Source organism: Lissotriton vulgaris, chromosome 4_1, assembly GCF_964263255.1.
Source record: "Lissotriton vulgaris chromosome 4_1, aLisVul1.2, whole genome shotgun sequence".
NCBI classification, from domain to species: domain Eukaryota; kingdom Metazoa; phylum Chordata; class Amphibia; order Caudata; family Salamandridae; genus Lissotriton; species Lissotriton vulgaris.
The window spans coordinates 792,541,909-792,686,087 of record NC_141691.1 but is presented as its reverse complement, the minus strand read 5'-3'; positions in this window follow the sequence as shown (position 1 = coordinate 792,686,087).

Genomic DNA, 144,179 nt, shown 5'->3' with positions numbered 1-144,179 from the left:
ATGAAAACTACAGCTTGTCATTTCTGTGGGAAAATTGGGCATCGGAAATGGGAGTGTCATAAAATCCTAAAATAATTTAGGGTGATATGTCCCACAAATGCAAATGCATTGGTTTAAAATCTTGAACAGAATATGCAGAGTCAGAAATCATTCAGAATGTCAATGCATTCAGCTCTAGTGAGAGTGCAAAATATCAAAAATAGAATGCCATATAGTGCAGGTTGCCAACAGAATCCATTAATTATGACTGGTGAGTTGGCTGGGAGCAGTTCACAATGACGGTGCCTGAAGGCGGAGGATGATTGCTTACTTGGAGCAATTCTAGAGAAAGATCAAAGTGATCTATATATTGATGGTGAAGGCCATGGCTATCCTGTTTATTTTTTGATTGATCTGGAAGCTACCTGTTCTACAATTCGTTCCCTGGAAGTTCCAAACCTACTCTTCTCGGAAACAGAATTTCAAGTTTTAGCGATCAGTAATAAACAAATCGATAATCAGGTTACAGGAGATGTCCCAGTTAGAACTGGTCAAATAGAAAATAGGCCTTTTATGTAATTAATGTCCTGAGTATTTGCTTGGAAGGGACTTGTTATATAAAATAAATTGTGTGATTTATTTCACACCAGATGGTGCTACCATTGAAGCTCAAGATTTCTCAGTTTTCAAAATAAAATCACAAGAGAATAAAGTATAGTACTTCCAGCTTCACCAAAGAATAACTTTCCTTCAGATTAAAGATATACTGCCAACAGTGGAATATGAGACTAGTATGGAAAAGAGATTGACCTGTTTAAAAGTGCAAAGCCAATTAAAATAAAACAGACTAGATGCAGTTTTTCCTAGGCTTTAGTGATTGAAAAACGGATTGACCAATGAATTCTTCAGTAGTGCTAACTCTCCTGTGATGGTGATTAAAAAGACAAATGGAACATATCTGCCAAGGTTTCCTTATGTGGGGCATTTTCATAACGTCAATGTAATTATGAATGACATTCAAGGACTATGAGTGACAATTTCTTGCATGCAAAATCAAGCATGTAGATGAGGGAAATATAGAAATATCAGAAAATACACCCAATCGAGCAACGAGAAACTTTAAGAAGATTTAAAACCTGCTGCAAAGCACCAGAAATAAAAGGGCACTAGTGCTCTTGTGACCTGATTGTACTGTTAAACAAATGTAACATAGGTGGGCCCACCTATAGGCAACTTCCAAAAAGCTGTGATTTTTATTATTAAGTGTGAAAAGCAGATACACTAATGGCCTTTGCTTTGTAATGTGCAGCTACCAGGGTTGCAGCTTAAGTGTCAAGGAATACAAGCACTTTGTTAGCTCTCATGGGCTGCAGCCAGGTAGGGATTGATACCGCAGACCCAGCCTCATCCAAAATATTTTGCAGGTCTTCAAAAGAGCATTTATCATTTAATAAGTCTTGGTGTGTTTCTGCTGTTTCCAAGGCCCCTGTCACCCCCACTGAATACCAGATTTCACCTTTTTTTTTAACATACGTAACAAATGTGGATTTGAAGTGTTCATGAATCCCCACATGAAGGGGGGCAAAATAAAAGATTCTGGGTGTAATCCGTAATCCGTAGGAGCACCCACCTGTGTATACAGAGCAAGATGTACAGTATTATTCTCCACAATTCTCCACTCTATCTACATTTCACTCTCAGCTTTAGTGAGGCAATTTGTCTAAAGTAATACTGTGTCCCCAGAAAAGCAATGCCTGTTCTGCCTCCTGTTTTCACAAGTAACTCAAGAAACGTACCAAAGTGCTACACCTGGGTTTGAGTGGAACATGCCACAGCCCAGATATGCAGGTTTACCAGTAGGTAAACGTAATCCTCACTGTTTCAGTTAGAGTACAGGATAGCTTTTAATCATTTCACCTGTCTGTATGACAAACAAAACACAGTCATTGTAACAGCAGATAATGGTTCGCTGGTGTCCCCTGTGTTTAAGTGCTGCATTGAGCCATCCCCTTCAGTCTCCAGTACATGTGAAGGCAATTCACACCTTCACAGACAGGGTTGTTTCTTTTCTCTAACCTCTCATTTGCAGCAAGTGCAGCAAGGCTAGAAATGCTTGCCTCAAATATTCAAAGACTAAAGTGAGAAAAGTAAACATTCCTGCCTTCAAAAATGTGTTTTTTTTATGCCAGTGTCACATGGCATCAGGTCATGGACCATCTGCACCAAGTGCCCACTGACTGCTGAGCAGTCTTCCAATCAGCCTCACTACAATGCACACCATTACTGCTCTTCTTAGACATGTACAGAACTAGCAAGCCAGGGGATTCTGCACCATCCACAGGCCCCACACTCACATCTAGCCCTGGCGATGCTCCTGAGATTATCATGATCGTCGAGAGGAGTCAAGTAATAATGCCTACGTGCATTTGATTGGCTGGTACACACATTAAAACAAAACTTCAAATATAACAAAACACTGTACCTAAAAAATAAATGACTCAAGTTGTTACACATGGCCTGCATGAGCCCACTGTCCACATTTAAATACTGAAATGGAGAAGGAAACTATAGATTCAGAGTCCACATTTCTAAAACCAGACAGTTTGTACCAGGTGAATAACACACGCCGCCTCTGTGTGCAGTACCTCAGCTGGGCTAATCATCTCCTGCATCACTATTTGAAAGCTAAGGCTCCTAAAATTAAATATTTATTAATGTTGTTAATATAAACTATCAACATATCAATGATGAGTCACAGACCTGAGCAGCCGATCAATTATGCAGCAGAGCACTGTAACTTCGACAGTCAGATCTTTTGAAAACATGATCCCTGCCTCTGAAGCGATGGCTCTGTGTGACCTCTCGGTCCCCTAATTAGTTGCACATGAATGAGGCACATCACACACCAAACTGGCAGCACAGGCAGCAGTGCAGCAAATAAACATAAATGCTGCTTACTGCTTTACTCACTCACTTCTCGTCTGCAAATGTACACACTGTGTGGTTGTTGTCAAGTGATACTTCTGTGGCGGGCCCGGGCTGAGGGAGTTCGTGCAATAAACACAGCCTCACTATTGTTCATTATAGCAGAAAAGGCCACTTTTTTAGGACAGATGAAAAATTCCCAATCACATAACTATAACAGTATGACATCATGAAATAACTTGCACTGTTTTTTCACAAAAAAATACTTTATTCCAACAACTAAATCAAAACTTCACATAATACACCCCGTGTCATTGTAAACCCCAATTTTTCTCTTCCCCACCCCGCGTTCAGACATTTCCCCCCCGCCCCCAAGGAGTGGGTAAGGCCTCTCCAGACTTACCCCTCCCCCCAAAAAAACACTATAATTAAACAGGAAAAAATTGGCAAACTTCAGAACCGTCCTAGAGTGGCAAGTAACTTTTTTTGTTTTTTATATATAGGGTGGGACAACAGGAAAAGCAGCGACGAGCCTCAGGACACTGCTGACGCAAGTGCCTTCCCACTAAACTGCCTCTAATTACCGCCTCCTGAATCCCTCCCTCCTGCCTAACTATCTACACCTGACCCCTCGCGTGGCCGTTTGCATTACGCAAAACAATCCCAGGTGGAGAGTGGCTCGTGCCCTGCTCCATCTGGGTTTCCATCGCGCGATAAACACAGCCCCACTATTGTTCATTATAGCAGAAAAGGACACTTTATTAGGACAGTTGACACTTTCCCAATCGCATAACTAGAACAGTATGACATCATGAAATAACTTACACTGTTTTTGGACGAAAAAAAACCACACTTTATTCCAACAACTCAATCAAAACTTCATATAATACACCCCATGTCATTGTAAATCCCTACTTTTCTCTTCCCCACCCCCGCATTCAGACATTTCCCCCCACCCACTAGGAGTGGGTAAGGCCGCTCCAGACTTACCCACCCCCAAAAATGCCACCCAGGAAAACCCCTAGAGTTTTCCTGGCTCCACCCAAAACTGTGCTGGAAAGTAGAACATCAAAAACTGTGAATACACCATAGATTCTCATTCCATAAATGTTCAAGTAAATCCCTCATTTCTAGCAAATAATAGGCCTGACCCAGTTGTGATAAGTGAACACCATTTTTGTAATGTTATCGATAGACAGTACCTTAATCCCCATTGCTTGACAAATATCTTTCATAGCGCGGTTGAGTTTGTGCCTGGCTTTTTCAACTGCCGCTTGACTCCTGACCCCTTCCAATGCTGCCTGTAAATGAATTCAGTCCAAACGAGACAAATGCCCGCCCAATTGTTTTTTATAACAGCGAGATCCAGCTTCATTTGTTTGATTAGGGACAAACCGGACAATGACACCAAATCATTTTCCCCCAAATGTATGATTAACATATCGGACGGACCCCCTGGAAAAAAACAAGTCAGCCAAAGTAGGAAACAAATCCTCACACCGCATGCCACTTTTACCCTTCATAAAACTTCATGACCTGCACTGGAAAGTCTGAGTGATCTGACATAGATCTGTTGCTCTGCGAAAAGCGCTGCCCACTTTATGAACAAATGGCCAACTATCCAGGTGTTTATTTTCAATGACAATTGGCCTTGTATGCAACCTAGGTGGAAAAACAAAATTAGCATAGACGGAAAACAAAAACCCAATTACTTCCTAACATAACCAGCACAACAAGAAGATTTCCACCTCCCAAAGCGCTACATGTCATGCCATGCCCAACCCTACCTCGCCGCTTCTGTAGCAGCCCCAATACGAAAGGAATGTGTACCAAACAAAGCCGGATTTTGACCTATCCTAAGGAGAGCCTTCCTTAAAACTGCCAGCATGTGAGCGTTAGAGAACTTGAAGCCATCCTTATGACAAAATATGGTACCAGAAACAGGATCTACTGTGCTGCTAAAACATTCCCACTCCACCACGGGGCAACATCCCTCTACACCAGTCCTGTTCAGATATACCTAAGTGACCCTACCTATTTGGTCTGTTTTAGATGCCCTCAGCCAAATCCAAAGTTTGGACTGCTGCAAAAACACCTTGTTAATGTAAATGCTGGGTTGGCCACACAGTCCCAAAAGCTTATAAACCCTGAATGCTCCAAATAATAGCCAAATCATACACAAACAAAACATTTAAATTTCCCAATCGTCGTAGCAACAAACAGGCAGCAGAAACAAAAGTTGCTGCAAGAGATCAAAAGTCACTGGCTGACGTAAAGACGATGTAGGTTTCCGCTCCCTGCTAAGGCCTTTTAAACCGTTCTTTTCCAAACAACCTACAACTGGATCGTGCCTCCACCACAGCTGACCATAAAATGAAATTCCTGCCAACTTCCCTGCCATAGTGGAGTGAGATAGACCCCTGTTAATTAAATGCAAGACGAAACCCAGAATCAACTGGTCAGAAATAACCACCCTCCTGGACTGAAAATGAAACATTGCGATATTTTATTAACTTTATCCAAGCCTGATGATAGCTTCTCCTAGTAGAGGGGGCCACAGATTTCTCCACTAACTCTGCGATCTTCAATCCCCCAACTACCAAATGTTCTGTGGGATTGAAGTATTGTGGAGGGCAGCCCCTGGCACCAAACTGTGGAACTTATGCCAATGAAAGCGAGACAAAGCGTCTGGAAAGGGGCGACCAATCGGTCCCCCCGAACGTATGGTGGAGTACCACGATCCCCCCGGGAAGCCATCTTGGGCGGGAGGCGAGTCTCGGCTGGTATGCCCGAAGCGGCGTAGCCGGGGCGCGCCTTTTTCCCGCCCTAGAGTGGGCTGGCCTAGACACCAACGCGGCCGGCCACGCCCTCGGAGGCAGGCGGGGGCGGGTTCACGCCCACCCTGAAGACGGATAAAAGGAGCGGAAGCCAAGGAAGCATCCTCTTGTTCCTGTGCTCTGAAGCTGCACCTCCCCGCTGCACGTGAGCTCGAGACGGAACGAAGAGCAATTTTGAGCGTTGTAATCCCTCTTTTGTCTTACAGATATCGTCTAAGAATGCCCAAGAAGGTCGGAAAGCGGGTCGGTACCGAGGAGATGCTCCGCATACTCATGAAGGAGATAGCCGATCTAAAGAGAAAGGTTGAGGCTAAGGACGGAGAGGGAGGACCGAAAAGGCCTTTACAGGGGACAATTCCCGGTGGAAAGAGCAAGAGGCCCAGAAGGGGAGCACTTGGGGAGGAGACCCCGGTTCCCGAAGCGCCACGAGAGGAGCCAACCCCGGCGCCAAAGGAGGGGAATCCAATCCCTGTGGTAGTCACCCCTGCGAACAGGGAGGATATGCCCCCCGAGTTAGCGGCGCAATTGGCAGCGTGGTTGGGAAACGATAGCGAGGGCGCCACGGCTGACGACGCCCGGGCAGTGATGAGGCAACTGCGGGAATCTAGGGAGGCTGCGAAGACTCCATCTCCTGTTCCCCCGCAGGTCCCGGCGGTTGGAAGTACAGCAGGCCCAAGTTCGGCGACAAGCGTGGGGTCTACTTCAGGTAAGCGGCCATTGCCGATTGCGGGGGGGGACTCGGCACCTTCTCGAAAGGAGAAGATTGCCCAGCACGTCCCACTAGAAGTCAAGGAATTGATTTGGGCGGATAAATATGTTAACATGTTTTCATTACTTACCGACCATTACGAGATCGAGCATGTAAAGAGTCAAAAGGAGCTCATGCATCCGAGTGTTTGGCGCGCAAAAATGGCCGCCTTTAAGGTGGACGAGACCATTGGTACTTGGGGCAGAGCGTGGGGAATTTTTACTTCCATCATGGGGGAGCGCAGACCTGAGTTGTTGACCGAGTTACCCATTTATCAGTCACGTATTATGGAGTATTCTGTGGCATATGGGGGCAATCAGTGGTTCTGCTATGATAATCTGTTTAGAAAAGCTAAAGAACACAACCCGTTGTTGTCTTGGGATTGTTACGACTCTGTGTCTTGGCAAAAAATGGAGAGTACAGGGATGTTGAAGGTGCCATTAGTAGGGAGTAACGGGGGGGAATCCTCCCGCCAAAACTCTGGGACGCCCTTTCGGACGGGTACAGGTAACGAGTTCCACACGAAGCCGAATGGCAACACAGGTAAAAAGGGGATCTGTTGGAATTTTAACAGGGGCAAATGTACCAGGCCCCAGGGGTCATGCAAATTCAGACATGAGTGTGGGGGGTGCGGGCAGCCATCCCATCCTGAGTCCATGTGCAGAGCCAAAACGGGTGATAACGGTGGTAAGGGAGGCGCCAAACAGGTCTAATATAGTCCGAGGGGCGCCTTTACCGACCCCGATTGATACCATGGCGATGATTCCTTGGCTCAGCGAATACCCAGATCATGCCTCCGCTGGGGTGTTACGGAACGGGTTTGCATATGGTTTCCGCATCCCAGTGGGGGATTTTCAGGGGGTACCGGACTGTAAGAATCAAATGTCGGTCTTACAGCACACGGCAGTGGTGCAGGTAAAGATTGGGAAAGAGGTGACTCGAGGTCGTGTCGCCGGTCCATTCGATTTGCCACCAGTTGCTAATTTCGTGTGTTCTCCTCTAGGGGTGGTTCCCAAGAAGGACCCGGGTGAGTTTCGGCTGATACACAATTTGTCAGCCCCACATGGTCTTTCCGTGAATGACGCGATAGACCCGGAAGTATGTTCGGTGCGGTACGCATCTTTCGATGAGGCCGTTGCCATGTTGAATCGCCTGGGGCCCGGGACGCTGATGGCCAAATCGGACATCGAGTCAGCGTTCCGGTTGCTCCCGGTACACCCAGACGATCAGCGTCTCCTTGGTTTTCAGTTTCAGGGTCGCTATTACATGGATAAATGTATGCCAATGGGATGCTCGATTTCATGTGCCTATTTCGAGAAATTCAGTTGTTTTCTGCAGTGGGTATTCACGAGGAAGACAGGTTTTCAACATGTTATGCACTATCTCGATGACTTTCTGTTTCTGGGGGCAGCCGGGGATTCTGAGTGTGGACAGGCCTTACATGAATTTTGTGTCCTAATGAATCAATTCGGTGTGCCATTGGCGCCAGGTAAGACGGTGGGTCCCTCGACCTTGATTGAGTTTCTGGGGATCGAGCTCGACTCGGTGGAGGGTTGTTTTCGTTTACCTAAAGAAAAAGTGTTAAAATTCAGGTTATCCCTTGAGACATGTATTCGTGCAACGAAAGTGAACTTGCATCAATTGCAACAGGTGGTTGGTCAGTTGAATTTTGCCCTAAGAGTAATGCCGATGGCACGCCCCTTTTCCCGCTCGATTGCACAGTCCATGGTCGGCTTGAGGGAAGGACATCATCGTACGAGACTCTCGGCAGAGGTTCGCCAGGACATGCGCATTTGGATTGCATTCCTGGCGGATTTCAATGGTCGAATTGTCTGGAATAAACCGTCAGTGTCTTCCGAGGAGCTGGGGCTATGGACAGACTCGGCGGGGAGTGTGGGTTTTGGCGCCATATTGGGTACACAATGGTCGGCTCAAAAATGGCCGTCATGGTGGCATGAGTGCGGGTTGACGAGTAACATTGCTTTTCTCGAACTGTTCCCTATTCTGGTGGCCTTGAAAACATGGCCAGAAGGGTTTAGGGATCACTCTGTGGTGTTCTGGTCGGATAACATGACCGTGGTTGAGTGTATCAATAGTCAGGCAGCACGTTGCAAATTGATTCTGAGACTGCTCAAAGAAATTGTGTTGTTGTGCATGCAACTGAATGTACTGTTTAGGGCGCGACACGTGCCGGGGGTGATGAACCAAGCGGCTGATGCGCTCTCTCGTTTCCGTATGCAGGCCTTCTGGGGTTTTCTGCCCACAGCGGACCCGGTAGCGGCACCCTTTCCCGAAGCTCTCTGGTCTCTCGGTGCCACGAACTACAAGACCTCGTGGGAGAGAGTTTAGCACCCAGGACGAGGAAGGCATATGAAGGGGCGTTCCGTTCCTATTGGGCCTTTTTGGGTACTGCCGGGAGGGAACTTTGGGGTCTGGAAGAATGTGTAGTGAGATTCCTGCTCTCTTTACGTCAAGCAGGCAAGTCAGTAGCTACGGCCCAGAGGCATCGGGCCGCCATTTCCTTCATGGCAAGGGCTCATGGGATCCAGGACCCGACAGCGTCTTTCGTTGTGCAAAAAGCGCTACGTGGGTGGCAACGCCTTGAGGGTCGCAGAGTAGACGATAGGCACCCGATAGGTCTGGATAGGTTGGCCCTGTTATTATCCGTGCTACCGGTAACATGTTCATCCCAGTACGAAGCAGTGTTGTTCCGAGCCGCCTTTGCATTAGCATTCCATGGGGCTATGCGGGTAAGCAAATTAGTGGCAAGGAACAAGCAGGATACGATGGGGGGACTGTGCCGGGAACACATTCAGGTCAGGGAAGAGACAATGACGGTCTCGTTTGTCAGGTCCAAATCCGATCAGGGTGCAATCGGGGACTGCGTAATCATCCAGAGGATCCCCGGGTCTGCCATGTGCCCTGTGGGGTGCGTAGAGGAATATTTAGCACAGAGGGTGGCAGCATGGGGGGGACCTTGTTAAGACACGCTGACGCCACCCCACTGACGAGGTTTCAGTTTCAGCGGGTGCTTGCGATGTCGATTTCTGCCGCGGGCTTGAACCCCGGCGACTTTGGGACCCATTCCTTTCGGATAGGGGCTGCTACAGAAGCTACAGCCAGGGGTCTGAACGTTGAACAAGTAAAACGTGTGGGGCGTTGGTCCTCGAACTGTTATAAGAGGTATGTGCGGTTGCACATGTTGTGAAGCTGTAATGTTGTACTCACGCTTCTTGTTTTTGTTTGGTTTTCAGTTGCGCAAGCCTACGAGGCGGGGCGGACTGTCCAGTCGACCCGACACCGGGGGGCCAGCGGTCAGACATTGCCGGCTGTGAACAAGGAGGTGTGGGTCGTGGGCCACTCATACGTGAGGCGTGCCGCGGACGTATTCAAAGCAGGTGACATGATTCACGTGGCTGGGGAATACGGGTACAGTGTGTCCTTCTACGGAAAGGGCGGGCTCTGTATTGACCAGTTTCGCTCATTTTTCGAGGCTTTGTTAGGGCGGACAAGGTCACCGCCGTCTGTAGTCATAGTACATCTTGGGGGCAATGATTTGGTGACCACTGGTATACGACTTCTTCTTGAGGCGATGCTTTCCACGGTAAGTTGGTTGGCGAGAAGAGTTCCAGGGTGCACAATTGCATGGTCCCATATGATCCCACGGAAAGTGTGGCGGGGGGCTATTTCTGTTTCTGCGCTGAATCATTCAGTAAGGAAAATTAATAATAAAATGAGTAGATTGTTTCGTTCAAGTACACTGCATTCTGTTTCGCATGGTTGTATTAAAGGGGACAGTATGTATTTGGGGGACGGGGTTCATTTGTCCCGGGTGGGGAACGAATTACTCATAGGAGACTTCATAGCATGGTTAAGGAGTTTACAGCATGACCTTTAGGTAGGAGTGTGTTGTGGGGGGTCCGGATAGCCGGTCAACTATCCGGCCTGTGGCGGTAAGGTCATGATCGGTGAGCAGTAATTGGAAGATCCCTATGAGGGGGCGTCACCCATTACGGATGGGAGCGCGCGGGGGAGGTGGCCAATTGGCCCCTCAACGGGGAGGCGGTCCTGTCTAAGGAGAGGCTGCCGGAAGGAAAGGAAAGGTGGTCAAGGCCCCTTCCTGGATAGAAGGGCTACGGACCCTCCTGGGGAATTTCCCGGGGCCAGGACATCTGCGACGGCAGATGGGTAAGTTGTGTGGGGTGCGGGAGGGGGTTTACGCTACCTTTTAGACACCTCACACGAGTCCTCGAACGACCGTTAAATGGCGTCGAGTTTATTGGGGCCCCCGTCAAGTACAAAGGGAAATTGGTAGATGCACTTGAGGTACGCCTCTGTGCGGTCGCCCCTCTCACAAGTGAGGGGGGTATTTCTGGTTTAGGGATCTGACACCGGTTACGACCTTGCCGTTGGCCCTTAACGTTAGGATGTACAATTTCAAGTCAAATGTTTTGTAGGATGTTAGTTCGGCTAGGAGAACCTTTGTATTAGAGATCTGTTAAGGTTAGCCAACATCGTAATGTGGAAAGGAAATTGTACATTATATGAAACTGTTATTTTAATGTTTTCTTTTGTTTCATATTTTAATAAATACGGCCGGGAAGGGTGACTCCCTTCCCGCCTTCCAAAAGTTCAAGAACTGTTTCCGGTTTCCCAATTCTTGGGGATTGTGTTGAGAGGGGGTGGCGGGTATCTCGGCCATATGGAAAGGGGCGACCAATCGGTCCCCCTGAACGTATGGTGGAGTACCACGATCCCCCCGGGAAGCCATCTTGGGCGGGAGGCGAGTCTCGGCTGGTATGCCCGAAGCGGCGTAGCCGGGGCGCGCCTTTTTCCCGCCCTAGAGTGGGCTGGCCTAGACACCAACGCGGCCGGCCACGCCCTCGGAGGCAGGCGGGGCGGGTTCACGCCCACCCTGAAGACGGATAAAAGGAGCGGAAGCCAAGGAAGCATCCTCTTGTTCCTGTGCTCTGAAGCTGCACCTCCCCGCTGCACGTGAGCTCGAGACGGAACGAAGAGCAATTTTGACCCACCCACCAGCCCCTGGGGACAGCAATTCGTTGGAAATACAGTTGATATAGTATCTTTGGTTTTATCTGTTTTCTTACAGGTTGTGATGATCGTCGTGAAATTTCTTAACGATGCAATAAAGATTCGTTATTTTCAGTATGTTTTGCAAATAAAGTAATTTTGAACAAGGATTGATCAGTATTTACGCCTGATAATAAATGTTGTTTTGCTTTGTAAATCTTAGTAACTTAGGTAGAACTGTCGTATTTATTCTGGTCGGGCGGTAAGGTCATGATCGGTGAGCAGTAATTGGAAGATCCCTATGAGGGGGCGTCACCCATTACGGATGGGAGCGCGCGGGGGAGGTGGCCAATTGGCCCCTCAACGGGGAGGCGGTCCTGTCTAAGGAGAGGCCGCCAGAAGGAAAGGAAAGGTGGTCAAGGCCCCTTCCTGGATAGGAGGGGCTACGGCCCCTCCTGGGGAATTTCCCGGGGCCAGGACATCTGCGACGGCAGATGGGTAAGTTGTGTGGGGTGCGGGAGGGGGTTTACGCTACCTTTTAGACACCTCACACGAGTCCTCGAACGACCGTTAAATGGCGTCGAGTTTATTGGGGCCCCCATCAAGTACAAAGGGAAATTGGTAGATGCACTTGAGGTACGCCTCTGTGCGGTCGCCCCTCTCACAAGTGAGGGGGGTATTTCTGGTTTAGGGATCTGACACCGGTTACGACCTTGCCGTTGGCCCTTAACGTTAGGATGTACAATTTCAAGTCAAATGTTTTGTAGGATGTTAGTTCGGCTAGGAGAACCTTTGTATTAGAGATCTGTTAAGGTTAGCCAACATCGTAATGTGGAAAGGAAATTGTACATTATATGAAACTGTTATTTTAATGTTTTCTTTTGTTTCATATTTTAATAAATACGGCCGGGAAGGGTGACTCCCTTCCCGCCTTCCAAAAGTTCAAGAACTGTTTCCGGTTTCCCAATTCTTGGGGATTGTGTTGAGAGGGGGTGGCGGGTATCTCGGCCATATGCTATTGAGTTATTGGTACCAGGTATATGCTGAACCTTAAAAACAATGTTTAACTGTAAGCTCTTTAACATAAAAGATCGCAAGAGACGCAGAACTCTCATATCTTTAGCCCTTTGTCTGTTGATGAGCTCAACCACTGCCATGTTTTCAACGTGAAAAAGGACCGACCTGTCTCTGAACTCTTCCCCCAAACAAAAAGAGCCACAATCAAAGTTCTAGAAAGGCAATGCTGCGCCCTTGCTGCAACCAATGGGAAGGCCAGCGTTCTGAACACCACCGCCCCTCCCAAAACAGGCCAAACCCATGAGCCCCCGCCGCATCTGAGTAAAGTTGAACCTGCCACAACATGTTGTCTTCAACAAAATAAAGGAAGACTCCATTGCAATCTTCCAAAAATTGCAACCAGATACGGAGATTCTCCCTAACAGCCTTGGAAATACTGACCTTATGATGCGGGAGGAAAGCCCCAGACATGGACATCCTCAACCGTCGGCAAAAAGTCCTGCCAGCCCTGATGACTCTGTACGCAAAGTTTAAATTACCTAACAGGTGCTGAACCTCCTGGAGTTTCATTTTGGCACATCAAGGACCGATATCAAGTAGGACTTAATTCCTTGCACCTTGCCTACGGGCTACCTGGCCTGCATGTCCAACTTCAATTTCAATCCCAAGAAATGTTAGCCTGGTGCTGGGACCCTCCATTTTCTCAGGAGCTAAAGGGACACTCAATTCTTGAGCCATATCCTGAAAACTTTTCAACGGCAAGCTACACTGATTAGACTGCCTGGCACCAATGAACATGAAGTCATCCAAATAGGGGCATACAAGAGCGTGTCCACAGCACTGTTGAAAGCACCACTGTAAAAAAGTGCTAAAGAGTTCAAAGAGGGCACAAGAAACAGAACATCCCATGGGAAGGACTTTGTCAAAGTAAAAGGCTCCATCAAAAAACATGCCCAGTAGTTCAAAATCTAAAGGGTGGATCGGCAACATGCGAAAAGCCGATTTAATATTGTTCTCGGCCAACTCCACTCCAGCTCTCGCCGATCTCACCAATTTCAGTGCGTCATCCACAGAAGCGTATGACACACTGGTGTCTGCTGGAGAAATGAAATCATTGATAGATTGATCCTCCGGCCCGGATAAATGATGGATCAAACGATAATCCCCTTCAGTTTTCTTGGGGACCACTCCCGGGGTGAGACAATCAGATTCGCAAAAGGACCCTGCATGAAGGGGCCAGCTATTCTACCTGCCTGTAATTCGGCATGAAGTTTTTGTTGCACCACCTGAAGAAGTTCCTTATCAGATTTAAGATTTTCCGCCCATCTCCACTGACGTGGCCCTTGGTTTCCAATTTTAAACCCTTCATTGAAGCCCCAGTACAAACTAGATGCAGCTTCTACATCTGGATAGCAGCCCAACCAATGTTCTAGAAATTCCAGTCTAATTGAGGTAGACGCCCTTTGATGGATACTGGAAAATCGTCCCTCTCCCTCTCTGGAACCTGCCTTGATCTCCGACTTTAGGACCTGTGCAGCATTGAGTGACTGGGTGCTTTCCCCCACATTGTGAACATTCATGCTTGTAGCGACAACATTGTCTGCTACAGAATCTTCTATTAAAATTCCATCAGGCCCCTGGGTCTGGTGGTCGTCCCCTCCCATGCCAACCCGCCCTATCCTGGGTGGGACGAGGTTGAAAGTGCTGGTAGGTGATTGGTAACCCGCTTGCAGTGTGAGCCGTTGCCCGCGGGTGAGTGGAAGACATTCATTGGAGCCACAGTTCGGAATACACCTCCCCCATGGCTTGTCATTAAATATACTGAGCCGGGCCCTGAACTCCTCATCGTAGCTGAGCCACGCATAGCCACCAAAGTGCATTTGGGCCTTGCAAATTATATCAATATATTTGAACAAAGCCACTGCCCTGTCCTGATGATGCTCACAATATACACTCGCATATATGAGGAAAGCGGATGTCCAGTTGTCAATATTTTTAGGACCCCTATGCCATTTGGCAAGCTCCCACTCTTCTTCCTTGGATCTCTCCTTAACCTGAACGTCCCAATGTAATAACTTAAAAACTTTCCGAAACTCATGCTTCCAAATCCTAGCCTTAGTTTTCTCTGAAAGGTGGGACTCCAAAGGCATTGAAAGACCCATATAAGGCAGCTTTTTATGAATAATCCGATCTTCCTCCTGTACATCCTTCCCAGAATTAATTAACTCAGACCCTTGTTTGGGTTGACTAGTGAGAACCACATCTAATGTGACACTATCAGTAACCTTGGCTGGCACAACTGAATTCTGTACTCCCACTTCAGTTTGAGGTGTCAAGTCAGCAACCAACAACCCATCCCCAACACCAATAGAACGCTTACTGGGCTGTCTAAGATCAGAATGAGTCCATATGTCCCACCATTGTGACTTACCTGATGGTAATTGAGCAGAGCGTTTCTGGAATTCCTTTGTGTCATCCCGCTGACGAGAGCCACTTAGCCAGTCGTGTTTCAATGTTCTGTCTGCTCTAGACTGCTGTAACACACAAGGCACAGTTGTTGCCCCCTAGGAACCCTTTTTAACCCCACTCTTTAGGTGCGGAACCGTCAATGATTCAACACTGCCAACGCCTCTCAATTTCCCTTCTTCCAGTTCATCACTGTCATCCCCATAAACCAGATTATCATCATACATATCCAAATCAATCCCGACTTTTCCCCATCCCCAACACCCCAATCATATGACCTCCAATGACATGCCGTAATCCACTTCTGATGACCAGCAGTAGAAGGAAAATCCTCATTTGGACTTCGATGTGTGTCAGACCAGTTCAGCAAAGCCAAGTCGTGCTCAACAGCCTGACTTGAGGAGCCACCATACTCCGCCGTGAAAGATTAAAAAACCTGTGTCTTCAAACCGCTCATGCTTGAAGAAGGTGTTGTACCCTGTGCCCCCCCTGACCACCACAAAGCTGAGCTCCCAGATGCTGCTGAAGAGGCCCAGTGGAATGTTCCACCCAAACCCACTGGCCAGACTGAGGACCCATTCGTGATCCAAAAGAATCACGAGGCTGTGAAGGAACCGCATAATTTGTAGGTAACTCAAAAGCATCCCAAATAGCCAACCCCACATGCGAGGCACTCGCCACACTCGTACGATTCTGACCTTGGGAATACACCATCTGCTCATTATCTGCGCCAACATTCTGGTCGATATACATCAATGCATCTGACCACAACTGAGTGAGAGCCCACAGATCCCAAGCCAGGGAACACCCCTTCACTAGTGGACACTGTTCCCAACGTCTCACCACCCATTCTTTGCCAATGCAGACTGGCGCAATAAAGTGCCAGTATTCTCCTCAACACTAGAATAAGCCACCAGCGAGGAGGGGAGGTGAGAATAAAATGGACTAGGTGCAATGTTCACTTTTTGTAGCCCAAAACTGACTCCCGCCTGTGAAATTCCAGCTGGTGCAGCCGTTGACACACTGTAGCCTGAGAAAACGGGCGTCCCCATGTCTGAAACTCAAGTAGACTGAATCCTCAAACCCTGTCCCCTCCGAGTCAAACCCCAAGATTGGGAACCAGTGCTCTTGACCCTGGAAGCCCCTCTTCCCCGGGAACGAGAACACCTCAGTCTTCGACCCACACGCGAGCCAGGCAGACCTGAGAGCTGTTCTTCATCATGCAGCCTAAACGGAGCTGCCCTAACAACGTCCCTCTCCGCACCTGATCCTAAAGAAACCCTCCTAGCCATGCTGAGCACTGCACCGGAAGGATGCAACAGCGCAGGATGCAGACGCTCCGGCAAGCACGCCGCTACAGCCTTCTCCACTCCCTCAGCCACTTGCCATTTACGGTGGGCAAAACCTACCCAAGCCTCGCAAGGAACCCTAGGCCGCAACAAGTCCTCCCACCCGCGTCGCACAAAATGTGGATAGCCGCGTGCACCTCCTCATTGCCAGCCATAAGTAATAAGACTGGACACAATAATAAATATGCCCCCAGTTAATATCTGGCGCAGTAGGCACAATGGAAAAAAAAGCCACAAACACCACAACGGGAAAAGGAGCGATGAACCCCAGGTCACTGCCGACGCAAGTGCCTTCCCGCTAAACTGCCTCTAATTGCTTCCTCCTGAATCTCTCTCTCCTGCCTAACTCTCTACACCTGACCCATCCCGCGGCCGTTTGCTTTGTGCAAAACAGTCCAGTCAGCAGCCAACAGGTGTGAACAGATAATGAATGCAGCACACGCAGCTGAGCCACCAGGCTGGCGCAATCCACTGCAGCGAATGAACTTCAGCAACTGTATCAGGTAGCACTGAACGATGTGCTGTCTGTGCAGTGCACTCTGCCAGAGAAACTCTTGCTTGAGTGTGTCTAAGGGTGGCGCTCCCTTCTCGCTCATGTCTGACACCGCCCTGATGGTGTCAGGACTCACGAGGTGCTGCAAATGCATGACTAATGTATTGTCATGTGGTGATTTGGACCAGGACCACCACACTAATATGCATTAGTCTAATGCCTGATGTGGGGTACTTGGCAGGGTTGATGGCAAGTGGAGAATTTCACAAGATTGGCGTAAGATTAAGAAGATAGTGATTTCATGTTGCCTAGGGTTACAGAATACAGCAGTAATGTTATTCCAGATTCCATCCGTGCAGAATGGTATACAGTCATTGACTTATGCCAAGCGTTCTTTTTGGTTCCTCTTCATGAGGAGTCAAGATTTTTTTTTACATTCCAATTTTTGAATAAAGTTCTTATGTGGGGTAGGATTTCACAAGAGTGCACTTAAAGTCCTTTGGTTTTTAGCCAAATCGTGTTGAAAGGTCTAGGAAGTTTGAGGCTGCCTTGCAGCTCAGTTTTGATACTATATACAGAATCCTACTGAGAGCATCAAAATCAAAAGAAGACAGTACATTTGCTTTGCTAAACTACCTAGCTGACCATCGACTATAAAAAGAAGTAATTTGTCTTAGACATCCGATTGAGAAAGGTGCAATTAAAAACTCAACAGAACGTGTTTCTGTAGTTCTGAGAATGAGGTAAACAACCATCCAGAGGAAAGTTCAGATGCTTCATTGAGTAGTTGTCTAATGTCATTAGTGGATTTCAAACTTTTCCTTGATTGCAAAACCTTTAGCAAGGTTGACCCACAGTGATGTGCAAGATCTGGTACCATTTGATGACGAATGCAGAAGTGCATTTAAATTCCTGAAAGAGAGTATTTGCAGTGCATCAGCCCTTGGAATGCCAGACTACAAATTGACTTTTTACTTATACTGACATGGGAGTCTTTGTGAACATTGTCGTACCTGCTGTCTTCACTGGTTTTTACTGGGCTGCCGGGCGCTGGATCACCAGTAGCAGAGGCACGGGGGACTACATTTCCCTGCAGCACCTGCGGCACACACACCGCTGATGCCAAGGAGAGCGCCGAGAGGCCTTTAAACAGTGGCCAGGGCTCCCGCAGCGCCGGAGTCTTTGTGAACATTGCCGTACCTGCTGTCTTCACTGTTTTTACCGGGCTGCAAGGCACTGGATCACCGGTAGCGGAGGCACGGGGGACTACATTTCTCTGCACCACCTGCGGTGTGCAGCCGCTGATGCCAAGGAGAGCGACAGGAGGCCTTTAAACAGCGGCCAGGGCTCCCGCAGTGCAGGAGCCTTTGTGAACGTTGCCGTACCTGCTGTCTTCACTGTTTTTCACCGGGCTGCTGGGCACTGGAGCACCTGTAGCGAAGGCACAGGGGACTACATTTCCCTGCACCACCTGCGGTACGCACGCCGCTGACACCAAGGAGATCGCCCGGAGGCCTTTAAACAGCAGCCAGGGTTCCCGCAGCGCGGGACATGTGCGGGCGGGCCGGTCTGCGCCCGTCAGAGCCCAGAAGAGGCCGGATTGGGCCACCCTTTGTTCAAGTGCGATCCACCAAGTTTATTGAGGTGAGCCACATCTATTATAATTGTAAGCATTGATGCACATATAAAAGATGGGGAAATGCACAGGAGTACTGAGCTCAAACTCCCGTCCCACCACAAGCCTTGATAGCATGCTGGAAAGAGCCGTTAACATAGTCACCAATGAAATAGAGCTAACGAGAGGCGTTTGTCACTGGGACTGGTGGTACCACAGTCTGGCCTTATGTCAGGGGAATACTCAGATGATCATGTTAGCCCCCCTGCGGCTAATACGCAGACTGAAATCCTCAGTACCCAGCCACTCTTAAGATCTAGAGACTGTAACAACGAGGAGTTACCGGTGGCACCCTGAAATGTCTCACTGGATGGACTCGCACTTCCTATCACAACATCAACAGGGGAAAAACTCCAAGAGAAAACAACCCCCCTGTGCAACTCACCCCTGTACTGCCATGAGCTCATGGATTTTGGGTTCTGCAGCCCCCTGAATGTTGTGATTATTGACGCAATAGCTGAGCCCACACCAACCAAGGCAACAACCTGTTCTATTTGCACACAAACGTATGCCGCTGTGACTTCTTTTACCAGCTGCAGATTTGGCGAGGCCTCAATTAATTCTATTGTGGACACGTATGTGAACTCATTAAAGACCTTGTGGACAAGAACTTTTCTGCCTTTTTGAAGCGCCTAGATAGTCTTGAGACACTGTCAAATAGGCTAAACTCACAAATTAATATTCCTAAGGTTGTCTCACAACATGGGACAAAATCTAATCTTGTTGGTGCATCTAATCTTGGTCAGCAGTCACAGGTTTTAGCTCTAACAGTCACTCCTTTATCAGAAGCTTGTGGTGCTTGCTATAAAGTCAAGTAATGTTTTTTATCTAAACCCACTGCTGCCCAAGACAAACCACTGGGCAAACGAGCTGTTCACCTACTACATCACTATGTAGGTCATCAGCTCCACGTAATGCCCCCGTGAGCACTGTAGATCGAGCAAACTTAGAAGCTAGTTTACACAATGCACAAAGTGGGGGCGGCCCTAATTGCTCAAGCATGATAACAACCGGGGGCAGTAGAGAAGTCCTTAGCCTCCCCCTGCAGCTTGTCCCTATGTATTGGTGTTAGCAGCAGTGCCTCCTCTTAGAAAAGATCAGGCAGAGGTTTGGGACCAGCTGCGTAATAAATGCGCCGATTGGCTCAGAAAACATAAAGCGTTTCAGGTGGCAAACATATGTGACATCATAATGGTATGGAGGCTAGGGTGGGTTGGTACCTCCCCAAAGAATATTAAAGTTGACTGCATAATTATCAATTTCCGAAAACTGCGTTTGGTAAAATTATTATTGACTTCGGAGGAGCCAAACACTGTGTACTCTACCCTCATTTGGTCACTGCCATTGGGTTATTTTTACAAGCCAGCATTGGGGATGATAACCCACGATGTTCCTTCCCTGACCATGTATAATGGGTTTTCCACTCTGTCGGCCTCGATAACCAGGATTGACTGGCCCCTTCAGTAATATCTGACACGACTATTCCCATACTAGCCACACCTATGTTTTCAGGTCAAGACATCCACCCACCTTTGAAACCGATTTAAATTTAAATATCTTGAGCTGGAATCCCGCCGGCTTGGCATCTAAAATCAACTCTGAGGATTGAATAAAAACAGTCCAAATATACAACATACTTATGTTGCAAGAAACATGGCCAACACGGGAATTACATCAAGAAGGGTTTCAATGCTTTAATATAATCGTCCCTATCCCCAAGATTGGCCATCCATCAGGTGGACTTTCTATTTGGGTCAAAATCTCTGCAGGTGGAAGCGGTAAGGCCTTAACAACAGACAATGATAACTTTCAGGCTCTGATTTATACACGGGGGGCTTCCATTTGTTTCATTAACTTTTGTAATGATGATTTCCACACTGTCCTAAACATGAACTTCACTAATTTGTTTAATTGTATCTCTCATTTACAAAGGCAAAAGATGTTCGACAAACTAGTTGGTATCTGTCCAGATGGTGATTTTAATGCTGGGATCTCAAGCAATAACAAACTAGCCATGTAATAGGGGGTAGAATTGCTGGACCATTTGTCCAACCATAATTTAACAAATGCTATGGAAATCGCGGCTGTACCTAACAAAGATAATTATATTGTACCAACATATAGAGGGCGAGATTGTGCCTCTATTATTGATTACGTGTTCATATCTGCTGCACTTGAAGACTGCTTGTTGAAGGCTGAGATTGTACCAACTTTCTTGGGTGACCATAATCCCAATGTTACAACATTAAGATTCGCCCCTAGGCTGGAATTTGTAAAAGAATGTGGGGCTAGTAACTTAGTGCCCTCTAATGACAATTTAAGACTGGTTTGGCGAGGCATCGATAACAATGACCTATTATCCAAAATGATAAAATCACACTCAACACTTATCAATACTTGTCTGTCACTACACGATCATGACCCTGAGGTAATGAAGCCTTTATCTAACTTTGTAGGGGCATCAAACAAATAATATCTAGACCGACAGTGGAATCCAATCGGGGACCATGGTGGTTCAACAGCGCTTGTTCCAGAGAAAATAGAGATCTTCGCGAGGCACTTATGATGAGCCCAAGGGATCCGGCACTTGTAAAGTCTTTAAGGCATTAATATAAATGTATCACGAAGCAGCGGAAAGACGAGGTTTTGAAAGAACGATGGGACAACCTTGCTTACGCCACCAGATTTAATAATGAGAATGGTTTCTGGTTATCAGTCAAGGACATGAGATCCGTGGGTCTCACATTAACACCTATAAGCTTTAACATTACTAGTGAATCCTGGGTATCCCACTTTTCAAAGATCTATCAAGCCACATCACGGAATGAGGATTTATATAATTATCAAAGAGCCTCAAGGATCGAGATATCCATGTTAGAAGTTGAGGACGCTATTCATCAGAGTTTGGGCAACAAAGCTCCTGGTCCTCACGGGTTACCGATAGATCTTATTAAATACAAACCTGAATTTTGAGGCCCCTTTTACTCAATGTTTTTAATAACTTAACTGTTGCTTCAATTCCCAGCACATGGTCTACCAGTATTAGTATAAAAAAGGTGATCGTTCCAACCCTAGCTGCAATAGACCGATCTCCCTAATTGATAATACCCTAAAAATTCTTGGGAGGATCTTGTTTAACAAGATCAGGTCCTGGGCCGAGGATGAACATATTTTTAATCTTAACTTGATTATTGGTAAATATACTGTAGGAAGGAAATCTCCTATTTATTTTGCCTTCATGGACCTTCAGCTTTTGATTTTGTCAACAGGTCACTTCTATGGTCGATTCTTTTAAAATATGGGTTGGAGGAAATTTTAGTTCACTTCTTGGCGTATTTACATAGGGACCTGAAAGCCCGGGTGCAGATTGGCAAAGGCAGAAAGTTTTCACAGGACATCTTTGTTGGCAGAGGGTCAGTCAGGGGTGCGTATTGGCCCCACTCCTATTTATTTTATATATTAAATATTTGCATGATTCCCTAACCAAGCTTACCAATGATGTTCCCAGCATTAATGGTAACACCCTCCCCGCCTTACTATATGTGGATGATGCAGTCCTAATGGGCCGCACACCAAACGCACTGCACACTTTAGTCTAGGGCTTTGTTGATTTTATGGCTGCTCTAGATCTTCGCACACATTTTTACAAATCTTTTTTAATGGCATGCGGCCCAAAAAAGCATCCTATTACCACAATTTCCATAGGCAGTGAACGTTTACATTGCACCTTTCCTTACCTGGGACTGGTATTTGCAGCCAATGGTTCTTGGACTGATAGTAGGGGCATGTTTGCAAAAGTAAGGTAGGTCGCTCCCCCTCCGCACAGCACCGCCTGTGTCTCCCTGCCCCAGCTGCCGCTGCTGAGGAAGTTCGAGGCCCTCCGCCTCCCACAGGCTATCACCTGCACCTCATCCCTGGTGGCCAGTGGTAGGCCATAGGTAGGTTTGTTCATCCTTCGCTTTTTTGCTTTTAATGTATTGCCTGTATTTATATTGTTGTGTCTGTGACTGCTGTTGTCTGTCTGCCCCCGCTGCCTGTACGTCGTCCATGCCCTTTTTTCTTCCCTCTGTTCCCCTTGGGGTCCCCGCCTCTCTCTGCCCAGTCTTTCCTTCTGTACCCCACCCTGCCCCTGTGTCCCTGCCCGGCTTTCCCTTCTGTTCCCCTCGCTGCCCCGTGCCTCTCTGCCTGTTCTGCCTTCTGTTCTTAGCTGCCCCTGTATTTCTGTATTCTGTATTTTGCCTCTGTGCCATTCGTTTTTCCAGTATTTCTGTGCCTTTTTTACCTTCTTTGCCACTTGTTTTTCCCTCGTTTTTTGTGCCGCTTTTGCCTTCTGTTCCACTTGTTTTTTTTGCCCATCTGCCTTCTGTGTCACTCATTTTCCCTCGTTTTTGTGCTCCTTGTGCCTTCTGTTCCACTTGTTTTTTTGCCCTGCCCTCTGTTCCTCTGTTTTTTGTGCCCTTCTGCCCTCTGTGCCACTCGTTTTCCCCTCATTTTGTGCCCCTTTTGCCTTCTGTTCCACTCGTTTTTTGTGCAGTTCTGCCCTCTGTTCAACATGTTTTTGTGACCTTTTGCCCTCTGTGCCACTCGTTTTTCCCTTGTTTTTGTGCCCCTTTTGCCTTCTGTTCCACTCGTTTTTCATACCCTTCTGCCCTCTTTTCCACTTGTTTTTTGTGCCCTTCTGCCACTCGTTTTTCCTGTATTTGTGTGCCCTTTTTGCCATCTGTGCCACTAGTGTTCCCCTCGTTTTTGTGCTTCTTTTGCCTTTTGTTCCACTTGTTTTTTGTGCCCATCTGCCTTCTGTGCCACTCGTTTTTCCCTTGCTTTTGTGCCCTTCTGCCCTCTGTGCCACTCATTTTACTCTCGTTTTTGTGCCCCTTTTGCCTTCTGTTCTACTTGTTTTTGTGCCCTTCTGCGTTCTGTACCACTCGTTTTTTTCCCCTTGTTTTTGTGCCCCTTTTGCTTTCCGTTCCACTCGTTTTGTGTGCCCTCTGCCCTCTGATCCACTCATTTTTTGTGCCCTTCTGCCCACCGTGCCATTCGTTTTTCTCTCATTTCTGTGCCCCTTATGCCTTCTGTTCCACTCATTTTCTGTGCCCTTTTTGATTCTGTGCCACTCGTTTTCCCCTCGATTTTGTACCCCTTTTTCCTTCTGTTACCTTCGTTGTCCCTCATCACCCTCGCCGCAGCGCCCCCTAAGGCCAAACCCCTCTGACGGCCCGTGGCCCATTCGCTGCCCCCACCTACTGCCTCCCAGCTGCTTCTCCCTCCCACCTCCCCATATATGCCGGCCGATGTGCCACCGCTATGCTGGCACGCCTAAGGTAAGCCCATCTGCGCCTGTCAGCGCCCGTCCGCGCCTGGACCGTGACCAGCGCCTGAACCTCTGGCCCCCACGCCCACCACGATGACTGCCGCCACTACGACGCCAGCACTCTGCACGCTCTCAACTTCAGACGGAGCCACACCTGCTTCAGGGCCTCCTCAAAACGCACACATTGCCCCTTCACCTGCCAGAACTACAGCTACACCAGCCTCAGAGCCGATGAACCACCCGCCAAGAAAGACTCCAACCACCTCTGATGCATACTACTGAACACCCGCTCCACACGCAAGCATGCCGTCGAGCTCTGGGACCTGCTCAACACAACATCCCCGGACGTCGCCTTTCTGACAGAGACCTGGTTTATCGACTCCTCTGCACCCGACACCGCCATAGCCATCCCAGACGGCTACAAGATCACCCACAGAGACCGCACCAAAGGAGTCGGAGGAGGAATCGCCATCATCCACAAGAACAGCATCAGGGTCTCGACTAGCAGCGACGATGCGCTCAGCACCGCCGAACACATGCATTTCCAGATTCACACAGACCCTAACTCCACCCTCAGAGGCACCCTCGTCTACCTACCCCCCGGAGCCCGCCCCCAGTTCAGCGACTCCATCACCGACTTGATCAGCACGCAACGCAAGTCCTTACCTCCACCGACTACATCCTCCTCGGAGACCTGAACTTTCACCTTGAGAACAAGAACAACTCCACAACCCTGATCGATAACGTTGCCAACCTCAGACTGAACCAACTCATCACAATGCCCACCCACTCTGCCAGCCACAACGTTGACCCTGTCTACTCCTCAAAGCCGGCACTTCTCTGTCAGCCACACCACCGAACTCCTCTGGACCGACCACCGCTGCATCCACTTTGCCTTCCAGAAGCCCACCACACACCACCGCACCCAACAGATCTCCTGCCACTGCTGGAGCAAAATCACTGAAGACCAATTACACACAAACCTCGCTCTCAGCCCACCCACCGAACCCTCCAACACTAATGACGCTGCCCACAGCCTCAGATGCTGGGTCGAGGACTGTGCCAACACCCTCGCCCTGCTGAAGAAACCCTCCCATAGAGACACCAGCAAGAGGGCCAGCTGGTTCACCCCAGAACTCCTAGCCTCCAAGCAAGCCTGCCGGGAAACTAGAGAAGAAATGGCAAAGTGAACAAACTCCGGACAGCCACGCAGCACACAAGGACGCCATCCGCAACCACTACCACCTCAACAGGGCAGCCAAGAGGACCTCCTTCAAAGACCGCCTCGACAACAACGCACACAATAGCAAGGAGATCTTCAACATCGTGAAGTAACTCTCCAACACCAACGACATCCCGCCATCGCAAGCCATGTGGGACTCCCTTGCCACCTTCTTCCACCGCAAAATAGCAGACATCCACGACAGCTTCAACACCCAGACAACCCCAACAGACAGCAACACACCAGACCCTCTGCACACCATCGACCACGACCCACTGCTAGCCTGGGCCAGCGTGAGCATCGATGACACCATCAAGACCATGCGCACAATCCACTCCGGCTCTCCATCAGACCCATTCCCGCACCACGTCTTCAACAGAGCAAGCAGCTCCATCACACCCCACCTGCGCAATGTCATCAATCTCTCCCTCAAGACCGCAACCTTCCCAGAGATCTGGAAACACGCTGAGATCAACACCCTACTAAAAAAACCTAAGGCAGACCCATGAGACCTCAAGAACTTCCAGCCCACCTCTCTGCTCCCCTTCCCGGCCAAGGACATCGAGAAAACCGTCAACAGACAGCTAACCGAATACCTCGAAGAAAACAGAATCCTGAACACTTCCCAGTCAGGGTTCCACAGCAACCACAGCACCGAGTGTGCCCTCATCGCTGACACCGATGACATCAGGACCCTGCTGGACAATGGCGAGACCGCAGCGCCGTCTGCCACAGGACACTACACGCAAGCCTCCACGCCGCAGGGATCCAAGACAAGGCTCTGGATTGGACCACCTCCTTCCTCTCCAGCAGAACCCAGAGCGTCCGCCTCCACCCATTCCGTTTACAAATCCTCCGAGATCATCTGCGGCGTACTCCAGGGATCCTCCCTCAGCCCGATGCTGTTCAACATTTACATGCCCCGCTTGCACACGTAGCCCGACTGCACAACCTCAACATAATCTCCTACGCCAATGACACTCAGCTGATTCTCTCCCTCACCAAGGACCCCATCACCGCCAAAGCCAACCTCCACGAAGGAATGAAGGCCGTCGCCGACTGGATGAAGACAGCCGTCTGAAGCTGAACTCGGACAAGACGGATGTCTTCATCCTCGGCTCCAACCCTTCAGCCTGGGATGAATCCTGGTGGCCAATGGCACTGGGGGCAACCCCAACACCCACCTACCACGCACGCAACCTGGGAATCATCCTAAACTCAACGCTCTCGATGACCAAGCAAGTCAGCGCCATCTCCTCCTCCTACTTCAACACCCTCTGCATGCTCCGCAAGATCTACAGACTCGACTACGGAAACGCCCTCTATGCTGGAGCCCCGACCAAGCGCATCAAGCGACTAAAATGCATCCAAAACGCCTTGGCATGACTGATCCTCGACGTACCATGCCACGGCCACATCACCCCCCACCTGAGAAACCAGCAGTGGCTCCCCGTCAACATGAGGATATCCTTCAAGCTCCTCACCCACGCACACAAGGCACTCCACAAGACCGGCCCAGCCTACCTCAACAGACGGCTCTCCTTCAACATCCCCAACCACCAGTTACGGTCCGCCGACCTTGCACTCGCCACCGTCCTGCGCATCCGAAGATCAACCATAGGGGGGAGATCCTTCTCCCTCCTCGCCGCCAAGACATGGGACACGCTCCCACTGAGCCTGCGACAGACCCAAGACCTGCTGAACTTCAGGAGGATACTCAAGACCTGGTTGTTCGATCAGTCTTTCCCCAGCGCCTTGAGACCCTCGCGGGTATGTAGTGCGCTTTACAAATGATCGTGCTGTCCCTTCCCCAACCGAAAAAAATTGAGGTGGTACTATCTATTATTACAATTTTTAAATTACAATGTATCCCTGCTGAAACTTATGGTGCAGAGGTTTGGGCCTTCACAAACTGTAGTGGCATACAAGGGGCTCCGATCTCCTCATCACACTATATCTGTTATAAGTAGAAAAAATGACACACATTGAAGATTACATCAGGGCTCGGCCAGCTATATTTTGGCTTAAAATTTGGCAAAATCCTGCAGCGATCCTCACTAGAAATATATTTATTGACTGCCTTATATTTGAAAAGGGCAGGGACATACCTTGGCTTGCTGCTGTAAGGGAAAACCTAAATAGGGTGAACCTTGAGCACACTTTTTTAAATCCAAGCGACATGGGAGGAGTAAATAAAAAATCCCTTTAAGAGTTGCTATACAATAAGTATAGTAGGGCAAGACACGAAGATGAGCTCCTGAAATCCTCAGTAGTAGGGTATATGTCCTTAGAAGAAGTACGATGGTCGTCATCTTATCTGCCATCCAGTTATCGCTTAAAGACTATTGATCGCTGGGAAAGCGGTTTGTTTTCCACTTAAGGGCAGGCACTTTGAAATACATGCTTTGTTTTCCCTTGGGGTTTAATGTTAAGCTTGACCAAATGCTATGCCCATATGACAATCATAGCAAACAAACAATGCAACATTTTTTATTTTTCTGTAATTTTTATCAAATGTGCACAAAAAAAATTCTGATTTTTTTTTGTGGAAAACTGACATTATTGTATATACAACAAGAGAGGAAGGGAATAACGGCTACTCTCCCACCCCTTATTTAAATAGCTATCATCAACAAAAGAGCGCCAAAGGAACACCAGTGAAACCCTATATCACAGTGAAAACAAGGTGATCAGTGAAAAAGGTGTGTGTTTAAAAGATCACAACTGTGCCTCAACAAACTTTATTAGGGGCCAGTTGTTCACATTAAAAACTGTGTGGTCGCTGGATTTTTTTAAATTTTTATCCAGGGACCTGAAAAAGTGACTGGTCAACATGTTTCTGCTGTTAAAGCTATGGTCAGCTCAGCTTTCTTCAGGACCAAATTTAAAAGTGAAAACAATCCTACGGGGGTCCAGGCATGCTAAGGCCTGCCCACACCGTTAGGAAATGGAAATGAGGGTAGATAAACAATTTTTACTCTCCTCAGGATAACTCACGGTTTTACCCGTCCATAAGACTCCTGCTATTCGTCAGGCGGGGTATCTGTAGATAAACAGACATTTCAATTCTTATAACATGTACCCTTATGAATTACATGACCATTATCAAACATATTCATTCTATTCATAAATTGTATATCAATTCTCCCCTTAGTTATTCACCAAGGAAATTATGTTAGTGATGTTTACCTTGTCATTAATCACAGGTAATTTTAATTCAATATTTCCTACAGTCATTGATGTAGAATGTGTCTATTTCCAAAATAGTGCAGAACATTCTATTCTGCAAACAGTTCATATTGACAGCATAGCATTATCAGAATATGGGTCTCAGGATCCATCAGTAGTGACCAGGTGGTCAAAAAGAAGTCCTAGCAGTTCTAAGGGAATGTATTGCACTTACATTGTTTTAAGGTGCAAACCGCTTCATGGGCTCAAAGGGATAGGCAAATCTTCACTCACAGTCAAAACCTGTTTAAACCCAAAATTTAACCATTCAGTTGTTATGTAGATTTCAATCATTGAGCAGATATACACGCTCATAAATCAAGGATTGCTACTCTCTCGAGTGGTCAGCTCCATTACATGCATTACTCACTTCAAGCTGCGAGGCTCGCCGTAGTTACACCTATTCAGTATTTCCCTGTGGCCCGGAACGCGATGTTACAGCGTTCCTCGTCCGTTGATATTGTTTCTTTGTCAGAGGACGTGTGACGTCACGCGTCACGGAACGTCAACATTACACGTGACCGGCAGGGATTACCATTCGAGTGTGTTCAAAATTAAAATTAAAATTAAACCAAAAAGCTGATTTTCATACTCATTTGGTTATTGGTAACATTACCCAATTCCATCTAAAACGGGGTTAGTTGCATCCTGCTCGTTTCGCTGGTATAGTGACGCGGACATGATTCTAGTTGAAGTTATCAACCCGCTTCCGGGTTGTTCTTCCTAACAACTAGACCGTCAACCCCTGACCAATCACGGGGTAAGTCAGAAAAAATATCGTGTGCAGTAGGCTCCAAATTATTAAACATCGATTAAGTTATAAGTTCCACGCAATGGACTCCGAATTCTTATATATGAACAATGAATATACCCCTTGGGTTCATCAAAGACAGGAATTCTTGATGTATGTACAAATCAAGTTTTCGCTTTCTGAAATTGCAAACAATGTGGTAGTATCACCTCAAAACACTACCCCAAGGGATATCATCATTCAATCCCACTCGGTGGGAAGACAATCGATGTATCCATCTTTGCTCCAGTTCAAACAATTTTTGCTCATTGGCCCCTGCTGGATGTTCTATAATGGTCCAATGAAAACTGTCCTGGGAATGTTTATGCTCTAAGAAGTGTGAAGTCATTTTGGTGTTATTCTTCCCACAGCGTATGCTGCTTCTATGCTCACACATACAGAGTTTCACCATTCTTTTCGTCATTCCCACATATTTCAGACCACATGGGCAAGTTATTAAATATACCACGATGGTAGTGTTGCAATTCGTGTGGGTTCTTTGTTCCCAAACATTATTGGGTTCCAGAGTCAATGTTTTGGAAGGGCTAGTAAGTGGGCAGACACTACAATTACCACAGGGGTAATGGCCCGTCACTGGTGGTAATCCCCACATGTTCAAGATATTTTGGGTGGGTTCCTGTCTCTTTCTAGGGCGGGTGTGAACTAAAGCATCCTTTAGGCTTCTGGCCCTTTTGTAGGAGAATAAAGGTTTCTCCCAATTGCAGGAATTAGATGTCAGTATCCTCCAGTGTTTGGAAATGCTACGTGCCACCATGTTCGAGGCTGTATTGAACGTTGTCACACAGGTAAGTGGTACCTCATTGTTCTCAGACTGGGGTTTATCCTCCAAAAGAGCATCTCGATTTTGGTTCCGAGCCCTTTTGTAGCTGGTTTTCAGGAGCTGTGTGGGATATCCCCTGACTTGCATCTTTCCTGTAAGATCCTTGGCCTGTGTTTTGTAATCATGTATATCTGAGCAGTTTCTCCGTATACGAAGAAACTGCCCAAAAGGCAAGTTCTCCCTTAGTGGGCGCGGGTGGAAGCTGGTGTGATGTAACAAATTGTTCTTACTGGTAGGTTTGTAATGTGTTTTAGTTCTTAATTCATTTCCTACCATCTGGATGGTCACATCTAGGAAAACTACAGTCGAATCACTGTGCTCATGGGTAAATTTCAGATTCATATCACGCTCGTTGACCCATCTGAAGAACAAACTCAGTTGCTCTTCATCTCCTCTCCAGATTAACAGCACATCGTCTATGTACCTTTGCCATAGAACGATGTTCTCATGAAAGGGGTTTTCTGGTGACAAAATGTGTATTTTTTCAAAATTGAAAACGTACAAACCCGCTACACTGGGAGCGAAAGTGCTCCCTATCGAAGTTCCGGTAGCTTGTAAGTATAACCGGTCTTCGTACTGGAAAAAATTCCTTTTGAGGGCCAGGGAGGCACACTCTACCACAAAGGATTTAGATGTACTGTAAACCCAGTTGCTGTTATCAAGTGTGTGGGCAATTACCTCTATGGTCGCATCTTGCGGAATGCAAGTATAAAGGCTTTCTATATCCAATGTAGCTAGAAAGCATTGTCCTTCTGGTAAAGTTATTGATTTTAACATCATCAATAGACTTTTTGTGTCCTTGATGTATGTACTAGTAGATTCCACTATTGGTCTCAAAAAGAAATCACAGTATTTGGATAAGGGTTCCAACAGGGAACCCAAACCAGAGACAATAGGTCTTCCCGGGGGTGGAATAATCCCTTTGTGTGTTTTGGGGAGGGTATAAAAATAGGGAATTTTACCCTCAGATGTAAGATGTAATTCGTCTCATTATCCAGCAAGCGTCTGCACTCCAGGTCATAAGCTCTTTTATGTTGGATGACCACACCTCCGCCCTTGTCTGCACTCTTTATAACTATTTCGGTGTTATTCTGCAACGATCTTATTGCCTTGAATTCTCCCGAAGTTAGGTTTTTATAGGGATTTGGTGGTGTTAGGGACTCAATCTCTTTGACCACGGCTTGCTCGAATGCCAATATCTCAGGTGGGACACTGTGTGGTGGTGGTTGAAAAGTGGATTTTATTCTGAAACTGGTATCACTTTCTTCCCTTTGGTTGACGTCAGTAGTTTGTTTCTCAAAGAAACGTTTGAGTCTTAATTTATGAAAAAACTCAGTCAGCTCACACCGTAGTTTAAAAATATCTAGGGTAGGAGTCGGAACAAAACCAAGACCTTTCTCTAAGATACTTTTTTCATCCTCAGTTAGCGCAATATCAATGAGGTTAGTTATTAAACTCTCTGGTTGCTTGGGCCCGCCCTCTGGTCTGCGTGACCTGGAGTGCAGACGCTTGCTGGATAATGAGACAAATGACATCTTACTAAGGGAAGACCCTACTGAAAGTCTTAAATCAGAAATTATTGAATTAGTCACATCAGCAGAGTCTGAAGGTCTAATCACGAAGCAGGAAGCTGATTTCCTAACAACAACTGAGGGTAAAATTCCCTATTTTTATACCCTCCCCAAAACACACAAAGGGATTCTTCCACCCCCGGGAAGACCTATTGTCTCTGGTTTGGGTTCCCTGTTGGAACCCTTATCCAAATACTGTGATTTCTTTTTGAGACCAACAGTGGAATCTACTAGTACATACATCAAGGACACAAAAAGTCTATTGATGATGTTAAAATCAATAACTTTACCAGAAGGACAATGCTTTCTAGCTACATTGGATATAGAAAGCCTTTATACTTGCATTCCGCAAGATGCGACCATAGAGGTAATTGCCCACACACTTGATAACAGCAACTGGGTTTACAGTACATCTAAATCCTTTGTGGTAGAGTTTGCCTCCCTGGCCCTCAAAAGGAATTTTTTCCAGTACGAAGACCGGTTATACTTACAAGCTACCGGAACTTCGATGGGGAGCACTTTCGCTCCCAGTGTAGCGGGTTTGTACGTTTTCAATTTTGAAAAAATACACATTTTGTCACCAGAAAACCCCTTTCATGAGAACATCGTTCTATGGCAAAGGTACATAGACGATGTGCTGTTAACATGGAGAGGAGATGAAGAGCGACTGAGTTCGTTCTTCAGAAGGGTCAACGAGCGTGATATGAATCTGAAATTTACCCATGAGCACAGTGATTCGATTGTAGTTTTCCTAGATGTGACCATCCCGATGGTAGGAAATGAATTAAGAACTAAAACACATTACAAACCTACCAGTAAGAACAATTTGTTACATCACACCAGCTTCCACCCGCGCCCACTAAGGGAGAACTTGCCTTTTGGGCAGTTTCTTCATATACGGAGAAACTGCTCAGATATACATGATTACAAAACACAGGCCAAGGATCTTACAGGAAAGATGCAATTCAGGCGATATCCCACACAGCTCCTGACAACCAGCTACAAAAGGGCTCGGAACCAAAATCGAGATGCTCTTTTGGAAGATAAACCCCAGTCTGAGAACAATGAGGTACCACTTACCTGTGTGACAACGTTCAATACAGCCTCGAACATGGTGGCACGTAGCATTTCCAAACACTGGAGGATACTGACATCTAATTCCTGCAATTGGGAGAAACCTTTATTCTCCTACATAAGGGCCAGAAGCCTAAAGGATGCTTTAGTTCACACCCGCCCTAGAAAGAGACAGGAACCCACCCAAAATGTCTTGAACATGTGGGAATTACCACCAGTGACGGGCCATTACCCCTGTGGTAATTGTAGTGTCTGCCCACTTACTAGCCCTTCCAAAACATTGACTCTGGAACCCAATAATGTTTGGGAACAAAGAACCCACACAAATTGCAACACTACCAACGTGGTATATTTAATAACTTGCCCATGTGGTCTGAAATATGTGGGAATGACGAAAAGAATGGTGAAACTCCGTATGTGTGAGCATAGAAGCAGCATACGCTGTGGGAAGAATAACACCAAAATGACTTCACACTTCTTAGAGCATAAACATTCCCAGGACAGTTTTCATTGGACCATTATAGAACATCCAGCAGGGGCCAATGAGCAAAGGTTGTTTGAACTGGAGCAAAGATGGATACATCGATTGTCTTTCCACCGAGTGGGATTGAATGATGATATCCCTTGGGGTAGTGTTTTGAGGTGATACTACCACATTGTTTGCAATTTCAGAAAGCGAAAACTTGATTTGTACATACATCAAGAATTCCTGTCTTTGATGAACCCAAGGGGTATATTCATTGTTCATATATAAGAATTCGGAGTCCATTGCGGGGAACTTATAACTTAATCGATGTTTAATAATTTGGAGCCTACTGCACACAATATTTTTTCGGACTTACCCCGTGATTGGTCAGGGGTTGACGGTCTAGTTGTTAGGAAGAACAACCCGGAAGCGGGTTGATAACTTCAACTAGAATCATGTCCGCGTCACTATACCAGCGAAACGAGCAGGATGCAACTAACCCCGTTTTAGATGGAATTGGGTAATGTTACCAATAACCAAATGAGTATGAAAATCAGCTTTTTGGTTTAATTTTAATTTTAATTTTAATTTTGAACACACTCGAATGGTAATCCCTGCCGGTCACGTGTAATGTTGACGTTCCGTGACGCGTGACGTCACATGTCCTCTGACAAAGAAGCAATATCAACGGACGAGGAACGCTGTAACATCGCGTTCCGGGCCACAGGGAAATACCGAATAGGTGTAATTACGGCGAGCCTCGCAGCTTGAAGTGAGTAATGCATGTAATGGAGCTGACCACTCGAGAGAGTAGCAATCCTTGATTTATGAGCGTGTATATCTGCTCAATGATTGAAATCTACATAACAACTGAATGGTTCAATTTTGGGTTTAAACAGGTTTTGACTGTGAGTGAAGATTTGCCTATCCCTTTGAGCCCATGAAGCGGTTTGCACCTTAAAACAATGTAAGTGCAATACATTCCCTTAGAACTGCTAGGACTTCTTTTTGACCACCTGGTCACTACTGATGGATCCTGAGACCCATATTCTGATAATGCTATGCTGTCAATATGAACTGTTTGCAGAATAGAATGTTCTGCACTATTTTGGAAATAGGCACATTCTACATCAATGACTGTAGGAAATATTGAATTAAAATTACCTGTGATTAATGACAAGGTAAACATCACTAACATAATTTCCTTGGTGAATAACTAAGGGGAGAATTGATATACAATTTATGAATAGAATGAATATGTTTGATAATGGTCATGTAATTCATAAGGGTACATGTTATAAGAATTGAAATGTCTGTTTATCTACAGATACCACGCCTGACGAATAGCAGGAGTCTTATGGACGGGTAAAACCGTGAGTTATCCTGAGGAGAGTAAAAATTGTTTATCTACCCTCATTTCCATTTCCTAACGGTGTGGGCAGGCCTTAGCGTGCCTGGACCCCCGTAGGATTGTTTTCACTTTTAAATTTGGTCCTGAAGAAAGCGGAGCTGACCATAGCTTTAACAGCAGAAACATGTTGACCAGTCACTTTTTCAGGTCCCTGGATAAAAATTTTAAAAAATCCAGCGACCACACAGTTTTTAATGTGAACAACTGGCCCCTAATAAAGTTTGTTGAGGCACAGTTGTGATCTTTTAAACACACAGCTTTTTCACTGATCACTATTTTCACACATACCAGCTCTGCTGCACTTGCAGGCGTGGTAGCACACAGGTGGGGATAGTCGGCCCCACCTGTGACTGAACCCCATGATAAAGCATGTCACCTCTAGGGTGAGTGAGGGTTCTTTTAGAAAATAATTAATTTTCCATTTTTCCCTTTATATAATTAAATGACCATTTATATCTTAGGTATTTTTCACCTTGTTTTCACTGTGATATAGGGTTTCACTGGTGTTCCTTTGGCGCTCTTTTGTTGATGATAACTGACATTATTGACCACAAAGCAGCCTGTACAGAGATTCTTAAATTGAAGGAGGATGCTTTGCTTTTCCGTGCAGGATCATTTTTGAAAGCGGCAGTTCTCTCACGCATCTCAGTGAGTACTCAATGATGGCTGATTTTTATTGTGCCTTTCACTGCTTTCAAATTTAGAATCTTGATGAGTAAAACACTTGGATGTCTGTGTCTATCTATTCACCCACCTCCATAACTACTGTGGACTTTTATGTGCACAACATATATGTTTATTCTTTTTGAAACAGGAGAATCTGAGGCACTTCATAGTGAACATGTGAAACCGAATGCACTTTAAATTTAAACTTTACTGCTATGCTGCTATCTTGGGCCAATAAGCAATTGATTGGATATTGTCTTTTATGATGCTCTTGTTTTATATTTTTGCTTTTCAAACATTTCATGTATTTTAATACTGATTTTTATGACCTGTGCTTTTATGGATACATTCGTATCCAAATAAAGATTAATTGAATTGAAACTGAAATGAAAGAAATGGGTGCTCTTCATCAATTTTGACACAGGGACATGGTGGTTTGATATATCCAATTGCATAATTCTCAACTGTGCTAGATCTCGTAGCAGTAAGTCTTTTAGAATGTTTAAAATCGGTTGCAGCTGATTGTTTTGCTATAGAACAAAGAGAGCAAATTGTGATGGGACATACATTAATTGTATATGTTCTTCATTCAGTTGAGATTTTTTTGACAAGAACACAATAGATGACAAATAGCAGACTGACACAGTATGAACAGGTCATTCTTGCTGCTGGGAAGATGCAATACATTAAACCAAGTGACATTGCTTCAGATTTCTGATAGACCTTTGAAAGACAAGGAGAATAATGAAATTGTAAATTGTAAAATGTAAAAAAAAAATACTTGTATAGCGCACTACTCACCTGCAAGGGTTTCAAGGCGCTTGTTCGAATACCGCTGTGGAACACATCCTGGCTCTCCCTGTGAGGCGTCCACTCATGGGCACCCCCGAGGTGGAGGCCAGGCATCCTTAGCGTTGTGGGGGCCGTTGTGGAGATTAAGCAAGCTATTGCCCAGAGTTGCAGAGTGGGACTCCATGATTGGAATAGGCACCAAGACGGGAATTATCAGGTCCGTGAAATTTTGAGCCCAAGACCCGCCGAGGCGGGGAATTGAACCCTGGTCCCGGGCTAGACCTCTGCATCAGGGTCTGCCGCTCTAAACATTGATTCAGAAAAAGGGGTGGTGATGGACAGAGTATTTGAATTAAGCAGAACACTCCTACCCAGTCAACAGATCAGGGCTTGATCCATCACCGTTTTTTAGCTCACTGCACCATCCCAGCTAAGAACCTGGATACCTGCAAATTAGTCTGTCCCCGGCCCAGTGCATCATGGGAACAGGGCAGACCAAACTGTCAAGCCAATTCTTTTACTGGAAAGGAAACAAGCTTCCTGGGACCGGTTTCTGGCATTACAGCCGTCTTCGGCCCGGCTTGCTTGAATCCTGATGGTGCAGTGAGCAAGGGACTCACATCTGAGCATACCCTTCCACGCTTATGGTGGACAAAACGATTCAGACATTGTTTGATGGTCCCTGTCTAAGAGATCAATATGGAGCATTGAACTACTGCCTATGTGGTATATTCCTTTCCTAAGAGACCCTTGAAGCATCTTACATGTCAAATGTAACCTCAGCACAAGAGCAGAGGTATTGTTCATTGTCAATTGATTTGAAAGTGACAATCTATGACTGAACTAAATATGAATTTGGAGGTTTGCATAACTAAGGTCAACTGTGGTTGCAGACGGGCTTCATGACATCTTCTGGAACTCCAATAAAAAACAGTTTTTACATTTGTTGAAAGCAAAACAGCAGCCAGAAGAAAATTATGTTGTCAAGTGTGTTGCTCATAACGCTGGAAATAATTTAGTCATACTTGGCAATCAATATGAAGATCAAGTGGCCAGATATTGTGCAATACATAAAGATACTGTGATACAAGAGGAACACAATGATGAGGGATTGAGAGTGAATTCAGTAAAAAATGCCAAAAATGTAAATTGTTTCTTTGTGAATTCAATTCAGATTTCTCTATGAGTTGAGAGATTTACAGAAGGCCAATTTACGAGTCTTCAAGAAGACTTTATTGACATGCCCAGTTTCTGCAGTTTTGGTTACTGTCTGTTTGTTCTCAAAATCGGTGGAAGCCTATTCCACTAGAGGATCAAATAACCTGATAGTTGGCAAGCTTTCTTTGAGGTCATTAACACCTCGATATGGCATACCAACTTCAGTTGAGACAGATTGTGGTACTCACTTTAAAAATAAGGCTTTGCAGATCATTTGTACAGCGTTTCAAATCAAACAGAAGTTTAATTGTAGCTACATACCTCACTCTTCAGCTGAGTTTGAAAGAGCAAATGGCACTTTCAAGAATAAACTAGCAAAAGTGTGTACTTCAACTGGGTTAAAGTGGCAGAATGCACTTCCACTTGTTTTTATTAGTACAAGAAGTACTACTGATAAAAAGACTAGTTTATCGCCCCATGAGTTGATCATGGGAAGGGCAATGAGATTTGCATACACTCCTTCAGCTGCACCAGTTTCAATAACTGATGAGATTGTAGTGGTTTACTGCAAAACCCTTGCTGATATGGTGAAATCTGTCTCTCAATAGGTGAATGTTACAGCAGACGAAACCAAAGATATTGCTTATCTTAATTTGAACCCGGGAGCCTAGATTGTCACCCAAAAACATGTGAGGTAGAACTGTTTGCATGAGCAGTGGAAGGGGCCGTTCCAAGTAATCTTGACAACCAACACAGCAGCAAAGTATGATGGAGTGCTACAGTGGCTCTACACTGCTCATAGAAAAAGAGTATGAGTGAAAGATGTAACAGAGGCATTGTCTGAACTAGTGGCAATGCCACAACATCAAGCAACAAAAGTTGGATTCCAAACTTCTGTTCAGGCTCACAGTTTGCATCCAGAGGGGGTGAAAAGTTTGGAACAGGTGAAGAGAATCATGAAATATTAAAGTTTTAGGGCGGGCAGTGAAATCTCTGAAGAAGAAAAAGAGCTTGAATCTGCTAAATGTTCATTTTCTAAATAGGGATCAGAGTGAAGAGTTGTTACAGTGCAAAAGTTAAATGCATGAGTGGCAACAAGAGGAAGCTGTTTCTGATCCTGTGAAGTTGCAGTTGAAAATCAAAGTTACTCTAATCCCTAGAGGAAGAAAGAAATTTGCAGTTGATTGACTGGAAAAGACTGCTCAAAGTTCAAGTAAAAAACAGGGCTCAAGTGCAACCTTGATAAGTGAACGCTCCAATTGAAAGAGCAACTTCAAAAGCTCTACAGAGAGTAAAGAGACTTTAAAAAAGACTGCTCCTGAACAAAATGTAGCTGAAAAATTCGTTCTGAGAAAAGAAAATAAGAAATAAGCATTGTGAACCTGAAAAGTTTGAGTGATTAATGGCTTTTGAAACTACTGATAGTGAAATACCTGTGACTAAAAAATCGACAAGAAAGAGAATTGCAAATCACAAGTATACATCTCTTGAATGGGTCTATCTAGCCACAGTCTTAGAAGAAGAACATGATTCTGAATTGGATTTTGAGACTTGGAGAAACTGAAAAAGTTAAACCTGAAATCTGAAACTCAGTATTGAAATTTATTATGGGCTATGACAAACTTTTAAAATTTGAACCAAGTCAAGTCAAGTCAAGAGATTTATATAGCGCGCTACATACCCATAGGGTCTCAAGGCGCTAGAGGAAGGGTGGGGAATTACTAGTCGAATATCCAAGTTTTAAGTTGTTTTCTGAATGCTAGGTGGTTCTGAGTAAGGCGAAGGTGAGTGGGAAGTGAGTTCCAGGTTTTAGCTGCCAGGTAGGAGAAGGATCTACCTCCCATGGTGGTTTTGTTGATGCGAGGTACAGTGGCAAGGGCTTGGTTGGAGGATCGTAGCTGACGGGAGGGGGTGTAGAAGGACAGTCGTGTGTTGAGGCATTCGGGTCCAAGTTCGTAAAGTGCTTTGTGTGCGTGGGTTAGGAGGCGGAAGGTAATCCTCTTATTTACGGGGAGCCAGTGGAGGTTTTTCAGGTGACCAGAGATGTGTTCTTTACGCGGGATGTCTAGTATGAGCCTGGCTGAAGCGTTCTGGATGCGTTGGAGTTTTTTCTGGAGTTTTGCGGTGGTACCGGCGTATATTGTGTTTCCGTAGTCCAGGCGGCTCGTCACCAGTGCGTGGGTGACCGTTTTTATAGTTTCGGTGGGGATCCAGCGAAATGTTTTTTTGAGCATGCGAAGAATGTTGAAGCAAGATGATGAAACAGCGTTGACTTGTCTGGTCATCGAGAGTGAGGAGTCCAAGATGACGCCCAGGTTCCGTGCGTGGTCCGTCGGGATGGGTGCTTTTCCAAGGGCTTCTGGCCACCAAGAGTCATCCCAGGCGGAGGGGGAGGTGCCTAGGATGAGGACTTCTGTTTTGTCTGAGTTCGGTTTCAGACGGCTGTGCTTCATCCACTCGGCTACTTCTTTCATTCCTTCGTGTAAGTTGGTTTTGGCGGTGTTAGGGTCTTTGGTGAGTGATAGGATCAGTTGAGTGTCATCCGCGTAGGAGATGATGTTGAGATTGTGTTGGCGAGCGATGGCCGCAAGGGGGCTCATTTATACGTTGAAGAGGGTGGGGCTGAGTGACGATCCTTGTGGCACGCCGCAGATGACTTCAGAGGCCTCTGACTTGAATGGTGGGAGGCGGACTCTCTGGGTTCTTCCGGTGAGGAACGAGGTGATCCATTCCAGTGCTTTTCCTTGGATTCCTACGTTTCTGAGGCGCTGTAGAAGGGTGCTATGGCAGACTGTGTCGAAGGCAGCGGAGAGGTCGAGGAAGATGAGGGCGACTGTGTCTCCATTGTCCAGTAGAGTTCGAATGTCGTCTGTTGCTGAGATAAGTGCGGTCTCAGTGCTGTGTTTGGCTCGGAAGTCGGACTGTGAGGGGTCGAGGGATTTGTTGGTTTCGAGGAAGGAGGCGAGTTGGTTGTTGACAGCTTTCTCGATGACTTTGGCCGGGAATGGAAGAAGCGAGATGGGGCTAGTAGTTTTTGAGTTTGGTGGGGTCAGCTGTGGGTTTTTTCAGAAGGGCGCTGAGTTCTGCGTGTTTCCAGCTTTCCGGGAAGGTGGCGGAGTAGAGGGAGCAGTTGATGACGTCTCGAAGGTGTGGAGCTATGATGGAGTCTGCTTTGTTGAAGATGTGGTGAGGGCATGGGTCAGTTGGGGATCCTGAGTGGATGGAGTTCATCAGGCGGATGGTGTCCTCAGTGGAGATGGGGTTCCAGTCATTGAGGATGTTCAAGGGGGGTGAGGGTGCGGCAGAAGGTTGGGTGGGTTGGTCTCCGGGTTGGTTGTCGAAGCTGTTGTGGATGTCTGCAATTTTGTTGTGGAAGAAGGAAGCTAGGGAGTCGCAGAGGGCTTGAGAGGGAGTGATGTCGTTGGAGTTGGCTGAAGGGTTGGTAAATTCTTTGACGATGTTGAATAATTCCTTGCTGTTGTGGGCGTTGTTATCTAGACGGTCTTTGAAAGCGGCTTTCTTGGCAGACCGGATTAGTTGGTGGTGTATGCGGGTGGCGGTTTTGAAGGCGTCCCTGGTGCTGGTGTTTGGGTCTTTTTTCCAGGCCTTCTCGAGGGAGCGACAGTGTTTCTTCGATTTCTTAAGATCATCGTTGAACCAGGAGGCGTTTTTGCTGCCTGGTTTGCTTTGACGTTTTTTCAACGGTGCTAGGATGTCCGCGCTGTTGGATATCCATTGGGTGAGGTTAATGGCTGCTTGGTCGGGGTTTGAGGAGTGGACAGGAGGGTTTTGAAGAAGCGATGAGGAGATCTGGTCGATGGTGATTTTGTTCCAGTTTCTTCGCATGGTGGGTTGAGGATGGTTGTGGATTGTGGTCTTATTGTATGTGAAGTGAACCCAGCTGTGGTCCGTCCAGTGAAGAGCTGTGGTGTGACTGAAGGAGACATGTTTGCTGGAAGTGAAGATAGGGTCAAGTGTGTGACCAGCAATGTGGGTGGGGGTAGTGACCAGTTGTTTGAGTCCGAGGTTGGCAAGATTGTCCAGAAGGGTGGTGGTGCTGCTGTCGTTGTTCTATTCCAGGTGAAAGTTGAGGTCTCCCAATAGAATGTAGTATTCGGAGGGGAGGGCGTGTGGGGTGATAAAGTCAGTGATGTCGTCACTGAATTGTGCACGGGGTCCTGGAGGCCGGTAGAGGAGGGTGCCTCTGAGTGTGGTCTTGGGGTCTGTATGGATCTGGAAGTGGAGGTGTTCGGCGCTGGCAAGGTTGGCGTCAGAGCTGGTTGAGATGCGGATGGAGTTCTTATGGACGATAGCGATGCCTCCTCCTGTTTGCTCGATGCCGTCCTTACGGATGATCTTGTATCCTTCCGGGATGGCAATGGTGATGTCTGGGGCTGAAGAGGCATTCATCCATGTTTCTGTTAGGAAGGCGACGTCCAGTGAGATAGTGTCGAGTAGATTCCAGAGGTCGATGGCGTGTCTGTGGACCGAGCGGGTGTTGAGCAGGATGCATTTTAGGTGATTGGTGTCAGGTCTCTGATTGGTGTTGGTGGATGAGGAGCTGGTTTTGGTGCCGTAGAACTTGCAGGAGTTGCAAGAGAAGGGTCCATGGGTGAGTCCAGGAGCGGCTTGGACGCAGTTGGGGGAGCGGCCGGGGTTAAGTGCTAGGTGGGTGGAGGCGTCGTAGGTAATGCGGGAGGGCTGGGCATTGCGAGGGCCAGGGGGTCTGGCGCTGGGCGCGGTCCAGGCGCGACCGCTGCGCGTGAACGCTGCGCGTTGGGACATGTGGCATATATGGAGAGTGGAGGGGGCGGAGCGTGGGATGGGCAGCAGGGAGGCGGTAGTGTGGCTGAGGAGCGGGCCAGGGGATATCAACTACAACAAAATGGAGGGTCAGAGGGAAAGGCAGACAGGGGCAGCAAATACAGAAATACGACGAGTGAGCAGCACAATCTGAACAAATGCGCTGTTTAAATTAAACACTATTACAAACGATCGAGTGAGCAGTATTCTAAAAATCAAATGCACAGACAAGCCAATAATGATCCCAACAGCCTGAGCGAGGTCGCGCTGAATGAGGCAGATATTAACAGTGGCGCTATGCGTGTGAGGCGCTATAATGCAAAGGTAGCAGCAGTTCAGTGTACAGAGCGCTATAACGATACCAGGGAGCGTTTCAGCTGATGCACATTATTTGGTTACTGCTTAAACTAAGTAATAAGAAGAAAAGAAGACAAATATATTACTATTTTAAAGAAAATGTTGGTTGCATTTAGATTTCTGAGCACCACAATAGTTTTTGCCTCATATAATGCATGTTGTAAAGTAGTAGAATTAATGATGATTCTAACAATCTTAGTACTTTTAGTGGGGCTGTTGGTGTGCTGATGAATTCCACTGGGATATATTTCTAATGCCATTTAAGTTAGTACAATAAAGGGTGGTTTTACATATAATGTACCAGTACTCAAGAAGAATTTAGTTAGTGGTTTCCGAGAAAATATGCATGCTAAAATGATTTTGAGCTTATTAACATAATGAAAAATAGTAACTGTTAGGAACGTGCCTATATTCCTATCTCTGCTGGGTAGGGATCAAGATAGATACAGCTTTTAATATCTTATGCTCTGTCCTGTAATGAGAATGTTGCCATATTTAACCAACATGAATTTCTTTCTCCTTAGCTGACTGATTTGAAAGCATCTTTGGAAAACTTAACAATTAGTTTGGATAATCTGCATGTTAAGTATAACAGATTTTGAAGATAATTACACAAGACTAACCTGACTAATCAGAGTAACATATGTATTGTGTAAAACAGAGCATATTTTCATTAGTGAATATAATGAAAGAGGAGTGCAAATTGTGAGAAATTTGAAAGAGGGAAGATTGTAGATGAACAGTCCAAAGAAGAGGAAGAATTTCAATTGTAAGGTTTACATCCTAGATTGAAGATGGAGCAAGAAAGGAGAGGTGAATTGTGCTTGATGAGGCATAGTCCTGGTCTATTGTAGGGGTAAACAGCAGAATTTGTAGGGGGGATGTTTTTGTGACAGAAATTTTGAGGTAAGTGAAGCATTATTAGTGGGAGGAGAACCCATATTCAGATGGATTTTCTATGTTTGTGGAATATTTGCTTATTTTAACTTACCGAGAAAATGGTTTGGGTTTTGTTACTTAGCTTTAGTTTTTCCTAGAGTTTATTATGTCAGTAATATAGATAGTAAGACTAATATGAGGAGAACAAAGCAAAGCTTTTGAGAGGGTATTTTAGCTATATTAGGTGCTAAAATACCTTCTTTAGGCATAGCAATAAATGATGTAAAAATTAGACCTCAATCAACAGTTGTAGATAAGCTTGCAATAAACATGGTAGGTTCCTTTAAATTAGTAAATACTGAAATGATGGCAATTAGAGCTATGGTAATGCAGATATCATCCTCGTGAAGGAGGGTGGATTTTGTAAGGTAATTAAAGTCAAAGGTATTGTACATATACCCAATAAGAGCAGGGATATTAGTTCCTTTGTGATTAATATGACTAATCTTTCAAATGAGATTCAATCAATCAATACATTCAAGAAATTATGATATTAGAACATTATGAATAAAACTATATTACACAAATTTATTAAAACCATACAATAAAAGTAATAACATTGTATTAAATAAACAGCTTGATAATATTGCACAGAGAAGGGGGAGTCACCCCATTATATATGGTAAATACTAGTAGTCCAGTTTTTCCAAAGGTGAATCACAGATCAACAATACCTAGATACCTTGGAATAAATTGTCAAGGATGTTAATTGTTGCAAAAACAATGAGGCGGGTGACATTGTTTAAAGTTGTGGTCACGTAAAATGGGTAGAATAAAACATTTCCATGATGTCTTAAAAAATGTGCAAAAAAACATGCAAAGTGATTTGGTCGGATAAATCATCACATGGACATTTAGTTAAAATGACAGACCTTTCATTGGTTTTAGGAAATGTTAATAATTGATGGAAAATATTAAGGCTAAATTGTGGCAGTACAAACCTATGCTGATGGCTTGAAACAGATTTGAGATAAGGTTTCATACCATCTTTAACAAGCAGCCTTTGGCTTTTGGTAATACTGGGTTAAGCTAGTTCCACAGATAGCATGCATTTTTCAAAAAGAGATAGGCATTGCTTTTTTAACTTCCACCCACTTATGTAGTGCAGTGTAGCTGGGTTCTCCAAATATTCAACACAACCTAATTCCAGACATGACTGTTTTATGAATTTCAGCCAATGGGTTTTCAGAGACAAAAACTACTTAAGACAATCAGTAATAATGATTTGTATGTAAAGCTGTGTCTTTGCAAGTCCAAATCTTATGCCATGATAAAATTGGTTGAATTCTATTCGTAGCCTCTGTAAGCCCAAGGGAGTGTAAGACATGAGCACAGCGTCATTGGCATAGAGTAGGGCTGTGATCCGGCGATGCCAACCTGAGCGAGGTCCGTGCATTGCTCTGTCAGAACTGTGCCCAAGCTGATAATATACAGAGTAAACAGAAATGTGGCAACAGTCCCTCCCTACCTGACCCCTCTCTCTATGCCAAATGCATAGGTGCATTCACCCATGAGACCAAAGCCTAATCTGGCCCTGCTCCCCTTGTAGGTCTCTATAAGAAAAGAAGATATTGGTGGATATATTCCTAGCTCTGACAATATTTTCCTCAATTTGTCTTGCTGAACTCAATCAAATGCACTTGATAGAGCAACAAATGCCAGATACAGTTGGTCCTTTTTCATTTGGATTCACTTCTTAATTAGCAGGTTTAAATTGAGTTCCTGTTTGATCGTCCCCAGCCCCTACTAAAATCGTACTGTAGACCCGACAGAATGTCATTATTTTCCCCTCATTCTTCTAGTCTTCTCAGTAGAATTCTACCTATAACTTTCATAAGGGAATGAAGTAAGGAAATGGGGTGGTAGCAAGCTAGATTGAAATGGTCCCTCTCCTGACAGATGGGGACTATCAAAGAATCCTACCAAGTATTTAGAATACCTGATCAGCAGCAGACCCCTTTTACCCTGGTCAGAATTGGTCTCCAAAATGGCATTGTTAGAAATAGGGGTCTATAGTTGGCAATGGTAGGTACCTTTGTCCAAGTAAGGATCCTTGTTTCTAGTCAGGGTAAGTGGGATCCACACTTTAGATAACTCCTGCTCAACCCCTTGATAGCTTGGCATAAGTAGACAGGCTTATTCCAAAGGAAATATTTAAAGTATTTGTACCACGAAAACACAGGAATAAAGTTATAACACCACAAACAGACACCACACCAGTTTAGAAAAATAGAGTATCTTTATCCTCTGGTCACTCCTCACGTCACACGGCTCCCCCTGGTTGCCCGTGACTGCCTGTGTCTGCCCCTGCTGCTGCTGCTGCTGCCAAGGGTTCGCCGCTGGTGTGCCCTGGTACCTGTCTCTGCTGTTATTTCTTTTATTTCTTATTTGTTGACTGTTTACTGTTGGTTGCCCCTCCGTTGCCGTCCGTTCTGCGCCATCGCCCTCTGTGCCCCCCTGCTCCCCACTTCCTGCCGCTGCTCCCCTGCGGCCCGCCCCGTTTTGCCTTCTGTGCCCCGCGCCAGTCGCCCATTGGCCACCCCGCTCCCGCCTCCCAGCTGCTCCTCCCTCCCACTTGGCCTCTTATGGAGGGCGCCGCGCGGCAGTGAGTGTGACCTCACCTCTGGTCACTCCTCACGCCGCACAGGTCCCCCGGGTTGCCAGTGTCTGCCCCTGCTGCTGCTGCCAAGGGTTCGCCGCTGGTGTGCCCTGGTACCTGTCTCTGCTCTTATTTCTTTTATTTCTTTTATTTCTTATTTGTTGCCTGTTTACTGTTGGTTGCCCTTCTGTTGCCGCCCGTTCTGCGCCCTTGCCCACTGTGGCCCACCCGCTCCCCACTTCCCACCGCTGCTCCCCTGCGGCCTGCCCCCTTTTGCCTTCTGTGCCCCGAGCCAGTCGCCCATTGGCCACCCCACTCCCGCCTCCCAGCTGCTCCTCCCTCCCACTTCACCTCTTATGGAGGGCCCCGCGCGGAAGCGCAGCGGACGCGCGCAGCGGGCGCGCCAATGGCGCACTGAAGGCGTGCCAAAGGCAAGCCCGTCTGCGCCCGTCCACGTCTGGACTTCACCCAGCAACAGAACCCCTGGACCCTGTGCCCCCCGCAACGCCAGACTGCACTACGACTCCAGCACCCTCCACGCACTCAACTCCGGACGAGACCACCCCTGCTACCGGGCCACCCAGAGGTGCACCCAAGGGCCCTTTGCCTGCCGGAACTGCAGATTCACCAGCATCCAGCCCATCAAACCACCAGCCAGCGAACCCAACCATCTCCGATGCATCCTCCTCAACACCCGCTCCACTCGCAAGCACGCCATCGAACTCTTGGACCTCCTAGACTCCACCGCTACCGACATCGTTTTCCTGACTGAGACCTGGCTGAACGCTACCTCAGCACCAGACATCGCCATAGCCATCCCACACGGCTAAAAGATCTCCTGCAGAGACCACACCAACGGTATTGGAGCGGAATCGCCATCATCCACAAGGATACCCGCAGAGTCTCAACTAACACCGACGACACGCTCACCACCACCGAGCACATGCACTTCCAGATCCACACCGACCCCAACACCACCCTCAGAGGAACCCTTGTCTACAGACCACATGGACTATGACCACAGTTCTACGACACCATCGCCGACCTCGTCAGCACCCACGCCCTCGCCTCCACAGACTGCATCCTCCTCGGGGACCTGAACTTCCACCTCGAGAACAACAACGACGTCAACTCCACCACCCTGATCGCCAACCTCGGATTCAAACAACTCATAACGACACCCACCCAGGCTGCTGGACACACACTGGACCCCATCTTATCCACCAGCCCCCACGTCTCCTTCAACCACACCACCAAACCCCACTGGACCGACCACAGATGCGTCCACTTCACCTTCAGGAAACCCACCCCACATCACCGCACCCAACAGCTACCACGCCGCTGCTGGGGCAAGGTCACCAAGGACCAACTGACTACCACCCTCGCCCTGAGACCACCCACAGACCCAGACACCGCCGCAACCAACCTCAAACAATGGATCAACGACTACGACAACACCCTCGCCCCCCTAAAGACCTCCACTACCAACCACTTCAACGTGAAAGCCGCCTGGTTCAACAAAGACCTCTGGATCCAAGCACACCTGTCGGAAGCTGGAGAAGAAATGGCTCCACGACCGAACACCAGACAGCCACACAGCCCACAAGAGTGCCACCCGCAGACACCACCAACTCATCAGGACCGCCAAGAGGACTGGCTTCAAGGACCACTTAGACAACAACACACACAACACCAAAGAGCACTTCAGCATCGTGAAACAACTCTCCAACTCCAGCTCCAACACCAACGACATCCCACCATCACAAGACCTGTGCGACTCCCTGGACACTTTCTTCCACCGCAAGATCGCCGACATCCACAACAGCTTCAACTCCGACACCTCCACACCCACCACCGACTTCACCACCCCTGCGATCCCCACCCGCACATGCCGCCTGACCACCTGGTCTCACGTCAGTGACGAAGACACCATCAAAACCATGAACTCCATCCACTCCGGATCCCCATCCGACCCCTGCCCTCACCACGTCTTCAACAAAGCCAGCACAACCATCGCACCCCACCTCTGGAAAACAATCAACAGCTCTTTCGAGACAGCAACCTTCACGGAAAGCTGGAAGCACACCGAGATCAACGCCCTTCTGAAGAAACCCAAGGCGTACCCCAAGGACCTCAAGAACTGATCCTTGACGTCCCCCGACGCAGCCATATCGCACACCACTTGAGAGGCCGGCACTGGCTCCCAGTCAACAAGAGGATCACCTTCAAACTCCTCATCCACGCACACAAAGCGCTACACAACACCGGACCATCATACCTCAACAACTGACTCAGCTTCCACACCCCCACCCGCAACCTCGGTTCTGCCTCCCTCGCCACAGTTCCTCATATCCGGAAAACCACCGCCGGCGGCAGATCCTTCTCCTGCCTCGCCGCCAAGACCTGGAACGATCTGCCTACCAGCCTACGACAGACCCAGGACCTGCTGGCCTTGAGAAGACTTCTCAAGACCTAGCTCTTCGATCAGTAGCAGCCCCTCCCCCCCCCCCCCCCCCCCAGCGCCTTGAGACCCTCACGGGTATGTAGCGCGCTTTATAAATGCATGATTGATTGATTGGTTTATCTAAACTCAACAAGACCAAAACAGCAAAACTCCAACATACACATAGTAAAATAGCACTTCAAAACAGATATTTCCATAATAAATCTTGTAGAAAACAAATAGCTCCACCTGGGGCTATTACAACATTGTGACAGCAATAAATCTAAAGTATGATGCAACAGCGAGGTGCACGGCCTTAAGCAGGGAGTTACGCGGACCCCCAAACAAAATGTACCTTTGGATAATGAAGACTATGACAATGCATGGTGTCGTGGAGGTAAAGCATTAGGGCCGAGGTTGAGGCCGGCTCCCTGGCTGGCACAGGGGAGGCGAGGTGTCCCGATGGCGAGGATGCAACATGTCGTATCCAGATAGAGGAAGTCAGTTGAATCAGAGGTAAGGCATCAGTTCTGGTGATAATGCAAAGCCGCCAAATTCGTGGAGTCAGCCTCTGCGCTTATCGACGCCGCAATAACAGGATGCAGGCATTGCCTGTGATGGTGGCAGGTGGGAGCGCTGGTGTAGGGAATGCTGCTAACTGCAGGCATTGGCAGGCGTCGAAGGACGTTTGAGCTGTGGTGCAGGCCGGGTGGTGCATTGTGCACATCACAAGTGGTTCCTCTGGCCTTGGTGCAGATCGTGGTGTCTTGGCACCGTTGCTGATGGAGGCCAGTACACATAGGCCCTTGGAGATTCTTCTTTAAGCAGGTTCACAGCAAAGTTCCAGTCTATGGGCCAGATGTACGGCGTGATTTTGCATGCGCAGACGGGTTTGCGAACCAGTTTGCACATGCAAAATCACTGTACAATTCCTAAATAGTGAGTCGCAATTTATTTGCAACTCGCTATTAAGGAATTGCGAGTCGCAATTAGGAAGGAGCGGTCCCTTCCCAATTGCGTACCCAAAGCTATGTGTTAATGTTTTGTGACCGCAATTGCAGTCGCAAAACACTTGCAAATTACCACCCTCTTCAAGAGGGTGGTAATGCAGTCGCAATTTCAAAGGGGTCCCCAGGGGACCCCTTCCACTTTGTGACTGTCTCTAAAATTATTTTTAAAGGGCAGGAAGTGGACCCAGGGAACAATGCCCATTCTTAAAACATTAAACAAAAACGTTTCATTTTTTTTTTTTTTAATGCATCCCGTATTCCTTCAAGGAAAATGGGCTGCATTAAAAAAAACTAAAAAACTGCATTATGATAAAGCAGTCCCAGACATGGTGGTCTGCTGAACCCAGCAGGCCACCATATATGGGGGGCTGGCATTCCCAATGGGCTCACAAATTGGGAGAGCCTCATTAATATTAATGAGGATCGCAATTTGCAACCCCATTGGTAAAACAATGATATAACACTGTTGTACATTTCATTTAGCTCCTTGCAATTTGCGACTCGCAATGAGTTGCAAATTGCGAGGTGCTAAATGAAAGGGTCATACATCTGGGCCACCGTCCTTTCCTTGACAGAAGCTGCAAATGCAGGTCAACCCGACACAGCACATAGCAAAAGAGTCAGTACTCCTCCTCACAGCTCTCCAGCTCTTCTCCTTGGCAAAGATTCCTCTTGAGTCCAGAAGTGATCTAAAGTTCTGGGTTTAAAGGTTATTTATACCCCAATTTGTCATTGTTCATTTTTGTGCACGGGTCTCTGGGACCAGTCCAAAACAGTTTTGTATTAATTGGTTCAGTATGACCACAGAGGGTGGAGACAGCACCATGCAAGGGAGACAGACCCTATTCAGGTGCAAGAAAATCTCCTCCCACTACTCTAAATGCAGTCAAGGTCCATTTTGTTTAGCTCTTAGTCATCCAGGAAATCCCTCCCCCCCCAGTGACTGTCTACAGTGAATACACATCCCCAGCCCCTGTCATTTCAAAACTAGACAGTCAATCCACAAACAGGCAGAGGCACACAGAATGGTTAAACAAGAAAATGCCTACTTTCTAAAAGTGGCATTTTCCACCACACAATTTAAAAACCATCTTTACTAAAATATTCTGAGTTCAGGGAGCCTAAACTTTAATCCTTCATCTCATCCCAATGCGCAGTTATACTTGTAAGATGTTACAAAGTATCGCCCATGCTATCCTATTATACAGATAGCCTTTCAATAGTGAAAAGCTTAATTGTAAGTATTTCACTATCAGGACATTATCACACACACCAGTACATGTTCTACCTGCCCATGGGTGTACCTTAGGCCTACCTGATGGGTGTCTTACACATAAGAAAATGAAAGGCTAGGGCCTGGCAAGTGGGTGGCTTTGGGATTGAGGAGTGTGTGTCTTACGAGGCATGTGGTTACTATGGTGTGTGTCTTTTTAGGTCTCTGTTACTTGTGGTACTAAGTGGCCAGTTCTATAAGGTGATCCATGATTGTAAGTAGTGGCTTAATACATACATATAGTTGACATGAGCACAGGGTCCTTTTAACCCTGATGGGTAGCCATGTAGCATAGGTGGCATGTGGTTAAAGTGTCACAGAAGGTTGCATGTTTGCGATCACAAACTATCATGAATTGTGATTACACGGGCTTTTTGATAAAAAGTTTTGAACCACTGTTGTACATTAGCTGATATTTGTTTATTTTCGACAGGGTTTTCCCCTGATGAAGGGACAGTCATACCGAAATGCATTGGGTGCAGTTTATTTTAATGTTTTCATCATCTAAAGATTGTCAATGTACATTGAGAATGTTGTTATTAACATTTCCGTATGAAATATGACATGTATTGTATGAATTGAATTTATTTGAATATTCTTTGAATAACACATAAAACAAGAATAAAATATTCTTGAGAAAAACAAGTAAAAATTGTCTTAAATCCACACAGTAGTGACTACAAGTCCACATAGCTGTGCATGCTTGCTTGAGTCCAAGTTGCCTTTGAAACTTGGCCACTGGAACAAGTGGGTGCGTTTGCCAGGTTGACAGGACAGTTTAAAACTGTGCTCAGATGCTGCAGTGGTAGGTCTGAGATACCTTGTTAGGGCTACTCATGTGGGTGGCTGAATCAGAGCTTCAGGCCCACTGGTAGCATTTGATTTACAGGCCCTGGCACACTCAGTGCACTTTACTAGGGACTTACTAGTAAAACAAATATGCCATTCAGGGAGAACAAATTGCAATAACAATTTACACAGGGAGCACTTGCACTTTGACACAGATCAGCAGTGGCAAAGTGCCCAAAGCATCTAAGCCGGCAGAAACAATATCCAGCACAGCTACAAAAATACAGGCGGTAGAGGCAAAAAGGGGAAATCATGACAAAGATGCCACGTCTAACAGGTATATTGGCCTTAAAGAGATCAATAGGGATATCATCCGGTTCAGGGGCTTTTCAACCCTTATGATCCATGAGGGGCTTACTGATCTCAACCAGGGAAAAATATAGCCTGCCATGATCATGAGGTAATTCATCAACAGATGCATGGTCTGTCCCCAGAGGTTCCATGTTAGGGATAGAGTAAATCTTTGAAAAGTGGGCCCCCCAGTCAGTTTCATTAATCAAGACTGATAATCCAGGCGCACTATCATCCCTCAATAAGGGGCTATTGATCACTTGCCAAAAGGCTGAGCATTCTTGGATCTTATTGGCTTCAAGTAAGGACTCCTAGGCAGCATTCTTTAGCTCAATTTTCCTCTCTTTTAAACTGTAATCACATTGACATGCATTCACTTTCAAGGTACATCTGGGAGATTTATGGAGTGCAACATTATGTTGCTTGTGGGCTCTAGAACATTTGTGATCAAACCAATCTGAGCTGCTATGACTTGACATGGGTGCAGATTTAATTAGTCATTCTTTAATCCCACTTGAAATACTAAGTACATTTTCCTTAATATCAGGGTCGGCAGAGGAATCACCGAAACAAGTATCAAAAGCATCTCTTAAATCAATGACCTGTGTTTCAAAAAAGTTGACAGAATCAACCTGGGTCCAGCATAAAGAAATTCCATTATGTGTAGCTATTTCAATATTGTCAGCTGTACACTTTGTTTGAGTTTTCCCCTGGCTCATCAAAAAGCTAACATTAACACTCTGATAATAATAGTCACTCTGATGATAATGGTCACTCATTGATATTGAGTGGGAAATTACGTTGGATGATAGTGGGATAGGTTTGTGAGATGAAAGTATATAGTCAGTGACAACTTTATAAACCCTGCCATTAAATGTCCAATTAAATGGGAGGGGAGGGCCATACAATTTCTTAGCAAAAACCAGATTAAACGACAAGTCATTCATGTTTGCTCTGTAAACGTTATGGGTAAAGTGGGATTGATCCAGATCATGTATGTCCACCATACAGCAAACATTTTGGGATGGAAGTTGACGTAGATAAACATTCAAACATCCTGGACACTTTCACCAGTAGCACAACATAAAGGGTTGCTTCTAGAGGAAAATCTAAAACTTTTGCCACCACACAAGCTGTGGCAGATACCAAGGCTTTTTGAAGTGCATGACTAGTGGTTGAGTCAAATTATCGCTCGGGATGGTGGAAGGTAGAGTAGTAGCATTCCCTGGGTTTCAAGGTATGATTTGCTTGTAGGTAGATTGTTGGTTGTATTTTGAGGGGAGGCAAGGCACTGATGACCTTTTTGCCAAGACTACTCCCTAACTCCCATGCTGACTTCCCCGGACCTTCTTCTTGCAGATCGTCAACACTGATGCCCCCGTGGTCCAGAGCCTGTGCACACATCTTACATCCTTCCGTTCGCCTTTGCTATTGTGGCTGCGTCCCCCCTCTGACTGTACTCAGTGGAATCCTGCTCTCTCGGTTCCTCTTCTGGATTCTTGACTTTGGTGACTTTTTTGCATCCCGCCATTTTTGGGGATGGTCTCTGTCTATACCCAGGACCAGGACCCGCCATTTTGTTTGACCTTTGTTCCTTTCCTTCTTCCCTCCCCACCCCTCCTGATGACCCTAGTGGGCAGATTTATGTTAACTGGCGCATCCCTAGGGATGCGCCAGTTAATGTGCGCCACAGTGCGCCACATCTCCGCCACCCATGGTGCGCCGCATTTACAATACAGCGCACCATGGGGCAAAAAAGGCACAGATGCGTGATGCATCTGTGCCGTAAAGGTGGCGCATTGCTGGAGTTGCGTCGCAAGCGCGACGCAGCTCCAGCAAGGCTCGGGGGCGCCCCATCTTCACAATGCTGCGTCCAGACCTACGCCTGCTTCAAACAGGCTCAGGGTTTTGACGCAGCATTGGCCTGAAAGTGACTGAGTGAAATCTTATAGATTTCACTCAGCCACTTTTAGGAGGCGTTCCTGCGCAGGAACGCCCCCCCCCTGCGCAGGAACGCCTCCTTATGGTGCAGGGCTTTACAACGTGACGCATCTCCTAGATTGGTCATGTTGTAAATAGGGCGCATTGTTTGCGCCGCCGTTGCGTCAAATAAAGTGACGCAATTGCGGCGCAAAGAGGCGCAAGGGCCTCATAAATCTGCCCCTAGATCGTTTTTCTCTTTTTGAGGTCTGCCTTAATCTATACTACTATTATAAAGAGAGAACTTGCACCTTTGAGCCAGGTAAACTCGAAAACTACATCACCAATCTGAGCACCCGAGACATCTTAGAAAACCTTAGGGCAAGCAGAAGGACATAGGCTACATAAAAATAAAGAATATACGTTGTTTACAAATTTTGAAAAAAAAAAAAAGTAGTCCCTTGCAAGTAGCGCCGGCCGTGACATCGGGAGCGCGGGGAGGAGCGGCATTGAGGCAACAGGAAGAGCGTCATGGCGGACAAGCGGAGAGGAGCAGCGCGGGGAGAAGTGGCTGGTGAGGTAAGTCAAGCGCCGCCGGTGCGCACCGAGGGACGGGCGGGAGCCGTCCAGGGGTGACAAGGCAGGGGGGGGCTGCAGCGTGCTTCAAGTCTGCTGCCCCCAGCCCCCTTCTGCCCCAGGCAACGCTGGGGCAGGCTGCTATCTTTAATAAAATGCTGACTCCCTGAAGCGTGGCCTGGCTGATAGTATTTATTAGAAGGTGTACCCTTTAGTTTCACTGCGTCACCACCGGTTGTTATTACGATTTGTGCATCCCCTATCCTGGCTTTGCTACTTATGTTTATTAAAAGATGTGCTTCTTGTATTCCGGCTTTGATGTCTGTAATTATTAAAAGATGCGCATCCTTTTATCTGAAGGTGTCATCATGATTAAGAGATGTGAACTTTCTATCGCGGCCATATGAAAGTGGTTATTAAAAGGTGTGAACCTTTTATGCTGACCACGTTTTATCATCAAAAAATAGTGTGCTGCGTTCAGTTTGACTCTGCTCTTTGCCATCAGTCGGGGCTTGCTGCCTTTGAGTATTCAATGAAGTGCACTTTTAAATACAGCCTTAGCGCCTACTATAAATCCACCTGCTTAAGGCCGGAAGTCGGGTGTCCACTACCTGTTGACGCACAGGGTTGAGCGGTGCACCGCCAGTGCAGCTAGATCTGCAGCTGACACTACGCACTACTTTTGAGGTCTGGCACCACCAAGGCCTTTCTATCTGAAAACAATGCATACGAGAGGCTGGTACTCCACAAATACGTGCTGCAGTGCATTTAACGGGTGTCATTGTATGGAGTAATTTAGGGTTCAGGGGTGGGTGGTGCATAGGGGTAGTAAGGAGGGATTTAGGGTTCAGTTGTGGGTAGTGCACATGGGTAGTAAGGGGTTTTAGGGTAAGAATGGGTGGTGTGTTGCAGGTAGTAATGTGCTTTTAGGGTTCAGAGTTAGGTAGTGCTGAGGCATAGTTGAAGTTTGCTTTCTTTAGGGAAGGTTAATGTTTGGGTCGTAAAGGGATTTTAGGATTTGGAAAAGTGCAGTGTTGATGAGTAGATTTAATTTATTTCTCTATCTCTACTTAAATGTGTATGCAATATTATGCGTTGCAAAGTAATGTGCAGTCATAGTTTGTATCGTGATAGCAAATTTCATTGCGGTGAATGAGAATGAGTAGTCGCTGTGGTGAGTGCGTGGTAAGTGTAGAGCGTGGTGATGGTGTTTGTTTTAGTTACCTATATTCCACAGAGAGTTCTGGGTGGTAACATTTCAGCCTATGCGTCATCTGGGACATTAGCAAAGGAACAAATGATAAATGGAATACTGCACAATGCAAACATTCACCCCCAGTCATAAAGATCTGGCTTAAATCCATCGTTCTTTTGCTCACCATTCCACCCCAGTTTGGACCCAGCCATATGCACATCAGTCTTGATCCTGATCCTCATGGGAACAGTCCATTCCGATCTGCCAAACCAGCGTGCGTGATGACCGCGACGCGACGTGCGTGATGACCGCGACGCGGCGTGCGTGATGACGACGAAGGAGGAGCGGCGGTGCAGTGACGAGTGGCTGTGCAGTGAGGAGCGGCGGCACAGGTAAGGAAAAGGAAAGTTCAGTGCGAGACTGTTTGATGCAGGGGGAGGCAAGAAGGAGGCAGCAGTAAAGGAAAATGTTGGAGCGCGAGTGAGTCGGGCTGGGAGGGGGGCGCGGGAGGGAGGCGCGAGTGAGTCAGGGCAAGAGTGAGTCGGGGCGGGAGGGGGGCGGGAGTGAGTCGGGCGGGAGGGAGTCGGTGCGGGAGGGGGTCGGGCGGGAGCGGGTGTATTGCCCCCAGCCCCTTTCTGCCCCAGGCAACGCTGGGGCGGGCTGCTAGTATATATATATATGCATATATGTATTATATAATTGTCCAAGCCTAATCGCTGTTAGAATGCAATCCTGTGTGAATTTACTATTTGTATATATAGAACTCTAACCACTAGTATATGTAGTAGACCTTTGTACTTACTACCATTCCTATATGATTTTAAAGTTTATCTGTTTGTATCTCTTCCTTGAGTGACTTCACAACTTGTACATGTGCAATTTTTCCCTGTTTATATCTCTTACTTGAGTGACTTTACACCTTGTACATTTGCAATTTTTTCGGTTTTTATCTCTTATGTAACTCATGTAATCCAAAGTCCTTATGTAACGCATCTGGTTCTTTTGTAAAGCGCTCTGACACCTTCGGCTAATGTTTGCGCAATATAAAATCGCATTAAATAAATAAATAAATTAAATCTACAGCTAATATTAGACTTCTGTATATCTAAACAGCTGGAGGTCAATTTTTCCACTTGCGTTAGCCTTGCAGATAGTGAATCTAAAGTAAAGCATTAAAATCATCCAAACTGACTGGGTAGCTTTAACCCTTTTACTAGACAGTTTAAAAGACTCATGGACAGTTAAAATTCCACCCTGAGTGCTTTCAACCAATACTTTAGAAGTGAGTCCTGGTGTCTTTTTGCACTTCGGAGGTGGTTAAGATGGTGAATGGGATGTAGGAATCGAGGTAATAGAGTGAGAGTTGCCGTGCACGCACCCATTGACCACAGTGCCTGGAGCAGTGTCAATGGTCCCAACGTCACTTCTGGATGAAGTGATTGTTGGTAAGTTACTTTGAAGTTCTGTCAAGGCTCAATGGAAAATAATTAGTCTCTCTTCAACAGTGTTGATTTCTTTATCAGTTGCCCACATTGCACAAGTTAAAAAGTTTGCAATGGAAGTAGAAGACTTATCCAATGCCTTAGCCTTTGTAGGGGGGTGTTTTCATTTCACCATGGCTGAAGGGTAGAGACCAAAGAGGATGGCAATGGAATGGCAAGACAACTGGAAAACAAAGACAAACCCAGAGATTAGACCCATCTCAGCCTCCTCCTGGCTCGGAAGGGCACAGAAGGGCCAGCTCCTGGCCAGGTCTTCTCCCGGGCATGTGCCTGGGGAAATCCTGCATGCATCCGGCGCTCGCGAGTCTCAGTGTGCTAAAAAGTGCTCATGCAGTGTCCAAGACCCTCCGTCTGTGGTCCTCTGCAGCAGCAGAAAAAGCAGGGCTAAAATGTAAGTTCTAGGGTTAGTGAGTTAAGAAAGAGTTTTGGCAAGGTTGGTGTAGTGACCTCGTTAGGACGTGGAAACAGGAAACCAAATGTAGTTGTAGGCAGAGGTAAGTATTTAATCCAGAGGGAGAAGGAATGCATGCAGCTCCAGTAAAGGTACATCAAGAATACACAAGATTCACCAGTTACTGTTGCCCAGCATCCAAACATTCCAATTACATACATAACATTCCAATTAAAGGAACATGCCATCACTACACATCCTCCTTCTTAATAAAAGAACAAAAAGAACATAAAAATAATTAATAAACTATAAAGAATTCATAACACTCTGAACCCAACAATTTACACACTAAAATTAATATTAGTAAATTTCGCATCTTCATAAGTGAACAGAACAGAACAAGTAAATTCCGCATCTTCATAAGTGAACAGAACAGACATGTGAGAACAGACATGTGAGAACAGAACATGTGAGCTCACCCCCAACCATCCCCCCTTTCCAAATTCGAAACACAATTAACTTGAAGATGACTAACATCAGACTTAGAAATAGATGAATCATCTTCATCCTGAACATAGGTAACTTTTTTTTTTTAGAAAACTTCTTATTTTTCCGGCGCAAACTCTTGAGAAATGACCCACAAATCCGCACTCTATACACTTTTGCATGCTTAGCAGAGCACCTCTCAAGAGTAGAGGCATGTGAATAACACCTACACCTAAAACATACCACATCACTAAATTTCTTTCTTGCACTACCCTAACTAAATTCCTTTCTTTCACTACCCTCCCACACCTTCCTATCACAAAATCACATCAAACACTCAACTAACCACTTCGTGAAAGAAAAGTTAGTGAATAAAACCACTACATGAATGATGAACCAGCAAATATAACTACTTCGTGAATGAAACATCAGTAAATAAACTACTCCTTCTTGAAATTAAAACACCTCATGAAATTAAGACACTAAAATAACCACAACGTGACACTCAAACATTCACAACGTGAATGATGAATAAGTAGATAAACTAACACCTCAAGAACTTCATAAACTAACACCTCAGGAACTTCCTAAACCTCATGAAACCTCTGCTACATGTATTTAATCCAGAGGGAGAAGGAATGCATGCAGCTCCAGTAAAGGTACATCAAGAATACACAAGATTCACCAGTTACTGTTGCCCAGCATCCAAACATTCCAATTACATACATAACATTCCAATTAAAGGAACATGCCATCACTACAGTTGGTGAATGGATAGATAGTGTAGGTGAAAGCACATTGAATGACCTACTATCCCCTCTAATAATCATGAAGGTTTGGGCAAATGTCTTGTTTCTTTTTCTAAAATGATGTGGAGGGTTAGTTATCAAACAATTACAAGAAACGAGTGGTTCAAAATACAAAAGAAAGCTGAAGGAACAAGAAATGGACCATGTCAAAGATTTTGCCTATAACCAGCTAAGGATGTCTGAGGACAGTTCTAGAGAGAAGCGCAGAATGATGTCGAGTGAATAATTTCCCCTGATTACTAAAGTGGTTAAATGGGAGTTAGTGATTAAAAATAACCAGAGGGGGGCTGCCACTGTAGGAGTTTATTTTTCGTTTTTATAATTTCATGCTGCAAACAATATTGAGCATTAATCATTTTTATGGTGAATTGTAGTTGCAAATATTGAATTAATACGTTTCCAAGTGAGCTTTAGATATAACTTAGAAGTGTGTTAATTATTGTGTTTTAGTTAGGACACAATTTAATTAAATCTTCCATAATGGTTATATGGATGCTGTTTTGCCGCTGTGTCTTCGCTGCTGTATCCACTATCCACCCCCTCTCATTGGAGTTTTCTGCATCTCTGCACTCCTTATAGACTTTCTAAAACAGGAAACAAGAGAAAACCATTCAATATTTTTTCCAAAATGTGCATGAAACGTGAATGAATTTTCTGACGTTCAAGTACTGTTGTAAATATATTGCCATAATTTCAGGTTGCAAATAATATTGAGTATTAATGATTTTTGTGATGAATTGCAATGGCCGGTAAATAATGAGTTCATATGTTTGCAGTTGAACTACATTTTGTATATAACTTGTAAGTGTGTTAATTAATGTGTTTTAGTTAGGCCACAATCTAGTGAAAACTGTCTTAACAGTTAAATGGACGATGTTTTGCTCTGTATGTCTTTGATCCTGTATCCACCCCTTAGCAAGGTTTTCTGTACTCTTCTCTTCTCTCCCTCACAGGCTTTGCAATACAGGAAACAAGATGATATCATATAGTATTTTTCCAAAATGTGCATGAAACATGAATGAATTTTCTGAAGTTTAAGTAGCATTGTTAAAATGTTGCCGTAGTCCAAGGGCTTTTCTGCTGATTTGTTAGCACTGGTGTATGGACCATTGTTTTCTGAATGTTGCATTTTCCGTTGATGATATATTGCCGATGCTGCTCATAGCTTACTTAGAAATGGGATATTGTTTTAGAATGCACCGAATTGCTAATAGTACTGCAGGTGAATTTCATAACCAGCATGTTCCCTCTGCAACTCTCCGATACCTTTGTTAAATTTCTTTAAAAAACCATGGGCCAATTTATTTGGCATGTTATTCAGAACCCGAATCGCAGGTAAGGTCTTATTTAACAAAGAGAAATGCAGAGTGGGTCTCCCCAACTTCAGCAAACTTCAAATGAAATGTATTCTCAAACAATCCATACATTAGTTCCACCCAAAACCACTGCTCCCCTGCCCATATGGTCTGACATTGAAAAATATCTCTTCTTCCCTTTCACCCCCCTTGCCACTATGCCAGGGCTGGTTTCTGTTCCCAGTCCAGCCCTGGCAATACCACATAATGTTAAGAGGTGTCCAGAGAGTGAGGAAATCCTTCTTTTAGAACGTGCAAACTTTTTTCTATGCTTAAAAACAGCTTACTAAGGGCTGAGCAGTCAGTAAGGAAAAATACCCTAAAACCTAGAACCAAGTCCTGTGCACACGTAAAATAGTGAAGGTTTTTAGTGTAAAAAAAAAACAACTTTATAACGAATTCTTCATGCAGAAATTATGAAGGTCGACATCAGAAATATCTTAATAGGGATTCTTTATCAATACAGATCAATACAGAAACAAAAGACCAGCCGACACGTGTTTCGTCACAAGGTGGTACAATTGCGACTCTTCAGGGCTGGGAACGACACAAAGCATAAAATAAACAATGGAAGTCACAAAAGCGTATAAGACAAAAGCAAAATCACATGGGTGTAGAAGATAAATCACCTATGATCACTTGGATAAAGGACATGGCAAAGTGACTCCACTGCACACAAAGAGAAGCGTCCCGTAAATCTAAACGTGTAAACATGGTGATGTAATGAAAGGAAAAGAAAAAAATGCTTTTTCTAGGGAACTATATGGATGTGACAAAACGGGGCCTAGTAGGGGACAGATCTAATTGGAACAAAAGAAAATTATAGGTGACAATTGAGTGCGAGTGCACAGGTGACATGAGGAGAAATGGTTGACATAACGGTTAATCCACATCATACCAAAAATCGATGGCATGCCCAAGCGTCATCTATGGAACAAATGTGATGCTAAGGGTAGTTAATGAAAGTGATATACGAAGATATGGTTGAAATTGTGGCGTATCTACATACTGTAAATCAACATGGCATGTTTATCTGGTTTATGTACATGCAATACATGGTGTGCCTTTAAGTGAAAAAATAATAACGACATGCTCAGCGTATCTTCTATAAAATGAATTTGAAAATTTAGTGCCTGTTTATAAGTGACATAAGACAAAAAAAAGGTAGAAAGTACATGACATTCTCCTCTGAATTAAGTACATGTAGTATAGTGCGTGCCTTTAAGCAAAAAAATAACGACATACTCAGCGTATCTTCTATAAAATGACTTTGAAAATATAGTGCCTGTCTATAAGTGACATAAGACGAAAGTACTGCGTATATACATCCTGCGAGTAAACATGACATGCTCAACTGAATCCTATACAAATAATACTGTTCATGACATAGTGAATCGTAGCAAGTTTAAAGTTGGAAAAATAGCAGGTCGGAAATGGAAAGCTTAAATAAAGGAAAGATAGTCTCCAAGAAGCGGAACTAAGGTCCGTGGTTAGAGTTTGCCCGAGAGAAACTATAAGCGTTCATGCGCGTGAAAATCTACCTGTATCATGGCACAATCAGTGGTGGATATGCGGGGGCGGGATTTTGATCCCTATCTTATCACTCTAGATCTAAACCCCGTTCTGGCCGACTGAATCTTTATTGCCTGTCGTTGAGGAAAGAAAGTGCATCTCTTACCAGGTTAGTTCAATCAATAATGGGCTCGACTCGGAAAAACCACAGACTACTTCTAAGTTTTAGAGGTTTATTACAGAGTCAAGGATAACTGCAAATACAGACATCTCAAAATGAGATTCAAAAGGTATACGGGTACCACTACATACATGTGCTCTCTAAAAGCCCTCAGGCGAGCAAAGAACACTACTAGGACTAGTTCCAAAATCAAAAGGGCTGCAAGCATTGACACAAATTGTGATCTCTCCGTCATTTACAGCAGGAGGTAAGGTTCAGGTTAGGCTGTCCCTACCCTGCTCTGGATGGTATCCCTACTTAACAGAATCTCAACCTATCAAAGGTGTCAGCTGTGAATGTCTTCCTAAGAAGATCACCCACTCTTAGTCTCTAGGTGAAAACCTATGATCTCCAACCATGACCCCTCTCTGCCTACCCATCCGCTCTCTGAAGGGTCCTCAGGCATCTGCTCTAACTCCACCCAGGGGTGCTGTCCCTAATACAAAAACACAGTAATCATTTGAGACGCCCCTCGAGAGACGCCCCTCACGTGGTGTCGATTCTGGCTTTTTCCATGATGATCTTCCTCTGGGCCTCGTGCTTCGCGTTGACCTTGCTTCCCAGACTCTTCTCCGGCCCGCTGATACCCCCTAAAAGATTCCTGAATCCTCCTCCATGTCTGTACCAGTCTACTCGAACAAAGCTCTATTCATTGAACTTTTAATCAAAACCCCCTCGCACCTGCAGACAGACATCCGCATCTAGGATCCCAATTCTCATAAACTTCTAACAGAAGTTTGCAACTTATTTCTCAACGCAGCTCGGCCTGTACCAGTCTGTGCAAATCAGAAACCTTTTGATCACTTCAGGCCTACAACATTTCTCGCAGAAGCTAAACTAAAATAACATGTTAGCATCTTATTCTTATTTAATGAGAGAACACATCTATGGAATATAAATCTAACGAATAAACAAAATCATTATAACATTTAGTGCAATCCATGTTTATGCAAATGAATACCTTTCCCAACCCTTTCAGCTCTGGCCATGAGGCCTGTTCCGTTCTGTGCTTTGCAGCATGTCGTTCTTCCATTAGCAGCTACATAACATGGATCAGGATTAATCACATCTAATAAGGTTGTACATTCTCCACACATTTCTGCATTAGTTCCACTTCTATATGAAATCTTTAGATTAAACACACAATTCTAAGTATAGGTGAATATATTTTCAGCACTTATAGTATTTCTATTATGGTTTGTGCATACTGCTGGCACTTATGATGCACTCATACATTTTGTTCAGTTTGCGCTCTCTCAGTTCCCCCCTTTGATGACCTCTCGGGGTCATCACCAAAATTTAAACTGAACTAATTGCGATTGCCCCTCGTTTCTGCGTTTCTAGAGCCCTCAGACTCCTGTACTGATTGTCTTGAATTGCAGCTAATCTCTGTAGCTGTTCTCTCCTGGATCTCTCCAACCTATTTGATCTGTACCATTGGTATAGCCTCACCAATCCCCACAACATGATCACACAGATCACTATTATGATGATAGGTTTCAGCACATACCATACAATGCTCCTTCCTAAGTTGGCGAACCAACCTCCAACTTCGCCCATTCAATGGCCCACTTTTTCCCAAACATTTACTTTAGTCAGGTCTTCGATCTCTTTGTGAATGTTAGTTATGTTCATGATAACTTTCTCAAGAGGTTTTGAATTGTCTGGAATGTAAGTGCAACGTTCCTGGACCTTACAGACTCCGCCCTCTTTTGCTAGCAGGACGTCTAATGCAAGACGGTTCTGAAGCACCATGGCCCTTATCGATTGCATCTCACCTTCCACCAGCATTAAGGATCTAGCAGTGCTGGCAGACAACCTGTCTACGACTGTTGCCAGTCTCCTAATTTTGACATCATTGAGGATCAGTCCTAAAAGAGGAAATGCAGCTCCAAAAACATCTCCAACTATTTCTGCATCTCCTAGGTCTCTTCTCCCTCTCGCTGAGGCCTTGCCCTCTATGATCTCTAAGTCTTGGGCATGGTATATTTTGGGGAAGACAATTGCCAGGTAACATGATCCATACCAGTTGTCAGGTAGTCTCACGTAGGCATTTCTTCCACATACAAAATATACATTTGGAATCACTTGCATTCCTTTCAAGAAATCCTTAGTGTAATATTCTAATCTAAAAGCATGTTCACAACTGACTTCCCCTACGAATACATTTTCGTAGTACGTTTTGCTTCTGTGAAGGCATAACTTCCCTCTCTGTGTGCGGTCCAAAGCTATTGGACCACTACTACCCTTCCTCTTGTGTGCCTTCTCTTCCTCGGTCGAATCTGTTTTCCACTGTCCTGATTTTTTCAAAATCTTTTGCCTTCTGTATCGATCATCCACTTGCCCTATAAACTTCTTCTCGACTTCTGACACTTTGCATGTCAGGTTATTTCTGCGGGCATGTGACGTATCTAAAGTATCCCACGGAATAAAGAACTTTGCCAATCTGTCTTCACTCTTCCAGTAGTCCCATTTATTCATTTGCTTATAATTTGGGACTTCTGGTAACACTGAGTCATAGTTAGAGAAGTAATACTCAAAACTATCTCTTCCATAAAATATGCTAAGCAATTAGCTACATGTAATGCCATAAGTCAGCGGGAGGTGATGATATCTAATGCCTTCATCTACAGATGCAGGTAGCTGCATGCAGACGTAACAGTCCTTAACCTCCATGGCATCCACGTATTCATACAAAAGTTTGGCATAAGCATTTGACCTAAAGTCGCCTTGGGACTCATCCATGTGTAACCTACGGGCTTCTGCTGCTAATAACGCTTTCTCCTGCATGGTTTCCCCCTTCTTACCAGCAACAGTGGGTTTTGGTGTCACTACAGATTTTTCGTCTGGTACCCTTGCCTCACTCTCATGTCCCATTACATATGATACAGTAACTACTAAAGCTATAAGAAGTATCACTCCTACTATTAGTGTGCCTATAATACATTTGGCTCTACGATTCGGACTACCGGCCTCCATTTCTTCAGACAGTATGATTCTTTCCTTCTATTTCAACACAAAGTTCTTTTCTCTTTGTTCCTCTACAGTCTCTCTTGATCCTTCAGTCTTTAGAACCACACAATTGGAAGCAGGCAATCTCCTTTGGCAAAGTCTTTTGAGCTTTTACACAGACAACCCTAGCCCTTCTCCGTCAACTTATAGGAAAGGTCCCTAAGTTTCCTCGGCGCTAGGTAATCTTCCTTATTCTCGTTTATTTACAAAGTCTTTTAAGCATCTACAATTAGGCTCGGGCCTGTGGCTTGGATAGCATAGTTCAATAACTCCAAACGAAGAATGTGTTCTTCATGACTTGTTATCGTCGTTCCAAAGTCGGGGAATTTCAATTCGGTGAAGAACATGTGCTTTAACTTGCTCAGGTAGGGAGGGTTGGGGACTTTGAACGTTAGTGACCCTTCTGTTTCGACTCCGGGCACCAACAGTTGTACTTCTACTGTGATGACGGGTTCAACCTCAATCACTAGCACCGCCCTTATTCTCCCTGTCGTTTGTTCCCAAGACATCTGTCGCCAGATATGTCCACTCAGGAGTGGCGTATCTTCTGCTAGGCACACGTACTCTTCTTGACCTTCTTAGATCTGGTGCTTCAGAGCCCTGAGCACCTTCTTCCGGGTCTGAGTCTTCAGATATTGGAGCAAGGGTTCTCTCCGGAGTTGACCTCAGACTTGAACTCCTTCTTTGCGGCCAACTGGCTTCTCCACGCCTTACCCTTCTACTCCTCGTCCTTCTGCTTTGCTCTCGCTCTCTTTCAGCTTGGTCAGTGTCTGATTCGTACTCCCAGCTACTTCCTCCTTCTGTAGCGTCGTCCGTTTCGCTGTTGTACTGACCGTCCTCTGCCTGGTTAGACACGTTTCCAGCTTCTTCTGGCACCTCTACAGCTTGGCTGGCCCCCTCTATGGCTTCTCTGTCCGCAGCTGGACTTACATCCGAGAGAGGAGCTGTTTCTTCCAGAGGTGCTGGAACTCTCCGCGTATGAGACGCGTGGATCCAGTTGGGCAGGCCTCCCACTTTCACAGCAGTGTTCGTGATCAGAATGACCTGGTAGGGCCCACGCCAACGGACATCTAGGCAGCTTCTTCTTACGTGCTTCTTCACAAGCACCCAATCTCCAGGACACAGGTCATGACACAAGTCCTGGCACGACGGGACCTCGGCAGCCTGCACCTGAAGGGACACAGAATGGATGGCATCAGACAGACCCTTACAATAGTCCAGGATCATATCATCTGTGATATTCAATAGGGCAGCAGTTGGTACTGATGGCAGTCTCATTGCCCTCCCCATTAACACCTCGTGCGGTGACAGTCCCGTTCTTCTGTCTGGGGTACTACGGATGCTCATAAGAACTAGTGGCAAGGCATCAGGCCAACTCAGAGACGTTGATGAACACATCTTGGCAATTCGAGATTTGATGGTGCTGTTTATCTGCTCTACAATTCCCGAAGCTTCTGGTCGGTAACTACAATGTAATTTCTGGTCTATGTTCAGGGCCGCACAAATCATCTTCACAAGCTCGCTGTTGAAATGTGTTCCCCTATCTGATTCCAAAGAGGCCGGTACCCCGAAGCGCGGAATGAGCTCCCTAAGCAATAACTTGGCTACTGTGAGGGTGTCACACCTGCGTGTAGGGTATGCCTCGACCCATCTGGAAAATATGCAAACAACCACCAGGACATAACGAAGGCGGTTGCACCTTGGCATTTCAATAAAGTCAATTTGCATCCTATTGAATGGACCTCCAGACCTCCCTATGTGACTCAATGCAACTGGTGTTCTTTTTCCTATGTTCAGCTGCTGACAGGTCACACAACGCTGGCACACTGCTTCTGCTGCCACTCTGAACTTAGGGTTATACCAGGTTTGTCGGAATACTCTCAGCATAGCGTCTCTCCCTAGGTGTACTGGACCATGGATTTGTCTAGCCATTGGGCTCACAATCTCATTTGGTAACACTGCCCTTCCATCTGCTGAAACCCAGAAATGCGCCTCGCCTATCACACATCCTGCAGTTTCCCATGTTTGCTTTTCGCAATCGGGTGCATTTTCTTGCATGCATTTTAACTCGTCCCACAGTTTCCAATATCATAGCTAATTCAGTCCTGACATTTATTCCACCCACTTCCACCTCGGTGAAAGAGTACCCTTGTTCTGCACAATATCTTGCGACTTCGTCGGCATATCTATTGCCTTGTGACACGAAGTCCATGTTCTTGGTGTGGGCGGTACATTTTACAACGGCAATACCTGCCGGACATTGCAAAGCTTCTAACAGTAGACGGACAAACTCTCCATTACGAATGGGTGAACCTGAAGAAGTCATGTAACCTCTTTGAGACCATAATTGCCCGTAATCATGAACTACCCCGTAACCGTATTGGCTGTCGGTGTATATGGTGACTCGAATTTGGTTGCTTGCCAGGCAGGCACGCGTCAATGCAATAATTTCAGCTACCTGAGCAGAGTGTACTCCTTCCAGGCATGCGGCTTCCACAACTCCAGTAATTGTACAAACAGCGTAAGCTGCTCTCAACTGCCCAACTTCGTCTCTTACACATGAGCCATCGACAAAGAAAACTTCATCGGGGTCAGTCAGTGGCTCATCCACGATGTCGGGTCTCGGTTTGGTGCATAGTTCAGTCACATCAAGGCAATCATGATCTGTACATACATCATCATCAATGTCACCTGGGAGTGGCATCAAGGTAGCAGGGTTCAAAACAGAGCTCTTGAGGGTCACGTTCTCTGCAGCAAGGATGACTTGCTCATAGCGCGTGAGCCTGCTATTGGTCAGATGCTGTGTTTTGGTCCTGGTCATCAACAGTTCAACAGAATGTGGCACATATACCTCTAACTGGTGCCCCATAACTATATTTTCACAACGTTCGATGCTGACACCCGTTGCAGCAACGGATTTGAGACATCCGGGCAACGCTGCGGCTACTGGGTCTAAGGTAGCCGAAAAGTAGGCAACTGGTCTACGGGCATTCCCATGGATCTGGACCAAGACAGACAACGCACAACCCTCTCTTTCACAACAGTAAAGCAAGAATATTTTATCGTAATCTGGCATTCCCAGAGCAGGAGCACGACACAGGTCCTCTCTCAGCTGCAGGAACGCCATCATACAGTCTTTGTCCCATGGTACCGGATCACTCACCTCCTTGTGCGTCAGTTTTTGCAAGGGTTTTGCTTTCAGTGAGAAGTTCGCTATCCACTGTCGGCAATAACCCACCATCCCTAGGAACATCCTGACCTCTCTCTGTGTCTTGGGCGCATTCATCTTCATGATCGCCTCTATTCTGTCTGGTGACGCCTTCCGTTTCCCTTTTTCAATCCTGTGCCCCAAGTACTGTACTTCTGTCAGGCAGTACTGCAATTTGCCCGGGGACACCTTGTGCCCATTTGCAGCTAAGTGATTTAGCAAAGCAATGGAGTCCTCCCTGCAAGCTTCCTCAGTTTCTGACGCCACAAGTAGGTCGTCTATGTACTGGACCAGAACTGACTTCTGGGGCAGCACTAGACTTTCAAGATATTTCTTCAGCAGCTGATTAAAGATCGATGGGCTCTCTGTATACCCTTGTGGGATACGACACCATGTTAATACGCGACCTTCCAGCTTAAATGCGAAAAGGAAATGGCTCTCCTCGTCCAAAGGGATCGAAAAGAAATCCTGGCAAAGGTCTATCACAGTGAACCATTCAGCTTGGAACGGTATCTGAAACAATATCACTGATGGATTCGGTACCACTGGACAACATGAGACAACTATGTTATTAATTTTTCAAAGGTCCTGCACTATTCTGAATTTCCCATTTGGTTTTTGCAAACCCATAATCGGGGAGTTACACGGACTACCCACGATTTCTTTCAGTATTCCCTGTTTGATCATGGACTCTATCACGGGTTTTATACCTGCAATCGTTTCTGGAGTCAATTTATATTGGGGTGTTCTCGGAAACTCAGCATGCGGTTTCACTATGATTTTCACTGGGTCCACTCCCTTGACTAGTCCAATCTCTTCCCCAGTGAAATCCCACACTTCCGGTGCCACGGTCTCTCTTAGGTCCCATGGGAGCTCATCCACTGTCAAAGTGGGATACAGCTCCACACATATTCTCGAGTTTGCGACTTTGAAGTCAGCGTCATCCTCATTAGTCAATACCTCCACTCCCTGCGGGGTGCAGTATATTGTACAATTTAACTTGCACAAAAGGTCTCTTCCCAATAGACATACAGGACTAGAATCGCAAACCACAAACTGATGCTCATCGCTGTATTTCCCTATTTTCACTTGCACGGGTTCTGTCAATGGGCTGGTTATTCTCCTGTTTGCGACCCCCACCACTTGAATTGTCTCTCCTGACATTGGCAGGCCTGGAACTGCAGCTGATCTTATCGTGGATCGAGTGGCTCCTGTGTCTACTAGGAATGTCGTGGGACACCCTGCCACTTCTGCCTCAACGTAGGGTCCCCTTTGATCCACTTTTAAGGCTGCCCCGAGGGTACAGTCTTCTCTCTCCACTCTCTGTCCTGTTAGGGGATCAACATAGTAACACTCCTCTCCTCCTACAAAAAGAGGCATCTGTCTATAGGTTTTTCCCGTTGTCCCTATTCTGGGTGGCTGAGGGAACTGGGCTCGTGGAGCTGGGGTCCCCCCTTTGACCACCTTTCCTTGGTATTGCGTTACCCCTCTTCCTGGAGTGCTTTGAACCTCTTCCTCCTCTACCTTTTGTTCTCCGATTTCCACGTTGTAGGGACACTCGCGTTTCCAATGCCCCACCTCGTTACACTGGTGTCACCGAGTCGTCTTTTTCAATGCTGCTATGTCTACCCTAGGTCTAAAGTTGGAGTTCTCCTCGTTGCCCCTGTTCTGGTTATTCTGTTTCCTGCCCCCGGTCCCTGTTCCCTGTTGCTGTTGTCCACCCTTACCGGCTGACTGCATCTGCACCACCATCAGTTTTTCTTTTAGCTTCTTTGCCTTTGAGTCTATCTCATCACAGCAGTACCTAGCATATCTCAGAATTTCATCCAAAGGTTTATTTTGCCAACAAATCAAGTGTTGCTGAATCATTAAACTAATATCCGGTCTCAAGCCCAAAACAAATTTAGACACAAACTGCCCTATGTCTTTAGGATCCATTACATCCAACCCGCTATATTGTTTAAACGCCTTCAGCAATCTCTCATAATATTCATGAACTGTCTCTTTTTGTTCTTGTCTAGTTCGATCTATTTTGACCCAATCTATGTCCTGCATTGGCACCTTATCTTTCAGCCAAGTCATCACTCTCTCATATTTGGCCATTACTGTCTCGGACGGTCCATTAGTCCGTGCATCTCTCTCTGGTTCTGATGTGGGCCACTCAGCACTAACCTTACATGCTGTCCACAAGTCTCCTGGTACCACAATGTCAAACAGAGTGTTCAGGTCTATCCATAGTACTTTGGATATTTTTACAAACCTCTCCACCTGCTTGTACCATTCTACTGGATTCTCCCTCAATTTAGGGAAGGAGTTGGTAAAGGCTGCTAAGTCCCCCCTACTCCATGGCACATGTACATAGTTCCCGTTTGCAACCTCATGCAAAGGGTATGCCTCTATTCTCTGCAGTCCTCCCTCTGGGGACATCCCAAGCATGCTTCTCCTAACGGTCCCCTTCTTGGACCACCTTTCTTCCCATTTATCCAGCGCCCTCCACGTCCTTATTCCAGTGATCAGTTCCCTTATGTGTGTTTTCAATCCTATTGTTCTTCTCTCATCTAGGGCCCGGTCTGAATAATGTAGCCTATGGTTACCCTGTAATGCTTTGGTCCTCGACAGGTCTACCATATATTTTCCCGCCAGTTCGACTAATTTCTCATGTACTGCTCTCGCCTTTCGAGTGATGTCCTTTGCCATGAACAGTATTTCATCCTGCTCGTACATGTCCATTCTCTCTAGAGGTAAGGTACCATCTATCATGTCATCCAGATCTGATTTTAAGCTGGCGTCATCAAGTCTCTTGGCTTTTATCTCGGCTCGCAGTATGTCTTTGTTAGGGTGTTCACTGGTCTCTCTCCCATCCCAGCTCCGAGTCCTACGCTTAGGCTCAGGGGAGTTAAGGAGAGTCCTCCCTTGTTCCCATCTCTCTAAGTCCCATGCTCGACCATCCTGCCTTGGGAGGTGATGAAACACGGGCCTGTTTCCCCCAATCTCATTTTGTCCATTCTCTCTGTCCTCCCTCGCTCCATGGTAGGATTCCCTGCTGTTCTCCCTCCTGTCGCTATTCTCTCGTTGTCTAGTGTCACTCAGTATTCGGTAAGTTCCCTCTCTGCTCCCCATCTCCCCAGGACTGCATTCTTGTCCGTAATCACAGGGGTTATGGCGAGACCTCTCGCAACTCTCGTTCTGTCCACTATTGCCAGACGCATAGTGGGTGCACTTAAAACTGTTTCTGTACTCTTGCGTTCTCCTATCCCCTTCGCTGTGAATTGGGCGGGACACCCCCCCACACTCAGGGCTCCTGTTTTCCAGGTCTGCTCTACCTCCACTCCTGGTATGGCGAGTGTCTCCGCTGCCGTCCTGACCCTTCCCGTCCCACTCCGGACTGCTTTCATCAGCCCCGCAGTGAGTCCGGGTCCTGCTATCCAGGCTTTCCCTTCCGGCTTCTGCTGCTATGATGCTCTTGTGAGCCTCCACTGCCTCATCCCATTTCTTCATGTACTCGTTTAACTCCTGGAAGGATTTCCGTCCTGATCCCCCTCAGATCCATCGGACATCTGGGGCCTCCCGGATCTCCTGTTGGATCTGCTGCTGTATGTACTGGGGTGCTCCAATCTCTTGGTCTTGGCAACTGACTTGGGGAATTGATTGTATCATTCCTCCTTGCCATTTCTGCTCTCTCCCTGTCTATCCGTACCTGTTCCTCCCCTCGAGCTCTCTCCGGGTCATAAATCGATACTATAGGGCCTATAGTAACAGGTACTTGCAGGGCATCTGGCAGTGCGTAGGAAGTGGCACGCTCCGTTTCCGGCGCCCTTTGTACCACAAACCTTCCGACTACCTGCTGCACCGGACTAGGTTGGGACAATTCTTTGCTTGCAGTGGGATCCCAATCTGTAATGGGAAGCGGTCCATACTCCCCTATGCCAGGCCCCCCTTCTCTGCTGGGCTCAACATTTCCTGTCTCTTTGTTGTACGGGGGTGGCCTATCTGTCAGTAACCTATTTATCAGGCTGTCCTCTGTCTCGCTCTCCTCATCTTCTTCTAATGGGCTTTTGTTTCCTGCCACCTCTATTACTGGGTACAGTTTGTTTACTTCGAGGTTATGCACTCTCCATCTTTTAGCATCCGCATCCCATTTGGCATCCTGCACTGCTCTTACCGATCGTTTCACCCTTTCTTGACGCCTATGCTGGTTCCTATCGTGCGCCGCCCTAATCCATGCATTGAGAGCTTCGAACTGGGTCGGTCTAGGCATGGGTCTCATTGAGGTCATAACTGCTTTTAATCTGTGTAACACCTCTAATCTGAACGTCCCGTACTTTGGAAACGTCAGTTCCTCATTTCCTTCTGTAATCTTACTCCACTCTGAAATCCACAATATAGTGTGCAACCCAACATTTGTCCCCATATAATTAGCCGGCGTACCCTCCGGCGGGGCTTCTTCCCCATCAAAAGATCTCCGCCTCTCTCTCTTAAACGCCGCTCTCAACCATTTAAAACATTTCATGATTAAACATACAATTTCCAGCCTCGCTATTCTGTTTACTTCCTGATGACAATCCACCAATCCTAGCGCGGCTTTGCTAGCTGGCCTATCACAGCGCGGTCTCACTCCGGCCGGCCAATCCCAGCGCGGCACTTTCTGACGTCACTCGTCTCCCCTTCGCAGCAGCTCCCCTCCTTTCTCAGCTCGTCTCCCGGTCACGCATGCGTCCCATTCATACACCGAAAAATGACTACTTCCGACCAAGCAGTCACTTCTCTCGACTGTACGTCCACAGTCTATCTGTAATTGTCACCACAACTGACGAAATGTCTATCGTCTCTCTGATAGATTGCTTACACACACAGTAACTTCCGACCAGCGTCCGTTACTCACGCACTCACTCCTACGTTCCCCCTATCTCGGTCCTGCGGGCGATCAATGGTACCTCATGACCCCCTTCACACTGGTTGACAATTACTCTGGATGTTCGATACACCCGAACCACTTAAGCTCTCCTTGAACTTAAGATTTGCACCGGTTGCGCGCGCTCACAACCTGTTCCACAGTCACTCTACAGGCATTCAACTCCGCCAGACATTACAACATAGATACAACACAAAAGCACCGCAATCTAACACGCATGACCCTTTATACTCACTCTCGACCGATACTGCTGCTTTTCTGTCTCACGTCATCCGGGCCCTCTTCGGCGGGCGGTTCTTCCGATCATCGATCTCTAGGGGCCTTGGGGTAATCTAACCTGGCCTAGATCACCTTCCTCAAGAAGGCAACCATCCTCTATAGCTACCAACTGCGGGGGCGGGATTTTGATCCCTATCTTATCACTCTAGATCTAAACCCCGTTCTGGCCGACTGAATCTTTATTGCCTGTCGTTGAGGAAAGAAAGTGCATCTCTTACCAGGTTAGTTCAATCAATAATGGGCTTGACTCGGAAAAACCACAGACTACTTCTAAGTTTTAGAGGTTTATTACAGAGTCAAGGATAACTGCAAATACAGACATCTCAAAATGAGATTCAAAAGGTATACGGGTACCACTACATACATGTGCTCTCTAAAAGCCCTCAGGCGAGCAAAGAACACTACTAGGACTAGTTCCAAAATCAAAAGGGCTGCAAGCATTGACACGAATTGTGATCTCTCCGTCATTTACAGCAGGAGGGAAGGTTCAGGTTAGGCTGTCCCTACCCTGCTCTGGATGGTATCCCTACTTAACAGAATCTCAACCTATCAAAGGTGTCAGCTGTGAATGTCTTCCTAAGAAGATCACCCACTCTTAGTCTCTAGGTGAAAACCTATGATCTCCAACCATGACCCCTCTCTGCCTACCCATCCGCTCTCTGAAGGGTCCTCAGGCATCTGCTCTAACTCCACCCAGGGGTGCTGTCCCTAATACAAAAACACAGTAATCATTTGAGACGCCCCTCGAGAGACGCCCCTCACGTGGTGTCGATTCTGGCTTTTTCCATGATGATCTTCCTCTGGGCCTCGTGCTTCGCGTTGACCTTGCTTCCCAGACTCTTCTCCGGCCCGCTGATACCCCCTAAAACATTCCTGAATCCTCCTCCATGTCTGTACCAGTCTACTCGAACAAAGCTCTATTCATTGAACTTTTAATCAAAACCCCCTCGCACCTGCAGACAGACATCCGCATCTAGGATCCCAATTCTCATAAACTTCTAACAGAAGTTTGCAACTTATTTTTCAACGCAGCTCGGCCTGTACCAGTCTGTGCAAATCAGAAACCTTTTGATCTCTTCTGGCCTACAACATTTCTCGCAGAAGCTAAACTAAAATAACATGTTAGCATCTTATTCTTATTTAATGAGAAAACACATCTATGGAATATAAATCTAGCGAATAAACAAAATCATTATAACATTTAGTGCAATCCATGTTTATGCAAATGAATACCTTTCCCAACCCTTTCAGCTCTGGCCATGAGGCCTGTTCCGTTCTGTGCTTTGCAGCATGTCGTTCTTCCATTAGCAGCTACATAACATGGATCAGGATTAATCACATCTAATAAGGTTGTACATTCTCTACACATTTCTGCATTAGTTCCACTTCTATATGAAATCTTTAGATTAAACACACAATTCTAAGTATAGGTGAATATATTTTCAGCACTTATAGTATTTCTATTATGGTTTGTGCATACTGCTGGCACTTATGATGCACTCATACATTTTGTTCAGTTTGCGCTCTCTCAGATATCTAAGGGGAAAGAAGTAAACCGGGTCTGTGTAAGGATCAAGTTACACAAGGCACTGTGGAAAAAACAAGCAAAAAATGCTAAATGATGAAGGGAAAGCACGCACTCACCGCATTACCGGTTATACTTCTGTCCCGGTAGCGATGCAGGTAATCCGTGAATGGGGTCAAGGAAGAAAGGGTAGTCCTTCCTGGTGCCTCAATAGTTAAAGAGGTATGAGCGAAAGGACGTGTGAGACCGAGCCAATCGGAGATCTGTAGCAGTGGGAAAGTATTAAGTCTCAGTGAGTGGTCTGTACGAAAGTCCGGGGAAAGACGGGGTCAGTTAGGGCGAGCAAGGAGCCTAAACCTTCATGTCCAACCCACAGTAGTTGAAACATTTTTACTAAACTTTGGTCTCTCATTGGTTGATTCGGGGGTGTTCTGTCACACCACCATAGTCACAATCACATTTTCTAATACACTCTTTGTTTTCTATTCATTCACAATATACTATCCACACATTTCCTCAAGTCTGCAACATGTATCTATTCTCTACATTTTTATTATTCAGCATTGCCGCTTTTGACGGAAGAAGTTTGGACATCTTCTTTCTTTCCAAAGCCATATTTTCCGCTTCTTGGCAGACACACAGCATTCTTTAGCGAAGGTCAGCTACTGCCTTTCTCTCCACTCTCTGCCAGTGTTCGAATTTCAGTGTATTATTGCGTTCTTTCACCAAATTAACTCTTTAACATTCAAACAGAAATATAGGCCTGTATGTTTCTAAAATAAATAGAACACAAACATTATTGATTTCACGAAATATACTTCTCACTGTTAACCTCCCACAATTGTACTAATCACAATGTTATTTTCCCTAGCAAGAGCATTAATGTACAAAAGCAGCAGCATTTTATTTCATTATAGCAGCAAGACACAAAATGCGGCTTAGTGTAACATGCATTAGTCTCCTATTAATGCATAAATGTCCAAAGCATTTTCCCATTGAGTTCATGTTGGTGCATATTAGTCACACATCACACTATTAGTAAGTGTTACTGGGGCATTAATTCTAGGTGGTCTTGAACTTTAAACTCTGCTCCATCATGTGTTTACCTGTCTATGTATTAAGTCTTGCAGTCCACGTGTCTCAACTGATTTAACCCCTTCACTGCGGCGGCAATTCCGCCGCAGTGCTAGGGGTTGGGCGTGCGGCTCACCTGTGCTTGTGACGGAACCGCTCCGTCACGCGCCTCGGGTGAGCTGTGCTAGTGACGGAACGGTTCCGTCACGAACGCGCCCGCTCATTAGAACGCTCCGCGCAGGCACGAAATCATCGCCGCGCACCTGCGCGGCGAGCGGGCCGTGACGGAAGCGTTCGTCACTAGCACAGCTCACCCGAGGCGCGTGACGGAACGGTTCCGTCATAAGCGCCGAACGGGTTAAAACCCTCAGGTTCCCACAACCAGGCCATAAGGTAAGCCAGGGGTAGGTTGATCAGGGAATGAGATTTATACAGCTTTGCCCACAAGAGGAAGGAAATAGAATTGACATCTGTATCCAGATTTATCAAAGGATTGCATTGCCCTTGTGTAAATCAACGTGATGCGAGGGCAACACAATTCTTAAGTCAAAGTTATCAAACCATGCAAGGCTTCCTTGCACAGCTCTGCATTACTCTGTGCTGGGAAGGCATTACAAGAGTAGGCCATGATTGTTCCTACACAACCACTCATGCTTTTTGGCGAATTCCCAGATTTACCAAAGAATACATTAAACCAGATAAAGGAGCAACATGGAGAAATATCTTTATTTTCCTTGTTGTTTCCATTTTCTAGGTGTGCTGCATCCTGTATCCTCTAAGAAATGTTTTGTCCTATCCTGCAAATAAACAATCCTGCCTGCAATGCAGGCACCCTTGCACCATGCTGCAAGGGTGCCTGCATTGGAGCTATTAAGCACACAGTGCTCCAGCACAGGGAGAGAGCAGAAATGCACCATATCTTGATAGATATGGCACATTCCTGACTCTCCATTTTACTCAGAACAGCAAGTTGTCTTGCTGCGTTCCACTTCATCAAATAATGATACATCTGAGCCCTAGTGTTGTGTGCTTTGCAGTGGGAATTTGCAAATAATTCAAACACATTCCATCTGGGTTGACTATGCAGAGGGTTATGCAGAGCTCCTTCCTCTAGTGTAATTTGAATGTCCATAATCACAGAAACTTTCCTTACAATGCCTTTCACAGCAATTAATTTAACAATCACTCTGGAAACCTTCATGAGGGTCTGATGTGCAGATGGGGGTGGTGATGGAAGCCGATTTAATGCAACTAATGTGAACACTAGTCACAGATTGCAAAAAGAATCACAATAATCAGGAACATTTGGCATTTCTAATTTGAGCACCTTGCCTATTATTAGAAAAGAAAACTATAACTTTTTTGGACTTGTCTATCTGATCGTCTGGAAAGTAAAGTGGAGCATTTTTGATTACTTGTAAATCAGTAACTTTGCAATTGAAAAAAGAATATTCTGTTAGGAATGATTCTAAATGATAATCAATTTTGCATGCAGTGAACGATTGTATGGAATTGATATTATCATTGCAGAAGATATATTAGTTGGGTTTCAAAGAAACAGGTACAGGATATTGGTTTTTGTAATAGTACAGTCTCCAAAGTAGTGACTGGGAAGTGTTTGCATACATTTACAATAATACAATTGGTACCCACATTCGACCTTACTGCACTACCCAAATAGAATAGAGGAAACTGTTGATCCCCTGTACAGCTTTAGCTGTCCATGGATAGATAAGGTTGAACGTAGGCAGTGATTGAACCTGATTCTTCAGGATTGTCCCTCTGGGATATAGTACAATTTTTTTCTGTGGGTTCTTACCCTGGGGGCTATGTAGAGCGTATCAGGTGTGTGATATCGGCCAAAAAGTTTATGTTATGTCATGTTATATTACTGAGACTTCTAAAGCGCTCTGTTACCCTGGGGTGTTATGGCGCTGGGCGCCACCCTACCCGGATATAAATTGGATGGAACTGTTCATGTAAATAGCCATGTCTTCAATTCTTACCTGAAGGGGAGGAGCTCAGTTGAGATTCTAAGATGGAAAGGCAGGCTGTTCCACGCCTTTGTGACACAGTGACGAAAGCTCCTACCACCCCAACTGGCCTTGTTAAAGCGAAGAACGATCACTTGTTCAGCTTGCGAGGAGCGCAAAACTCTTCTAGGAACATAGTATTGTATCGCATGTTTCAGAAAGTCAGGACCAACACCCTTAAGGGCCTTAAAAACTGTACAAAAAGCCTTAAATTGTGCCCGTTGCTTGATGGGTAACCAGTGAAGATTTCTAAGTCCTATACTCACCGAGACAAACCTGGGTGTTCCTATTAGCAGCCTGGCTGCCGCGTTCTGTATGATCTGGAGTCTGACCAAATGTCTCTTATGGATGTTGATGTGGAGACTGTTGCAGTAATCCAGACGTGACAGAATGAGCTCTGTGACTGCTGTCTTCAGGCGGTCTATAAAAACATGATGAGACAACCCTATTGATTTGGTCATCAAAAGAAAGTTTCAAATCAAGGATCACTCCCAGATTCTTATCCTTTTCCACAGGGACTGGAAGCATTCCCATTGCAGTTGGCCACCATTCTGGTGTCCAGAGGTTAGGGGTGTTCCCTAATATGATCGCCTCTGATTTGCCTGCATTGAGTTTCAGGCAGTTGGTGCCATCCAGCCTGCGATCGCCTGCATACAGTCATGCCATTTTGATCCAGTCTCTACCTCTGCCCCATTCTGAAGGGACAACACAATTTGCGTGTCGTCCTCATGGGAGGTTAACTGGAACCCAAAGGATCTAATCAAGATTGCCAGTGGTGACACATACACATTAAATAATGTGGGACTAAGAGAGGACCATTGCGGCACTCCACAAGGGAGAGAATAGGGCCTAGATCAGTCTCCACCAATGTCCACAGTTTCTGTCCTACTGGTCAGAAAAGATTTCAAAAGATCCCAGGCCTTGCCTAGGACCCAACCGTAGATAGACGGACCATCAAAATTTTATGATGGACCGTATCAAAAGCGGCCGAGAGGTCCAGCATAATAAGTATTGAGGCACCTCCATGGTCGAAGGCCTCTCTAATCTCCTCCTTGGATTTGATCAATGCCAGTTCAGTTCTGTGTTCCGCACGGAAACCAAACTGTATAGGGTCCAAAAGAGAGTTGGTTTGAAGAAATGTGCTGAGTTGGCCATTCATGGCCGTCTCAATCATTTTTCCTGGAAAAGGCAGATGCGAGACAGGTCTGTAATTACTTGGGTCCTTTGGATCCAGATTGGATTTTTTTTAATAGAGGAAGGATCAATGCTGTTTTTCAGGGTCCAGGAAAATGACCAGAATTAAAAATGGAACAAAACAATGGGGTAAGGGCCTTCCCAATTATTAGTGGCCTATTATCCTTTAGGATCCCTGTTATTGGGGCCTTCTTAGCGCCAGTTGACATAAGGGTAAAGGAGGAAAAAATATTTTCCATATGTTGCAGAAAAAAAGTGGCCAGAGTCTCACATAGTTCAGGGTTACTGTCTTTCTTGAGGCTAGAGGAGGTAGTAAGGGTGGAGATCGTTTTTAAAAAAACTTAGAGGATCTAGCGTTAATAATTTGTTCCCGAAATAGATCTTTTTGGTTTCAGATAGCAATTTTTTATAGTTTGAAAGACTTAATTTATAGGTCTCTCTATCGGAATTATTGTACCCTCTCCTCCAGGTTCGCTCTAGCCTCTTACAGTCAAGTTTATGTGTTTTTAGATTTTCTGAATACCAAGGTGCAGATGGCGATGCCCGCTTGGGAATCCACCATTTGCCCGGCACTAATTTCCTGCAGGCGGAATCAATCCATTCCGTGTAGGTGGCCGTAGGTCCCTCTACATTAGAGGATGGTGAGCGTGATGAGGCTTTCAAGAGATTTTCTAGTTCTAGGCTATCAACATTTTTCCAGACCCTTGTAGTTGTAACGGCCCTAGAGAAAAGCTTATATTGGTGGCACTTAGCCTGTTTAAATTCGAAAAAAAAGCTGCATGGTCAGTCCAAGTAAGTGGTAATTTTTCCATATATACAAGATCATGGTTATTGGAGAAAATACCGTCTAATGTATGCCCTGCAGAATGAGTGGGATCTACAACAAGCTGCTTGAGGTCGCCACCACTAAAAATTTGCTGCAGTCTTATATTATCAGTATCAGTGAGATCCTCAAGGTGGAAATGAAAATCTCCCATAACCGTAATTAACTTAGCACACAGCCCTTTCTCTGAAAGTGTTCCAATGGAATATAAAAACGTAGCCCTAGGACCCGGAGGTCGATAGAGCATGGCAGTGAATGTGTCATCGTCAGATGTTCGAATATGAATTGTAAATGCCTCGCATGCATGATTAGAAGCCTGAACAAAAGAGGGCTCTAAGGAGTCATGCTAAATACCTGCCAGACCACCACCTCTCTTGATCGGTCTGTCAAGCGTATAGCAAAGGAAGCCGGGTGGAGTGGCTTTAACAAGGTCAGGTCCTGAAGCTCCATCAGACCAGGATTCTGTTATAAGGGCTAGTTTAATAATATGTTCCTCGATAAACAGGGCACATTCCATGCTATGCTTGATCAAAGACCTCACATTCAGAAGAAGACATTTAAGTGGTGCCTGAACAGCTTGACTAGTCCTGTCCCCAGTTTTGTTACCCTGCAAGTTGATAGAATGTTTCGCAATGCGAGGTAGAACAAGGTGACACTTAGGACAGCACTCAGCCTGTGCTTCCATGATTAATTTGGGAATGATCCTTGGGCAGAAGGCATTGCCCCCTTCAGGATCCCAGCCCATAAGCTGGTCTCTAGAATAAGTCTGCACGTCTGACGTCAAAGGGCCAGGCGGACAAGCCCTGATCCCGTTCCGAGCACAGACGGGCACAGACGGGCTTGCCTTAGGCACGACCACTGCGCGCGTCCGCTGTGTGCTTCTGCTGCGCGGTGGCGTCAGCATGAGGATTTATGTGATCAGGCTGGAAAAGCCTAGAGCGCTAACCGACAAGATGGCGGTGTCCATGGTTCCACTACACGGAGCAGTCACTGTGCAACGTAAACTTAAAGGTAAAGTGCCTAGTGCATCTCAGAATAACACAGAAATGTTAAGTAACAATTTAAAATGACTAGTAAAAATCCAGCAAATAAAATTCTGCAATGGGGTTAATCAACTGCCTGGCGTGCATTGAACACAGCTTCGCCCCCGGAGGTAGCGCTGCGTGGTCGCGTCAGCGCGAGGATTTATGTGATCTGGCTGGAAAAGCCTAGACCGCTAACTGCCAAGATGGCGGTGTCCTGCCCCTAGTTCTACTACACGGAGCAACATAAACATAAAAGTTAAGTACCCAGTGCGTCTCAGAATAACACAGAGATTTTAAGAAACACAGGGTGGGTAGCAGAGGGTGAAAAAATAAAAAAAATATTCCTCATCTCATCTGTATTTTAAGGAATGGCGAACCATTCAAGGAAAGGGTGCACTAGCTAATGACAGGTAATATTAAAAGGGACAGTAAAATTTGATTTCCTGGAATTTGAATGGTTTAAGATGCCCGCGTAGGCAAAGGCTGATATTCAAGTATCTAGAACTTTCCCCAGCTCAGGTCTGTCTTCTACAGGAGACCCTTTTGACCGCTTCTGAATCACACATAATTTTTTCAAAAATCCCGTGGATAAATTGTTTTTGCTTCTCTCAGCAATCAATTAATAGCCAAGGGGTTGCAATTGTGGTGAAGAAAGGGACTCCCTGTGTAGTTAAATCTGCACAGACAGATCAAACAGGGAGATGGATTGTGGCTCAGTTGGATTTTGGGGGAGTCGAGATGACTTGTGCTTCCTTTTATGGTCCAAATGTCGATGACCCTACATACCTAAGCAAATTACAAGATAAATTAATGATGGCGAACCCTCTTTTAATAATAGGAGGTGATTTTAATGTCCGTCTTGATCCATCTAAAGATAGATCTAATTTGAGCCATGTTGGAGGGACCCCGCGATCACGCAGGGTTATGAAAAATCTTTTACTTGATGTGAACTTGGTAGACCTCTGGAGGACTAAAAAGGGAGATGCCCAGGGGTTCACCTTCTATAGTAAAAAAAACATCATCATTCTTCTAGAATAAACTATGTCTTAGCCAATAGGGAAATTTTAGATAACCTTTGCAACATAACTGTCTTACCCAGCCATCTATCCGATCATGCCCCTGTTATATTTCCGTATTCCTGGTTAAGGAACAAATCTCTACCTGCTCTAACTAAATTCAGTCGGGACGCCCTTGATGCTCCCCTATCTATTGAAGAGATCAGGGATCAAATAAAGAGGTCTAAAAACAATAAAGCTGCCGGTTTGGACGTGCAAAAATGTCTTCTTTCTCTCTTTTCAGACCTGTATAGGGAAAATCTGGCTCCTTCCAAGGATATAATATATTCCTGGTTAAGGGACAAATCTCTACCTGCTCTAACTAAATTCAGTCGGGAGGCCCTTGATGCTCCCCTATCTATTGAATTAATTAGGGATCAAATAAAGAGGTCTAAAAAACAATAAAGCTGCCGGAACAAAGTATACACATTTCTTTTGGATGAACTGTCCCGGGTACTTCACACCCTATTTAATTCAATTTATAGCCCTACAGGAGTGGTACCTAGATCATGGAAGGAAGCTTCAATTGTTTTAATATTGAAGCTAGGTAAAGACCCATTATAGGCCGATTCCTACCACCCGATCTCCCTGCTGAATGCCGATAATAAGATCTTTATGGGCATTCTGGCAGGGAGATTGCCAAAACTGGTACCGAGTCTGATTAACATCGATCAGAAAGGTTTCATGGTAGGGAGATACATCCAGGAGCAAACTCAACTTTTGATAGGGAATATCGACTTGGCCGAGGTGAGGGCGGATCTCTTAGCAGTAGTGGCCTTAGACGCTGCTAAGGCCTTTGACCGGGTGTGTTGGAGGTATCTCTGGGGGGTTCTCGAAGGTATGGGCATGGGCCTTGTCTTTGTCCAGACATTAAGGAATTGTTACCAGGGAGTTTCCGCTAAGATCATGCTGAATGGTACCCTGACTCCCAGTTTTGACATCCAGAGAGGGACTAGACAGGGGTGCCCCTTATTCCCTCTCTTATTTAACATTTACATCGAGCCCTTGGCGCAAACTATTAGGCTACATTATTCAATCTGCCCTTTTAAATCACAAAATGATCAGTGTAAAATAGCATTGTATGCTGATGATTTTGTAATTTACACCAGCGATCCAGAGGCATCCATCCAACTGCTTGAAAATCTGCTGGAGGAGTTTGGTTCAATTTCAGGGTATCTAGCTGACTCGGCAAAAACAGAAGTCATGTGTTGGAATATCGACTACAGGGGAGGCCCGATTAGTAATGAATTTAAGTATCTGGGTATAAATTTTTTTTAAATGCGCTGAATAAAATACCTTGAATAATCTGGAGGAAATCATAAAGGAAATTGACTACCTCTTCGCCAGATGGAGGAATCTCCCTTTGACGATCTATGCAAGGGTCAATCTGGTGAGGATGAGTATTCTTCCCAAGCTGACGTACCTAGTTAACACAGTTCCCTTAACCTTCCCCAATAAGAGTATTAGTAAGATCCAGGGGAAAATTGGGAGCTTTATTTGGGGACATAAAAGCGCTAGGATGTCCTGGAAAAAACTGAGAGGAAAACATTTAAAAGGTGGGTTGGCTCTTCCGGACATCAGTTGGTATTTAACGGCCTTTCAATTTAAGAGTATCAGGATGTTGCTCTCAATACCAGATGATACAACCTGGGGTAGGCTCTTGGGTGAGATGGCAATGGTTGAGGGAGGAAGCGGAGGAGGAGGGTTTCTATACAAGGTTGGGGCCCCAAGATTCTTTAAATGTGTGCGTCTCAAGGTTCTTAAGGCCGCCCTGAAGATATGGTATAAAGTGAGATGCAGATGGGGTATGGGCTATTTCTCAGATTTTGCTCCCGTATGGGATTCCCCCAGGACCCAACTCTGCCTTGGTGATAGCCTGGTGATTCCAATTAAGAGAGCTGGTGTGGCGGATTTGGTGGATATAGATGACTCTATCGTTCAATTTTTAAATTAATATCGAGACGAATCTCCATCTGGTGTTTTTTGGGGATAATGATTTTACTAACGGGCGTTATCACAGATTCACAAGGGGCAGCTGTTATACCTTATACTGCTAGCTCGGAGGGAGATTTGAATAAAGTGGAAAGACTCGATCCCCCGAACAGAGAGTGTTGGCTCAAAGCTGCGTTCTGCATGGCACGCCTAGAACAAGAAGGCGGTAAGGAAACCTCGCACAACATCTGGCATCCTTTGCTATGCTTGGGATGGCGCTTGTGATTGGTAACTTTTTAAGAGATGGTCTCCCCCTCCTGTCCTATGATTACACCAAGCCTCTACTACCCGAGGCAGGTTGGGACGCTCTAGACACATGCAGTTAGCCGAGAGGCGCCCAGGTGTAAAGTAAGAAGGCTTGTTATATCTGCAGATGTCTTTTGGTGAGAAGAGGACAAAAAAAATGTTTTTAAATGACTAGTAAAAATCCAGCAATTAATAAAAAAAAATTGGCAATGCGGTTAATCACCTGCCTGGCGAGCATTGAACACAGCTTCGTCCCAGGAGGTAGCCCTGCCTAGTCGCGCCAGGGTGAGGATTTATGTGATCTGGCTGGAAAAACCTAGAGCGCTAACCGCTAAGATGGCGGTGTCCTGCCCCTAGTTCCACTACACGGAGCAGTCACCGTGCAACGTAAACATAAAAGCAAAGTGCCCAGTGCGTCTAAGAATAACACAGAGATGTTAAGAAACAATTTAAAATGACTAGTAAAAATCCAGCAATTAATTAAAAAAAATTCTGCAATGCGGTCAATCATCTGCCTGGCGAGCATTGAACACAGCTTCGTCCCAGGAGGTAGCGCTGTGCGGTCGCGTTAGCGTGAAGATTTATGTGATCTGGCTGGAAAAGCGTAGAGCGCTAACCGCCAAGATGGCAGTGTCCTGCCATTAGTTCCACTACACGGGGCAGTCACCGTGCAACGTAAACATAACAGTAAAGTGCCCAATGCGTCTCAGAATAACACAAAGATGTTAAGAAACTGTTTAAAATTATTAGTAAAAATCCAGCAATTAATTCAAAAAGTTCTACAATGCGGTTAATCACCTGCCTGGTAAACATTGAACACAGCTTCTTCGTCCCAGGAGGTAGCGCTGTTATAGTTTTGTATACACTTTAACATGGGTGGAAGGGACAGCCACTATTTTTTTTTCAAGCAAATGTTCCACATCCTTCCTACTATAAATATCCCTCTTAGTCATCCAGGCTCAGCCAGTTGGCTTCATCCTCTTCTAAAAGAGATGGTAACATTACTCAATTTGTATAGGACTAATGACTCATTGTCTTATTTTGAAAATAATTTGGTATTCTTTGCAAAGGTAGGAATGTAATGCCACACAAGTAAAAGCATGATAAATGAGACGTACTGCATGGAGAGCTGGCTAAGGTTCAAAATCTGTCTTTCGGCTCCCTACTCCCATAATAATATAGAAAAGTAACAAAACCTCAGGAATCTATCTGTCTATTTATGAAGTACTTTTAGAATGCATAGCTGGCCATATCTGTCAAGAGGACCGTACCTGAACTCCAGTATTCTGTGGGAACGATCTGGAGAGGGTCTTCAGACGAATAACTCCCAATGCCCCTACACCCCTGGTCCCAGAGGACTCTGAGCTCAGGAATGAAAGGGAAAGGGGAAGTGGATAACAAACAAGAGAGACTGCCACACCCTGGTGTCTTCTAGCTTCGTATTTGCTTTTCAGATACCTGTAAGAGGAGCACAACATTATTACATTCCCATAAGTCTTGGCATTCCTACTATAATTCTGTTTTCGCACTTATGAATACCTGAGTTGGGTGTGGAGTGTGCTTCTCTCTTAAGACATTGAAGAAATAACTTGCAGTGCTGGTGGAATGAAGGTTCGGCAGCTGATGACGAATAGGCTAACAACCACCCTTGGGAATAAGGATATAACCTACATGCGCATGCATTATACCCCTAAACACTACCAAGTGGAACTGCCTGCAGTTTGGAAGGATCTTGCTGGAACCTCAAGCTTCGAATGTCTCAGTGTATTAAACAGACGATTTCTAAGGATGTGCTCTTCGTACTAATTGTCCGTTAAACTCAAAAGGAACTCGATGTGGCAAATTCATATTACGTTCATAGAATTGTAGCCAGGCTCGAATTGTCAAGAGACGGAAAACCAGGGCCCCAAAACTGAATTGCTAATGCTTCTGAAAATAACTTCAATGACCAAGGCTCTTCAGGAAACAGGTTTTCGAAGAGTTACAAATTAACAGTTTGAAAGCGCTCGTATACTCAGTTCCAGTAGCACTTCCCAAAACAAGAGTTCAACAGAAGGTCACAGGAACTTGCAGACAGTCAGAAAATCCAAGCTCTCTAGGACTTGAGAGTTGTTACTCTGTAAACCTCTCAGAAAAGTCTTACCTCGACTCCGGCGAGAAAACAGGAATAACCGGAGGAGACTCACTACTGCTCAAAAAGGTTGTCCAGAAGCTTCTTTGAATGCAGGAATGTTAAGAAGAATATTCCGACTTCGGAAACAACAACCAGAAGGAAAGCGGTTCAAGAATTGAGACGCCTCGACGGAGACTCTCTAAGGAACGACCGTTTCCACTCAGAAGGCAGTTGAAGTGCGCAGCGCAATTGCAGAGCACGCACGAAATGGCCGCTCAAAAGGAAGACTAGAACGTCAACCTTCAAGCTTGGACGGCACCGTTGTGATAGAACTTCCTTGTTCTTCTAACCAAGTCTATAGTGAAGAGGATCTCTTGGAAACCAAGGAAACCTCTTAAGCCTAGAGCCAGGTAAAGAAGCAAGCTGCGACACCAGGGCGGCCTTGACAGTACCCCCCACCAAAGCCCCCTCTCCAGGTTTCTGTGGGAAAGACTTGTGAAATTCAGCAACTAATCTAGGGGCATGAACATTACCACTAGGTTCCCCAGATCTCTCCTCTGGTCCAAATCCCTTCCAGTCAATTAAATAAAACAATCTCCCTTTTTTCAGCTTAGAATCTAAAATTCTCTTGACCTCAAACTCTTCCGAAGAGTGAACTTGAACTGGAGCGGGGGGGGCTTCCTGTCTCAAATTGGACGGACTTCTTCTCACCAAAGAGATAGGAAAGGTTAGATGGATTCTCATAGAGCTAGGAAGAATGACCCTTAAACTAACAGGGTTGACCATTTTATCTACTGGAAAAGGGCCAACAAATCTCGGTTGGAACTTTCTATTTCCACGTAATCTCATGTGTTTAGTGGATATCCAAACCAAATCTCCAGATTTAAATTGGGGGCTTTCCATTCTCTTGCGATCGGCAAACTTCTTGTAACTCTCCTTAGCCTTAGAGAGATTAGAGAAGGCAGATTTATAGGACTGCTGTAATTTTAGAAGAACCTCCTGAGCTGCAGGAACCTCTACCTCAACCTTACCCACCAACATATTTGGATGCCTACCAGAGTTTAAAAAGAAGGGAGAGAAACCAGTGGCTGAGTGGACAGAATTGTTGTAGGCAAACTCCGCCGTACTAAGCAAAGATGGCCACTCACACTCCCGATCCATTAAATACAGACGGAGGTATTGCTCCAAATCCTGATTTACACGCTCCGTCTGTCCATCCGTCTCAGGATGGAAACTGGTGGACAGACGCGAGTCCACTCCAATCCCTTTCAAGAAGGATCGCCAAAAACGGGAAACAAATTGTGGTCCCCGATCAGAGATCACAATTTTTGGGATTCCGTGAAGCCTCACTACATGCTGGACAAATAAATCAGCTAGCTGGGGAGCTGTGGGAAGAGCCTTTAAAGGAATGAAGTGACTCATTTTGGAAAACTGATCTACCACCACCCAAATCACTGTACTACCCTGACTGGATGGAAGATCAACTATGAAATCCATCGATATGGTATGCCAAGGCGAAGGGGCCACCGGCAAAGGCTGAAGCAAACCCTGAGGTAGTTTCCTAACATTCTTTCCTTTGACACATTGCTCACAAGTGGCTACATACTGTCTCACCCAAGCTTCCATGCCAGGCCAGATGAAATCTCTTTTTATCAGCTCCAAAGTTTTGGCAACACCCTTATGACCTGCCAACACATGATCATGACATTGCTGAATGATTTCTTCTCTTAAATCTTCACTGGGAACGAATATTTTTCCAGATTGGTAGGGTTTTCCTTCCTTAATCAAACGATCAGGACCTTCTCTAGCCCAATTTTCAAACTTCTCCTGAGCAAATGCTTTACAAATTCGGTTGCCCAAATCATCCTCCACTGCAGTTGCAACAATCTTTTCTTCTGGAATGACAAAACGCTCCACTTGATGCTCAGCTTCGCTTCCCAACTCCAACCGGGACAATGCATCAGCCTTAGCGTTTGCTGCTCCAGGCTTGTAGGTCAGAACAAAATCGTAGTCGGCAAAGAAAAGAGACCACCTTAATTGCCGAGGGGACAAGGTTCTTGCAGACTTCAAAAATTGCAAATTTCGATGGTCAGTGAAAACTGTGATGGTGTGTCTGGCTCCTAACAAATAATGTCACCAGACCTGAAAAGCATCTTTTACAGCCAACAATTCTTTACCAGCAATCGAATAGTTGATTTCTGCTGGAGATAATTTGCGGGAGTAGTAGGACACAGGATGCAGCTGGCCAGTATTCTTATGCCTCTGGGACAAAATTCCACCTATTGCAAGATTTGAGGCATCGGCCTCAACAAAAAAGGGTTCATTCAGATCTGGATGCTGAAGCACCGGAGCAGTGGTGAAGGCTTCTTTCAACGATTGAAACGACTCCTCAGTAATAGGCTCCCAAGCAAATTTTTCATTCTTCCGCAAAAGCTTGGTCATGGGACTCACTTTACTGGAGAAAATATGAATAAATCGTCGGTAAAAATTTGCGAATCCTAAGAAGCTCTGAATCTCTTTGACAGATCGAGGAGCAGGTCAATTCTTGATTGCTTGAAGTTTTGTGTCATCCATGGACACACCCTCAGGGGATAAGATGAAACCCAAAAATTCTACCTTGGACGAATGGAAAACACACTTCTCCAATTTTACATACAGCTGGTGCTCCAAAAGTCTTTCCAAAATGGTACGCACATGAGTGACATGTTCTTCCAAATTGTTGGAAAAAATCAAAATATCGTCAATGTAGACGACGGCGAAGCGATCCAGGAACTCACAAAGGATAACATTTATGAAATGCTGGAAGGCAGCTGGAGCCTTGCATAGCCCAAAGGGCATCACCTGGTATTCAAATAGTCCCATCCTTGTGCGAAACGCCGTCTTCCACTCCTCTCCCTCGGCCATCCGAACCAGGTGATAAGCTCCTCTTAAATCCAATTTAGTGTAAATATGGGCCTCTTTAACCTGGTCTAAAAGCTCGGAGATGAGTGGCAAAGGGTAGCGATTCTTCTTTGTGACCAAGTTTAGCGCTCGGTAGTCGATGAACGTTCTTAAGGACCCATCCTTCTTAGGGATAAAAAAGAGGGGAAGAAACAGGAGACTTAGAAGGTCGAATTAATCCATTGGCAAGATTTTGTTCTATGTATTCCTTTAGATGCAGATTCTCAGGCTCAGAGAGTGCATAAATGCGGCTGCATGGGAGAGAAGCACCTGGTTCCAATTCGATACGACAATCGTAGTCCCGATAGGGAGGCAACCTTTGAGCTTCCCGTTCATTAAAAACCTCTGCCAAATCTTGATATTCTTCTGGAATCTCAGGAATTTCCAAGGCACAAATGATTTGAGCTTGATCCGCCAAACTAGAAGACAGAGTCGAATTTGGAACTTCAGAAAGAGGAAGGAAACAATGTTCATGGCAAAACTCTGACGTCATCTCCATGGTACGCTTAGCCCAATCAATCCTTGGATTGTGCTCCGTAAGCCACAGCAATTCCAGAATGAGCTGAAACTGCGGAGCATCAATTAGGTTGAAACAAACGAAACTCTGATGATCCCCAGGGCCAAACACAGTGATAACTTTGGTGTCTGCAACAATAGGCCCAGACGACAAATTAGTGCCACCCACAGCCCGGACTGGCTCAGGTTTATGTTTCCTTTCAAAACGAATTCCCAAAAGTTTAGCAAATTGGATGTCGCAGAAGTTCTCCGTAGCTCCGGAATCAATCATGATGGAAATGTGTTCATGCACGCGCTCTCCAAACCGAATCCTACTAGACAAGATTAAATGAGGAGCTGCAACGTGTTAGCCAAAGATTGTGGATTTGGAGCTGACTCTTGTGCCGCTCCCACCAGAGCAACTCCGTCTACTGGTGGAGCCGATCTTTTACCAGAACAGAGGGTTTAGGCCTTTTCGGACATTCTCGAACAAAATGGCCTGATTTTCCACAATAAAGACACAGATTGCCAGCTCGCCTCTTCTCACGCTCTTCCTTGCTTAAGGGTGCCCTCACCGTTCCAATCTGCATTGGTTCCTCACCAACTCCTCCATCATTGCTCTTATTGACTTCCGACCGTGCACGGTCGTATCTAGGCGGAATTGGCCGACTTTCCTTGCGACGTTCACATCTTCTTTCTGATTGCCGCTGATCAATGTGCAAAACCAAATCAATTAATTCTGATAAGTCAGTAGGTCTCTTCGGGATCTGGGCTAAACCATCCTTGAGTTCGTCCTTAAGCCCTCTATAGAATATAGCCACTCTCCTGGCCACTGGCCAATTAGTTTCCACAATAAGCTTGTTAAAATGGGCTAAGTACGCCACCAACTCCCTGTTCCCCTGCTTTAAATCCAACAGCTCATTTTCTGTAGTTTGGGAAATAGTTCTTCTATCGAACATTCGTAAGAATTCTGCCAGGAAGTCGTCAAACTTGTAAAGCATCGGGTCATTAGAAGATACCAAGGGCAACGACCAGGCCGCGGCATCCCCACTCAAATAAGACAATACGAAAGCCACTTTAGACTGATCCTCTTTGAACAGAATGGGTTTGCACAAAAAATGCAATGAGCACTGTGTCAGGAAAATTTGGGCCTTATGAGGATCTCCCTGAAATCGTTCGGGGGGGGCCAAAGGAATTGTAGGCGACATTGCATGCACCACCTGAGTCGTCATCTCAGTAGAGGACGAGGAAGGAGCAAAACCCTGAAACTTGGATCTTTCAAAACTAGGACTAGGACTAATGGCTATCTCATCAAGTCTCTGACGTGAATAACTTGTCTCCAAGTTAGACTTTTTAACCTCCTCCTGAGTCTCAATCAACTGTTTCTGCATACTTTCTAGGAGTGAAGTCAAAGCCTTAACATCCCAACCCTCAGCCATCTCGTCCAGACAGAAGGCGTTATTTTTAGGCACTTCAATCTGTCAAGAGGACCGTACCTGAACTTCAGTATTCTGTGGGAACGATCTGGAGAGGGTCTTCAGACGAATAACTCCCAATGCCCCTACAACCCTGGTCCCAGAGGAGCTCAGGAATGAAAGGGAAAGGGGAAGTGGATAACAAACAAGAGAGACTGCCACACCCTGGTGTCTTCTAGCTTCTTATTTGCTTTTCAGATACCTGTAAGAGGAGCACAACATTAATACATTCCCATAAGTCTTGGCATTCCTACTCTAATTCTGTTTTCGCACTTATGAATACCTGAGTTGGGTGTGGAGTGTGCTTCTCTCTTAAGACATTGAAGAAATAACTTGCAGTGCTGGTGGAATTGAAGGTTCGGCAGCTCATGACGAATAGGCTAACAACAACCCTTGGGAATAAGGATATAACCTACATGCGCATGCATTATACCCCTAAACACTACCAAGTGGAACTGCCTGCAGTTTGGAAGGATCTTGCTGGAACCTCAAGCTTCGAATGTCTCAGTGTATTAAACAGACGATTTCTAAGGATGTGCTCTTCGTACTAATTGTCCGTTGAACTCAAAAGGAACTCGATGTGGTAAATTCATATTACGTTCATAGAATTGTAGCCAGGCTCGAATTGTCAAGAGACGGAAAACCAGAGCCCCAAAACTGAATTGCTAATGCTTCTGAAAATAACTTCAATGACCAAGTGCTTCAGGAAACAGGTTTTCGAAGAGCTACAAATTAACAGTTAGAAAGCGCTCGTATACTCAGTTCAAGTAGCGCTTCCCAAAACAAGAGTTCAACAGAGCTGTTGGGGGGAAGGATCCTGTTAGTGCAGCGGTCGGACTCATATTCTCTGCAATGATGGCGGTGCCTGCTCAGGCATCGCCGTAGGGATTACAATGTCCCTTTCCTCCTGCCCTTTCATGGCGGTTCACTCACCATGAAAAGGCAGGCTGAATGTGACTTTGGGGTCCCTAGCAGGGACCCATTCCCTGGTCCTCCACTATGGGGCCTGGGCGGCACCTATGGTTCCCCCCTGGATAAAGGCTCTTGGTAACATGTTTAGGCTGTAGAGGAGGGGCTAGATAGCTGGGGCAATCTAGTCTCATATCCAAGTTGTTTCCCAACAGCATGAGCCCAGTTTTGTCCCAGTTTAGCTTGAGACATGAATTTTGCATTCAGCTAGCTACCTTCTTGAAGCAGGGGCCTAGAGATAAAGGAGATAAAGGAGGGGAATCTTGCTTTTGAGTCAAGGAGAAGAGTAGTTGCACATCATCAGCATAAGTGACTATTGAGATCCCATAGGGAAGGACGATATCTGCAAGTGGCCTTATATATACATTAAACTGAGTCAGCCTCAGGGAGGAGATTTGAAGTACTCCTGCATTTTAAAAGGAAACTAACAGATGTGCAACTGTCTTTAGTAATCTGAAACGTCCAATATTTAAGGAAGGACTGAAACCAAGAGAGAGTTTTTTCTGATAATCCAACATACACACGTCTTTTCACAAGGATTTAATAGTTTACTGTATATAATGCAGAACTAAGGACAAGCCAAATGAAAGTGGCTGAGCTTCCCTGGACAAGTAATCTTTTGGATTCCTCGACCACTGCCAGAAGAGCAGTCTCTGTGCCATGGAAAGGTCAAAATCCGTTCTGACTCTCATGCAGTAATTAATGACTTTCTAGTATTTTCCTAATCCCTAGGGAAATGGGACAGTAATTTCCTAGCATCAAATAATCCAGATTAGGCTTTTCTAGCAAAGCTTTAACCATGGCATGCTTCAAAGCCAATGGAACGCATACTGTAGTAACAGAAAGATTTACCAATTTAAGCAGAGATGGGAGTAACGAGTCCAAGGCTCTGGCTAAAATTCGTGGGGTGGGGGGCAGTTCATTGGGAAAACCCGACTTGACCTGGTTCAAGATCTCTGTGTGGTTATCTGGGGTCAGGACGAGGTATTCCAAGAGCCTGCTTTGAGTGTAATGTGCCTGGTCATCATTGGTGGTAGAGATGTGATTAGGGGAAGAGTGGTGAAACATAGCATAGATGTCTTTGATTCTCCTGTCTGTCCTGCCTGTGCTCTTTTTTTTATTCTGTGTTTTGAAAAGACAAACAATATGATTTCACACAAATCAACCAAATACAAAACATACCATCATTGAAATACACAAAATAAATTGAAGAGTGGTCAACTAAAATAATTTTGGACATTACAAACAGCATATCAGAGTGGAGCCTAAGTGAAGGATTCATATTTGCAAATAATCCCGACGATGCATAATTACAATGATTCATTATCGACAGCAAATGGAGAAGAGTTAGCGAAAGGAGCCCACATCCAGCCTCTGTTCTTGTTCCAGGGGGCCCATATTTTCATCCATTTACCTAGGAAACTTATACTTTCATATATCACTCTCTCAACCTGCATGCACAGTCCATGTCGGACTCCCAATCAGCACATTTCAAATCCACCCCTCTCTTCCAAGATCTGGCGATGTTGTGTTTAGCCACCATACAACCCAAAGTGACCCACAGTTGCTCAGGTCTAGACTGATCAGTGGCGTCCCAATTGTTCAAGAGATACAACCTCGGGGTAGCCTCCACCACCTTCACGCAAGTCTGAGATAAAGTAGAGACTAAGCATGGGCGGAAAATCCGTTCCGCTCGCCGATTTTGCTGATTTTCGGTAAATTCGCAATCCGCGAACGCTCGCGAATTTACCGAAAATCCGCAAATTCGCACGCAGCGGATTTTTTTTTCCTTGGTGATACAATTTTGCGGCGCGCGGCATTCACTTACCGTCATTCAGCATTTGCCGAGTTGTTTTTCTCGATATTTTGCGAGTGCTGCGCCATTTTGGATCTTGCTGCGAGATCCCGCGGGTGTTTGGCGACCGTGATTACGTCATCGCGCTCGCCACCTTGCACAGCGAGAGTTTGTCAACGCGAGTACGCCGTGATCACGTGTCGCAATCGCGAACCCGTACATGCGGCGGGTAGCAACAATCTCGCACTCGCGAAAATACAAAATTTGCAATTCTGCACAAGAAATCCACCAGCAAGCAGCCTAAACCTTCTGAAAATGATGATTTTTATCAGAATAACTCCTCAAGTTGACATTTGCCTGAACTTTTTTTTGCAAGGAGTCCATTTTTTGGGGGGGGGGAGGAAGGAAGTGCCCCACAGTCTCCAACTTCCTGTTCCTGTCCAGCAGGCTCCTCCCAGTGCTTTCTTCATGTGCTGGTCACTTTCATTCGGATTCTTCACCTGGAAGGATTACTTTTTATGGATGCTGCTGGATATTTGGATTTGAGGCCTTTTTGACTTTCTTTGGATCACTTTTGGATTAGAAATTTCATAAGTAAGTTTGTTTGGGGCATTACAGTTGCTGCAACTACAATTTTGTAATTCTCGATTTTTGGGCTGTTGTTGGGGCCTTTTGCCCAGGGGTACTCAGTGGTGGGTGGACTGAGTCTTTCTGTGGGGCCTCTTTAATAAAAACATCATGGAGGGCCTGGATGGCTTGGGTTGTGCTGATTTTTCTGTGATTTTCGTTTTTTTGGGCTGTTGTTGTGGCCTTTTCACCAGGGGTAGGGAGTGGTGCATGTGCCTAGTCTTTCTGTGGGGTGTCTTGACTTTAAACATCATGGAGGGCCTGGATGGCATTGGATTGTGCTGATTTTTCTGTGTTTTTCGATTTTTTGGGGTGTTCATGAGGACAGGCCATGTGGGTGGGGGCCCTTTTGAGTGCTGCTATAGGCCCTGGCCATGTGCTGGGAGGGAGGGGGCCATTTTGAATGCAGGCAGTGTTCTTAGGTGTGCAACCATTTTGCCTAGCTTTCAACCTTTATGCCCAGGGGTAGTGAGTGGTGCATAGGCCTAGTCTTTCTGTGGGGTGTCTTGAATTTAAACATCATGGAGGGCTTGGGATTGTGCTGATTTTTCTGTGATTTTCGTTTTTTTGGGCTGTTGTTGTGGCCTTTTCACCAGGGGTAGTGAGTGGTGCATGTGCTTAGTCTTTCTGTGGGGTGTCTTGAATTTAAACATCATGGAGGGCCTGGATGGCATTGGATTGTGCTGATTTTTCTGTGTATTTCGATTTTTTGGGGTGTTCATGGGGACAGGCCATGTGGGTGGGGGCCATTTTGAGTGCTGCTACAGGCCCTGGCCATGTGCTGGGAGGGAGGGGGCCATTTTGAATGCAGGCAGTTTTCTTAGGTGTGCAACCATTTTGCCTAGCTTTCAACCTTAATGCCCAGGGGTAGTGAGTCGTGCATAGGCCTAGTCTTTCTGTGGGGTGTCTTGAATTTAAAAATCATGGAGGGCTTGGGATTGTGCTGATTTTTCTGTGATTTTCGTTTTTTTGGGCTGTTGTTGTGGCCTTTTCACCAGGGGTAGTGAGTGGTGCATGTGCCTAGTCTTTCTGTGGGGTGTCTTGAATTTAAACGTCATGGAGGGCCTGGATGGCATGGGATTGTGCTGATTTTCTGTGTTTTTCGATTTTTTGGGGTGTTCATGGGGACAGGCCATGTGGGTGGGGGCCATTTTGAGTGCTGCTACAGGCCCTGGCCATGTGCTGGGAGGGAGGGGGCCATTTTGAATGCAGGCAGTGTTCATAGGTCTGCAACCATTTTGCCTAGCTTTTAACCTTTATGCCCAGGGGTAGTGAGTGGTGCATAGGCCTAGTCTTTCTGTGGGGTGTCTTGAATTTAAACATCATGGAGGGCTTGGCATTGTGCTGATTTTTCTGTGATTTTCGTTTTTGTGGGCTGTTGTTGTGGCCTTTTCACCAGGGGTAGTGAGTGGTGCATGTGCCTAGTCTTTCTGTGGGGTGTCTTGAATTTAAACATCATGGATGGCATGGGATTGTGCTGATTTTTCTGTGTTTTTCGATTTTTTTGGGGGTGTATAACTGAACTGATGTTCCTCTGTCTTCCATTGCTTTTAGGTGCACAAGACTCAAGAGAACCACCAGTGCCAGGAAGAAGTCCTGCAGCGGTGTGTGTGTGCAGCAAAACGTCATGCGACGTCACGTCTGGCCACAGACAACTCTGCAACTCGTGCAACTGCGGCCTGCTGTTCTGACCTGCTCTGAAGAAGATGGCCCCAAAAAAAGTTCCCCGTAGCTCCTCTAGCAAGAAAGTTGCCAGTAAGGAGCAGAAGAAGCAAGTTACCAAGGAGACTGGTGTGCCGCCTGCCACATTTTTGGGGAGTAAAAAAAAAAGTACGCCAGCAGCAGCAGCGGGGTCTGCTGGGGACCAAGCTGGGAGCAGCACCACCGCTCCATTGGGCTCAGTGCCACCACCACCACCATGTCAACTTAAGTCCAAGCCCTGGAGTGCTGCAGAGGCACTTAGTCTAGTTGTTTAATCACCATCGACCAGTGATGTTGGCTCATCGCAAGAAAGTAGCAGCAATGTCCCCCAATCAACACAGGTTGTTGTAACTCATCTGACGAGTGTTGAACAACCACAGCCGCAACAACAACCACATGTTCAAGTACAAGCCCAAGTACATGTGGAAGGAGAGGCAGCGCAAGGAGATGCGCAAGCAGAGGTGCATGGAGGGTCACAAGTGCCCACAATAGTTGTTCCTCCTGAAGTAGGGGCACATCAGGAAATCGACAATCAAGCTGAGGTATCATTTGAGGAAACCACTCCTCCTGATGATCATTAATTGTCTTCCACATCCCTAGCAAGGAAAAGATCAAGGGTGGTGTCTACATCTTCTTCAAGCCCACCTCCTTCTGATGATATGGATGAAAATTGGGAACCACCACGGCCGTCTGAGAGTGAGGCACACCATGATCTGACAAAGGTAGTTAAGCGTAAAAGGAAGGTCGTCGAAAAACTCATAGTTATGGAGTGTGATGAGGCTCAACAAGAAGTGGCGGATACTGCTGCTGATGAAGGCTCTCACGACGACGACCCAGTCATCATAAAGGTCACTGCAGCCCCAGCGGGCATGCAGCAAACAGACATTTTGACCCTAGCCCGAGAAGCTGCTGAGCGTGATGATGATGTCGACGAGGAGGCAATGGAAACACAACAATCATTGGAGTTAACTAGTACACCAACACGTACCGCTTCCATATTTCTTCCTCGCCAGAAGGGACCTCCATCCACCTCGACCTCAATTAGTGGTGGAGAAAGTGCACAACGTACTAAAGTTCGGCAATCCACATCCTCCACTTCATCTGGCATTAGCAGCATGACCACCACCACCAGTATCGCCGCCTCCTCCGGCCCCCACAGACAATTCAAGTCCCCAGCTTGGGACTTCTTTAGTGTTTGCCCAAAAAGGGAAAACTTCGCCATGTGTAGCATTTGTAAGGTTGCAGTTAGTCGTGGTAAGCTTGGTACCAACTATGGTACCGGAGGCCAGAGAGGTCATCTTAAGAGACAGCACACTGTCCAATGGTTTGCGCACCTACAGGCGATCAAGGAAGCCCAAATTGCACATCAAGAAAACGTTGATGTTTCATCTGATGATGACGAGGAGGAAGAAGACGTGTGGGAGAGAGTGAGACACCAATGCGAAAAAGTTCATCAGCGAGCGTAACTGGGTCGAAGAAATCATCATCATCCTGTAAATGCTTGGTCCAGGGCAACATTAGAAACATGTTGTTTACAGAAGCGCCATATGAACGCAACCACCCACTGACGCGTCTGTATAACACTAAGCTGGCTAAAATGCTAGCTCTGGACCTTCTCCCTTTTTCTTTTGTAGAAGGGGTTGGTTTTCTAGAATTAGTGGCAGCGCTCTGCCCTAAATGGAAGGTTCCTAGCCGGTTCTATTTTGCCAGAGTTGCGGTTCCAGCACTACATGAAGATGTGCTGGAGGTGATTGGGGCAGCTTTGCAGAAGAGTGCTGTTCACACTATACATCTGACAACAGACATGTGGACCAGTGGCGCAGGCGCTGATTTCATGTGCATCACTGCACACTGGGTCTCTTTTTCAGGGGTTAAAGCAAAGCTAAACGCAGGTGTTGACCCGGACCAAGTTTTTAAAGCTGCTCGGAAACATGCAACACTAGCCATGTTTGGCTTGGAGAAACGTCACACAGCACAAAACATTTTGGATGAGTTTAACACAAAGGTCCTTCACTGGCTGTCCCCAAAAAACGCCAGATTGGTTATGTTTCCACGGATAATGGCGCCAATGTAGTTAGGGCCATGGAGCTGGGTCACTATTTCAGAGTGCCGTGTTTGGCGCACTGTATAAACCTGGTTGTTAAAAAATTCTTGAGTGATAAAGACAGTCCAGCGTGCGAGGTAGTGGACACCTGCCGAAAAATGTGCAACCATTTCAGCCATTCTTTTAAGTCCCGGAAGCATCTGAGGAGCCTGCTTCATGAACGTTGAATGCCAGTGAAAGCAGTGAAAGCACTCATCCAGGAGGTGGCGACACGTTGGAACTCAACCTTCTACATGCTTGAGCGTCTGTATGAGCAGTATACGGTACTCGATCACTATTTCTTAAAACAGGGTACAGCTCAGAAGGACCTGAGGATGGATGCGGCGCAATGGGAGCTAGTTAAAAGCCTGACAGACATGCTTCGTCCTTTTGAGTTCTTCACGCGTGCAGTCAGCAAGGAGGACTGTAATTTGGGAAAAGCTATCCCATTGTTGTACATGCTGGAGCACCAACTGAAGGCGGTGTCTTCTGTGTTTCAAAAAGATGAAAAAAACCAAGACCCTTTTGTTTTGGCGGAGAAATTATTAGAGCGCCTACAAGGTGATGAACGTCTTAAAATGATCCACTCAGAACAGCATTACATTTGTGCTACTATTCTGGATCCACGCTTCAAAAAGACGCTGGCAGGCCGAGCATTCTTTCCTTTTGCTGATGAAGATGTTACAAAGTACAAACGTTGGCTAGCCTTGTCAGCCAAGAGGTTTGAAAGAGAACGGCAGCTCATTGAAGGTAAAGGCCAGTACATCAGCATCAGCATCAGCAGGCCATCCCCAGTCAAAACAATCCACTTCAGCACCTGTGGCTGTGGCACAAGTGACCTCTCAGCCGTTAAAGACACCGGCAACCGGATCATCTGCACCAGACACAACAGTAACATTGGATGCTGAAGAGGATTGGCTAACTCTGCTTGGGTTTGGTTCTCAAAAGGTCACAGCAACAGCTAAGCAAAGTGGAGGAACCTTGGAGGACCTTGAGTCGATAGTGCAGGACTATCTGAATGACTCAACAGAGGTCTATGTAAATTCTGACGCATTGGCGTATTGGCATGGGAAAAAAGAATTGTGGCCACAGCTCTCCAACCTGGCTTTAAACTACTTGTCTTGCCCACTCGCAAGCGTGTCTTCTGAACATGTTTTCAGTGCTGCTGGTGGCATTGTAACTCCCAAACGGAGCCGCCTCTCGCCCAAAAATGTGGTGAGGTTAACAATGATCAAGATGAATCAGCACCTCATACCACCAGATTACAAAGTACGAGAAAGCACACCGGATGAAGATGAGGTGGACAGCAATGTAGATGAGGGAATTTCTTCTCTTTTAGGTGACACTGAGCTCACCCTGCCTGAATTCGCAGAGTATGATGACGAAGCCTTATTCTTATTCCCTGACACCGAGCCCTGAAAATGAGACAATGAATCAATAACTTTCTTTTTCGTCCTTATTCACTTTTATTCCTGTGTGTCTGTCTTTCTTTGTTGTGCACAGTTAATATAATTCAAACTTTAATCACCTAATCACAAAAACAAGCCCATCAGCAGAACTGTCTTCACTTGTTTGCTTATTGATTTGAAGGTGCCGCAGTCTGCATTCCTCAGGTTCACAAGTTCAGAAGAACATGCTCCTCTATCCTCCTCCTCCAGACTCCTATTTCCCTCAAAGCAGAGGGCTGGATTACGCCCAATGAAGAAAGACTCAGCACTTGTGGGGGTGTTCTACTTCTTTGCGGGTGAGTTGACGGCTCTGGGGCCATTGCTGGGAAGCTCTAATACCGGATAAAAGTGGTTTGGACCAAATAGGAGGCAGACATTTTTTTGTGTTTTTGCTGACTTGCTTGCCTTTCATGTGCTCTTTGGGGGTGTTCCGGGTGTTTGTGGGTGAGTTTTGGGGTCTGGGAGAACTGCTGGGACAGTCTACTCTTGATTGCATTTGCTTTTCAGGAAATCCGTGGTGTAAAACGGGAGTTATACTTATGACCTAGCTGCACAGCGCGTTTGGACCGAAGGCCGAGAAATATTGTAAGTATGAGATTTTCCGTTTTGGCTGTTTGGGGGTGTTGTGCTTTTTGGCGGGTGGGTTGGCGGGTCTTGGGGCATTCCTGGGAAGGTCTAATACCGGATAGAAGTGGTTGGGACAAAATCCATGCAGAATTTTTATTTGTTATTTCTGACATTTTGCTCAATGTAGCGTTTTCGGGGGCCTGTTTCGGGGGCTTCCTGGTGTTTGTGGGTGGGTTTTGGGGTCGGGGAGCACTGCTGGCTATGGATACTTTAGTTTGCAAGAGGTTTTAAGCAAATACATGGCGGCAGAGGGGAGTTAGGGCCTAGCTGCAGAGCGTGCGCGGAGTGATTTGGGAAATTCGCAAGAAAATGACTAAGCCCCCATTTTTGTACTTTTGCTTTTTGGCTGTTTGGGGGTCTTCTACTAGTTTTCTCCTGGGTTGACGGCTCTGGGGCCATTGCTGGGAAGCTCTTATACCGGATAAAAAAGGTTTGGACCAAATAGGAGGCAGACATTTTTTTGTGTTTTTGCTGACTTGCTTGCCTTTGAGGTGCTCTTTGGGGGGGTTCCGGGTGTTTGTGCGTGAGTTTTGGGGTCTGGGAGCACTGCTGGGACAGCCTAATCTTGATTGCATTTGCTTTTCAAGAAATCCGTGGTGGAAAACGGGAGTTATGACCTAGCTGCCCAGCGCTTTTGGACCGAAGGCCGAGAAATATTGTTTGTATGAGATTTTCCTTTTTGGCTGTTTGGGAGTGTTGTGCTTTTTGGCGGGTCTTGGGGCATTCCTCGGAAGGTCTAATACCGGATAGAAGTGGTTCGGACAAAATCCATGCAGAATTTTTTTTTCTATTTCTGACATTTTGCTCAATGTAGCGTTTTTGGGGGCCTGTTTGGGGGGCTTCCTGGTGTTTGTGGGTGGGTTTCGGGGTCTGGGAGCACTGCTGGCTATGGATACTTTAGTTTGCAAGAGGTTTGAAGCAAATCCATGGTGGCAGAGGGGAGTTAGGACCTAGCTGCAGAGCGTGCGCGGAGTGATTTGGGAAATTGGCAAGAAAATGACTAAGTCCCCATTTTTGTACTTTTGCTTTTTGGCTGTTTGGGGGTCTTCTACTAGTTTTCTCCTGGGTTGACGGCTCTGGGGCCATTGCTGGGAAGCTCTAATACCGGATAAAAGTGGTTTGGACCAAATCGGGGGTGGAAATTGTTTTGTGTTTTTGCTGTCTTGCTTGCCTTTGAGGTGTTCTTTGGGGGGGTTCCGGGTGTTTGTGGGTGAGTTTTGGGGTCTTTGAGCACTGCTGGGACAGTCTTATCTTGATTGCATTTGCTTTTCAGGAAATCCGTGGTGGAAAACGGGAGTTATGACCTAGCTGCACAGCGCGTTTGGACCGAAGGCCGAGAAATAGTGTATGAGATTTTCCTTTTTGGCTGTTTGGGGGTGTTGTGCTTTTTGGGGGGTGGGTTGGCGGGTCTTGGGGCATTCCTGGGAAGGTCTAATACCGGATAGAAGTGGTTGGGACAAAATCCATGCAGATTTTTTTTTGTGCTATTTCTGACATTTTGCTCAATGTAGCGTTTTTGGGGGCCTGTTTGGGGGGCTTCCTGGTGTTTTTGGGTGGGTTTCGGGGTCTGGGAGCACTGCTGGCTATGGATACTTTAGTTTGCAAGAGGTTTTAAGCAAATCCATGGTGGCAGAGGGGAGTTAGGGCCTAGCTGCAGAGCGCGCGCGGAGTGATTTGGGAAATTGGAAAGAAAATGACTAAGTCCCCATTTTTTTACTTTTGCTTTTTGGCTGTTTGGGGGTCTTCTACTAGTTTTCTCCTGGGTTGACGGCTCTGGGGCCATTGCTGGGAAGCTCTAATACCGGATAAAAGTGCTTTGGACCAAATCAGAGGCGGAATTATTTTTGTGTTTTTGCTGACTTGCTTGCCTTTGAGGTGCTCTTTGGGGGGGTTCGGGGTGTTTGTGGGTGAGTTTTGGGGTCTGGGAGCACTGCTGGGACAGTCTAATCTTGATTGCATTTGCTTTTCAGGAAATCTGTGGTGGAAAACGGGAGTTATGACCTAGCTGCACAGCGCGTTTGGACCGAATGCCGAGAAATATTGTAAGTATGAGATTTTCCTTTTTGGCTGTTTGGGGATGTTGTGCTTTTTGGCGGGTGGGTTGGCGGGTCTTGGGGCATTCCTGGGAAGGTCTCATACTGGATATAAGTGGTTGGGACAAAATCCATAAGGAAAAGCCTTTTGGCACTTTTTGTAACTTAGGGTTCGTTAGGGTTAGCCCTAGCAGCAGGATTGCATGTGTTTCGGGGTGTTCTAGATTTTTGCAACTGAGTTCTGGGGTCTTACAGCACTCGTGAGAATGTGTAATTTTGGTTGCAAGTCATTTGAAGAAAATCCATGGTGGGAAAGGGGGGATTTGGCATAGTTAAAGAAAGCCTTTGCCACTATTCTTAACTTAGGGCTCGTTAGGGTTAGCAGTATTTCTTTTTCATGTGTTCGGGTGGGGGGTTTTTCGAGTCTTGGAGCGATGCTGGCTATGGATACTTTTGCTTGCTTGCAAGTGGTTTGAATACAATCCACGGTGGGTAAGGGGGTATTTGGGCCTACTTTTACTTTCAAAGTACGTTTTGTCACCAGTTTTCTGCTAGGCCTCGTTTTTTGAGATCTGATTGGGGGTCTTTTACATTTTTGCGACTGGCTTTAGTAAGGGTCTGGGTGGGAGCACTGCTGGGAAGGTCTAATTTTGTTCTAAAACACAGTTTACAGTACACCTAGCTTGAGGGGAAAGATCCACTAAATTAATTTGCCCATACTAATTTATCCTTCAAAAGGTGACTCAGACAGAGTACGCACTTTCAAAAATATTGTACTGTCTATTAGGAAAATCAAAGTGTTACTTTTTGCACTACACAGCGTACATACCTTATATTTATTTATCAGTGGTATTGTAATATTATATCACTTCCTGTTTTTGGTTCAATAATTACAGGCCGGGTTTCAGTCTGTGCAATGGGGAAAAAAGGATGGAGTCAGACTTCACATTAGCGAGCCGCAATTCAGCATCCACCAGGCAGGCAGTGGACAGGGTGTCTTCTGGTCACCAACATTGATGGACGAAGTGTCAGCTGGAATGGAGGAGTGCCGCTAATAAGAGGAATTGTTTGCTGCATGCAACTTACTTACCAAATTCAACAGGACAACTACAACAACATACAGATACAGTATCCATTGTTTTCTTTTATGAGTGTGACTGCATTTCTTGGATCTCTCTCTGCTTCTAAATTGATCCCTACAGCCATTCTATAGGTTTTACTTTGGCTATTTTTTAAACCTAATTTAATGTAGCCCTGTACTGTCGCATTCTGTCATTCATGGTTGTGGAAAGTACTACTTACTTTTCAGTAACAATGCATTCAGTAGTGCATGCACTTCCTATATGTCACGTAAAAGATTTATGATTAGCTTTGTACCCAAAAATGTCTTTATGTTCAATTATTGTTTGTCCATGCTGTGCTTTTTTTTCTCTCAACAAAACCTACCCAAAAAGAAACCCCCATTCCCATCCATTTTTCAAACCCTAACCCTCTTCCCCCGGGCTGTGTGGTTTTGCTTGATGTGTGACTAAATGACATCAATAATTCCACACACTTGCTGGGGAGGATAAGGTCATAGCAACAGGCTGGTGAAGGAATCCGAGGATATATTCTAGACTTACTCAGCTTCAGTACTATTTCTTGTAGTAGTAGCCAATGTCAAAGAAATCCAACACAAGTACAAGTTATACTTTCAATACTTTACCATTTGTTAGGCTACATTGTGGCACTGTTCTAGTGTACTGTCACCTGCTATATTCTCTATCGTACCGTTGTAATGCTACAGTAAGGACAAACCAGGTTTCATTTTCTTTTTTTCCATAGGCATGCAACTGCCACTGTGTCACACCACTAGTACCACCGCAATGAGGAGGAAATTTCATCCGCCCTGGATTGCCAACCTTAATCGGCATTTCCCGTGGAGCCAGCCCTGGGCCTAGCCCTACTTTCAAACACAAATTACAGGTAAGATAAGCGTTTGGTTGGAGGTAGTATAATGGAGTATTAGGAGAGACGAGAGATTGATGGTAGTACTACTAAAGTCCTAGGACTATTCAGGAAAACAAACTTACTGTTAAACCCCCACCCACCAGACTCAAAAGCAGTAAAAAACAGGTATGGTCAGTTAAAGTTTCAAAAAGTATATTTTTGTAGCCCTAACAAAATAATCTCCCGCAAGACCCTCCCTAACCCCAACGATTGTCCTTCAAAAGTCCCAAAAACAACCCAACTCCCAATTCCCATCCCCCAAAAGTCTCTAAAAAAGGGGCAAGGGACACTACGGCAGGGTGCTGTTGACTTTAGCGGCCAGGTCATCACGCTCCTTGCGGAGGGTGGCATGGTCGAAGCGGAGGCCCTCCACCAAGTTCTTATAGGTTAGGACCTCCTGCTCCAGGTAGGACACTCTGAGGCATAAGCGGCACTGGCGTGCCTTGCAAATCCTGTGGGGGGCAGCTGCTGTCTTTGCTGCTCGGCAGTGGCGGTAGGCTTTGGTAGCCCGGCTCCGTACCGCTGGAGCACTGCACTGGCTGGCAGCCCGTGGGGGCACGGAGGAGGATGCAGCTGTCCCAGTGGATGTTGTTGTTGTTGTACCGGTAGACTGCGTGTCCTCCTCCTCCAGGGCCACCAGCCGCCGATATTCGGCGACAGTGGCATCCAGCCTCTGTTGCCGGGCCATTCGAGCCAGCTCCCTCCTCCTTGATGGTCTGTTTGAATTGGAAGGAGCAACTATATGAAAAAAGAAAGACATAGTCTGTAACCAATGCTCCTTAAGATTAACACAAAACGATTGAGCAGAAAGTTGTGTCACAGTACAAGTAGCAAATTGAAAGCACAGTACATAACTATTGAGGACAGTATCTATGTAACCTCCGACTTCTTCATCCTAGCTCTAACATTAGTGGGAGTTTAAGGAACAAATTCTACGAGCACTATGGACTTCCATTACAGTCGACTATGACAGTACACCAGTCTTATTCTTCTTCTTCTCTCTTGTTTAGGTAAATTGGTACGTTATCTTATGCAAGCCGGCATAATGCCAGCGCAGTGAACTTGCACCCGAGAAAAACAGACGCACACCATGATGAGTGAGACAGACTTGCGTTACTGTGCTGGTCCAGTACATGCAGGTGATGAAGCTCTTACTTTTCTATTACGGGTGCCACTGAGAATACTCTGCTAAAAGGGCTACAGCTTAATTAATTTAGCTTTCACCCTACAGTGCAAATGAGTACTAGAAAAGGAAAATGAAGAAGCTAAATAATCCTATTATCTATCACTTCACATGGGATGTATTTGATGACATATGGGATGACTTTAGGTGCTTTGCTTATTATTGAGTGAACAGTGATACACCCACACATGAATGACGTACTACAACTAAACTAAAGTTATTAAGAGAGGTAGGGAGTGTCCACCGTAATAACCGGATATATGCTGTGCTTGCAGTTGCAATACAAACTACTGCTACTATTCATGGTAGTATTTGGACAAAATTACAACTTCTTTTCCTTGCCTTTCCTACACTGGAACGGACGTGCGGGTGCGGTGTTACATGCTCTTCAAAGTAACACTTAGTTCATCCAGTGACCGTCTACTCTCTCTAGATACACATATGCTATCTAAGAGTCAGATAGTACCATGATCCAGGCATCCATCCATTCAAAGTATATGCACACATACAGTTTCTGTTTCACCCACCCAGGCTGTTCTCCTTCCACCCATCCTTGCTTTATCATTCACCCAGCCATGCACCATACCATATTCTTTCCTTCCCAGCCACCTCGGGGACCAAGCAAACACATATCATTCTTCTTTGCCAGTCATCATTAAATTTCTCGTCCTTCCACACTTACTTACACCCTTCTTTCATTTTTCATTCATCCCATCCATCAAGTTCATCTCAGATCTGATTGGGATTCTTCTCGCCAAAAATTTCACAGCTAAGTCGAAGTACATTTAGAGGAGGCTACTACCTGGTTGATTTATAATACACCCGTGCAGAAAGCACACTCTGCAGTCTTCAATCTCAATAAGCTTACCTCTGCCCGCCACCACCCTGTTATCCCTCACAGGCATGTCCGGCACTTGCACCGCCTCCTCCCCAGAGTTGTTCCCCTCGTCCAATACCAGCACCTCTGCGCTGGCCCCGCCTCCAGATGTTCCACCTACAAAGTACATTTAAGAATGTTAGAATACACCACTCACTACTATATAATATTTGGTCTAGGAGGAAGAAAGAAATGTGAAAAAAACAGAATACAATGTAATAATTTGTGACTGTCTACTCTAAAGTAAAAATGTCCCTTTTTCCAGGGAAGGCTGTTGTCTTGTTGCACCTTTTTGGCACAACTGATGAATGCTTGCTTTTTATTTTTAACACGCACCATTTTTTCTCCTAACAGACAGAAGCTTGACTGCTAAGAACACGAGTAGGATCAAGTTCAAACCAGGTGAGAGCTCGGCTCGACCACAAGAAATGTGTCCAATTAATCGTCAGCACTAAGCACTTTTCCATTTTCAGTTAAACGTTTACTTTTATGACAAACTTGATTTTAATAAATGTGTTTACTTTTAATAAAGCTTTTAAACTTAAATAGACTCTGTGGTTTTTGGTCCTCCAGACTAGAGTGGATGAGCTAAAGGTTTTGGAATTTTTGCAAGCATGAGTCCGTGCCTCTGACATCATTGGGGATCAATCATCGGTGACTTTGGGAGCTAAATGACTCTGCCACACTATCTAGTCAGTAAGGAGATTTGGGGTTCAACTACAAAGTCTTATCACTGAGGTATGTGGAGAGTCTAACAGCACCTATTATAATTGATAAGCTAAGCAATGCATTATTTAGTGTCCATAGTTCTGTTTGTGCAGATTTGTCCCTGCAACAGTAGTAGAATGGATTGTCCTACTATCCAAACCAAAAGTAAAGTAGTATCTTATTCTTTCTTGGTGGTCATTCACCTTTTTATTGTTGGCAATTGTCAAAGCATAAACATTTAGAAGACTTGAAAAGACATTATGGACAATCCCAGAGGACTGCACTCAGTGCATAGAGCTATTGCTGACTAGAATGGGAGTCCAATGGAATTGCCAAATGTGCAATCTTAGTTAGCTACACAGACAGACTAATAAGAATAATCTAGTAATACCACAGGGAGTCATAGTCAAGGCAGGATAAGAATTTAGATCCAGTCTACAAGAAGATCAAAGACGATTTAGAAAAAATCGAATGAGGAACGCTAGGAAAAAATAAGTACTCTATATTAAAATTAAAACTTACTGGGGCCAGCAAAGGAGCCCTCGCCTGCCCGATCCTGGCCTGCATCCTGAACAGCACCCTCCTCCTCCTCCTCCTCCTGTGTCCTCTTGCCCCTGGAGGGAGCTGATGTACTACATGAAAGAAAAAAAGACCAGAAAACATGGATGATATTTGTCAACCAAATCAAACATTTCAAAAGTACAATAACAAAATATTTTGGCGAAATAGCAAATAGACAACTATTCCACTGGATATATTGACCGATCTCACGTGGTCTACTTCGTTATTAGTATTGCTTGACCGTCGAATTGGAAACTTCTTATGTAACTCACTAAACAAAGTACTAAAAATGTTTGCCTAGGATTGGCAGGCAGCAGTCCGCAGCGCACGAAGTGACAGACAAAGTCCATCGTGATTGCAGATCAGCGACAACACTAAAGTTTCCTACTACATCAAACTATCAATCCACCACCACTATTTCTTCTTATCGCCATGTGTACAAAGGAAGGACTGGACTTGAGTCTGTAGGGGCTGATTTAGAAGCCCCTTGCGGCTCTTTTGCTCCATTGTTGCGTGACTTTTGTGACGCAGCGGCAGAACAAAAGAGGCCCAATGGTGCGGCGTATATTAACAACGTGACGCATATGGGAGATGCATCACGTTGTAAAGCCCTGCGCCATCAGGGGGCGTTCCGGCGCAAGGGAGGGCGTTCCCGCGCAGGAACGCATCCTAAAAGTGGCTGAGGGAAATCTACAAGATTTCAATCACTCACTTTAACGACAGTGATGCGTGACTCAAACCCTGCGCCTGCTTGAAGCAGATGTACGGCTTGGCGCAGCATTGGGGAGATAGGGCACCCCAGAACATTGATGGAGCTGCGCCATCATTGCGACGCAACTCCAGCAATGCGCCGCCTTTATGGCACAGATGCGTAACGCTTTGGTGATGTTTTGGGCCCATGGTGCGCCGCATTGTAAATACGGCGCACCATGGGTGATGGTGGCGTGGCGCACAATTACTGGCGCATCCCTGCTACTTTGCAGGGATGCGCCGGTAATTAAAAATCTGAACCTTAGTGTCTAGCATTACGCAGTTCTTTAAACTACACTCATACATAATTTCACAGGCCAATGAAATGAACACAAAATCGAAAACAAATAAGCATAGTAGCAACACTACTGAGAAGGAGAGCAGTGCACCTGAAATGCACAGAAGATTTTGAAATATAAATTACCTACAATGTAATGAGCAGCATTATTGCTCTTGGTAAAAAACAAAAATTTGCAATATAATAACACACAGCAGGAGAAAACAGAGTAGTAAAGAAATAGCTACTACTACTCACCAAGCCCGGGGATCTCAAGGCCAAGCAGGTCGAGCAGATCGCATTCACGGTCCAGGACATCCGTCCAGCGGTGGGTGGCCTGGTTGTAGGTGCGCCGGACCCGAGAGTGGTGGTACATGGCCCGGCACACCTTCTCCCACCGCTTCCGGCGCTCCCGGATCCCGTACCTGCTACCGATCCTGCCGCCTGCCATGATGGTCCTGGGGAGGCGGCGCTGAACATAAAAAATTAGTGCGGCCACCTCCTCCGGGCTGAAGATCTCCCGGGGTACGACCTGCTCCCCCCTCAAACGCCCGCACGGGAGCCGGGCACTGGGTGCGGGACCCTTCCCCTTCTCGGGATGCTTCCCGGCTCCCTTCACCATGGTCTGGGCAGAAAGGAAGCTAAATAATAAAGAAAATAGAATAGGGAAGAGAAGAAAAGTAAAGAGTTGAAAAAAGTAGTTTAAAATTAACCAAAAGTAGTAGAAAACACAAAAATATAGATCAAGAAAAATAGAGAGATAGATAATAAGTAAAATAGATTAAAAAAAAACTTCAAACAAGCAAAGGATGGCAGAGATACAGAGAGGATACCAAAAGCATGCCCAGAACAATAGCAATGAATGAGAAACAAGATGGCCGCGCCCGTTCACGACCGCGCGGGTAAGTTCGCGCGAGATTTTCCTCGCGAACACCCGCAAAATTGTACTAGCGAGCCGCACACTTTGCGAGATTACACTTTGCGCCCGGAAACGGAAATACGTCATGCAAACAAGATGGCCGCGCCCTTGATCGACCGGGAGGGTAACTTTTCGCCTTGCGCTACAAGCGGCTCGCTAAAACGCACAATACCTTGCGAACTAACACGCCGCAAAAAAACAAATCGCATATTCTCACGAATTCGCGGCTTCCGAATTCGATCTCGCGCAAGTTCGCGCCCCGCGAATCCTGCGAAATTGCAGAAAAACGAGTTTTGCAAAACTGAAAGCACTCAGCAGGTGCAAGAGTTCAAACTCATCATTAGTAACCATTCCCTGTAGTGCTTCCTGACTGGGGCCCCTCCAGAGTTCAGTTGCTAGTTGCAACAATTGTATGACCCTGCTCTGACCCTCACAGCAGGCTCATAGAATAGCTACAAGTAGGCCACAAAGGTCCTGGAAAAAAAAATTGCACTGCAACAGAAAGCAAATTACTGATAAGGAAGCAGGTGCCAGACCTGGAATTTTAAAACAGTGACACATTAATAAACTAACCCCAAATTAATTCATGTCAGTTGAAGCAGGGCAGGTGTGCTTGCTTTTCCCCCCCATAATCTACAGTGATGATGAACCAGAGGGTGGCATTGATGTAACAGAGGGTGGCATGGGTGAAACAGAGGGTGGCAGTGGTGAAACAGAGGGTGCTGGGATCCTGTGATGATGAACCAGACGTAGAAACAACATAGTCGCGACCGTTGCGAGCCGACAAGTACGTTCGCAATTGCGAACTGGTACCAAACCCTCGCGAACTGGCAGAAACCCTTGCGAACACACAAAAAAAAAATCCGCAAATTCGCGAGAATTCGCGGATTTTGCGGATTGCGAGTTCGTAAATACGCAAATTCGCAAACGCCAGATTCGCAAAATTCGCCCATGCTTAGTAGAGACTACCCCCCCAACAGCCTTGGAGAACTTACCTACGTGGCCACAGCCACAGGAACATAATAGAGAGTCTAGAAAACTAATTTTGACCAACACAAAGCTTGTGTAATATGTCCTATGCAATAGCTTAAGTTGGATCAATATAAACCAGGAGCAAATTGCAACCTCACGGGGCGACGCCAGGGCCTCCCACCATTCCTCGTCGGAATTCTCACCCACATCGGAACACCATTTTGTACGGACTTTGTCAAGGGGGTCAGGTGAATAGTTGAGGATTTTATGACATGTGAGAGATATGGCTTTCTTGGGGAGATAGTCGTCCAATATCCTGTCTTCCTAGGGGGTAGACACCGGCAATTCCTCACCTCGAGGAAGCACCTTGGTCAGTACACTTCGCACCTGGAGATAGCAGAAGGTTTCTCCATCATGTAGTTGGCATTGCCGCTCTAAATCACTGAAAGATACCATACCACCCTTAACCCACAAGTCGCCCACCCTGGACAAAAGAATTAAATTCCATTTATCAAACCCAGGTTGCCGCCCAAGGACACTCAGGCCATGGGAGTCAAATATTGGAGACGCCTGTGTAATTTTGCCCCTGCAGCCAAGTGCTGAATTCGCGAGATACCAGATGGAGACGGTCGTGGAGGCTGGGGTGAATTTGGGCTCTAGTTTCGATCCTCCATACAATGCCCTTAAATAAGTGCCAGGAAACATATTGTTTCTATTCATCCAGTACGCAGGGTCATCAATTGACCGGTGCATCCAGTGATTAAGAACAGTAAGTTGTGAGGCCCAATAATATGTTCTGACGGACGTTAATGCAATACCGCCATGATACCAACTTCTAATAAGCTTGGCGAAGGCAACCCGGGGCGTGCTGTTGTTCCACAAAAGATTGCGAACTTCGGACTTGAAATACTGAGCTGGAACTAAATTAGGGGTATCCTGTAATGTATAAAGCAAGCGAGGGAGCGCCTTAATTTTATAAAGAGCCGTCCTTCCCAGAAGCGTAAGAGGAAGAGTCATCCAGTGTTGAGCATCTGCCTTAAGACGCTGAAGGGGGGGCAGCAGATTACTTTGATAAAAAGCCGCCTCATCTGTCGTAATGTAGATTCTCAGACATTGGAAGTCATCAGTAAAAATTTTAGCTCCACAACTTGACGGAAGAAGCAGAGGGTGTCCTTGAGCTTGTGCTCTTTTAATTTCTCCTTGATGAAGTCTAATATAGTCTCTGTATTTCTGTTTGCTTTTTCCCCAGGGAAACAACCTTTATTATGAAGCCGCAATCATCAATAGAACAATTGCATTGTTACCATGCATTCGTTCAGCACAAAAGTTGTTACAATGTCGTGTTTTATGGGGGAGCATTTGTGGAGTGATGTTGGATTTTAAGTCCAACACCTTCCCTACTGTTGCACAGACTGGAGTTGGAATAGTAAATTATACTATTCTTAAGTCCAGCACCCCCCTAAGGTAATTTGTTGTAACAACTTGCGTGCTAAAGGAACGTGGCATAATGACATGTTCGTTCTAATGCTGGCGTTGTAAATGCATGCATTCTAATTTCATGCAGGATTCCATCATACCACTATTTCCCTGTCATCTTTTCTCCAAATCCCTTCAGCCCTTTTACACATTTCTTTAAATACAGGGTTGTTTCAACTTAGGTGTCTACCAAGGTGAGAATTTTTCTTTAGTTTGCCTGGAGAAAATGTTTAAAGGTATAACCTGATCAAGAGCGGATTCAAACTGCCCATGGGCTAAGATTGGATCTGGGTCTCAAAGGGGTTGAGAATCTATATTGGCTTGTTTCCAATGCTCCACATGCAGTTTAGACTAAAATTGGTTTTTGCTGCTAATTGGCTTGAGATTCATGGGAGACAAAGGAGTTTCTAAAATAAACCTGAACCATAAAGTGATCCGACCAGCTTACTGGGATTGCATCCAGCACTTTTAGCATTTAATTATTGGAGAAGACAGGGTCGAGTATAGGTCCTTTACCACCCATTGTGATAGCTAAATTGCTGGAAGGTTACGGAGAAGTCTGTAGGCTTGGGTATTCCCGAGCTCATCCAAATGCAAGGTAAAGTCTCCTAATGAAGAAAAGTTGTCTTTGGCACTAGCCAGGTTCTCAACAAAAGGAATCCTTTGACAGCCAGATATACTCATTAAGATGAGAGAGAAGACAGGATAGCCAAGTGTTTCAAAAGAAGTGGAATAATTTGGAAATATCAAAAGTATTTGAAAATCCAAACTGTTACCCACACACTGAAGGAAAAGGGAATACTTGTTTCTTCACTCAGGAGAGAAACCAGATCTTTGATAACCAAGAATATACTCTTCCATGGATGTATTTAGCATTTGTATGGCAACATTCTCCAAAATTTTCAAAATAAAAGGAATCTTGAAGTTGGGCTGATGATTTCCTGTTTGGTGGGGTGCAGGGGGATGCCTTTTGATCAACAGCATCACCCATGATTTTAGTGGTCTGAGAATAGCTTCATCTTCAGAAGGGGCTTTTACATTATGGGACATGCGGTAAGGGGTGCACAAAGTGTTTATTGCACAGGACGAGTACTGCAAAGTGCCAGCAAAATGCAAACCAACAGTAGTAAGGTTTTTCCTGATTTTCTTTCCTGAGACTGCCTCACACTAGTATATCTTAAGCATTTTGTGTACAAAATTATACTTTTCATATGTATTTTTAATGAGTACTCTGAAACCATGTTGCAGTTTTAACTCGCAAGAGTCCTTTCCTTGCTTACCTTTTCTCCGCAAGTAACTCTACACAAATCACCCTTGCATACAATATAATTTTGACAGCCATGATTTTTATGCAATAGCATACTCTGAAAAGAACTTTGCCACCTCTGTATATTTTTCATATATTTTTCATATTTCGCACGAGAAAAACCTGAAGTTTGCTAGAAATAAACTTAGCAACTTGGCACAGCCCAGCAAAAGACTGCCCGCATGGAGTCATAATCGGGCACTTTGATGCTGGGAAATGGATCAGCATGGCACACCAGTCGCCTTTGTGATCCTTTCAGACTTATATTGTTATCTGGGTTGTGGGCGTAAAATATTGTACCTTTAGAAATTGAAAGAATGTGGTGTGCCTCGAGTCATAGAGTAGCATGAATTATTGCAAGCAGGAATGACTAAGGCGTATTTGAATTCTAAGGGGAGGAAATAATTGCAAAAATACTGAAGGTCATACAAAGCTTTTAGATTATCTGTAGGGAAACAGACAATCATCTTATTACACAACTTACTGAAACTTTTTGTGGGTGAGGATCGAAGGGTTGCCGAGAAATTGTAAAATTCCTAAAATCTTACTAGAACTACTGGCAAATAGAATTCTTGTATTGGAATGCTGTGGGCCTCATTTATAAGGCTGTGCGTCACTTTTACACCGCCGGTGCGTCACTTTTTGTGATGCACCAGTGGTGTAAAAAATGCTCCTTGTTGCACCATATTTACTAAGTGACACATCTAGGTAGATGCGTCACTTTGTGAACCCCTGCGCCACATTATACCTGCGCCAGGTATAATGTATGCAAGGGGGGCGTTTTGACGCAAGAAAGGGTCAAGGTAGTGACACAGTGAAATCTATAAGATTTCACTGCTCCATTTCTTGGCCGCTAATGCGTCAAAATCTTACGCCTGCTTCATGGCAGGCATAAGGCTGACGCAGGCACTAACATGGGACTTGCTCATGTGAAAGTACACATTGCTGGAGTTGCGTCACTTTTGTGTCACACTCCAGCAATGCGTCACTTTTGCGCCTACAGATACGTCAGAAATACTGACGTATCTGTAACTCCTTGCGACATGATGCGTCATATTATAAATATGATGCATCAATCATGATGCAAGGTGACGCATCGCTGCTTTCACACAGCGATGCATCATTTCACATAAATGAGGCCTTGTATCTTTTAGCTATTCGTATTGTTTGAATTGCCCCGGAGTAAAGTCTTCAGCTATTTTCACTGCTCATGTTTGATTATTTTTATTTAAAGTGTATACCAGTCGTTGTAATGCGTTTTAGTTTTCAATGTACATTAGGTGATTAGGGCTGAGTCTTACTCTCTTCTGTCTGACAGCTGTTATGTTTCTTTTTTTTGGAGTTGCAAAAGTGGCCGCGAGTTTGCTGCTTTAAATTCTGCCTGTGTGTTTGTCTACATTGTCACAGTTTTTCACATGATTACAGTATTCCTCTTAGTACTTGCGTGGAAGAGGCTTTTATTTCCTTCTGCATGCCCACTCTACCCCTATCACCCATCATTGTTTAGTGGTTGGGAGGATGGACAGCCAATCCGTGAACCTGTATGAAGATCCCTCGTGGCTTCCATCCTGGGGTTTGGTTGATTCACTAAGTTTCAACCACCCTGCTGCCTGGGCAATTATGCAGACAGACACAATCCCATAAAGTGATATGGGGTTCTGTTAAGAGGAGACCCAGCGTAGTGCCCTGCCAGTGTCCCTGCTCCCTGTCACATGTGCATTTAAAATGCACTGGCATCTTTCTTTAAACCCATATTTGTGTTATATGGTAAACTTGTTTGTGGTTCCTTTGGTCTTTGTACCAAGTGAGGGTGTTCTGAAGAGTGCCTGACTGAAGATTTGCAGTTTTGGCCACATTGAAACTGTTTGAAAGCATTGGAAGCTTTGCCTAAAGTGAGATATCAGTATGTATATGTGGTTACACGGGTAGTTCATTTTGCAGTAGACTAAACACAAGTCTTAATGAATGTTCACTCTAATGTTTTTTCTCTGTTTTTGGCCACAGTGTGGTATTTTGCACACACTTCTTTATTGTCTGTAGGCTACTTTGCTCCTAATTCAGCATCTCCAAAGCAATACCCTATGTCTCACCCTAGACCTCTCTCAATATATCCTCTACCTACACTCTCTGACTCATCCCAATCCCCATTTCACTACTATGATTCTCCAAAAAACCGTTTCAAGACTCTTCCCTCCTATACCCCGCCCCTGCATCATCTCAAACCTCTTTTAATATTCACAGCTCCCAAACAAGCCTTTCTAAAACTCTTCCCTCATGTATCCCTCCAAAACTCATCCAATATCTCATCTTTCTCCCTAATCCACTTCTAGAAACTCTTCCCCCTTCATCTCTCCTTTACTCATCGCAGACCTCCTCCTATTTCTATGATCTCCCAATGAAAACTTTCTAGACCCTCTTTTATCCCCCCACTATCCTTTTCAATCCAACTAACAGACTCACATGTCCACCGCTCAAATTAATTTCATATTTCTCTATACTAACTCACCACTAATCTTTTTTAAGTTCAGGAGTAGCTGCTACAATTTTTTCAATACATTTTTGAATATCAGAAATTATATCGGCTAATTTTATACAAGAATAAAACATATGTATTGTGTCAGCTCCTCTCGTATTGCATCGATTGCAGTTTATACCAACCGTAACCCCCCATTTCATAACCTTGGCAGGTGTGTAATAGAGATCACACATATATTGTTGAGTTCGAGTTCGCCCTGAAAACAAGATGGAATTAGCCGCTTTAATTGATTCTTTTAACAATAAATCTTTCATTCCTAATTTCTCTTCCCATTTATGGCAGATAATATTGAGATCATCAGGAAGGTAGGTCATAAAAATATTATAGTAATACCCTATTTTTCTTTTAATAGCCAGGCTATCTATAAGCAAAATCGATTTTAATCCTTGTCTCTCATCAATAGAAAATGAGTTTAAAAAGCTATAAATCTGTAAATATTTGAAATAATCCTGAGAAGAAAGTTTATACTTATGCTGGAGGTCAGAAAAAGAAAGTAAGGAGATAGAGTTAGTTGTGTATAAATCAGAAAGATAGCGAATACCTTTAGTATTCCACTTCTTCATCACCTGATCTCTAAATATGGGGGGAAAGCAATGTAGTGAGTTCAGTGGGGTATATCTTATAATCTTTCTAATGCCAACCAGTTTTTTTGTGATTCGCCATACTTTATATGCAGCCACTATAGTCTTGAATTTTGTTTTTTTATAATAACTTGGTTCTATTATTTTTAGAAGATGATGATTAGCTTCAGTGCCTAATACTAATTCATATATCGTTGGATATTGTGCTAATGATGTAGGTGTTTTCTTACCAGCAATCAAAAGGGATATATGTTGAAGTACAGCTGCTAGGTAATAGAATAAAAAGTGTGGGACAGACCAGCCCCCTCTATCTCTGGGAATAATCATCTTCTTGTAAGCTCTCCTGATACCTGTATATCCCCACAAAAATCTTCCTGAGATTTTTTCGAGTTCTTTGAAAAAAACTAACGGAAATTCCAACGGAATTGTTCTAATTAAGTAAATAAATTTTGGAAGAATCAGCATCTTTAACACATTATTCCTACCATGAAGGGATAAGTGTAGATGATTTAATCTCTCCAAAGTTGAATTGGCTTTCTTCAGTATCGGGGTATAGTTTAGACTAGGTATTTTCGAAATTGGTGTGGTTAGTTTAATTCCTAAGTAGACTGCTTCAGAGACTATATTTCTAATAAGCGGAGGATTAGGACCTATAAAAAGAATTTATTGAAAAAATTATAGGAAAAACAATAATCCTATCACCTGATTTAATATTATTTGGCATATCCAAAGACTCTATAGAATTGGAACAACAAAATTTGTTATCTATTATGATGTCTGAACTGCGTGCATGTATCACTCAGGAATGGATAAGTCCGGAATCACCGTCGTTCTCGATGTGGAGGGGTCGTTTATTAGCTAGATACAAATTTGAAATTGCAATTTATGCAACAAAAGGAAGAAAAAAGAAGCAATTAGGCATGAAAATTTGGAATCCAATACAACAATGGATTGACGGGGAAACGATCCAATGAGAACCGTATATGTCTTTATGTTGCCTTTATCTTTTTGTATTTCTTGGAGAATGTATACTTACATATTTTGAATACATGAATTGTATGGATATAATCTGCTTTGCTTGCAACAAAAAATCAATAACAAAAAAACAAAAAAAAGGAGTAGCGTGCTACACGCTGAAAAGCACTTCGACGCCTCATCAGGGATAGTAAGCGCTATATAAATGTAATTAAAATACAATACAATACAAGTCAGTTTAGCAGTGAAGAGTGAATTCTGTCTCTTTGTAGTTTGTCTCACTGTTTTCTCCAGGGAAAGTTCTACAACTTTTCTCAGTAATTTTTGAATGTGCATCTTAGTCATTAAATGGAGTGTATATTGGCGTATTCTGGTCATTTTACTTTTGATAGTTCTCCTTATCACAGTTTTTTCCTCCTCTGGAGCTCATCTTTAAAGTCACACAATCCCTGTTTAATGCACTACAGCATGTGAAGCACTTTGATATGACCTTCTCCTTAGTCAGTAGGACCATAAAACAAAGACGTTTGAAGGGATCAACAAAGTGGGCAATTGTTCAAGGTCTCCACCTTCCAAAGCCTCCCTGGGAAAATGAACTTTCTCTATAGTTGACCCCAGTTTATTCTATTTCTCTATTTGAACCTCTTTCCCTCTCTACCTTCCTCTACCTCTGCCTCTCTACCCAGTGTCACCTTAAGGAGATGTGGGGTACCAGGATGGCATATTTCAACAGTTTTGTGTGACAAATCTGAATTTTACTATCCGTCCCTGGTAAATCAATCCTGCATGATGCTAAACAATGTTGAATTATATGCTAAATTATGAACCCTGCAGCATCTATATTTCGAGCTGCAAAATGCTGAATCAGGGATGTTGCTGGACTCAGAATAAGAACTATGACCCTCATTACAAGTCAAGAGGAATAGGGTAAGGTGTTTAACACAAGTGGTAAATACCATTACTCCGGGGTGAGGTGTTTATCACATGTGACTAATGTCACCTATTCTGAGGTTTTACCTTGCGAATTAGGCATAAAATGCAGAATCGATATTTAACAAATCAAATTCTGCATGTTTTACCTTTTATCATGGACCTTGCACCCCCAAGTAAAATTCACCAGGTTTTAACTGCCTGGAATCTATCAGGAGAAAACTGTGAGGGTGTGATAATTATAACATAACGGGTAATTACGAACCTGGGTACAGATTTACTATAATTTTGCGTCAGGGTTGCATCCTTTTTGTGGCGTAGCCCCAACACAAAATCACCTTTGATGTTTACTAGCCACACAAAGCCACTATACATGGCTTTGTGTGCTTTAGTGACACTGCATTGCACTAGGTAGGCGTTACATGAGAAAACGCTGGGTGGAGACTGGGCATTCCCATGCATACACCGATATATATTGTTGCGCACCGTGATTTACCAAGACTTGTAAACCTGAGTGAGCCCAAAAATGGTGTGATCACCTGACAGAAGCGTAACAAGGAGAAATATCTTTATTTTTCCTCTTGAATTCCTCTTTCCTTGTGCTGCATTTTGCAACACACATAGAAAGAGGGAAATGCCTCTAAGGATATTTTTTTGAGCCGGATGGTATCCTTTTCTGCACCAAAACAATCCTTCCCGTAACACAGGCAACCCTGCATGATGGCGAAAGAGTGTCTGCGTTGGTGCTAAGCAGCCACAATTGCGCCAGTTGTGGGAGGGAACTGAAGAGCGTTATATCTTATTAGATATGGTGCTTTTCCCCTGTCTCCAATTAACATATCGCAGCACGGTGCAGCACAGCAACTTGTGTCGCTACACTGCTTTGCAAGAATTCAAAGTAATCTGCCTCTCGGTGTTTTAGCTTTTTGTGAATATGGCTACATTGCATTGTGTCCTTTCAACAACAAATAGCTCTATAAACCGTATTTGTTTTAATCGAGGTTTTTTTCCACCTGCCAAATACATGTTGTGAAAAAGATTACAGTGCTGTAATATCAGCTGTTAATAAACGCACTGCGTTAATTGATGTAGGCTGTTAATAAGGGGGTGGATGGAACACAAGATTGAGTTCTTGCCTTCTCTAAACCATTGTAAATACATATTAATTCTGCTGAATAGAATAGCAGGCTTCTTCATGTGATCCCATAATTAAATGCACATTTAGCAAATGGACCACGTGTTAGGCAACATCATATGCTGAAGCTCACAAACCTTCAAAAGCACAAAGGCAACACTTTGTTGGAGAATTCACAGCTATCCTACACTTTAAAAGGCCTACATTTTCAGACACTGTTTCAAATGAAGGGCAAGCCCACATGATTTTGTCAGTTCTGTGTACTGAGTGTCCTCTGGAACTGAGCCAGACAGGAACAATGGAGATAAAGAAAGGATAATCTCAAAGGAAGGGCGGTGGAGACATTAAGTAGGGCATGGGAAAGCGCAAACAGCCTGCCAGAAAATAGTTGTTTTCCTGCACTGAATAGATAGCTCAGTGCTAGTCTGTGTTACTTGTGTTAAGAGTATTGTCACTTAGTTTACTGCTGTCCTGTTCTCGTTTGCAAACAGACCAGAAGGACATGTCTGATTGATGAGGGCTCTCCTTGACTCTCATTTTTTTGAGAGCGAAGGTGGGCCCTCATAGTTCGCGGATGCCTCACTGTTTGCAAATACACAAGTCCGTTGGTCAGCTGTCAGCAGCCATAGGGGCAAATGTATCAATCTTGATGCAACTTCAGTGTAGGTGTGCAAAAATATATTCAGTCACATTGTAGAACCATGCACTTCCCTCATACCAGTGATCCCCGCTCATTCTGATGTGGCCATGGTAAATAATACTCATGGGCCGGATATGTACACATTTGGTATTGGTCTTGCATCATGCAAGAGGGGACAAGGTCGAGGAAAGACCTAAGTGAGGTGTGTAAAGGTAAAGAATGGTAGCTTGTGTGGCTCTGCATGTAATAAGTAAGCTGGAGTTATGCATGGCACCGCATGTAGGAGAGTAGGGTCTGCTTTCCTATGGTCACCCCACTATTTGCTTTTTGTTTCACTGGTTTTCGACTTAATGTGGCTGTGGGCCTGCTAATCAGACCCACAGCCCAGCTGTTCTCTCTCTAAATTCACTACAATGCACTTTAGGTACATTGCCAATTGGATACTGGTTCACCTTGTGAGTCCCTGTACAGTGTACCATAGGTAACCAGGGCATAGGTGCATCCAAGGTCTACCAGGGGCTGTAGCATATCTTTTGCCACACCTGGATGGCCATTCAAATCGACACAACTGGCTGATCACTCAGATGGGGCAAGGTGGTGTAATCACCCCTTGCTTGGAAATAGTATACCTATATCTAACCTTATGTCTGGACACATATACACCTATAAGTCACTCCTATGGCTGGCCTTAACAATACTGGAGGCAGAGTGCTTGGTTTTATGTGAGATGGTGCTCTAGCATGAGCTGAGTCTGTCTGCAGCTTTCGGAACCATGTCCTTTAGCGGTTCGGGGATATTGCCATACCATATACTCTTAAGTGCATTATAATCCTCGCGGTTAGATGCTAACTATGGTTTGGCTTTATCGAAACATGTTGAGTAAGGTGTCATACGATTTGGAATACTACCCCCTCGCCAGTTCTGGCGACGGGGGTAACATTCAACCCTTCTAGAGGGAGAAGACATGTTGTTCTAACTATTCCCGGATAAAGTTAACCAGAGCCTCAGCATCACAAAATGGATGCTGCTGCCACAGACACAAGTCTGACCTCCTGCTGCTGAGAGTCTTTCCAGCGAGGGAGGCTTGGACAGTAGGTTTCCTGCCTTGGGAGGTGCTAGCGCCACCCTAGACAGGATTTTGTGCATTGGGACAGCGAGGGCTCAAAGGATTGAGACATGCCTGAGGCACACAAGGTGTCCCATGCATAGTATAGTTTAAACCGGTGCTGGTGCTTCCCTGCCCCAGCTCTGGCGCGAAACTGGACAAAGGGAAAGGGGTGTAACCACCCCCTTTCCTGGTCCCACCCATAGGAAGGACCTAGCAGGTAATCCAGCCCCTAAGATCTGTATATAGGTAGGAGCTGAGTCACTAGGACTTTAGATTATCCTGACTGAAACTTTGAAACAAAACTCTGGACCTTCATCACTCTACTTTGGAAGAAGACGACTGAAGAATCTCCCTTGTGGTCAAGGAGTGACCACCCTGCACAAGCAGGCACCAATCAGCGATAAACGACTTGCTTTGCCACCACCTCCCGCCGGAGCCCGAGCCCAGAGCCTGACAAGAACTGGATTCCCAGACATACAACAGCCCGATTCACAGTCCCTGAAAAGTTAAAACCCGTGGAGGAGACGAGAGACGTGGGACTGGCCATCTTGAAAAGTCTGCGACCTGCTAACTGTGCAGCCCCCGAGGGATCCTGGAAGCTGTGCATTGGGGATTGAGAAGCCCCAGCCCCGAGCAGCATCTGCACCGAAGATCAGCCCTGCACACTCCACGAGTTCTGCGTGAGGCCCTTTTGCATTTTCCTGCTCGACGCGTCTGCCCAGTCACTTGCCCGTGGCTAGTGGCCATCTTGGCGGCGATCCCGTGAAACTACAACACTGGTCTGGTTGATCCAGACTGGCCCTTGCTTCCCTGAAAAGAAAGAAGCAGCCTCTCAGACCTTGCTGGCCTGAGTAAGAAGCCTACATCGATTCCTGTGTGAGTTGCCTTTGCCAAGGCTTGTTGCCTCCAATCTTGAAGCCGAAACCGCCGACAGTGAGAGCCTTTGTGGGACAACTCGTGACTCTATCCTGGTTGTCGTCGATGACTCCTGGACCATGTGACTGCAGAAACAAGCTTCCCATCAGCACCTGATCGCATCCCAACATCGCCTGGTTCCATCCTGGTTCCATGCTGGTTACTGGCTAGTGACCCAGACTCTGTCCCTTCTGCTTTCCGGTCCTCTACATCTTCGATCCACCCTTGGATCCACCCGGACTCTTCTTTTCTGACCGCCAGCAGCATCTTTACCCCAACGCTCCATAGATCTCCACGACAAAACCCGACACACTTTTGGAACTATGCACCTGCTTCCTGTGGGTTAGGTAACGTGAGTACTACGGTGCTCCTGTAGAGGTTTACATCCCTAGTGTCCTACTTTCCAGTGGTTAAGTTCTATTCCAGTCGGAAGGCTCCTAATTCTTTAACTTTATAACTTTTACGCACCCATTGACTTCAATGTGTACACTTGTGAGCTTTTAGACACTGCACACGCATCCTGTGGGCCTCCTGCTCCCTAACTATTGTTAGCTTAGTGTAGCCCCAGCGATTCCCAAGGCCCTAGGCCTTACCATTGTACGTGTTGTGGTACATATACCACTTTTTTAATATATGGTTTGACGGGCCAACCCGCCCTATCCATAATTGTGCAACTTTTGTCTATTCTATTAAGTTACTTGTTTTGCGCTTGTGCTTCTGTGCTCATAAAGAGTTCAGGGGTTAGTTTAGAAATAAATACATATATATTTTCAATATATATCTTGTGTGGTGTCCTTTCATTTCTTATTAAAAGGATTTCATATGATAAAACAGCTGGCTTCACATGCCCTCTTGAGTTTAGCCTAAGACTGCTTTGTCCATGCTACCCCTAGGATAGCTGGTCTATAAGGTTGACTTTACAACCATCACCATAAGGGTTGTTTGGACTGGTGCAAGGTGCTCACTAGAATAGTGAACATCATATACCAGGCCAACTTCTCGCATTGGTGTGCTGCTGTTGGGATTTGAGCTTGCTGTTGTTTTACTGATTGGAATCGTTGCAATATCATATGAAAGATCATACAAGTACCTATAGGTACATATAAAACAAGTCTAGAATACTTAAGTTCTACTGAACTTAGTTGTTGTAGAGCAAAGGGCCTAGCACAGCCTGACTACAACTACTAGAGAGGTTTAGTAGGTAAACACTTAGTGTAGGAAGTTGCATCACATCCACCTCACTAGAGAATGTCTGGCACAGGAGAGCCCAGTGGACTCCAACCTGTGGAAGGTAACCCTCACAAGGTGCCCTCCAGATATTCTATCCTCAGTTTCAAGGAACTGAGGCACTTGTGTAGAACAAGAAAACTGAAGCACAGGTCTAACCCTACACTTCAACACCTCCTAGAGCTCTTAGATGAGTCTGAAGCTCTAAAGGCCTCTGGTGCTGACCCTACTGGGAATGCAACTAATGTCCTACCCTCTTCAGAAGATGCGACCGACTCCCCTGTTGTAGAAGGAGAGGAGGAAGAAATGAGAATGAGGTTGGGGATGAGTCTGAAGAAGAGGAAGGTAGCCAGGTCCAGGTCAGGAGACTTAGCCAGGCTAACTTAAGGCAATTTGGAGATGAGAATGGGATGGCCCCATTCAGGCTTCCAAGTGGGTTTAACCAGAGGTTGAGGAGAGGGAGATCTCGTTCAGGAGATTCTCATAACTCCAATGCCTCTAGGGGTTCTCAGAGGGGAATGACATCTCCTCAGAGGCGAGAACACCAGGCTAGGATGAGGGAAGTCAATCTCAGAATTGAGAGAGAAGCACTTGCCCTAGCCAAAGAGAAACTTGCCTTTGACAGAGAAAGGAAGTTAGGTGGGGTAGAACCCACTGGTGGCAGCAGTATCCCTAAGGATAAAGACAGGTCCTATGACAATAGACGCCTGAGTAAGATTGTGCCCCCCTAAAAGATAGGGGATGACATCCACAAATGGATAACGGCTTTGGAGAGGGCCTGCAAAGTACAGCAGGCACCCCAAAGTCAGTGGGCAGCAATCTTGTGGCTCTCCTTTTCAGAAAAAAGTAGAGATAAGCTCCTCACAGTTAGTGGTGATGATGCTAACAATTACACTGTCCTGAAGAGTGCTCTGATTGATGGGTTTGGCTTAACCACTGAACAGTACAGGTTGATGTTCAGAGACACCCAGAAGACGCAGACTCAGGACTGGACTGATTTTGTTGATTGTGCCACTAAGGCTCTGGAAGGATGGTTGTTGGGAAGTAAAGTTAAGGACTATACAGGATTGTATAATTTGATCATGAGAGAGCAAATCCTTAATAATTGTCAGAACCAGGTGTTGCAACACCTGATTGACTCAGATCTAACCTCCCCCCAAGAATTGGGTAAGAAGGCGGACAAATGGGTCAGAACCAGGGTTAAGCAGAAAAACCAGGGCCTCGGTGGTGATCAGAAAAAGGCAGACCAGAAGGGTGGAGAGCAGAAAGAAAAAGACCAGAAGCCTTCTCCAGGCCCCAAAAGACCAATGAGTGGGTGGGGGCAAACTTCCAAGAAAGAGAAGAAAGATGGCCAAAGGAAACCTTGGTGTAATGTATGTAAATCCACTAGTCACTGGACCAGTGATTGCACCAAGAAAGATTCAGCCCCTACCACTACTGCCCCTAAGGCACCTGCACTCCCTAGTACAGCTGGCAGTGGTAGTAATCAATCCAAGGGTATAGTAGGGTTAACCCTGGGAACTGAGGTGGATTCTGGCCTAGTCAGAATACCAACTCAGGCTGTTCTAGTTTGTGATGTGGACATGGCTATGTCTTCTACTGTGAGTCCCAGTACTCTAGGCAAGTACAGACAGACACCTTTGATAAATGATAAAGTGGCTCAAGCATACAGGGACACATGTGCCAGTGTCACAATGGTGACACCCAACTTTGTGGACCCTGGTCAGGTTATACTGGGTGACAATTACCTAGTGACCAATGCCAGCAATGTCACCACTACACATAGTGTGGCAGTTGTTAATTTCCCCTGGGGAGGGGTAACTGGCCTAAAAAGGGTGGTGGTAAGTACAGACCTCCCATTTGAATGTCTTTTGGGCAATGACCTTGAAAACTCACAGTGGTCAGAAGTGGAGTACAGAACTCATGCTGAGATGTTAGGTATATCATCACATGTCCTTGCTGTGACCAGGTCACAGGCCAAAAAGTGCCTTACTGAACAGGTCTTGGATCCTGGAACAATGGACCAAGTACCTTCCAAGTTCCAAGAGAAAGAGCAGTAGGGTCAAGGCAGTGCCTTCCCCCCTGCCTACAAGTGAAGATCAGCCTTAACAGGAAGCTGATTTTGAGACCTCTGAGGGAACTGTCCCAGAAGAGCTTGAACCTGACCAGGTTGAGTTTCTTGAGACAAGGGGACCTTCAAGGGCAGACTTGAGGCAGGCACAGTTAGACTGTCCATCTCTTGAACCCCTCAGACAGCAAGCTGCTTCTGAGGCTGCAGGGAATGCTACATGTACCCACAAAGCGTACTGGGATGAAGGACTCCTTTATTCTGAGGCTAGAGACTCCAAGCCTTTTGCTTCCAGGAGGATGGTCATACCTCAGTCCTTTAGGGGTTTCCTTCTTACCTTAGCCCATGATATTCCCCTTGCAGGACACTTGGGCCAGAACAAGACTTTGGACAGGCTTGTCCCTCACTTTTACTGGCCCCATTTGTCAGAAGATACAAAGGAGTGTTGTCGCTCCTATGTAACCTGCCAAGCCAGTGGCAAAGCAGGTGGCACTACAAAGGCTCCCCTGATACCACTACCTGTGGTGGGGGTACCCTTTGAGAGAGTTGGGATAGACATTGTTGGACCAATGGATCCCCAAACAGCATCTGGACACAGATTTATACTGGTGGTAGTGGATCATGCCACCAGGTATCCAGAGGCTATTCCCATAAGGACCACAACAGCTCCTGTTGTGGCAAGAGCCTTTCTGGGAGTATTCTCAAGAGTGGGCTTTCCAAAGGAGGTTGTATCTGACAGAGGTGCACACTTCATGACAGGATACCTAACTGCAATGTGGAAAGAGTGTGGTGTAAATTACAAATTCACCACTCCCTACCATCCACAGTGTAATGGGCTTGTTGAAAGATTCAACAAGACCTTAAAGGGTATGATTAAGGGTTTACCTAAAAAGCTTAGGCGAAGATGGGACATCCTTCTACCCTGCCTTCTGTTTGCTTACAGAGAGGTCCCACAGAAGGGGGTTGGTACAGCCCTTTTGAACTTTTGTTTGGACATCCTGTAAGGGGACCCCTATGTCTAGTGAAGGAAGGATGGGAGTTACCTCTCAAAAAAACTAAACAAGACATAGTGGATTATGTACTTGGTGTCTGCTCCAGGATGGCTGAATACATGAAGAAGGCATCCAAAAACCTTGAGGCTAGCCAAGAACTTCAAAAAGCTTGGCATGACCAAAGGCTGTGCTGACTGAGTGCCAGCCAGGACAGAAGGTGTGGGTGTTGGAGCCATTGGCCCCAGCAGCCCTCCAGGACAAATGGTCTGGACCCCACACCATTGTTGAGAAAAAGGGAGAGGTCACTTACTTTTTGGACCTAGGCACTCCCAAGAGCCCCCAAAGGGTGCTCCATGTCAACAGACTGAAGGCATATGTTGACAGGGCAGACATGGGCTTGCTCGTGGCTACAGATGAGGGGAAGGAGGAAGAGAGTGACCCTCTCCCAGACCTGTTATCTCAGAACCCTGATGATGGTTCAGTTGATGGTGTTGCCTTAGCTGGCAGCCTCACTGACCAGCAGCAAAAGGACTGCAGACAAGTTCTACAGTCTTTTAGTCATATGTTTTCATTGACACCTAGTTAGACTAACTGGTGCACCCATGAGGTTGACACTGGTGACAGTCTGCCTGTGAAGAATAAGATCTACAGGCAACCTGACCATGTCAGGGATTGTATAAAGACTGAGGTGCAGAAAATGCAAGAACTGGGAGTGATTGAGCCATCAGAGAGCCCATGGGCCAGCCCAGTAGGCCTTGTGCCAAAACCTCACACCCAAGATGGTAAGAGAGAAATGAGGTTCTGTGTGGACTATAGAGGTCTCAATGCTGTCACTAGGACAGATTCTCACCCAATTCCAAGAGCAGATAAGCTCATTGATAGATTGGCTTCTGCCAAGTTTCTGAGCACATTTGATTTGACAGCTGGCTATTGGCAAATCAGGTAGGCTGAGGATTCTAAGGCCAAAACTGCTTTCTCAACCGCAGGAGGTCATTATCAATTTGTGGTAATGCCCTTTGGCTTGAAGAATGCACCTGCCACTTTCCAAAGGCTGGTGAACCAAGTCCTCACTGGGTTGGATGACTTTTGCGCAGCATATCTAGATGATATTGCTGTCTTCAGCTCCACCTGGGAGGATCACCTGATCCACCTGAAGAAAGTTTTGGAGACCCTGCAAAAGGCAGGCCTAACTATCAAGGCAACCAAGTGCCAGATAGGGCAGAGTAAGGTTGTGTACCTCGGCCACCTGGCAGGTGGGGGTCAGGTTCAACCACTGGAGAGTAAGATCCAGACCATCAAGGACTGGGCTCCTCCAACCACCAGACACAGCTCAGAGCTTTCTTGGGCCTGTATTGGTACTACAGAAAGTTTGTTAAGAAGTATGGGTCCATTGTGACTCCTCTTAATGACTTGACTTCAAAGAAGATGCCAAAGAAGGTTCAGTGGACAGTAAGCTGTCAAAAGGCATTTGACGACCTGAAGAAGGTCATGTGCTCTGCACCTGTCTTAAGGAGTCCTGACTACTCCAAAGAGTTTATTGTCCAAACAGATGCTTCCGAGTTGGGGGTGGGAGCTGTGCTTTCACAACTTTATGTAGATGGTCAAGACCAGCCCATTGCTTTTCTTAGCAGAAGGCTGACCCCTAGTGAGAAACGTTGGCCAGCCATTGAGAGGGAGGCCTTTGCTGTGGTTTGGGCCCTGAAGAAGTTGAGACCATACTTGTTTGGCACTCACCTCAAGATTCAGACCGACCATAAGCCCCTCTTGTGGCTAAATCAGATGAAGGGTGAAAACCCCAAACTGCTCAGGTGGTCCATTTCCCTACAGGGGATGGACTTTACAGTGGAGCACCGCCCAGGGACTGACCACGGTAATGCAGATGGCCTCTCCAGGTACTTCCACTTAGAACATGAAGACACAACTGGTCAAGGTTAGTCTAATGCCCCTGCGTTTGGTGGGGTGGGGGGTTGTGTAGTAGATTAGGGTCTGCTTTCCTATGGTCACCCCACTTTTTTCTTTTTGCTTCACTGGTTTTCGACTTAATGTGGCTGTGGGCCTGCTAATCAGACCCACAGCCGAGCTGTTCTCTCTCTAAATTCACTACAATGCACTTTAGGTGCATTACCAATTGGATACTGGTTTACCTTGTGAGCCCCTGTACAGTGTACCATAGGTACCCAGGGCATAGATGCATCCAAGGCCTACCAGGGTTGCAGCATATCTTTTGCCACACCTGGCTGGCCATTCAAATCGAACCAACTGGCTGATCACTCAGCTGGGGCAAGGTGGTGTAATCACCCCTTGCATGGATATAGTATACCTATATCTAACCATATGTCTAGACACATATACACCTATAGATCACTCCTATGGCAGGCCTTAACAATCCTGGAGGCAGAGTGCTTGGTTTTATGTGAGATGGTGCTCTAGCATGAGCTGAGCCTGTCTGCAGCTTTCGGAACCATGTCCTTTAGCTGTTCTGGGATATTGCCATACCATATACTCTTAAGTGCATTATAATTCTTGCGGTTAGATGCTAACTATGATTTGGCTATATCGAAACATGTCGAGTAAGGTGTCATACGATTTGGAATAATACCCCCTCACCAGTTCTAGCGATGGGGGTAGCATTCCACCCTTCTAGAGGGAGAAGACATGTTGTTCTAACTATTCCCGTTTAAAGTTAACCAGAGCCTCAGCATCACAAAATGAATGCTGCTGCCACAGACACAAGTCTGACCTCCTGCTGCTGGGAGTCCTTCCAGCGAGGGAGGCTTGGACAATAAGTTTCCTGCCTTGGGTGGTGCTAGCACCACCCCAGACAGGATTTTGTGCATTGGGACAGGGAGGGCTCAAAGGATTGAGACATGCCTGGGCCACACAAGGTGTCCCATGCATAGTCCAGTTCAAACCGGTGCTGGTGCTTCCCTGCCCCAGCTCTGGCACAAAACTGGACAAAGGGAAATGGGTGTAACCGCCCCCTTCCCTGGTCCCACCCATAGGAGGGACCTAGCAGGTAATCCAGCCCCTAAGATCTGTATATAGGTAGGAGCTGAGTCACAAGGACTTTAGATTATCCTGACTGAAACTTTGAAACAAAACTCTGGACCTTCATCACTCTACTTTGGAAGAAGACAACTGAAGAATCTCCCTTGTAGTCAAGAAGTGACCACCCTGCACAAGCAGGCACCATCCAGCGATCAACAGCTTGCTTTGCCGCCAGCTCATGCCGGAGCCCGAGCCCAAAGCCTGAAAAGAAATGGATTCCCAGACATCCAACAGCTCGATCCACAGTCCCTGCAAAGCGGAGACCCATGGAGGCGACGAGAGACGTGGGACTGGCCATCTTGAAAAGTCTGCAACCTGCTAACTGTGCAGCCCTCGAGGCTTCCTCGAAGCTGTGCATTGGGGATTGAGAAGCCCCAGCCCCGAGCAGCATCTGCACCGAAGATCAGCCCTGCACACTCCACGAGTTCTGCGTGGGGCCCTTTTGCATTTTCCTGCTTGACGCGTCTGCCTGGTCACTTACCCGTTGGCTAGTGGCCATCTTGGCAATGATCCCGTAAAACTACACTGCTGGTCTGGTTGCTCCAAACTGGCCCTTGCTTCCCTGAAAAGAAGCAGCCACTCAGACCTTGCTGGCCTGAGTAAGAAGCCTACATCTATTCCTGTATGGGTTGCATTTGCCAAGGCTTGTTGCCTCCAATCTAGAAGCCAACACCACCGACAGCGAGAGCCTTTGGTGACCAGCTTGTGACTTTATCCTGGTTCTCGTCAATGACTCCTGGACCACGTGGCTGCAGAGACAAGCTTCTCATCAGCACCTGATTGCATCCCGACATCGCCTGGTTCCATCCTGGTTCCATGCTGGTCACTGGCTAGAGACCCAGACTCTGTCCCCTCTGCTTTCAGGTCCTCTACATCTTTGATCCACCCTTGGATCCACCCGGACTCTTCTCTTCTGGCCGCCTGCAGCATCTTTACTCCAAGCCTCCATAGATCTCCACTACAAAACCCGACACACTTTTGGACCTATGCACCCGCTTCCTGTTGGTTAGGTAACGCGGGTACTAGGGTGCTCCTGTAGAGGTTTACATCCCTAGTGTCCTAGTTTCCAGTGGTTAAGTTCTATTCCAGTCGGAAGGCTCCTAATTCTTTAACTTTATAACTTTTACGCACCCATTGACTTCAATGTGTACACTCGTGTGCTTTTAGACACTGCACACGCATCCCATGGGCCTCCTGCTCCCTAACTATTGTTAGTTCAGTGTAGCCCCAGCGATTCCAAAGGCCCCAGGCCTTACCATTGTACGTGTCGTGGTACTTATACCACTTTTTTAATATATGGTTTGACAGGCCACCCCACCCTATCCATAATTGTGCAACTTTTGTCTTTTCTATTAAGTTACTTGTTTTGCCCTTGTGCTTCTGTGCTCATAAAGAGTTCAGGGGTTTGTTTAGAAATAAATACATATATATTTTCAATATATATCTTGTGTGGTGTCCTTTCATTTGGTATTAAAGGGATTTCATATGGTAAAACAGCTGGCTTCACATGCCCTCTTGAGTTTAGCCTAAGACTGCTTTGTCCATGCTACCCCTAGGATAGCTGGTCTATAAGGTTGACTTTACAACCATCACCATAAGGGTTGTTTGGACTGGTGCAAGGTGCTCACTAGAATAGTGAACATCATATACCAGGCCAACTTCTCACACCGCACATTGCTGATTTGCCTTAATCTGTGGCAGCGAGCCATTCACTAGATGGAGGGTGGGTGTCTTACTGCATCAACAGGTGCATTTTGATGGCTTCACAGATTTAGGATCAGTGCTAGACCTGGAAACGTGTCATGCATCATGTACACAGGTGAACCTAAGCCAGGAGAGAGATTTTATCTCACATTCCTTTTTCCTCATTCTCCCTGTGCTGCATTCTGCAGCACACAAAGAAGGAACAAAAAGCCCCTGAGGAGTGTGTTAATGCAGGCACGAACACACACCTGGCCAAGAACTATTTTGCCTACAATGCAGGCCCCCTTGCACTATGATGCAAGGGTTCCTTTCCTATTGGTGGCAGAAGTATGCCACCAATAGGAAAGTACAGGAAAGCTCTGTATCATGGATTCACTGTGCATTCCTGCCCTTTTCCTTTCACACAGTGCAGCAAGGTGGCTTGCCGCTTTGCACTGCATGAAAGCTTGATATAAATGCCACATAGGTGAGATACTGGCCATCAGGCCCGCATTCATATATCAATATATAGGAAAACTAGTGCATATGTCCTGCTGCCCAAACATAGGCCAATTACATTTTATCCATGCAGTAAGGCCTACTGGAGCTGAATAGGCTTTACACCAATGATATTGCCACTCCGTGCTCTACAGATAGATTTATGATAGAGATATGCAGGCTGCCATCCACAGTAAAACTGCTAGGCCATATCACAAGTTCCCTGCCATATGGACAATTACCCTGACAAAGTGCATTAGACAGGCTGAGAGCTATTGTTTAGAAGCAAACCCTGGATCGATACATTAGATGCCCTACATCCATGCAGCCTCCAGGGCATTAGTGTAATTGGGCCACTGTCAATCCATTCTACATAAGTCTGACATGGACACCTTTGATGAAGGCTCAGGTAAGTGGTAATACTGAGGGTATGTTTGGATTACATTCAGATTGCTTACACCCCTGCGGAAACACATGTTGAGATGACAGTTGTACATTTTTATGGATTCTCTTCAAGAAACACCTACATTTTGGATGCAACTGGTACATTTCCAGCATCTGTTGTGCAATGATTGCAATGTGATGGCTAACCTGGTGACACTGTCATGAATGTCTAGGCAAAGTGGTGTTAGGTATGACACACAGGTCCTGTTACAGGTAAACAATTGCCATATTTCATGTGGGTTACTGCAGGAATACTTTCACACACCTACATTGACACTACATTCACATTCACACGCCCCCTTGTTTACTTTACAATCTGATGGCATATGTGATGTGTTTTCTCAATAAATGTAAGTGATTTGTTGGCAGGTGAATAATAACCCCTATACACATCTCACTGTTACAACTATCATGGATCACACACACTCGTCACAGAGCTATAACCATGTAGTCAAGACACTTGCTTTACTCATCAATATCCTGGAAGCTGTTATTTCACCTTGTGTAAATGGGCAATGTTCTCCTGCAAAAGAAAAATAGAAAAACTTAAATATTTAACTACACACACTTCCAAATCTACACTACGTACTATGACATGCCAGTGTAATGGCATATTTAGACACCCATACACACATGTGTAAACATTTTCAGAACAAGGTGAATTGCTGTGCTGTTCTGCGTGAAATATTTATAAATGTGCTCCTTGGTATATCCATACTAGCCTTTCCACACAGACATACCTTATACCTTGTGCAGTGTGGATAATGATCTATGTTGAGACTCTAGCCATATGGGATGATTTCGTCACATATTGTGCAGTGTTTGTGTCACATGAGTGAATCAAAACAGCAATAAATTAAGAATCCTATTACATTCACAAGCCCAAATCTACTTCAGTACTGGATATTGCTAAATGCTAACCCTCATTTGGGCAAAGGCCTGCTTTGCATTACTTGGGGTCAAGAGTGCTGGCTCCCTGTGGTGCAGCACAGCATTTATGCCAAGTGGGCTGCTTTGTGTGACAATTTGATACATCTGCCACCTTGTGTTCCGCCCTCTTGCATTGTGCATCACAAGGCATCCACACAAAACATTGATATTGATATGCACCTGAACTAAGTTAACTACATTACTGCATGCTGATGATGCATCTATACAAACGTACTAGGCCTCCGATCTCCAAACCCAGTCGGTCCAGCACATCATCCTCACGGGAAATTACGTCCGCCCAATTATTTTTATGTTGCAAAATGACCACTCTTCATGGGCCACCTTGGCCATGTGCCACCACACCCCCTCCCATTGATCCTTCCGAACCTTTGGCCTGTATCCTTTACAGCCAGCATCTATCCTTTGCAGCCAGCATCTGTGGCTAGTAGTACTTAACCAGCCAAATCAATGCACCTACTTCTCCCTCTGTAAACGTTTTCCCTCACCCCGTACCATACATGGCCACAATGGCACAAGCCCTATCTGTATTTACCACACTAACAGAAAAAATACCACTTAAACCCCTAACTCAACTGTTATACCTGCTGCTCAGCCAGTGTGATTGGGTTGATGGAATGTTGGTGTGAGAGGTAGCAGTGGAATGTTGGATGAGTGAGGATGTCAGTTGGAGGATGGGCTGAGCAGCAGGAAGGCTGCTCCTAGTGGGGCTCTGTTTAACATCTTATCCTAATTAAACCTACATGAAGAAACTACCTGGACTGGACTATATTTTATTCACTACATTTTGGTGACGATTTTTGAAAGACCTACGTGTGCAAGTGGACTGGAACAAGACATTTACATGAACTGATCCTACATGAAACAAAAGCTGAGGAATCTACTGAGAGAAGAAAATAAATGACTTGAAGTCCTGAGAAATACAGTGTGCCCTCTAGCCCCACCAGTGTCCTAACCCATGGGACAGCCTAACAGCCAGGGCATGCTGCAACTATTTACATCCTTACGGGTGCTACAAGTTGTGATGCTGCGTGCTCTGAACTACTGAACAATCTTCTACAAGTGGATGAAGAACACATGCCAGTTTCTGCCATGTTTTCCTGAATTTCTCAAGTGAACTACTGTGACCTTTGGACCGGCCTGTTACAACTGCAGTGTGAGCACTTGCCAGTTGTCTATGTGTCCCTTATTATTAGCAGTGTTCTTTGCCAACTGTCTGGGAATGCTGCAACTTTATTATAAGGATAGCTGCAGTTATTATGCGTCCACATGCACCTCCTGGATAGAGGTATGTGAGGACTTATTCCGCTGATTTGTTTCCAGCATATTGGCATTCTCTGGGCTCCCATCGCTTTGTTTGTTTAGGTTTCACCTGGCGATCCGCTGCGCAGCAGCGTTGGCGCAGGCGAAATCTTTTGAGAACAGTCTGGGGCTTTGTTCCGCCTCTCTGTTCCATTGGCTAGCTCCATAAATGGAGGCTAGCCATTGGAACAGAGATGCGTCACTCACTCCCCGAGCAGATTCGTGGGCGTTCCGGCGATTTTTACTCATCCCGCCCATTTTTGTGCGTCATGCGGCGGTGGGCGGTTGTTTTCTTTTTTTTCACATCGGCATTTTGGTTTCATTTCCAACGTGTGCTTTGCAGGGGTGGGCTGCGCGATTTCACTTTCCAAGAGTTGCTAGCAGGTAAGCAGCATATTTTAGTACTTTTTTTATCCCGTTCCCGCCCCCCCTCCCGCTGTCCGTGAGCCCGTTCCCGCCACCCCTCCCGCTGTCCCTGAGCCCGTTCCTGCCACCCCTCCCACTGTCCGTGTGCCCGTCCCCACTCCCCCTCCCGCTGTCTGTGTGCCCGTCCCCCCCTCCCGCTGTCCTTGAACCCGTCCCCCCTTGCACTGTCCGTGTGGCCATCCCCCCTCCCGCTGTCCGTGTGCCCGTCCCCCCTCCCGCTGTCCGTGTGCCCGTCCCCCCTCCCGCTGTCCGTGAGCCCGTCCCCCCTCCCGCTGTCCGTGAGCCCGTCCCCCCTCCCGCTGTCCGTGAGCCCGTCCCCCCTCCCGCTGTCCGTGAGCCCGTCCCCCCTCCCGCTGTCCATGTGCCCGTCCCCCCTCCCGCTGTCTGTGTGCCCGTCCCCCATCCCGCTGTCCGTGAGCCCGTCCCCCCTCCCGCTGTCCGTGAGCCCGTCCCCCCTCCCACGGTCCGTGAGCCCGTCCCCCCTTCCAGTTTCGAAATATATATGTTTGTGTCTGTATCCTTTTTTTTTGTACTGTGTATTATGGGTTGCCTTCCTCTATAACTCTTTCATGGGATTCCTTCCTCCCCCTTCCCACCATTCCTTTTTCTTCCCTCACACCCTGGCTCGTTTCTTCTCGTTTTGCTGTTTCCTGTTATTCTGCGTGAGGCATTTTTCGCAGTTTACTTTCTCACTGTGGACTATCTTCACAAATGTGCACTGGGTATGCTACGTACGCTCGATGGATGGACAGGGAGACCGCAGAACCCGGGGAGTCATGGATTTGGGGTTCCAGACTCCCTGCTCCTGACCCGAATTGCTGTGTGCGTAACTTGGATGTAATCTATGGGCTGAGTCGTTATTAGACTTGAATTTGTACAGAACGGGCACGATCAGGACCGGTTATTTGGAGCACGTGTATTAACTAGCACCTATGCAGGCTTTATTGCTGCAGTGCAAATCCAATGTTTGTGCCGTAGTAAAGCTGTGTCTTCTGGAACAAAATCACTGCTGTTCACTGTGGCCTATGCAATGCGATTGTGCGGTGTCGTCTTAAATGTCTGCAACGCACTTGCAGGAAGATAATGCAATAAACCCTACATGGAGAGAGGAATACTATTATTTAATGGGGGGCGGGTCATATTGACCCACAAGACTTTGTCTTCTGAATCGTCACGCTTTCCCACTCACTGAGTATATACATGTTGTACTCTGCGCATCTGTGTAAATGTTGTGAGGATTTTCAGAGTGTATATGCCACTAACCAGGTTTCAGACACAGACCTATTCAAGCAGCAGGTGCTCCGCTGTGGGGTACTTGGGGTTGAAGATGCAGCAGAGGTAGGCAAGGCTCGAGCCAAATGCGTGGCTCTAGCTGAGCGGGAATAACTTTTGGACCCTCAAGCCTCAAATTATTTAACTTTCAAGTGGCTTAGCTTGCTGCCCGAGAACCTCATTTGCCAGGAATTCAAGACAAAGTATGAACCTATTGATTTAAACAGGAGAGTAAGAAACCCATCTACCTCAATACTGACAAACCTATCCAGCGCTAGACTGCTTTTATCTTTATCCTGATGTATTTATTTTGCCCCTGTTGTAATTATTTACCTTTATGTGTATTGTGGGTACCAAAGGAGATGTAGTGTGGTAGGTGATAATAAATAGCATGTGTATGGTTTGTGTTTGTGGTGTGTAGGTATGGGTGAGGAGTTTGAATGAATTGGATAGTGGGGCCAAGTTCCTAGTCGTTTGTCAGTTATTGGGTGTAAGTTTTTTTTTCTCTGTTTATTGAACTGTTTACATAAGGTATCAAAGTATATTTGAATAATTTGTATTAAATGCTTATACATGTATGTACTTGTACTTCTATTATTGATGCTATTCGTATTTGTGTGGCTTGGTTATATTGGGGCTATAAATCCCAGACAATAGCGAGATAATCTGCACCCAGTTATCAGTGGCAGGGTTGTTATGGTTTGTTTGCTCCTTGCTCTGCCTGTTAACATGTTGGCTCCCCCCACCTATAAATAGGCAGGGCTGAAGATATGCCAAAGCATTTTGGAACCAGTGTGCACCCCCTCTTCCCACACACAATAGGTAGCACTATACTGTCTGACGTTTACCAGCTGTTGCGATGTGCGTAGGGATCTGTAGCCGCATACTGCAGTCACAAGTCAACGACTCACTATTCCCAGAGTCAAAAGTGCGATTGTATAAAAGGTCCGAACTGGCTCAAGGTGTCACACCACTAGTGAGACCACTTGGTCACTGTTACTTTATCAAGTCAGTTAGGCTAGTGCAGGTTCCTGGGTACCAATGCTCATAGAAGGTATTCTGGGAGTTGTTTTCGTTTGAGTGGCAGGCCGGATACCAATGGTTTGTTCAGAATAGCCAAGCACTGGAAACATGGCTGTGCTTGCTTCCCTGCCCCCTGGCTGTGCTTGCTTCCCTGCCCCCGGGCTGTGCTTGATCCCCTGCCCCCTGGCTGTGCTTGCTTCCCTGCCCCCTGGCTGTGCTTGCTTCCCTGCCCTCTGGCTGTGCTTGCTTCCCTGCCCCCTGGCTGTGCTTGCTTCCCTGCCCGTGCTTGTTGACTATGTGACCAAGTTACCGGAGGTACGAGCGGGACACTTGGCGGGATCATTTATTTATTCATTTATTTAAATGTTTTCTCCTATTTATTGCCCTCACAAGGTTTCCTAAGTTAAACCGCTGCACTGCGGTTTGTAAATGTTGCGCACAAGCTGTCTCAAGAGCACGCGGGTCTTACCTGTTCCATGGGCTCGCGTGGTGTTGCGGCAGGGACTTCTGCATCACCAGTGTTCTTCACCTCGCGCATTGTTCCTCTGCTTCCTTGCTGTGCTGCTCAGATGTGCCGAGAGCCACCCGGTTCTACGTATTACTGTGTGCCTCCATGTTGTACTTTGCTAATCGAGGCAGATGCGGTTTCCTGGACCTGACTGCCGGATGTTACGACCTTACGACCTTTCAATCAGCACTTCTGCATTGGTTAATCTGCAATTTACTCTTTCCTTCACCAACTCGCCATCTTCTTCAACGAGACAGCTCTGCAGTTACATAGGTGCTGTTTTTTTTTTATTCCTAACGTCATGCTGAAGATCTTCAAGGTACTTTCCTGGAACTGTTTTGTGGCACCCATGGGTTACTCAGAACTTGGCAAGTTGTTCAAGGGATAAACAATGATACTAGGTTTGCCGTCTTGGAGACGGCCAGGTTGTGGGGTGGTGCTTCGTTGGTTTTTTGTTGCCAGACTACCACTCTCATTAGTGTATTCTTGCACTGCTGTATGGATCGGTGATTGTGCAGCATCTCGGGGTGGTTGTCTGGGACTTAGGGCGAGGAATTGCTCACCAATGGGAAACACCTGTTTTTCAAAAATTGTGACTGTGATTTTCATTGGTCAGTGCTATTTTTCTTGTGGTCCCCTGCTTTAAGAATGAACGTTTTAATGGTGACACATTGTCAAATGTATATGCTTATCTGCTTGCTTTTCCCTGTTTTGCAGTGATTTGTTTCCCTGTTTTTTTTTCTTCTGAGCACCATGTGTCATATCAGTGTCAGAGCGCTTGCCATGTGTAGATTAAATGAGTTTTTCTTGTTTGAGTTGTTTGTGTCTTTGATTCTGGTACTGCTTTGTGAGCTTGTGTGCTTGATACTTGGTCATAGCGTCTTATGCTATTCTACTGCGGTGTACAGAGGTGTGTATTCAGAGGTGTTTTGCCTGTGACTTGTAATTTGTCAGAGCAGCGTTTGCGTTTTAGGGTTGGTTGCTGTTGTATCAGCTCTTATCTTTACTTTACTGGGTGTAGTTATGCATGTTCCTGTGTTCTGTGTGGAGCGCCTTTCCACACGTACCGCCATAACTTAGGGTTTTTGGTGAAGGGCTGAGTTCAAGCTGTTTATTTTTCAAGAGTGAGTGTTTTTCCCTAGGGATTGCATTTTCTATTACATTTTGATTGGATGTTGAGTGTTCTTTTCACGTATCACCCTAACTTCGGGTTTTGGGTGTAGGGTATTATTTTATGCCGTAGGGTGTGAGTGGAGTTGTGTACCACACATACTACCTTTAATACGGGTAAGTGTGCAGGGCAATTTTTATGCCGTTTTTTCTCTGTGGAGTGATCCTCCACGGCTTCGAAGTTCTTGTTAGATTGGTTACTTACCACGCCTTTTAGTCAGTATTCTTTCTACCACTTTCTTCTTGACCTGGCCAGCCAGCTTGTTTTGGTATTGGGGTTTAGTTTGTGTTTTGTGGTGTGGTAGTGTGTGTGTGTGTTTTCTTGGTTTGGTTTTGAGGGAGCATGTGATTTGTTATTTTGCATGGTGGAAAGAGAGAAGTAGTGAGTGTAGTACTTCTTATGTATTACAGAATTGCTATATTGCGTGGTGTGTTTACTTTTTCCAAAAATGCATCCCTTGTCATCTTTTATACATGTATTTTCACCATCAGTACATGTATAACATTGCATTTGTTCTGATGCCCCTGTGTTGCATATAATATTATAATGTCATATTTTGCGTGCATCATTCATATTGTCTCATGTTCATTTGTATAAAGAAAGGGAGATGTGTTATACCTGCTGCTCAGCAAGTGTGATTGGGTTGATGGAATGTTGGTATGTGAGGTGGCAGTGAAATGGTGGATGAGTGAGGATGTCAGTTGGAGGATGGGCTGAGCAGCAGGGAGGCTGCTCCTGGTCGGGCTCTGTTTAACATCTTATCTTAAATAAACCTACATGAAAAAACTACCTGGACTGGACTTTCTTTCATTCACTACATCAACCTAAGTAACTACTACCTTAAATTAGACAAACATCCAACAATACAAAGACAATTAGAAAGACAAAAAACAACACTTAGGCACAGAATCTGCAAAAGATAGAATTCACAGGGACAGAACAAACTCCACCAGAAGCTGCCAAAAATCAACCAAACTCGCACAGCACTCTCAAATCACCACAACCAACCAATAGATACTAACAGAAAGTGAAAGTAACATTTACACTACCTGGTATGAAGCTACACCCATCGCATCCTTTCTTGGGTGTAACAGGCAGGTTCTCGACATTTCCCGATTTCTCTGACACATTGCTACACAAATGCACAACATGAATGTAAATATATATATATATTTCTTAAACATAAGGTCCAACGCTATACCAATGTACCTATGCAGTGGCCTATATAGTACTTCGCAAATAGCCCTGCAACCCATAGGTTTCCTACACAGTGACCTATGAGGCACAATGCACATAGCCACACTGTAGCACTTTTGCAGAAACACAAAGGGCCACAGAATGGCCTGGGCCGCACAGTAGCACTTATGCAGCAACGAAAAGGGCCATGTAGTGGCCCAACTACAGCAAACAAAATATATGCGACACAACACAGCAAAGCACCTTGATCGCCTCCAGTGTGTAAAAGGGCCGAAATGCTCCATAATTCTCCTTATAAGTAGAATTTATGTTCTTTCCCAGGGCTGATACAGTTCTGTCTACCTTGCCCCAATGCAGCCACTCTTCCAACGTGTTGCAATGGTGCCTGGTTTGCAGTCAAAACATTTTGGTGCAGGGAGATACACCTTCCAGCACATACAGAACACAATGAGGCATTTCCCATTTGTTTTTGTGCTGCTGAGTGCAGTGCACTTGGAAAGTGCAAAGAAGGTGGAGATAATGCAGTATGTTACCCACATGCAGCTCTGGTGAGGAGTTATACAAGTAGGACCCATTCCATGGTCAAGCAATATTTGTAAATTTGGTGATGGGTCAATATCCATGGGTGGATGCATAGTAAATGCCACACTCCACCTTTGCCACACCTCTCTGCTGCTGAGTTACACATATCTACATTTAGTGCAGACTTTGGTTCAACTAGTTTCTTCAAGACACTCAGGGACACATAAGGTGTCTTGGCATGGCTTGATAAACGCCATCCAGTTTAGCAATTGCCCTTGTGTCCCCTTGCTTCGATCGCCTACAACACAACACTAAATGAATATGGCTCAAAGTGATACCATACTATGTGCACAAGTGTATATGACATCCACAAGTATTCATGTAGCTGACCATTTCATTGTTTACAAGTGTTTCTGGTGTTACAAATTCTATTCTAAGAATGTGTGCAAAGGATAATATTTCACAATCCACTTTGGAAGGGATTTGTGACTCAGGGGCTATGAATTCTTCCTAATGTGTCTGTTCATCTTTCACTACTCTTGTTCACACTCCTATATGGGTGTACTAGCAGCCCGTCCCGACCTTGTCCGGGAGCAATCAGGCTTCAGGGCCCCCGGCCCCCGCCCGTCCCGACATTGTCCGTGGGTCCCCCGGAGCCTTACCTCATCCTCCGCACCTCCCCGCGTTCCTGAGTTCAACGGTCCGCCGCTCCTCCCCGCTCCTCCCCGCATGTCCGCTGCTCCTCTCTGCTCCTCCCAGCCTGTCCGCTGCTCCTCACCGCTCCTCCCCGCCTGTCCGCCGCTCCTCCCCGCACTCATGTCTGCCGCTCCTCCTCGCGCTCCTGGACGCCGCTCCTCCCCGCGCTCCTGATGTCAGCACGCACGTCGCGGCCGGCGCTACTTCAATGGGACTTTTTTTTTTTTCTCGTACATTTTTTAAAAAACTTATATATTTTTAATTTATATAGCCTAGGTCCATCTGCACACCCTGACAATTACAGCGATGTATCGGGTGTGTGGATTGGCGCTGTGGTTCCCGAGTTTACCCGCCTCAAAGGTTCAAAGTTCTTCCTTTATAATAGTAGTATAGATTTGGTGTATGGTTCTTGATCTTTGTAAGGTTGACACTAAACTCCTTCACCTCATGCACCACAAGAGGACCTCACAACATTCACACCAACCAGCCTTTCTATCTTGAGGGCTCACAGATAATCCCTTGGCTTAAGTGTATTGTCCAGGTATTATTTGAACTGAACATCCTTAACTGCTTGGCATCAACATGTCTCAATGGAGAGTTCAACCAAGGCCTATGGCATTAAACATCATGGATTGATGTGAACTTCAATGAGCCATATATTAGTATGAGGATGTATGAAGATTATCGTGTTTGACTCACACAGCTTCATTCATTTGACATCAGCAAACATAATTCAGGACTGGTAGTGACTACTGCTAATCTTCCCTTTTTGGTGGTTTATGTAGAATTAAACATGCCTTGTTGCCAGACCAAATGCTAAGATGTTATTGGTTTGATCTTCTGAGTTCCCTTTGAGTACATCATACCACTTTGTCTCTCAACTTTTTTAGTTCAGAGTGATTACCAGTATACTATTGTCATTGATTGTGAGTCAGTTGTTATGTACAGCATGCTCTATATTTCACTTTGTAATCATAAATGTTTGTCTTCTTTTGACTTCACTAATGATTAGTATATTAGAGAGAAACTTAAGACCTTTTCGACTGAAAACCAGCACCCAGATATCCCTAGAGGTGACAGTGCTGCACTATACAAATGAAGATTGATTGACTGATTGATATATTGGCATAGTGAGCTGTAGTGGTACTTTGTGCTTTTTAATTAAATGTGATGTGTACTCCACCACTAGTGTAGATGTTCCACTATATACTGCCCTCATACCTTAGTGGGGTATTCATTACATGATCACATTGAACATGGCTATGTACAGATGGATAAACACACATCTACATGACTCATTGGGTGATAGGCCTTCTCATCTAGCATCTCTGTGACGGTCACTACAGTACACAACTGGTTATTGCATATCTCAATCTGAATGGGACATCATTTTCTATGAGTGATAGGCCACATGGGAATTTAATTGAAAGACATTTCACCCTTTGACAGAGTTTAAGTCGTCACACAGTCATTTTACATTGTGGAGTTAAAGGATGTAAACAGAACTTGTTTGTGAATCGTTGACAGCTGAAAAGTTATGATGATGTGACAGGTTCATTTCTTTTTTGAGATCCATACATTGAGGCCCATGTATTTATGTTGTCTCATATGTATTGCCATTCCAATCAGTATTTGTTGATAGTGGATCTGATGACACATACACATAATTTATGCCTTCATGATATTTACTGGACAAATTACCATGGAATTTTACATATTTGTCTGATAAGTCTTCACATATTTTTGATGACTGTGACAGTGATTAGATCAGCCTATTTATGGAAAATTTAAATGATGCACACATGAAGATTTTCGGAAGTTTGAAAATTGAATTATTCTTACAGAACAGAAATCATGGGTGAATGTTTCATGATTTTTAGTAGATTATGCACAGAAATTTGCAACAATTTGGTCCTGACTCACATGACCTGTTGTTATTATGTGCTCTATATCTGCATCAGTTTCACCATCCTCTTGTGATTCATGTGAGATTTTAGTCTCATTGTCCCATCCACATTTGTTTTAAGACAGATGTTATGCAATATTGCACAGACTAATATAATCTTGCAGCCCATAGGAGGTGATTACAGAAGTCTTCCTCCTGATTTATCCAGGCAACGAAATGGGACTTTGGGACACCAAACATTCACTCTACAACATTTCGAGTTTTTCTCAGAACAGCATTGGTTTTTTTCTGCCAATCAATTTGGGGATTGGGATACAGGGTCATGATCCATGGATGCAAAACATATCCTTGGTCACCTGAAAAGTGGAAAATACAAACAGTCAATGATTTGGTACATTGTTACATAGACATAAGTAACTATGTGTGTTATGTATGCAGGCAATTTCATACACATTTATTTAACTTTAAACAGATATGTCTTAGGTACTGTTGGCCGTTGCTTTGCACATGTTTGTTTAACATATATGAGTCATTATTCATATTGTACATAGTGTAAGACATCAAGGCCCACATGCATCAACAATGTAATTTATGATTCCTTATTAGCGAACAATAAAGATTCGCTAATAAGGAATAGCAAAAGGCTATGCATGTAGAAATCGCTAAAAAAAAATGCGATTTCTAAACATTCCTTAATTGCGGCTCACACATTGCGAGTCGCAATTAAGGAATACCTCCCCATTCATTCCTATGGGCCTAGAGGCCCATAGGAATGAATGGGAAGACATTCTCAATTTGCGATTCTCAATTAGAGAATAGCAAATTGAGAATGCAATTTCAAGGGTGCCAGGGTGTCAAAAAGACACCCTGTTGCACCCCTGAAATCTGTATATGAGTACATCTTGCACACACACATGCCCCAAGGGCATGTGTGTGTGTAAAATAGAACTTTGCAAAATGCACTTTAGTGCATTTTTCAAAGTTTTTGCAAATTACCATGAAGTTCAACTTCATGGTAATTTTCTCCCCCTAGTGGCGAAATTGATAATTTTTTTACTTTAATGTATTGCATTTAAGGAATCTCAATTTGTTATTCCTTAAATGCTATTGCAATTTAAGTAATCACAATTTTTCGATTTCTTAAAT